Source organism: Leucopleurus acutus (assembly GCF_964270905.1).
Source record: "Leucopleurus acutus genome assembly, chromosome: 1".
NCBI lineage: Eukaryota > Metazoa > Chordata > Mammalia > Artiodactyla > Delphinidae > Leucopleurus > Leucopleurus acutus.
The window spans coordinates 54,268,336-54,412,514 of NC_139142.1; the positions used below are offsets into that span (position 1 = coordinate 54,268,336).

Sequence of the window (144,179 nt, forward strand, 5' to 3'; positions counted from 1 at the left end):
TCAGAACTCTGCCGGGAATCCCCTGGCGGTCCTGTGGTTAGGACTCTTGTGCTTTCACTGCCGATGGCCCAGTTCGATCCCTAGTCGAGGAACTAAGATCCCACAGGCCTGGCGGTGCAGCCATAAATCAATCAATCAATAAATTCAGAACTGCCTTCAGAGTCAGTTCTCTCACAGGGGTCTGAAAGCATTACATTCCTCTTTTTTCCACCACCTGCTTCTCCTCCAGTGTTCTCCATTTCAGTTAATGGCATCAGCATTCACCAGTCTCTAGTGTGAGAAACTTCTTTAACTTTGACTCCTTTATGTTCCAAATCTAAGTATGTCATCAATTTAGTCAGTCCTGCCATCAGAATACCTTTCAGATCTATTCTTTCAATTCTCACTCTTGTTATACTATTCTTTAGACCTTTACTATCTAGAATCTGGCTCTGAGCCCTGGATAGTAAGATCACTATACTCTTTCCTATTGAAACTTGCTAGAACCTCACAATCTTTTTCAACACATTGAACAGGCAGACCTTATCTATCCATTAGGCTGGGACATCCTATGAAATCCATTTGCCACAGGAGGCCTTTGGATCGGTGTTTCCATCCAACTATCCCTCTTCTACTAGTTAACTTTTAAAATACACCACCCCCACCCTTGAAAACATTGCTCCAGAATAAATTTCAAACGTATATAACATTTTACTCAAGTACTATTTATTCGGCACCCAGTATAAGGCCAAGGCACCCAGTAAATGCATAGAGGTGAACAACTCATTCAAGACTGGTCATACCACACCATTGTCTTCATCTTACATAACATTGTCTCACACATTCCGTATTTAATAAGAAAAAAAAAAGACTATTTGCTAAACCTACAATTCACTTTGAAATCTGTTTATCCCATTGTTGCCCAGAGAAGAGTTTAAGTATGAATTTAGGTATTCTTTTACAGAACACATTATGAGACTTGAATTCATTCTTGTTGATAATAGTACTTAAAAGATTTTGCCTTCGTTTGATGTATTTAACCTTCTAACCAGCAATGAAATAAGTAGGGTTAGCTTATCTTGGCTCTAAAGATCTCTGTAGTGTTTCTGCCCATCTCTCCTCAACTTCATTTGCTGCTGGGAATAAGTTACCTTCGTACAGAATTTGAGGTTTACAAATGCTTTCTTATACATAATCCCATGTTAATTTTGTACCTCACACCAACTGCAGGATATATGTAAGGTTTAACAAGTAATAGTAAACCTGGGTTCCAAATCCATGCTTTCTGAATCAAAGTCTTATGCTCTTTACCTTCACAATTTCTTGCTTCCCTTTCTTCTCATCTCTTCTAGTCGTATCACTGTCTACCTCCCTTAGCACTTTGATATTCACTACTCTTTTTTGCCATGTTTTCTTCTCTTCACATTACCCTTATTTTCAGATTCTCCTCAGATTACCATATTGTCATTTAAACTTTATTACACAGGCAATACATGTTGCTCATTTCTGAGAAAATAGAAATTGCAGAATAGTGTGCTGAAAATATTAAAATAACTTCTTTACCCACAGATTACCACCATTAACATGTCGGTGTATATAATTCCAGTTCTGTTTTCTCTGTGTGTATATATTTAACAAATAGAGACACTGTATTTTGTAGTCAGGCTTTTTCCCTTTAACACATTGTGCACATGGCCCTGTGATTAAAATGATTAACATTTTTAGTAAATATATGCCATCAATTCCATTGGGTAAATATGCCATTTAAATTTTTTGCTGTTTATTTTTTAGTTGCAGTGCTGGTGGGGTTACACTTTTATCACTATCACTGCTTGTAAAAAAAAAAACAAATTCCTTTATTTCAATTTATTCAAGCCTTCAGCTTTTCTTTAGTTCTTTCCATCAGTGATCAGTCTCCAATTCTTTTTGATTTCTGGGTTGGTAACAGTTCTTGGCAACAGAATCCTAGACTTCTGAGTGCTCAATATCAAGAAGTTACTAATACAGAGAAAAAACTTTTAGGCGTGGGACTCTGTTACATTATGGCTATTTTCTTTATAATAAAAACACACAGATTGTGTGAAGTAAAGTTTCCACATTATTAGTAGCGATATATTTACTGTACTTTTTTCAATGCAAAATTCAAACTATATCTACTGAAAATAAGGGATGATTAAGCTTTAAATAACGTAGTGCTCTTCTTTGGCCTTTGAAATTTATATATTTCAATATATCCAACAATCAATCAATGCAAATTTACTAGGCACATTTGCAATGAAACAAGGGCAGTGGTAAAAATAAAATTTAGAATCTGTAACTATTGTTTCAATAATGAATATCACAAAGGTTGAAGCAAAATTTAATAATGATTTCAGAGTTACAACTGAAGTCAAAAGAATCTAAGCCAGGTGTTGGCAAACTATGCCAGAGGCCTGAGCCAAGAATTTATTTACATTTTTAAAGGGCTGTAAAAAAACAAAAACAAAGAATATGCCAGAATCTGTGGCTTACAAAGCCAAAAATATTGATTTTCTGGTCCTTTACAGAAAATGTTTGCCAATTTTGGACCTAAATTATAGGAACATAATAAAATACATTTAGAAGAAAAGGAATTTTAAAAGTATGTATTTAATTATAAAACAGTGTATATAAACAGAAAAAGTAGCCACCTCTTTACTCTCCTTTCAGATTAGCTTCAAACTTTTTTTTTTTGCTTTTTTCCTCAGAAATTGCAGATAATACAAAGAATCACAATTTAAAAAGTAGCCAAATATCAATACATTAGAAAACTAGTCAGTGACACAGAAGTGAAAAAGAATGAAGGTAGTTCACAATGGTAATAAAGTGATCTTAGAGTAAACTACAACATAGAATCACAGAATTTTAGAGCAAAATGGAACCTTAAAAATCATCTAGTCCAGTCCTCACATTTTAGAGATGAGAAAATTGAGGCCTAAATCTGGCAAGTGACTTGCCCAAGGTCACAGAGTGAATTTTCTGTAAAGCTAGAACTATAACCCAGGTCTATTGTTAGGTCAATAGAGATAGGTCAATATTGTATCAAGTATAACAAGTGAAAATGATAGGTCAATATCAGAATACATATTTTCCCCATTTTAACAAATACGGAGTTGGAAAAATAGGACACCTCTCACACATCTACAGAAATAAATCCTTTTATTTTATAACATTCCTTTTCGCTTTTAAGATGCATACAGTACTTGTTGCCCAAGAATTCTGAGAAAAGCTATAGAACACCTGGCACTATATTTGAGAATTACACAACTGGGCAGCAAAATAACACCTTTATAAATGTCAGGACATATAGAAATAAAATTTAGTGTTTGCACACAAAAATAGGGAAATTACATTCAACACGTTTTCTTAAACGTGCATTTAAAATATTTAAATGTTTTCTAAAACTTTGGTCGTCATGCTTTATTATAACTTGTTAAATTTCACAATTATATAGATGATTAAACCCAAATGGTAAGCAAATATATCACATTAACACAGCAGCAAAAGCAAGCTAATACTGCACAATCATATTAGCAGACTGATTTCAGAAATACATGTTTTTCACAAATAGCACACAAAACTTTGTGATAACATAGTTCAGTGACTTTTCTTCCACTTCATAAAATAAGGCTGAGTAATGAGACATAGCAAAACATGATTACATAATAAACAGTATATTTTTAATTAAAAGTCTAATTGTACATATAGGGCAACAAATTTCAGTTTCTACAAAATAGTGCAAATGAGCAGGACTTTTCTCAAAAATATTAAAATTGGATTCATTCCACATGCCTCAGATTTCATGAATATTAGATTAGATTATTTTAGATTTTTGTGTGATGGGTGCAAATGATAGGGTTGATATAGGACAGATGTGTACTCATAGGCTGCAAATAAAAATAGCTATTGACTTAATTTACGGGATGAGAAGTACAGGCACTGAAAATCTAACTTTAAAAAACTTCCATTTGTCATCATGTAAACAGTTTTGTTCATATTTCATCAAAAATTCGTAATTCATTTCAAATTGTCATATCAAGCAATTCTTCTAAACTCTTTTTTATATGTGATGGTTGAGATGCAGCCTGATTTAACAGATTCTGACCCATCTGTGTAAAAAGTGCTTTTGATAATTTAGCTGTGGCTGTGCGTATATTTCCTCCAGCTCCAGGCAGCGAGCCACTATTTGTCATGTTCCCTAAGAGGTGCCATAAAACAACCAACACTTTCTGTTCTGTGGCATGGGGCTTCCTTTGATAAAGTTCCGTAACAATATCTGAAACACAAAAATATGGTAAACAGTGAGGTTAAAAAAAAGAACAAACAAATTCGAGTTCTGAGAATTAAAAAGCATATAAAATAAACGAAGCTTCTTCCCTATGCCATTTGCCCTGAAATGTTTGGTATCTTAAAAAAAAGTAAAGTCAGAAACTTTGCTCCCAAAGATTGGGATCTTCAAGTATTAGAAATCTATAGATGACAGGCAAAAGTAGTAAAGACAGAAACCAAACCAAAAATTCATCACAATGTTTTCCAAATGTAGTTAAATCAAGACATATACAGTTTTAACTCATGGACCTTTTATTAAATACATAATTTGAAATAGTAGTTTTCCATATGTACCAATATTTGATTTTAATGTCTTTTTATTTATCCTGTTTATTTCTACTAACAAGAAGACTAAACACTTACTGGGGAAAAGAGGAATAAAATTCTTTTGAAGAAAATTTTTGGGTAAAAGTCTTAAAAGGTCCTCTTTCGGATCATTAAACAATTTATTTCTACTTCTTGGATAATGATATTGAGTTTAGTAGCTATCCTAAAATTGAATTGAAATGTCCATCAGTTTATCCTTAGTCAATAAATTATTTCTTTAGAAATAACAATTTAAAAATATTTACCAGCAAGCTTTTCGGTCATATCCTGTTTTGCCTTTCCATTTAAAAACTGGGCTTTTGTGCAAAATGGCTGTAGAAGTAAGTAATTATCTAAACAAAAAGAATAACACAGAGGCACATGTTTAAAGAGTTACAAGATCTTATTTATTTTCCATTACATAGCATTGAAAGGAAAAAAATCCATGCAAGTGAATGCAAATGTGTTAGAAAGATTTAATCTACATAGTTAAACACTTTTTTAAATTCTCTATAAACCTTAACAGAGTAATATTCTTACAGCAAATGAGAAATAAAAATAGCTCACAGAATATTAAAGGAGCTGTCATACAGTATAAAAAAGAAAAAGAACTGCCCATCTCCTAGGCATCTTATTCCAAATGATAGTACATAGGTTTATCAAAAAAAAAAAAAAAAAGAATTGAAATTTTGGGGATAGTTTTTACCTCTACTGATTTTTTTCAAATCTCTAATTTCATAGTTTCACAGGAAGTTGCAAAGACAGTACAGAGAGGTCTTGTGTACTTTCACCCAAATGTTACATCTTACATGATTATAGTACACATCAAAACAAGGAATCTGACATTGGTACAATATGTGTATATAATTCTAAGTCATTTTATCACATGTATAGATTTGTGAAACTATCAGTACAATTAAGATACAGAACTATTCTATCACCCCAAAGATCTACAGTCACATCTAGCCACTCCTCCTAAACTGCCCTTAAACCCTGATAACCACTAATTTGTTATCCATCTCTGCAAATTTGTCATTTTGAGAAAGTTATACACATGGAATCCTACAGCATGTGACCTTTTGGCACTGGCTTTTTTTCACTCAGCATAATGACCTTGAGATCCATCCAAACTGTTTCATGTATCAATAATTCATTCCTTTTTATTGCTAACTAATTTTTATCGTATGGATGTATCAGTTTTTTTCACCATTAACACACTGAATTATATCTAGTTTTTTGCTACTACAAACAAAGCTGCTATGAACAATCATGTGCAGGTTTTTCCATGGACATAGGATTTCATTTCTCTGGGATAAAGGCCTAAAACACAACTGATGGGTAAGTGCATCCTTAGTTTTTTTTTTTTTTTTTTTTTTTTTGGCGGAATGCGGGCCTCTCACTGTTGTGGCCTCTCCCGTTGCGGAGCACAGGCTCCGGACACACAGGCTCAGCGTCCATGGCTCACGGGCCCAGCCGCTCCGCGGCATGTAGGATCCTCCCGGACCGGGGCACAAACCCACGTCCCCTGCATCGGCAGGCGGACTCTCAACCACTGCGCCACCAGGGAAGCCCCATCCTTAGTTTTTTAAGAAACAGCCAAACAATTTTCTAGAGTGGCTATGCCATTTTATTTACATTCTCACCACCAACGTAAGAGATCCAGTTTCTTTGCAACCTTGTTAGCATTTGGTGTTGTCACTATTTTTAATTTTAGCTGTTCTAACACTTGCTGTGGACTGAATGTTTGCATCCCCGCCCAAATTTATATGTTGAAACCCAATCCCCAGTGTGATGGTGTTTGGAGGTGGGGCTTTTGGGAGGTGATAAGGTCATGAAGGTGGCACCCTCACGAATGGGATTAGTGCCTTTATAAAAGAGACCCCAAAGAGCTCCCTTGCCCCTTCCACCACGTGAGGACACAGCCAGAAGATGGCTATTTATAAACCAGGAAGAGGGCCCTCACTCAACACCAAATCTGCTGGTGCCTTGATCCTGGACTTCCCAGGCTCCAGAACTGTGAGAAATAAGTGTTTGTTGTTTTTAAGCCACCCAGGCTGTGGTAGTTTGTTTTAACTACCCGAACAGACTAATGTAATGATTACTTGTGTAATGATTACGGTCTTAATTTGTATTTGCATTTCCCTAATGACTGGGGATGTTAAACATCTTTTCATGTGTTTATTTGCCATCCATATAAGTGTTTCTTCACATCTTTTGCCCATCTTCTAATTAGATTTTTTTTAATGTTGAGTTTTAAGACTTCTTTATTTATTATTTATTTATTTATTTATTTATCAGCCAGGCCATACCGTACGGCTTGCAGGATCTTAGTTCCCCAACCAGGGATTGAACCCAGGCCCCCTTACAGTGGAAGCCCGGAGTCCTAACCACTGGATCGCCACGAAATTCCCAAGAGTTTTTTATATATTCTAGATATGCGTATTTATCAGATATGTGGTTTGCAAATATTTCCTCCAAATCTGCAGTTTGTCTGGGAGGATAATTGGGATGATGACATAGAGGAAGGATGACTTGTCCAATTAGTTACGAGCTACACTCTAGAAATATGGTTCTAAGATGGAGACCTCATAGCATCCAGAACAAGTATGAAGCAATCTAAACTTGAATTGTTTACTAACTTCTAAGACAGAGAGCCCAGGATGGGACACTTAAAAAATATGTTTATTTCATTATCTGCTTGGATATATTTTTGTTTTTGTAACACAAAAATAAATATTTTCATGTAAAAAAAATAAGGTCTTTTGCAAAGTAAATGTTTTACATTTTGATGAAATCCAATTTATAGACTTTTTTTGGATCATACTTTTTTCTTTTTTTTCACCAAGCACAGGTCCTAAGGATTTTCTCATGTGTTCTGAAAGTCTTACAGTTAAATTTTACATTTAAATCTGTGATCCATTTTGAGTTAATTTTGTATCAGATATGAAGTTGAGGTAGAAAATAAGAATTGAAAAAGTCAAAAAGAAGGGAAGAGAAAGTCAATTTAATGGGATGGTATTTAATCACTAAAAATAATTAAAACTTTTACTGAGAAAATAAAAAAAATTCTGTCACAACATGAATTGACAAAAATTTAACAGCTAGGTTTTCAGCATTAAAAAAATTTGTAGAATCAGAAAATACGAAAGTAAAGCCAAAATAATTTGAATGCCAAAGTAAGATTTCTTACCTACATGCTGACTCAGTGCCTGAACAACATTTGTGGCAGCAGCATAGATGCCTGGATTCTTGGAATTCAGATTGTTATCTACTATTGCTGGGATGAGCATGTTGATTATAGGAGATAAGTTGTCTCTAAGCAAAGGAATCATTTTGTGCATTGTTTCTAGAGCCACCAGGTTTACTTTACTATTGGAATCATGAAGTCGAGATTTAAAAGCATCAAAGATCTGGAAGTAAATTGGTAAATAATTTAAAGTGAAATAATTTTGGTATCTATTATATTTAAATTCCTTATGACATTTCATAGTATTCATCCTACTAAAGGAGAAATGTATTATTTAAAAACACACACACATCTTAGTTAACTTGAACTTAGATAATAGGAACTTTATAAAAATGTTGATGCTAAATCTAAGTGTCCAGTCTTCTTATAGCAAAAAGAGAAGGCTTCAAACATCACCTAAAAAGACATCCTACTAAATTAAGGTTGAGAAATTTGGTTCAGTACACAGATAACTGATTTACTATAAATGTGATAAAAATGCTGTTTTCTGAAATGTACAGGTTTAGCTAACTTTAAAAACTTAAGAAAAGTTTCTATTCTTATCTCTATTTGTAACAGAAGTAGACATGTCCGTTTTACTACAGAGATTTAATCTAGTTTCAGTTTAGGTTTCTCATGAGAATTTTAGATGCAATTTCAGAGTTAAGTTTTTATTATTACCTCTTAACCTGAGTACTTAAACAATGGTTCCTTGCTCTTTTAATTCTTAGCTTTCATAACTTCAAGATATAATAAAGTGAATGCTAAGCAATTCTTTACCTGTATCAGGTGAGGGAAGAGCTATTCTGTGAAACCAAGACTATTAACTAATAATTCCTGATATAGATAGATATAGATATATGAAAATTACTCAACAGATATCAGAAAATGTAACTTTCTGATTCCCATGACATGGTAACATGGTTCTTTTCTTCTGAAAATTAAGAGACACGACCACTAGAATAGAGTTGTTATAGTATGTTTGCCAAGTTTAATGAACATAATACAAATTTAAAACGGAATTTAATGAATAAATTACTAATGGGATTAACTGAACTAAACTCTGATGAAGCATAAGTAATCTATACTCTGGTACCACTAACATTTATTAATTTACTACTGTCTCCCTTTCTATTGCTTCTTGTTTTCCTATACAAATTATAAAATATAAATATATATTTATAAATATATATTAACACAATATATAAAAATTAGCATACGCAGATTTCTAACCTACATATGAAAACTTTTATTAACTATTTCTTAGTAATATCAACTCTCTTAAATGCCCTGGTTTTTAAAATATTTATTGATTCACTCAGCAATTTTTTTTTTTGGGGGGTCATACCTCATGGCTTGCGGGGATCTCAGTTCCCCGACCAGGGACTGAACTCAGGCCATGGCAGTGAAAGCCCGGAATAATGACCATTAGGCCGACAAGGAACTCCCTCATTCAACATATATTTACTGAATGCCAGGTTCTAAGAGCTCTGAGAATACAGAGCTTTCAAGGAGTTACCATCTAGTGGGACGAGTCAAACAAATAAACCTATTTTCTTACCTTTTTCCTCAATTACTTTCAATTGTTCTAGAATGCTTTTAACATTGCAAAACCTAAGCAGTGCATTCTTTTCACTAAGTTTAACACTTTACAGTAATATATATATAATATTAAGAAAAAGGGCAATTTTTTTATGCTAATGAACCTTATTAACCACAGATTGAAAATGAAAATTAATTTTGACCGTCCTTACCTTCACAATGTTTCCAACAACAAGCTCTTGATTGTTTTCAGTATCTGATAAAAGCTGCTTAATCCCATTAATACGATCACGAAAGTCTTTTGCATTTAATAAACCTGTTATGACTTTAATGTACTCAGCACTTTCTAAGGAATTGCGGGGAACTGATTTTCTGGTGATTTCACGAATTTCAGTTACCTCTCTAAAGTGAAAGAAAGGTAAAACACAAACACAATGAATAATTCTCATCATGTATTCATTTTTGAAAAATTCAAAAAATGACTTAACCCATAGCCATGATACCTGTGTTGGGGGTCCCTAATATCTCCCTTGGGTTTGGTGATTTTCTGGGAGAACTCAGGATTCAGCATGTAGCTTTACTCATGGTTAAGATTTATTACAGCAGAAGGATATAAAGCAAAATCAGCGAAGGGAAAAGGTGCATGGGGTAAAAGTCTGAAGGAAACTAGATGGAAACTTCCAAGAATCCTTTCCCTGTGAAGTCACACAGTATAAACTTAATTCTTCCAGCAACAAACTGTGACAACACATATGAAATGTTTTCTACCAAAGAAGCTTATTAGAGGCTCTGTGCCCAGGATTTTTATGGGTAGTTGGTCATGGGTGGTCCTCTGCCTTGGACATACCAAAATTCCAGACTCCCAGAAGGAAAGCAGGTCTTCAGCTTTAACCATACTGTTTGCCTAAATAATAGAGGCACAGTAAATTACTCTTATCAAGTTAAAGAATGGGGGGGAAATCCTCCTGAAATTCTAGTTTCCAGATGCTAGCCAAAGGCTAACCTCACAAGCTGGCCTTTCCAAGGATACCAGTCTCAGGCCCGATATGTCAATCCTTTTCTGAAAAATAGCCATGTGAATATGCCTGGGAAAATTAGAATCTCAAGACCAGTGGGATTTACTATTTCAATGACTTAGTATTAGTAACAATACATTAAAAGAATTATAGACAATGACCCAAATAGGATTCATCCCAGGGATGCAAGGATGGTTCCACATCCACCAGTCAATCAATATAATATATACATTAACAACATGAAGGATAAAAATCATATGATCATCTCAATAGATGCAGAAAAAGCATCTGGAAAATTCAACTTCCATTCACGATAAAAACTCTCTACAATTTGGGTATAGAGGGAACATACCTCAAGATAATAAAGGCCATATATGACAAGCCCACAACATCATACAACAGTGGAGGGTTGAAAGCTTTTCCTTTAATCTCAGGAACAAAACAGGGATGCCTACTTTTTCCATTCTTATTCAACATAGTATTGGAAGTCCAAGCCAGAGCAATTAATCAAGAAAAAGAAATAAAAGGCATCCAAATTGGAAAGAAAGAAGTAAAATTATCTCTATTTCCAGATGTTATAATATTTTATATTAAAAAACTCTAAAGATGTCACCAAAAAATGTTAGAACTAATGAAAAATTCAGTAAGGTTGCAGGATACAAAATTCACATACAAAAATCAGTTGCATTTCTATATACTAACAAGCAACAATCTGAAAAAGAAATTAAGAAAACCATCTCATTTATAAACGCATCAAAAAGAATAAAATACCTAGAAATAAATTTAACCAAGGAGGTGAAAAAGCTCCACACTCAAAATGAAAGAAATTGAAGAAGACACAAATAAATGGAAGACATTCCATGCTCATGGATTGGAAGAATTAAGATTATTAAAATGACCATACTACTCAAGGCAATTTACAGATTCAATGCAATCCCTATTGAAATAACAAAATTAGAACAAATAATTCTAAAGTTTGAATGGAACCACTAAAGCCCAATTAGCTAAAGCAATCTTGAGAAAGAACAAAACTGGAGGCGTCACATTTCCTGATTTCAAACTATATTGCAAAGCTGTAGTAATCAAAACAGTACGGTACTAGTTTAAGAGAGACCCATAGATCAATGGAACAAAGTAGAGCCTAGAAATAAACACACAATTAATTTATGATATATGCTCAATTAATTTATGATAAAGGAACCAAGAATATACAACGAGAAAGCATAGTCTTTTAAATGGTGCTGGGAAAACCAAACAGCCACATGCAAAACAGTGAAACTGGACCCCTATTTTACACCATACACAAAAATCAACCCAAATGGGTTAAAGACTTGAATGTAAGACCTGAAACCATAAAACTCCTAGTTGAAAACATAGAGGATAAGCTCCTTGACATCAGTCTTGACAATGATTTTTTGGATTTTACAACAAAAGGCAACAAAAGTAAAAACAAACAACTGGGACTACATCAAACTAAAAAGCTTCTGCGCAGCAAAAGAAACCATCAACAAAATTAAAAGGCAACTTACAGAATGGGAGAAAATATTTGCAAATTATATATCTGATAAGGGGCTAATATCCAAAGTATAAGAGGCAGTCATACAATTCAATGGCAAAAAAACAAACAACCTGATTAAAAAATAGGCAGAGGAACTGAGTAGACATTTTTCCAAAGAAGACACAAATGCCCAACAGGTACATGAAAAGGTGCTCAACATCATTAATCATCAGGGAAATGCAATCAAAACCACAGTGAGATATTATCTCACACCTGCTGGAATGGCTACTATCAAAAAGACAAGAAATAACAAGTATTGGTGAGGATCTGGAGAAAAGGGAACCTGTGCACTCTTGGTGGGAATGTAAATTGGTGCAGCCACTATGGAAAATAGTATGGAGGTTCCTCAAAAAAATTAAAAATAGAACTACCATGAAGAACTCCAAGTGCGGGAAAGGGAGTGAGGCAGCCATTCACTGTTTTGGAAGATAACAATTGGGTGAGGAGGCCTCTAACTATGCCTCACCAGGGTCTTTAAAAAAAAAAACAACAAAAAAACCTACCATATAATTCAGGAACTCTGTTTCTGATTAATATATCCTAAGGAAATGAAATCACTATCTCTAAAATATATCTGTATCCTCATGTTCACTGCAGCATTATTTACCATAGCCAAGACATGGAAACAACCTAAGTGTCCACTGACAGATGAATGAATAAAGAAAATGAGGTATATACATATACATTCTGCCCTAGAAAGCAAGGAAGTTTTGCTGCTTGTGACAACATGAATAGATCTTGAGGGCATTATGCTAAGCGAAATAAGTCAGAGATAGATAAATACTGTATGATCTCACTTAAACCTAAAAAACCAAACTCATAGATACAGAGAACATATTGGTGGTTGCCAGAGGCAGGGGTTAAAGGGTGGGCAAAATGGGTGAAGAGACTCAAAAGATAAAAATTTCCAGTTGTAAGATAAATGAGTTCTGGAGATGTAAAGTACAGTATGGTGACAATAGTGTAGATTTGAAAGTTGCTAAGAGAGTAGGTCTTAAAATTTCTCAGGGAAAGAAAAAGAAATTGTAACTATGTGAGGTGACGGATGTTAACTAAATTTATTATTGTGGTAATCATTTCACAATATATTTACATATTAAATCATGCTGTATACCTAAACTAATACAATGTTATTTTTCAATTGTATCTCAATAAAATTGGGGGAAAAAAGAGTGAATGAAAATAGCTCATGGCAACATTATTAATTATACAATGTATAGACTATTCAAAGCAAATATTACAATAATGTATTGTGGGGATTATAGTATGTAGAAGTTAAATGCATGACAAAAATAGCATAAAAGGGGCTTCCCTGGTGGCACAGTGGTTGAGAGTCGCCTGCCGATGCAGGGGACATGGGTTCATGCCCTGGTCCGGGAAGATCCCACATGCCGCGGAGCGGCTGGGCCCGTGAGCCATGGCCGCTGAGCCTGCGTGTCTGGAGCAACGGGAGATGCCACAACAGTGAGAGGCCCACGTACCGCAAAAAAAAAAAAAAGATGATAGGCTTAAACCCAACCATATGAACAATAACATCAAATATAAATGGTCAAACATCCCAATTAAAAGGTAGAGACTGTTAGACTGGATACAAAAGCAAGACCTAATCACATACAATCTACAAAAAACATACTTTGAAAAATTTATTCTGAAACTTGATAACTGGGGATTTATAGCCAAGATTGAGAGGGTCAGTGGATGGAAGATTACTAAGAGTAGACATCAAGAGTAGGGGGTTTCTTACTAAGCTGGTCTAACAAGATTTTTGCTGAAGACAAGCCAGATACTTATATATCAAAGAAGGAGGATGAGGAACCTGCTCAGATATCAAGGGTGATAAGTATGAAGGGGTAGGAAGGAAATGACTTAGCAGGATTCTTAACTAAGACTAGCTTAGGCAGGCCAAGGACATGGCCCAAGGATGAGGCCTGGTGTAAAAGAGGGCTCAGAGGAGGCTGTATAAAGTTTGTCAAAGAGAGAATCTTTGTCAAATAAGAAACCAGTTTACACCTACATGGAAAATAACAAGTATTGATGAGGGTGTGGTGAAATTGGAACCCTCTTACTATCGCTGGTGGGACTGTAAAATGGAGCCACTTTGGAAAACAGTCTGATAGTTCTTCAAAAGTTTAAACACAGTTATCTTACTACCCAGCAATTCCACTCCTTATACCCAAGAGAATTGCAAACATGTCCACAACAAAACCCAAATATCCATTAACTAATGAATGGATAAACAAAATGTAGTGTATCCATACAATGGAATATTATCTAGTTGTAAAAACGAATGAGGTACTGATATATGCTACAACTTGGATAAAGCTTAAAAACATAATGTCAAGTCTAAGGAATCAGTCACAAAAGACCACATATCATATGATTCCATCTGTATGAAATGCCCAGAATATGCAAATCCACAGAAACAGAAGGCATATTGCCTAGGGCTTGGAATGGGGGGGTTGCAGGGAAATGATAGTGACTATTAATGAGCATGGGATTTCTTTTAGAGGTGATGAAAATGTTCTAAAATTGACTGTCATGATGGCTGCACGACTCAGTGAATATACAAAAAACATTAAATTGTACGCTTTAAATAGGTGAATTATGTGTTATATGACTTACATCTCCACAACACTGTTATTAAAAAAAAACGACATATCATGTAAACACTATTACAATAAAATGGTTAATACTAGACAGAGTAGACTTCAGGAAAAAGTGAAAGACTTCATAAGGATAAAAAGGTCGTTTCATCAAAAAGTCACAACTATCCTAAATACCTGAACATAAGCACATTGCATCAAAATACATAAAGCAAAAAATGACAGAACTTAAAGTATAAATTAAAAAATCCACTACAGTTGGAGATATTAATACTCCTATCTTAGCAATTAATAGAACAAGTAGACAGAAAATCAGTTAGGGTATAGAAGACTTGAACAACAGCTACAGAAGGCCACACCCCATGCAGAGAAAACCCAGCACAAAGGAACTGAGGCCTTGGACATGGAGGTGAAGATGCCATGAGAGAAGAAGGGAGCTAAAGTGCAGTGAGAAAAGTGGCCAACTGAGGAAAAGCAGGACCCTAGGAGGCAAGAAATGGGGCAAAAAGGGCCCGCAGACTAATGAAGTCAATCAGACTGAGAAGGGTATTGAGGAGGAGAAAAGAGCTGAGGTGGGGCTTCCCTGGTGGCGCAGTGGTTGAGGGTCCGCCTGCCGATGCAGGGGACGCGGGTTCATGCCCCGGTCCGGGAGGATCCCACGTGCCGCGGAGCGGCTAGGCCCGTGAGCCATGGCCGCTGAGCCTGCGCGTCCGGAGCCTGTGCTCCGCAACGGGAGAGGCCACAACAGTGAGAGGCCCGCGTACCGCAAAAAAAAAAAAAAAGAGCTGAGGTGGCAGGTGAAATAAGTCCCTCATTGGTAAGGTCCTGGAAGTAGGCCCTATTTACTGCATGAAGAAGTCAGCGATTTCCTCTAGAGTCCTCATAAATTAAATAATAATTCATTCTAAAATAATTAAAAGAAACATAAATACACATCTTCTCTCACATTTTGTTTTGAGACTTTTGCCCCAAAGTGGTTTGGTCCTTCCAAGCTATAGAATAACGTGGCATACACAGTCTCTGCTCTGGAAGCAACCTAGTTCCTATAGTATATTATTTCCTCTAAAGAACTCTTTTAACATTTCTTGCAGAGCAAGTCTAATGGAAACAAATTCCCTCATTTTTCGTCTAAGCAAGACTTTGTTTCTCCCACACTTTTTTTGCTTCCAATTTTATTGAGATATAATTGATATACAGCACTGTGCAAGTTTAAGGTATACAGCATAATGATTTGATTTGCATATCTCATGAAGTGATTATCACAATAAGTTTAGTTGCACCTAAAGAAACAGAAAAAAAATGTTTTTAATAAATAACTTTTCTCCTTGTGATGAGAACTCTTAGGATTTACTTTCATATATAATGTACAGCAGCATTAATTATATTTATCATGTTGTACATTACACGTCCCTCTGTGAAGTACACTTTGAATAACAAAGTTCCAAAATTCCATGGATTTTTATTTTTTGTAAAATTTATTATCCAAAGACACACAAATACAGAAAATATGAAAGATACCTATGTATCTACTCATATAATTTTTAAAGTAATGTTTAAACTATATTTTAAAATATACCAGAGATCATAATAATTCTGAAACATTTTTAAAAGTTATATAATCAATCTATTAAATATTGCTAAATAGCTTAAACAGGTTATGCAATTACATATACAATTATATTTATAAAAATTTTAAGAGTAGTTTTTTTTCCTGGTTGGTGATATTATAGGTGATTGGTTAAATTCTTTTTTTTTTTATTTTAAATTTTTATTACATTATAGTTGATTTACAATGTTGCATTAATTTCTGCTGTACAGCAAAGTTTATCAGTTATATATATACATATATCCACTCTTTTCACTTACTTTTTTTTTCTCCTTTTTTTATTTTTATTTTTTTGAATTTTATTTTTCATACAGCAGGTTCTTTTTGGTTATCTATTTTATACATATTACTGTATATGTCAATCCCAATCTCCCAACTCATCCCACCACCACCGCCCCCGTTAAATTCTTTTAATGTTTGTATTTTCTCAAGTGTTTTTCCCCCTTAACCATAATTATGTATTACTTTTATAATCAAGGGGGGAAGCAAAGCCTATAAATTGAAAAAATTAATCAGAGTTGTCCAACACTGGTCAACTATTGACAAGTTCAATAACACTAAAGTTTTACTAATGTTTAGCTCATGTAAAAGCAAGTTGCTGTGAATATACAATTACCTTATTAAATCTAATTACCTCATACTTTCTAAGTCCTTACCAACTTTTAAAACTCCATTAAATTTTGACAAATACCCCTGGGATAGTTCATGAAAACATTCAAATAGACTATCATCACTATTAGGGAGTAATTTCTGTAATAATGTGGATAAGCAAACGCTTCTACCTTTCAGCTGAATTGAAAGCATCTCTAGAAACAGATGATGACCTTGTATTTCCAACACTGCCAGTATGAGATCGTCTTCCTTTTGCTGAAGGAGTATCTAGTGGTATCTCTCCCAAACCCTATAAGAAAGGCAGTGTAATAAAAGTCTTAAAACAAGTGAAAGAATGTGTACAATGGAATTTTCATAGCAGTCATTGTTGATCTCTTATGGTTGAAAGCATTTTAATAATCTGCTATACTTGTGCTTTAAAGGGTTTCAGATATGTAAACTATCTTGTAATTAGTAGTAAATTAACAAAATATGTACCCAACTACTAGGAAATGATATTGGCTTGGTAAAACTGTTTAAATACAAAACTTAACATCTATGTTTTGTAACTACTCTTCTTCAAGCTTAAAATCTATACAGAAAATATGAACACATTATATAAACAATGAATTCCTATGCAACACTAGTATGAAAATAAACATTTCGAAAGAACTATTTAAAACCTCTTTTTTTTCCTGATACCTGTACTTGAAATAACTCACAGATATAATATGCCTCATTTTAGTAAGACAATCTTTTTGCATGGTTATTTTGATAAATTCTATATGAATTAAGCTGAAATCTTTAATATCAATAGGAAGAAAAAAATGCTCTAAAATGTTTACCACAATACATATTTGAAGTAGTATCCCTTCATAAATGAATCCTTTGCCTAAGCTTACCAGAGAGGTATAACATAAATTAACACAGAAAAATTCTACATTATTAAATTAAGCACATTTTTGCAAAAAACAATGTGTAAACAGATTACTTTTTTATAAGACACTTTTCACATTTAATTTCACTTGATATTCCCTCAGTCACGCATTTTACAGACATTTTTGAATCCCCATTATCTGTCATGATATATAAGACATGGGGCTTCCCCTCAAGGATCTCCTTATCAACACTCCACAGTGTGGTAGGAGCTCTAACGGTAGAACGTACAAGGTAAAGTAGGAATCAATTGTAATAAACATCATTATCCTCATTTTATAAAAATAAAAATTCTCATTAAAGAAATGATGTGCCTAAGATTATATAGTTGCTAATTCTGAGTTGTGATTCAAACCTGTCTTGTAATTCCAATAAACCACACTACATTCTACCAAATATCAAGCTTCTGTTCAATAAACATCTACTGATACTATGAATGTCTACTCAGTACTGCAGTTGTTGAAATGCTACTGTAGATATATTCTAAATGGTTAACGGAAATAATCAAAGAAGTAATTATTTCTATCCTTTACCTTCCTCAGCAAATGAACTTTGTTTTTAAAGTTGTTTATAAAATAAACTTCTTCTACATACCTTTTGCCTTAAGCTTTTAACAGATTCCTTAATATATGGCAAATCTTTAGATGGGACATACTTTTCAAGCATTTTATCAAAGTTAGGATGACACATCATGAGGAAAAGCATCTTTCGGCCATAATACCTATGGATATTTAAGAGATACGTAAATAATTCTATAAATCTTAACAAGCTCAGTTTCTGTCCTTAGATACAATTTTTTTTCCAATAGAAAAAACCTATCAACATCAAGATTATCATCTCTATTTTAAATAAGTCATTGAAATGTAGTTACACTAACTGGATTAGAAAATACAGCATTCTCTTGCCACCCATCTTTAAAAAAACATGGCTTCAAATCTTTTAGCTATGTGTGAGATCAGAACCAAAAGCTCTGACTCTATTTTTCAGGCAGCCGAGGGTCCCTATCAAGGCTGGCATTTGGCAGAACTATGAATTAAGAGAACTGTGTCTTTGTCCTGGGCTCCTTGCCCGGTGACCTTTTGCTGCTCACTTGCTGGCCAGATGTTCTGGCCTGAGACAACCTTCCAAAGGTTCTGTATTGCCGACCCTCTCTCTTTTCCTTTTCCTGCCAAAACTTACCTGGGTTTCAATTCTTCAAAAACCTATTCTTTGCTACTTAAAATACAACCAAAGTTAGTTGGTAAATCGTGGCTGATATATTAACGAATGTCTAATGTTCTCCAAACTAGGTTTTTTATGCTATATGAATTTTAAAATAATTCTTTTAGGATAATACCTTAAGCCAAGATATCATTCTAATGGTAAATGATATGGTGGAAGTGCATACTGGAGATATTTTTGGATGGGGTGGTCGGTATAGTACCTCATAATAAAAATACATTATTATTCTTCAAGGAGGCTTGGCCCTAAAATAATTACAGTTATACTTTTACCTACAACTTGGAATTATGACACTGGAAAAACCAGGGAAGGCAAGGCTTTTGTGGGGGAGATGAATAGGATGATCTCAGCATCATTTATATCAACCAGACTCCTTCAAATGTAGTGAAATTACAGAAAGGGAGGTTAATAACAAAGAATAAAAATTACTTTTCTTGCCCCACAACCAGAATAAGGTCAACACCCGGATAAGTAGCTCCTAATCAGTTATAGTTTCAAAGGTGACTCTGAAGTTTATCCCAGAATGTTAACGACTGTAGGTCTATCATAGGCCTTAATGATATGGGAATGGCTAAAGCAAATAAGTAAACATGCAAAAGGGACACAAAGTGTAAGAAATACTAAAACTGGAAAGTTGTAATTATTTTGTAATTTTAAAATTTCAAATAAGAATCTAAGAAATGACAAAATGGATTAGAAAAGTTACTATGCCATTAAGGAAAGGTTAAGATGTACACAAAACAGCTATTGTAAATTTTATTTTGTTCCTAACTACTCTATTATGATCCAGCCCTCCTAAATTGTTTTGAACTTTACTGTAGTATGCAGAACTTCTAAAATGGTTCCCCCAAAGATGTCCTGCTCTAATTCCTACAATTTATGAATATGATGAGATATAACTTCCAGGATTATGTTATATGGCACAGTTGACTTTAAGATAGGGGGATTGGGCTTCCCTGGTGGCACAGTGGTTGAGAGTCCGCCTGCCATGCAGGGGACACGGGTTCGTGCCCCGGTCCGGGAGGATCCCACATGCCACGGAGCGGCTAGGCCCGTGAGCCATGGCCGCTGAGCCTGCGCGTCCGGAGCCTGTGCTCCGCAACGGGAGAGGCCACAACAGTGAGAGGCCCGTGTACCACACACACACAAAAAAGATAGGGGGATTATCTGGGTGAACCTAATCTAATCACATGAACCCTTAAATGCAGAGAACTTTCTGTGGCTGGTAGAAGAAAAAGAAGTCAAAGAGATTCCAAGCATGAGAGGGATTCAACTTGCTGTTGCTGGGTTGAAGACGGAGTGGGTTGTGTGAGAAGGAATTCAGGTGGCCTTAAGGGAGCTGAGAGAGGACCCTCGCTGACAGCCAGCAAGGAAACAGGGACCTCAGTCCTATAATCACAAGAAACTGAAATTGGTCAAAAACCTGAATGAGTTTGTAAGCAGATTCATCTATAGAGCCTCTAGATAAGAGCCCAGCACTGTTATTACCTTGATTTCAGCCTTTTGAAACCCTAAGCAGAGAACCCAGTTGAGCATGCCAGACTTCTAACCTAAGAACGGTAAGCTAAAAAAATCTGTGTTGCCTTAAATCACTATATTTGTGGTTATCTGTTATGCAGCGACAGAAAATGAATATATCTACTTTCTATGTTAGCTTTTGGCATAATGACTTCCACAAGATTAACTGTAGTTACCTAAAGTACTGAATATCTTTGTCTTAAAATGTTAAAAGTTTGATATCCTTCTTTACTTTTTAGTCTCCATGAAGTCAGGATCCTACCTTCTTCCTTTAATCTATGATCATATGTAACTGCCATAATTTTTAGATTTTGTATGGGACATTATAAATATCTGGTCCAACCTTACTAACTTGATAGACGAGGAAACAGAGGCTAACAGAGGTTAAGTAACTTGCTTAGGGCAGACAGTGACTGGAGCTAGAAGTTGAACCTAGGCTTCTGACTACTTCCAAAACTTCTGTCAGCATTACAGCTATAGTACCATCCACATCTTAATTATTTTGTTATCTTTCTCTGATTGTTCTTAACCTTCATAAAACTATTCTTCAAGTACAGACAGCAATCAGAAATCCATGGAATTTTCTAAGTGAACGTATCTCATGTTATCCATTTTGCTTCCTGTATTTTTCCTTGATTTTACCTGGCTACTTGGAAAATATATCATTTTTCCCTAAAGGCATTACCTTACATTTGCCCACAATGAAGTTCTTCAGCCACTTTTCTGCCCACTCATACAGTCTTGTGCCATTTTCATGCAGATCATCCCTGTGACACGGCATCTCACTACCCAGAAGTATGTAGTGTCATCTGTAAATTTGGAGAATTCACTGTGCACTCCCTCAAGACCATTTACAAACTGGTTAAATAAGATCATCCCCCAGCACTAATCCCTGGGGATCCCACTTTTCCATTTAGAAAAATGTTCATTCTTCTTTAGCCTTTGTTTAAGCCCTTAAAGTAAGACATTTAAGCCCTTAAAGTATGCCATTTAAGCCCTTAAAGTAAGAGATTCAGCAGATACTATTAGCAGCTACTCACCTGGTTTCTGGTGAGCTGTCCTGAGCAAATTTAGCAGCAGCTGGTAATATACGGTCAGCCATATCCTTTGTTCCAGATAGAATACGCTCTGGTTCCATAAATTTTACTACATCTGATAAGTGCTGGGCTGCACATCTTCTTACCGCAATGTGTAAATGGCTACAGGGAAACGTGGTCAATTAAAATAGAGTTGATGTATAAACAATTTTTCAAAGATATACCTTAAAAGTCAAATGATTACTCCTAAGCCTCAGCAATCATCCTTGCAGGCTAAAATGACAAATTATTTGCATTAGCTATCCCTCCCCAAGAAGTTAAAAACAAAACTCATAATCACTGACATTTATTTAGCTCCAGATGTAAGAATGTAAGTAACATTAGAATAACAATATTATTATCCTCTGTATGCTTAGTACCTAATATGATGTTTATCATGCAGGAAATATTTAATACATGTTTTTTGACTGAAATTAACATTGAAATTTGCTTGCTTTTTTCCTATACCCCAGATTACAAGCAACTGTATTTTTCGTTTAAGGACATGTCCAGATTATTTTGAACATTACCTTTGTCCTCCATTGATAAGAGAAACAACTGCACGTGCAGGAGTTACATTAGTGATCATAGCTCTCAATGCCTTGTCAACATCTTCTCTTATAAATGTATTTGATTCTCCTGATTTATGCAACAAAACTTTTACTGTATTATCTAGTTCTTGATCCATGCTCTTTTTCAGGTAAGTGAAAAGTTCACTTAAACAAACCACAGCAGCACGAGAAACTCCGGAGCGTAAATTTTTCACCTAAAAAAAATTAACATTGTGAAGAATTAACATTGTGAAAATGACTCTACTACCCAAAGCAATCTACAGATTCAATGCAATCCCTATCAAACTATCACTGGCATTTTTCACAGAACTAGAACAAAAAATTTCACAATTTGTATGGAAACACAAAAGACCCCAAATAGCCAAAGCAATCTTGAGAACGAAAAATGGAGCTGGAGGAATCAGGCTCCCTGACTTCAGACTATACTACAAAGCTACAGTAATCAAGACGGTATGGTACTGGCACAAAAACAGAAATATAGATCAATGGAACAGGATAGAAAGCCCAGAGATAAACCCACGCACATATAGTCACCTTATCTTTGATAAAGGAGGCAGAATGTACAGTGGAGAAAGGACAGCCTCTTCAATAAGTGGTGCTGGGAAAACTGGACAGGTACATGTAAAAGTATGAGATTACAACACTCCCTAACACCATACACAAAAGTAAGCTCAAAATGGATTAAAGACCTAAATGTAAGGCCAGAAACTATCAAACTCTTAGAGGAAAACATAGGCAGAACACTCTATGACATAAATCACAGCAAGATCCTTTTTGACCCACCTCCTAGAGAAATGGAAATAAAAACAAAAATTTAAAAATGGGACCTAATGAAAGTTAAAAGCTTTTGCATAGCAAAGGAAACCATAAACAAGACGAAAAGACAACCCTCAGAATGGGAGAAAATATTTGCAAATGAAGCAACTGACAAAGGATTAATCTCCAAAATTTACAAGCAGCTCATGCAGCTCAATAACAAAAAAAAACCAACCCAATCCAAAAATGGGCAGAACACCTAAATAGACATTTCTCCAAAGAAGATATACAGACTGCCAACAAACACATAAAAGAATGCTCAACATCATTAATCGTTAGAGAAATGCAAATCAAAACTACAATGACATATCATCTTACACCAGTCAGAATGGTCATCATCAAAAAATCTAGAAACAATAAATGTTGGAGAGGGTGTGGAGAAAAGGGAACACTCTTGCACTGTTGGTGGGAATGTGGATTGGTACAGCCACTATGGAGAACAGTATAGAGGTTCCTTAAAAAACTACAAATAGAACTACCATATGACCCAGCAATCCCACTACTGGGCATATACCCTGAGAAAACCATAATTCAAAAAGAGTCATGTACCAAAACGTTCATTGCAGCTCTATTTACAATAGCCAAGAGATGGAAGCAACCTAAGTGCCCATCATCGGATGAATGGATAAAGAATATGTGGCACATATATACAATGGAATATTACTCAGCCATAAAAATAAACTAAATTGAGTTATTTGTAGTGAGGTGGATGGACCTAGAGTCTATCATACAGAGTGAAGTAAGTCAGAAAGAGAAAGACAAATACCATATGCTAATACATATATATGGAATCTAAGAGAAAAAAACAAAAATGTCATGAAGAACCTAGGAGTAAGACAGGAATAAAGACATAGGCCTACTAGAGAATGGACTTGAGGATATGGGGAGGGGGAAGGGTAAGCTGTGACAAAGTGAGAGAGTGGCATGGACATATATACACTACCAAACGTAAAATAGTTAGTGGGAAGCAGCTGCATAGCACAGGGAGATCAGCTCAGTGCTTTGTGACCACCTAGAGGGGTGGGATAGGAAGGGTGGGAGAGAGGGAGACGCAAGAGGGAAGAGATATGGGAACATATGTATATGTATAACTGATTCACTTTGTTATAAAGCAGAAACTAGCACACCATTGTAAAGCAATTATACTCCAATAAAGATGTTAAAAAAAAAATTTCCAAAATGTACATTTTGCTGAAATTCTGAAAGAAAATCAGTAATAATGACTTTGAAACCAAATTTACTATCAAAGTAACGCGCTTTAAATATGTATTATATTATTTCCTAAAAATATCAGCATTTTATCAATTTTTTCAAATGTGGCAAAGTAAGGCATGAGTTACTTTACATATAAGCCTACTGACTTCATTTAGTACAGCTTTTCTTTTTTAAGGTCAAATAAATGTGGCATATTTATACTTTGTTATTCAAACAATCCTTAATTCAGCTGAAACATAGGATTACCTCTTGAAGTACTGCAAAATTTGTTTCATGCAACTTTGTGTTCAATATTTCAGAATGAAAAGCAGCTAAGCATCTAATGAAGTTCAGTCCCTCAATTTTCTTCTCCCTATGGGAAAAAGAAAGAAACAACAAAATCATGCATTAAATGGGGCTCAACTGGAACAGGATCTCAGATTTCTTCTTTTGTGTGTATGGAATACTGTCAACGAGGAGACCCTGGGTATTTTCCCTTATCATGTAGGAAGCTCAAATAAAAAGATATGGAAAGTTTTGTTCACTCCTATAGTTCTCTTTCATGATCCAGAACATCTTTTAAGAGCCAAAAGCACTATTGACAGTCAAACTAAGTTCATGCTTTATAAATTAAAAGGAACATTTCTCCACCAGTAAGCATGTCATATTCTTTTTAGAGAACAGAAGGGAAAGGGATGGCAAATAAAATGTGAGGGAATCAGTAAAACAAAAATGGAAGGAGATTAAGTAACTACGTATTACTTTGTTGGTGAGTATATAATCCAAGTGCAGAAAACCATCAAGAGATGTTTCTGTAACTTGTATTTCTTTTTCATTATCTTACCTAATGAGCCAGATGAAGGGTAGGTGAATACTAACAACAAGACGGTAGATTCAAGTGGGATTGGGATATAACATTTTAAACTTGATGGCTTCCATCTTATATGTTTGAAAAATGCAAGCTGAGTTTCCTTAGTTGGTAATATTGATGGTGGTTATTTTTCTAAGCATTTAAATCCCCTGAATAAGTTATGGAAAATAGGGAGAAAAGACCTAAGATTCCAAGGTGGCAAGAGTAAACCTATTTAATAGCTGTCTGGTTCAAGATTTTCATTTTTTGATTAAGCATAAAACTGTTACAGTTACTGTTCAGATGCACAAACAACCAGATTCTGTACACAAAGTAAATAACAGAAAGTGGAGTCAAGAGAGAGAAAAGCAGAAAAAGAAATTAAGAAATAGTGGCTGAAATTTTTTCATCAAATCTATAAATTCTCAGATCCAAGAACAAATCCTAAACAGGATAACCATAAAATAAACACAAAATGGAACATCATTATCAAATTACTAAAAAGAGTGTTGAAGGGAATATTCTTAAAAGCAGCCATAGAAAAAAGGGCAAATTACACGCAGGAGTAACAAAGATTAACAATGATAAAAGACTTTAGCTCAGAAATATGCAAGCCACTGAACAAAATTTAAGTGCTAAAAAGAAACTGACAAAAAATCAACTTAATTTAAGGAGGAATATACAAATCTTAAACTATAGTTGGAGATTGCAAAAGCCCAGTAACTGATGAAACAAATAAACAGGAAGTCAGTAAGGATACAGAAAACTTAACACTGTCAACCACTACCAACCAACCTGATCTTCTTAACCTTTATAGAACACTACAAACAACTTCAGAATGCAGATTCTTTTCAAGTTCATGTGAAACATGCATCTGCATGGTTTTGACATCAGGGTATACTGGTTTCAAAGAATGAGATGGGAAGTATACCAGCCTCTTCAATGTTCTAAAAGTTTGTATAGAATTTCTTTCCTAAATGTTTGGTATAATTCACTAGTGAAACCATCCAAGCATGGAGTTTTCTTTGTGGGAAAGAAACTCAAATTCAATTTCCTCAATAGATATTGGGTTATATAGATTATCTACTTTTTGAGTGAGTTTTGGTAGATTCTGTCTTTCAAGGAATCTGTGCATTTCACTAAGTTGTCGAATTTATGGGCATAAAGCTGTTTATCATATTCCTTTATTATTTAATAGCTGTATGATCAGTAGTGATGTTCCTTCTCTCATTCCTGATATATTCATCTGTTTCTTCTCTTTTTTCTTCATCAGTCTGACTAGAGGTTTATCAATTTTATTTATTTTCTCCAAGAGCTCGCTTTTGCTTTCATTTATATCCTCTATTGTTTGTTTTCTATTTCATTGATTTCCATCTTGTTGTTTATTATTTTCTTTTTTTTTTTGCTTATTTTGAGCTTCATTTGCTCTTCTGTTTCAGTTTAAGATGAAAGCTGAGGTCACTGATATAATGTTTCATTCTTAATTTTATTAAGTTCAAAATCTTTTCTAATTTCCCTTATGATTTCTTCTTACAGCCATGGGTGATTTATAAGTATGTTACTTAGTTTCCAAATACTTAGAGATTTTACAGGTATGTGTTCCTAACTTCTAATTTAATTCCACTGTGGTCAGAGAACAAAATTTGTATAATCTGAAACCTTTTAAATTACTTGTTTTATGTTCCAGAATATGGTCTTTCTTGGTAAATGTTCCTTGCAGACTTGAAAAGAATGTGAATTCTGTTGTTTTAGGTGGAGTGTTCTATAAATGTCAGTCAGGTCAAGTTGAAAGTCTTCTATATCCTTACTAATTTTCTTTCTACTAGTTTTATCAATTAATGAGAGGATTGTTTGAGTTCCAACTATAACTGTGGATTTGTTTATTTCTTTGCAGTTCTACCAGTTTTTGCTTAATGTATTTTGAAGCTCCATTATATGGTAATATAATTTATATAATATTATATTATATAATAGAATATGGTTCAGGATTGCCATGTCTTCTTGATGAATTAACTCCCTTATCAATATAAAATGGCCCTCTTTATTCGTGATGTGATAGAATTCTAAGATGGCACCTTGATTCCTGTCCCAGGTGTACATGCCCTGAATAATACTCTCCCCTTGAGGGTGAATATGATGGGATATCACTTCTCTCAATCATGTTACATTATATAACAAAAGGGATTTTGCAAGTTGTCCTACAGCTCACCGATCCTCTGTTCATGTCTTTCTTCTAGTTTCTTTAACACATGGATTAGAATTATAACTATAGTTATAATGTCTTTGTCTACTAATTCTATTATCTATATCATTTTTGGATTAGTTTCAATTGTTTTCTTTTTTTCCTTTTCATTATGGGTTGTATTTTCCTGCTTCTTTGCATGCCTGGTAATTTTTTATTGGATGCCAGGCATTGTGAATTTTTATCTTAGATATTTTTGTATTCCTATAAATATTTTTGGGCTTCATTATGAGATATAGTTAAGTTACTTGGAAAGTCTGATCCTTTCAGGCCTTGCTTTTATGCTCTGTTTGGAGAAACAAAACTAGTCTTTAGCCTAGGGCTTATTCATTCCATAGATGAAGCAAAACTCTTCTGAGTATTCTACCCAATGCCATGTGAATTATAAGCTTTTCCACTCTGCCGGTGGGGAGAGAAAGTATTCTTGGCCTTGTATACATCTCAGGGAACATTCCTTGTAACTTCTATGAGTGGTCCTTGTTCTGGTTTCACAAGCATGCCTTGACCAAACACTCAGCTAAACATTTGCGAATAATCTTCTGAAGGTTCTTAGAGTTCTTTAAGGAACTGTATCCTCCTCTGGCATTCTGCCCTGCAAGCTCTAGCTATCTTGGCCTCCCCAAACTCCCAGCTCTATCTCTATCTCTGCTGGTATCTACATGGTTTTCCCCTCCCTAAGCTGTGTAGGAAGTTAGCAAGGGCTCACCTTTGTTTCTCAGGGATCACTGTCTTTCACTGCCTGGTTAACAATACTCTGAAAACCATTGTTTCATATATTTTGTATTATTTCTTTAGTTCTTTCTGATGTGAAGGCAAATCTAATGCCTGTTAATCTATCTTGGCAGGAAGTGGAATTTCAAGAGTTCTGTTTTGGCCATGTTAAATTTAAGATGTCTATTGGCATCCAAGTGGAAGTCAAGGAGGCAGTTCAATTACAAGTCCAGAGCTCAAGAAGATACCAGGGATTCAGATAAGCATTTATGAGAAATCAGAGTACAGATAGAATTTAAAGCTATTGAATTGAATGAGATCATTTAAGAAAGGGGTTGGCAAACTATGGCTCACAGACCAAATCTAGCCCCATCAGAGTTTACTTCTATAAGTAAAATTTTTATAAGTAAAGTTCACTGAAAGACAACCGTGCCCATTTGTTTTCATACTGTCTAAGGCTGATTTTGCACGATAACAGCAAAGTTGAGTAGCTGCAACAGACAAGTGGCCTGAAAAGCCTAAAATATTTTACTATCTGGCTCTTTATAGGGAAAGATTGCCAGCCTGGATCTATGGGATGAATGTAGATAGAGAACGCCAGTGGATTAAATTCTGGAGCACTCCTCAATTTTGAAATCAAACATTAAGTACTGAAGCAGGAAAAGAACCAAGAGTCTCAAATTTTTCCAGGGTGAAAAGAAAAAAAGTATATGAAGAAGGGAGTGTCAACTGTGTCAAATGATGCTGAGAGGCTAAGTATGATGAGGACTAATAAGTGACCAGTGTTTAGCAAATGGCCACTTCTGCAGTTTTAGTGAAGTGGCAGTCACAGTGGGGAGGGCTGAAAGCCAATCAAAGAAGGTTGAGAAGAGAACATGAGGTGAAAAAGCAGACACAATGAATTAGCCTTTTTGAGGACTTTTGCTAAAAAGGGGGGAGAAAAGAAATGTGAAAATGTGAAGAAGATGTGCAGTTTCGGAAGGAGTTTTAAAAACAGGAAATATTATAGCACATTTTTATGTTGATGAATATGAATCTAGAAAAGAAGCAAAACTGATGATGAGGTATAGGAGGTGGATGCAGAGAGAGATTGAAGATTGACTAGGGGAGGAAATGGGACAAGGGGAGCCAAGAGATGTTCCAGCTGAAGCAAGTGGAATGCCACTGTCTTTTTTTTCCCCTTGAGTTATTGGCTGGGTTGGCTGGGTGGCTGTTGTAGCTGTGGTAGGAACAGATAAGGATTTTCAGGATTTTTATAGGATATATTTCACAGAGAAACACTTGGAGAAATGATGAGATTTATACTTAATACCAAAAGGTTTGCATAATCCATAATAAAGCTAACTATGTCCTTATGGTATGTAAGTTATAATATAACAGGTAATACAGTGCTATTAGGACCAGAGTTCAGCTACATTAATAAGTTGGAAAAAACTCAGACTGCCTAAGAAGTAAAATAATCATTCCTAAGACTATTTTAATAGGAAATGTTTCAAGGTTTCTAAAAATAAACTTTCAGAAAACTTTTGGAACTCAGCTTAGTTTTAAGTTAAGGATGGTGAACTCACCAATCCTCATCAGCTAAAAGCCTCAGAGCTTCTGTCAGTGCTACTTCTGGTTTGGAAAATGGCCGTAGTTCTGATGAATCCATTATTTCTGGACTATGAGTGACAGAAGGCATCCTTTCTTTATACTGTGGAATGGCTCCAGGAGATGCTTCATCTAAAACAAAGAAACATACTAAATAAAGCATCGAATAACTCTGATACAAAGGGGTACAAATAATATTCTGACCATAGACTCTATGAATATTTCTTATAGAAACTAGTAACTATTAGTTTAGTCTCTAACAAAATTGTAATACCTGGATACCAAAGCTATTTAAAACTATACTTTTTATATACAAAATTATTAAATTACATTTACTGTAAGTATATAAGTGGTTTTGCAGTCATGAGTCATATAACAAAGTCTAGCTTTAAGAGCTAAAAGTCAGTAAGAAGCATATGATCCCATTTTGTAAAAACATGTGGATATATACCTGTTTCACTGTACAACCGATAACAGAAATGAAGCTTTGTGACAACTGTATATAAATTACCAATTTTTGCTATTGTTATTGAATTAATGGTATACTAAAAATCCTAAGACCATGTGTAGTAACGTGGTCGATGTTTCTTCCATAATCAAACATTTACTTTCCATTTTCTAGATGTAAGGCATTGGCGTAGATATTGGGGAAGCAAATCATCTGAGTGCTCAGGGTAATACCTTGAGGGCACTGCATAATGTAAGACACATGCAGTGAAGGTGTTAGAACGGAATAGACCAAAAAGATAAAATAGAATGTGTAATGGTTTTTGTAAATGGATAAAGGTTAGTTATTTTTTCATGTTAAGAGATAACTTTAAAAAGGTAATATTAAGCACTAGAAAATGACTATAATAAAAAGTATTTATCAACCATGCTGTTCTTAAGAAAATGTTAGATGAAACACATGAGATACACAAATATAAGAAATTACACTTGATGCTGTATATTAATTACATATTCAGATGCAATTAAAATCCAAAGGCAAGATATTAATGATATTAGTTAACACTTATTAAATACTTTGTGTTAGATGTTGTGATAAAGACTTTACAAACTTTACTACATTTAATTCTCTCAACAAAGGTGATGGATATTCTCATTATCTCTAATTTGCAACCGAGAGAAAATAACTGAGTTTTACAGAGGCTAAGAAATGTATTCAAGGTCTCAATGCTAATGAGTGGCAAAGGCAGGATTTTCATCTAGGTCTACTATCACCCTAGATTTTATACAAAGAGGTCTAAGACAGAATCCCTGCTTTCCAAACTTTATCACATACCCGATGAGAAGAGACATGCAAAAAGATGAATATGGTATTCTGGATTACTGTAGTGATAAACTTGTACCAGTTTTTGTTAGAGTAAATCACATACGAAGAAAATTATATGACAATTAATGAATATGATAAATAGACATCATTAATTTTTTTTGATGATTCAGATGCACCCTCATTAGGTTTCATATGTAAGACTGACATGTATTAAAAAAAAAACAACCGAAAACTCAACTTTGGAATTTTACAATCCAGAAAGAATAGCAAATACAAAATAGCACTACTAACTGTCATTTATTGACATCTTGCCTGCATTGTGCTAAGTGCTTCACTTACATTATCCCATTTGATTCATTCAACAACCCTATGTGATGGTTACTATTATTCCCACATTACGGGTGAAGAAACTGTTGCTAAAGTTTTAAGGATTCCCTCTCTATATCGACTCCACCTCCATTCTCATGAGAGAATAATTCATTAGGAAGAGATGCAGATAAACACCAACTTATCAACCTTGGGGTTATACCACTATTTCTACTGTTTTTACCTGAAAAAAGTGAAAAAAAACAAAACAAATACTACTCTGGAAAAGGAGGTGTACAGAGTATCAATCTAAAGCAGTGCTGCCCAAACTAAGGGTTTTTTGTTTAAACATCCCCTCCTGAAGCATGCTACTTTTATAAAATACAATAAAAATGTTGTAGCAAGTCTCTAAAAGGTTACTCTCACTGTTTGTAGTTATCTTGTAAGCATATTCTTCTGTTCAAAATATAAGCATGATTTCAAGGAAGCACTCTCCTTATACTGCTTAGAAATAAAATCTGCAAAGCCTATATTATAGGCGAGAAAAATCACAAAATTAGTTGATATCTCTAGCAAGAATGAATATGAAACAATTTATCATTTGCTACTCTTTGTATGATTTGCTACTATTCGTACTTCTATTCCTACTGTTAACTACTGACTTAGGTAAGAAGTTTTGTGGGTTTTTCTCCCCCTAGATTCTATGACAGTAATAATTAGTGAAACTATTTAAGAATGCTGAAAATAGGCTTAAATGTCACAAATGCCTAGATTTAACTGGTACTCAGGGCCGTGTTAAACCAGTAATTTTACAGGCTAACACCTCTCATCAGGCATACTCTCAATAATTACTAACTTTGAGGATACAGAATTTTTAAAACATTTTCTACACTTCCTGCATTATTAAAAGAAATACAAGCTAGGAAGAATTGCAAACATTTATCTAGTTCAATTCTCTTTTATATTTATCTTTGGGAGAGGTTAAGTATGTTGTCTAAGATCACATTTATAAATTTACGTTTTCTATACTTCTTGGGTTTTTTGTTCACACCTAGACTTCAGACCCAACATCAATTTAAGAATGTTTGTTATAGTTTATACAGTTTATTCCTTAGAAAAAAAATAACAAAAATAATAAGCAGTAATTTTTAATGTTTATTATAGTTCACACAATTTTTCATTTCAATTTCTGATTTTCCTAGCTGTTGCTATACCTAAGACCTATTCAATATTTTTTAAAATAGCACAGGAAACATGGAGCTTAATCTTGACCAGGTATAGAACCTATTAAGTACTCAATGACTAGCTGAATAAATGATAAATGCAATGATTTTTTTTATCATGATCTAATAAACCAGCTTCACAATCTCAGTTACCTTAGCTATAAAATGGAATACTACCCTCAGTGAAACAAGAATATTTGCAGGGAACAAAGACGAGATCTTTGAGATAATCTGGGCCTTTCAGATAGTTTAGATATTTTACATGGCCAGAAAACAGAGGCCTGTTTTCAGGTCACAAAGCTAATTAAAAGGCAGAACTAATATTAAAGAAGCCAGGTCTGTCTACTGACTCCTACTGGTTTAGTGTTCTTTCCATCACAAAATGCATTGAACCACATGTGGTCTCTTCAACTTAAATAAGCATTTGTGACATTACTCCCTATATTTAAACATATCTTACCTGAATCTGAAAACACTAAAGATGGTGACCTTTTTAAACTGGCCTCTTTTTTTCAATGGAGGGTTGAAGGCAATGTTTTCTAAAGGAGAACTTTCATTTTTTTCATATTCCCACCTCATCCCCCAAAATATTTAAGTCTAGAAGGGAGAAAAACAATCAATTAGCTTCCTTTTTATAAGAAACAATACTTATTACAATAGTTAGAAGTAACTGGGTCTTTCAAATTTCAGTGTTGTAGTTCAACATATTCCACTATTAGCGATATATCAACCTCAGTTAAACTATAGTACATTAGTTTTAGAATATTACGAGTTAAATAAAACCACAGCAAATGTTAAATTCCACTTACTTTCAGATGCCATTTTCTCAGTTCCTGTATGTTTCATTCGTTCCCAAGGATTCTTCTCACAATCTTTAATGTCAAAAAGTTCTTTTTCCTCTTTTCTCTTTTGTCTCATCTTGTCATAAGTAGATTTTGAAATAGAAACTTTAATCTGCAGGAAAAAGTTGAAATATCCGAAATCATTCAGGGAGTCTGACATTTAAAATAACTATCTTCATCTTAGACAACTGTAAGTTATACAAAATAAACTATACATTTCTTAGTCCTTATTTCAGTAATTCTAAAACTGAATAGAATTACCTAGTGCTAATCTCCAAATAAATTTGTGCCTGAAGATACTAGTTTGTTACTCCCTGAGGATATCCTAGGAAATTGTTGAATATATACATACACATACATATATGTATATAAAGTACATGTAGAGCATAAAATACACTAGATACTTTATGCCAGAATGACAGCATATTTGGTGGGAAAGGAGAATAACCTATCATTTAAATGATTAAAGTTCAGGAATTTCAATTACACTGAGATTTAAAAAAATTTAATCAAAACACTTTCACTACCCCAAATCTGATATACACAAAACAATGATGCATCATTGAATTTATCCTAATAATTAGTAAATAAACTTACATCTTTTTCATTCTCAACATCAACACATGATGGAATACTCTGCTGGACTGCTCTTCCATAAATCCCTGATGGTGGTTCAGTACTTTTAAGTGAAAACGTATCCCCATTTTCCACAGAAGATATCACTGATTGGCTGCAGGTTGCTGGTGCTGGGACTGGACTTCCAAATACCCCTGAAAGCAACCAACCATCAAACTGTCATTAAGTATTTATGTGATGTTACGCTGGACAGCAAAGTTTTAAGACAAGGCTCTTGTCTTCAAGAAGTATACGATATAGTTAATAAGAAAAACATGTTAAATAATCACAAAATATAAAAACACTCTAACAGGATGATAATATGAGGTACCACAAGATATTTCATGATAATATCAAATGAGAACACCGTATTGTAAGTTCTGAGTTCACAAGAAAGAACGGTTGGGTGAGCTGGGGGTTTAAGATGGTTTCAAAGAGCAAGGATTTGAGCTGGGATTAGAAGATACAAAGAATTTGGATAGACAAGTGAGGAAGGAGGGGAGGACGTCCTATGAGATGGGATGCTCATAAGCAGAGCTGAACAAGTAGAAAGCATGTATGTGGAGTGAATAAGTTTGGCTGGGCACAAGGCAAATAGAGGAAAAACAGAAAATAAGTTTACAAGGGTAGGTTGGAGCCAGTCTGAGGAGGGACTTATTTTTTATTATATATTTCTTTTTAAATTTTATTTATTTATTTTTGTCTGCATTGGGTCTTTGTTGCTGCGTGTGGGCTTTCTCTAGTTGCAGCGAGCGGGGGCTACTCTTTTTTTTTTTTTTTAAAGAAGATGTTGGGGGTAGGAGTTTATTAATTTATTTTATTTATTTTTGCTGTGTTGCGTCTTCGTTTCTGTGCGAGGGCTTTCTCTAGTTGTGGCAAGCGGGGGCCACTCTTCATCGTGGTGTGCGGGCCTCTCACTATCACGGCCTCTCTTGTTGCGGAGCACAGGCTCCAGACACACAGGCTCAGTAGTTGTGGCTCATGGGCCTAGATGCTCCGTGGCATGTGGGATCCTCCCAGACCAGGGCTTGAACCCGTGTCCCCTGCATTAGCAGGCAGATTCTCAACCACTGCGCCACCAGGGAAGCCCAAGCGGGGCCTACTCTTCGTTGCAGTGTGTGGGCTTCTCATTGCAGTGGCTTCTTTTGCTGCAAAGCACAGGCTCTAGGCACACGGACTTCAGTAGTTGTGGCACATGGGCTCAGTAGTTGTGGCTCGTGGGCTCTAGAGCGCAAGCTCAGTAGTTGTGGCACATGGGCTTAGTTGCTCTGCAGCATGTGGGATCTTCCCGGACCAGGGCTTGAACCCATGTCCCCTGCGTTGGCAGGTGGATTCTTAACATGATTTTAACCACTGTGCCACCAGGGAAGCCCTGAGGAGGGTCTTAAATTAACTTAATAAGACTCTATCAAGCAAAGAAGTTAGGAAAGCTTTCTGAGCATTTCATTCTATTTACCAAAAATAAGATGTACACCCTCAATGTCTATCATCATATTCTAGTTTCTCAACTAGAATTGAAATTAAAATTACTAAAATTAAATTGAAATTAAATTTTAACTTAAATTAATTTTAATTTAATTAAAAAATAAAATTTAATTAAAAAATTAAAAAGGAATCTAGCTGGGTTGTGTTAATGAACTTGATGGGGAAATCCTTTCACAATGTATATGGATATCAAATCATCACACTGTACACTTTAAATATCTTACAATTTTATTTGTCAATTATACCTCAATAAAGTTGGGGGAAAAAAACACTAGTTTTAAGGGATATTTGCAAATATGTTGTTCAAAGGTTTCCTAACTCCCCTAAAATATATAAGAGATATTAATTAAGATTTGTCTAGTCTTTGCATGGGAGACAGTACAATTATATTAATTTATATTGATGACAAAGTCGATCAATAAGGACTACTATTTGAATTTAAACTGTGGTAAAATGGTCTAAGCTATCCTAAAAGTGTCTTAGAAGTACCTAAACTCCACCTGTCACATAATACATCTCTGAAAATTACTGACATGAATTTACTGTTGTTTCATTAGAGGATAGAAATGTCATGTTATGTATTCACTTTTAATTCTTTCAATTTAACGATTTTTTAAAAAGAAAGTTCTATTCAACACCTGAATCACACTCTTCTCTATTCTTTATTGATATGCTTTGCTTATACGTGAAGAACATATTCAATTAAAAGCTAAAAAACTTTGAAATACCTTTTCCAACAACTACTACTGAGTCTTCTGATAAGGTATTTGTAGACATGAAGTCGAAACTGGAAATTTGGTGGAAATTTGATGATGATCCTGTAAATCCTAAAGAAACCAAAAAACCCACATTAAAAAATACATATTTATATAGTATTTCAGGATATCATAACATGATCTTTTAAAACTGAAAACTAACTTCATACAAAGAATTTACAATTTATATATTTACGCATATTCATTAACTCAATAAATATTTATTTATTTATTTATTTATTGTTTTTGCGGTACGCAGGCCTCTCACTGTTGTGAACTCTCCCGTTGCGGAGCACAGGCTCCAGACACGCAGGCTCAGCGGCCATGGCTCACGGGCCCAGCCACTCCACGGCATGTGGGATCTTCCCAGACCGGGGCACGAACCTGTGTCCCCTGCATCGGCAGGCAGACTCTCAACCACTGCGCCACCAGGGAAGCCCAACTCAATAAATATTTATAATTAGAATATCTGGTTTGTCCATTGTATATTCTTGCCTCCTTTGTCATAGATTAATTGATTGTAGGTGCATGGGTTTATTTCTGAGCTCTCTATTCTGTTCCATTGAGCTATATGTCTGTTTTTGTGCAAATACCACGCTGTTTTGATTACTGTAGTGCTGCAGTATTGTTTGAAGTCTCAAAGGGATATGCCTCCATCTTCATTCTTTTTTCCTCAGGACTGCTTTGGCAATTCTGGGTGTTTTGTGATTCCATATAAATTTTAGTATTATTGTTCTAGTTCTGTGAAAAATGCCATGCGTATTTTGATAGGGATCACATTATATCTGTATAGTTTGCTTTGGGTAGTATTAACTTTTAAACATTAACTCTTCCAATCCAAGAGCACGGGATAGCTTTCCATTTCTTAAAATCATCATCAATTTCCTTTATCAATGTTTTGGAGTCTTCAGCATATAGGTTTTTCACTCATTTCATTTCATTTCTTCATTTTGCCACACCATGAGGCATGTGGGATCTTAGTTCCCCCCCCAGTGATCGAACTCATGCCCCCTGCATTGGGAGTGCGGAGTCTTAACCACTGAACCACCAGGGAAGTCCAGTATTTTTTTTTTTTGATGTGATTTTAAATAGGATTTTTTTTAACCTCTTTCTGATATTTCATTGTTACTGTAAAAAAATGTAACAGATTTCTGTATATTAATCTTGTATCCTGCTACCTTGCTGAATTCATCTATTAGTTCTAATAATTTTTGTGTGGAGTCTTTAGGGGTCCCTATATAGAGTATCATGTCATCTGCCAATAGGGACAGTTTTACCACCTCCCTTCTGATTTGGATACCTTTTGTTTCTTTTTCTTGTCTGAATGCTTCCAATACTATGCTCAATAGAAGTGGTGAGAGCAGGTATCCTTGTCTTGTTCCTGAATTTAGTGGGAAGGCTTTTAGCTTTTCACCATTGAGTATTATGTTGGCTGTGGGTTTGCTGTAAATGGCTTTTGAGATATGTTCCCTCTATACCCACTTGGGTGAGAGTTTTTACCATGGATGGATGCTGAATTTTATCAAATACTTTTTCTGCATCTATTGCGATGATCATATGGCTTCCTGTTGATGTAGTATTGATATATCACATTGATTGATTTATTATGATGAACCATCCTTGTGACCCTAAAATGAATCCAACTTGATCGTGATGTATGATCCTTTTTACATATTGTTGGATTCAGTTTGCTAATATTTTGTTAAAGTTTTCTTTTTTGATTGATTGATTGATTTGGCTGCATTGGGTCTTAGTTGTGGCACACAGGATCTTTGCTGCGGCACATGGGATCTTTCATTGCAGCACGTGGGCTCTAGAGTGTGCAGGCTCAGTAGCTGTGGCACAAAGGTTCTCTAGTTGTGGCGCATGGGCTCCAGAGTGCGCGGGCTCAGTAGTTGCAGCAAGCAGGCTCTCTAGTTGTGGCTCATGGGCTCTAGAGCGTGTGGGCTCAGTAGCTGTGGCGCACGGGCTTAGCTGCCCCATGGCATGTGGGATCTTAGTTCCCCGACCAGGGATCGAACCCACGTCCCCTGCATTAGAAGGTGGATTCTTAACCACTGGACCAAATCAAAAAATATTTGCTAATATTTTGTTGAGGATTTGTACATCTATGTTTATGAAACATATTGATCTGTAATTTTCTTAATGTCTTTGTCTGGTTTTGGTATCAAGGTGACAGTGGCTTCATAGAATGAATTAGGGAGTGTTCCCTCCTCTTCAATCTTTTGGAATAGTTTGAGAAGGATAGGTGTAAGGTCTTGTATGTTTGGTAGAATTTCCCAGTGAAGCTGTCTGGTCTGAGATTTTTGCTTGCAGAGAGCTTTTTAAATTACAGATTCTATTTCACTTCTAGTGATCAGTCTGTTCAAAATATGTTTCTTCCTGACTAAATTTTGGCTGTATATTTCTAAAAATTTGTCCAATTTGTTGGCATATAACTCTTCATAGTATTCTCATGAGTTTTTGTATTTCTGTGGTATCAGTTGTTATTTCTCTTTACCTTCTTATGTTTTTTCGGGGTCCTCTCTCTTTTCTTCTTGGTGAGCCTGGCTAGAGGTTTGTCAATTTTGTTTATCTTAAAAACAAACAAACAAAAAAAACAGCTCTTGGTTTTATTGATCTTTTTATTTTTTTTGATCTCTATTTATTTCCTCTCTGATATTTATTTATTTCCTTCCTTCTGCTGGCTTTGGGTTTTGTTTGTCCTTCTTCTTCTAGTTCTTTTAGGTGGTAGGTTAGGTTATTTGAGATTTTTCTTGTTTCTTGAGGAATGTCTGTATCGCTATAAACTTCCCTCTTAGAAATGCTTTTGCTACAACCCATAGATTTTGTAAAGTTGTATTTTCATTGTCACTTGTCTTGAGGTATTTTCTGATTTCCTCCGTGGTTTCATCGTTTACCCACTGGTTTTTTACTTCCATGTTGCTTAGTATCCATGTGATGGGTTTTTTTCTTATTTTTCTTTCTGTGGCTGATTTCTACAGTTTCATACCATTGTGGTTAGAAAAGATGCTTGAAATAATTTCTATCCTCCTAAATTTGTTGAGGCTTGTTTGGTGACCTAGTATGTCATCTATTGCAGAGAATGTTCCATTGGTACTTGAAAAGAATGTGTATTCTGGGTTTTATCAATGTAGTGTTCTATAGATATCAATTAAGTCCAACTGGTCTATTGCATCACTTAGGTTCTCTGTTCCCTTATTGACTTTCTGTCTGGAAATCTGTCCATTGATCTCAGTGGGGTGTTAAAGTCTCCTAGTATTATTGTATTCCTGTCAGTTTCTCTCTTCATGTCTGTTAGTATTTGTTTTATATAGTGTATTTAGGTGCTCCTATACTGAGTACATATATGTTAATGAGAGTAATATCCTCTTCTTGTATTGATCCTTTTATCATGATATAATGTCCTTCTTTGTCTTTCTTTATGAACTTTGTTTTAAAGTCTATTTTGTCTTTAGAAAATGGACTTGAGGACATGGGGTGGGAGGGCAAACCTGGGGTGAAGTGAGAATAGCATCGACATACATACACTACTGTATGTAAAATAGTTGGCTGGTGGGAAGCAGCAGCATAGCACAGGGAGATCAGCTCGGTGTTATGCGATGATCTAGAGGGGTGGGTTAGGGAGGATGGGAGGGAGGCTCATGAGGGAGGGGATATGGGGACATGTGTATGCATATGGCTGATTTGCTTTGTTGTGCAACAAAAACTAACACAGTATTGTGAAGCAATTATACTCCAACAAAGATTTATTAAAAAAGAAAAAAAAAGTCTATTGTGTCTGATATGAGTATTGCTACTCCCACTTTCTTGTTATTTCCATCTGCATAAAATATCATTTTCCATCCCCTCACTTTCAATCTGTATGTGTTCTTTGCCCTAACGTGAGTCTCTTGTAGGCAGCATATTGTAGGTTCTTGTGTTTTTATCCAATCTGCCATTCAGTGTCTTTTTTTTTTTTTTTTGCGGTACGCAGGCCTCTCACTGTTGTGGCCTCTCCTGTTGAGGAGCACAGGCTCCGGATGCGCAGGCTCAGCAGCCATGGCTCACAGGCCCAGCCGCTCCGCGGCATGCGGGATCTTCCCGGACTGGTGAACGAACCCGTGTCCCCTGCATCGGCAGGCGGACTCTCAACCACTGTGCCACCAGGGAAGCCCCCATTCAGTGTCTTTTGATTGGAGTATTTAGTCCATTGATATTTAAAGTGATTATTAATAGATATGTACTTATTGCCATTTTAAACCTTGTTTCCCAGTTGATTCTGTAGTTCTTCTTTGTTCATTTCTTCCTTTTGTTTTCCCTTTTGTGGTTTGATGATTGTGTATTATGTTGGAGTTCCTTTCTTTTTGGTTTTTGTGAATCTATGTATGTTTTTGATTTGTGTGATAAACTTGCTGGGTAGAGTATCCTAGGTTGTAGGTTTTTCCCTTTCAGGACTTTGAATATATCATGCCACTCCCTTGTGGACTGCAAAGTTTCTGCAGAGAAATTAGCTGATAGCCTTATGGAGGTTCCCTTGTAACTGACTCTTTGACTCTTTGTTTTTCTCTTGCTGTCTTTAGAATCCTCTCCTTAACTTTTTCCATGTTAATTATATGTCTTGGTGTGGGTGTTTGGGTTCATCTTGTTTGGGACCCTCTGTGTTTCCTGTACCTGGATATCTGTTTCCTTCTCTATGTTTGAGAATTTCTCAGCCTCTTCAGCAAGTGGTGTTGGAAAAGCTGGACAGCTACATGTAAATTAATGAAATTAGAACACTACCTCACACCATATTCAAAAATAAACCCATAAAGACCTAAATGTAAGACATGACACCATAAAACTTCTAGAACAGTACACAGGCAAAACATTCTCAAACATAAATTGTACTAATGTTTTCTTAGATCAGTCTCCCAAGGCAAAAGAAATAAAAGCAAAAATAAACAAATGGGACCTAATCAAACTTAAAAGCTTTTGCACAGCAAAGGAAACCATAAACAAGATGAAAAGACAACCTAGGGAATCAGAGGAAATATTTGCAATTGATGTGACCAACAAGGGTTAATATCCAAAATATACAAATAGCTCATAAAATTCAGTATCAGAAAAACAAACTCAAAAAATGGGCAGAAGACCTAAACAGACATGTCTCCAAAGTAGACGTACAAATGGCCAATGGGCACATGAAAAGATGCTCAATATTGCTAAGTATTAGAGAAATGCAAATCAAAATCACAACGAGGTACCGGTCAAAATGGCTACTATCAAAAAGTCTACAAGTAATAAATACTGGAGAGGAGGTGGAGAAAAGAGAACACTTGTACATTGTTGGTGGGACTGTAAATTGGTGCAACCATTATGGAAAACACTATTACATGATCCAGCAATTCCGCTCCTGGGTATATATCCAGAAAAAAATGAAAACACTACTTTGAAAAGATACATGCACCCTAATGTTCACAGCAGCACTATTTACAATAGTCAAGACATGGAAAAAACACAAGTGCCCATCAACAGATGACTGGTTTAAGAAGATGTGATGTATATGTATATATTATATATATATATATGTATACATACATACATATATACACATACACAATGGAATATTACTCAGCCATAAAAAAGAATGAAATATTGCCATTTGCAGCAACATGGATTGATCCAGAGAATATCATACTAAGTAAGTCAGAAAGAGAAAAACAAATATTATATGCTATCACTATATGTGGAATATAAAAAATAATATAAATGAATCCATATACAAATCAGAAACAGACTCACAGACATAGAAAACAAACTTCTGGTTACCAAACAGAAATGGGAGGGAAGGGAGGAATAAACTAGGAGTATGGGATTAACATACACACACTACTATACATAAAATAGATAAGCAACAAGGATTTACTTTATAGCACAGGGAACTATATTCAATATCTTGTAATAACCTATAATGGAAAATAATCTGAAAAATATATATATAATTGAATCACTTTGCTATATATGTAAAACTAATACAATATTGTAAATCAACTATATTTCAATTAAAAAAAGAAACCTAGTTCAGACTAGGCACTAGAGAGAAAAGAAACCTTGAAACACTTAAGGAGTTTATACATGCCAAGGTTAAGAGTGGGAAAGATGGCACTTCCCTGGTGGTGCAGTGGTTAAGAATCCTCCTGCCAATGCAGGGGCCATGGGTTTGAGCCCTGGTCCAGGAAGATCCCACATGCCACAGAGCAACTAAGCCCGTGTGCCACAACTACGGAGCCTGTGCTCTAGAGTCTGCGAGCCACAGCTACTGAGCCCACGTGCCACGATTACTGAAGCCTGCATGCCTAGAGCTCATGCTCTGCAACAAGAGAAGCCACTGCAATGAGAAGCCCATGCACTGCAACGAAGAGTAGTCCCCACTTGCCACAACTAGAGAAAGCCCAAGCGCAACAATGTAGACCTGACACAGCCAAAAAAAGAGAGTGGAAAAGATATACAAGAAAATAATCACCACATGATAATCAACCAACAAAAGGATAACTTTGAAGGAAAGCGTCTAACCCCCAGGAACAGATCAAGTCAATTTTACAGCAATCTGTACTTTCCTAGGTTAACTTCTAGCTCAGTTTGTGATTATTTAATTATCCTCTCTCCTACTAGACTGTAAGCTCTATGGGAATAGCATCTATGTCTAGTTTTGATTATCATTCTTTTCCAGAGACCGTTAGTACAGTGCTTGGCACATAGTAGGTGCTCAATAAATGTTAGATGAATGTTATAAGGCAGAAAAAATGGAAAGCAAAATATAATTAATTTAGGGTCAACTGACAGAAACATCAGGTAGCCCCAAAAAGTGTTTGGTGACAAAGAGAAACAAATCTCAGTAAATGGAACAATTTGCTCCACAATAGTTCACAAACATAAAATCTATACATAAACTATTAAGAGATGATTGATAATTAGACAAATCTCATGAGGAAACACATAAAAAACATATTTAAGTAGCTTAATTTCATTTATAAGAGAGGCTGACATAACACCATTTTTTGGTTGTTTTTATTTTTACCTTAACAAAACAAAGTTTTTTCAATCATATAATATTCGTTCTTGAAACAGGGGAGAGGTTCTGCTCCATATAATCCTTACTCAAGGACCAGGGTTCATCACCTAAAACGTCAGAATCATAGTGGCAGGAGGAAGATGGAAAAAGAGAATCATGAACCTGTTCTAAAGCCCTTCTACCCACATGTCACTTCTGATTATGTTTCATTGGTTAAAGAAACTCATGTGATCATCTAACTGCAAAGGGTCAGAGAAGTGTATTCCTGCTGATTAGCCAAAAGGAGAACTGGAAATAATTAATGAGCAGCGATCATAACATCATTTTTAATGTTACTTTTACTTTTTACCCTACAGTTTCTTCTAAGCAAAGAATTACTGAAAGAAATATTGCTCAAATCTCAATTCTAACATATAAAGAAAAAAATATGCTTAAAAGATTTTTTGCATATGAACTATCCTTATATAATCTTTTTTTGTTGTTATTTCTGTCCCATTCATTCAAACAGAGAAAGAGAAAATATTAACTCATGGAATCTAGTTTGCTAACACTCCAAGCATCCATCTTAATCACTTTCTCAAATCATTAATTGGGGCTCCAGGTTAATATGCTAGAAAATGGGCAGGTTCAAAGGGACAACCAGCAGAGAAAAGGAAGAAGAGGTGGTTCTGAGAGCTAATCCTAAAATAGTCTGAAGTTTCTTGTAAAAGGAATCCATTCACATTTGCCACTCATTGCCAATATTTCTTTTGGAAGTTTTTTTTATTCCTTTTAGCACTGCACTCAATATTTACTTTAACCTGATTATTTGAGGATGCAAGTTTTGTCTGATTGTGCCCAAGGCCACACTATTAGTTTTGGTTGGCTCATCACCACTCCATTCATTTAACATGTGGCATGAACACCATTATATACAAAGCATAATAGGGATATAAAGATGACAGTATCTTAACTTTATCTTATACTACTCCAGACCAGAAACATGGGGAAAGCTTCCTAAAGAAATGGCTTTTAGCCATATTCAAAAAACAGACATGATCTGGACACATTAAGATTAGGAAAGGGCATCAATGAAGACTGTACATACAAACCAAGAAAACTTCTAGTATTAAGAATTCTAGAGCATTGGGCATGAAAAGAAGTATAGTGAGAGGTAATTCAAGAAAGGTAAGCTGAGGCAAGATTATTAAGGGTCTTAAAAATTATGCTACAGAGTAGGAAATTTATTCTGTGAAAACCACTCAAGGCTTTGAGTATGGAAGAGATGATGACTGTACCTTAGAAAGATAATTCTGGAAGAGTATGTAGCCTTAATTAAAAAGAACTGAAAATAAGTGATAAAATGTCTTATCACAAGGCTACTGTAATTATCCAGGGAAGAAGTAATGAAAGCCCAAATTAAACTGAAAAGAATTGGTAAGATTGGTCACTGCCTGAACTTGGAGGATAAGGAGAAGTAGAAAAGATGACTGTAAAGTTTTAAGTCTCCGTAACTGGGAAAATGGTAATGCTGCTAATAAAAATAGATAAAAAAGGAGGAGGAGCAGGTCCAGAAAGGAAGCTAAGTTTGGTCTTGAACATGTTTATTCTTGTTGGCCAGATAGACCTAGTATATGTTTGGTTTAGAGTTGGAAGTGTGAGTGTGAAGTAATTTTCTGGAATAGAATTAACTATTGATCAAAGATACAAATATTTTTATGAGTCTGTTGTCCAAAACAAAAAAAGCCACTGGCAGTAAATGAACATATTCAGCAATTATTTAAAAACAATTAAATTACATTACCTTTAGGAAGAAAAGTATTTTTACATTTGATTTTTTTATATAAGAAATAAAATATGTAAGTAAATATGAAAAAACCCTGTCATTCTCTTTTGTAAAAACAATGGACAAATGATCTCTCCTAAAAAGAATAGATACTATGAATTATATTAAGGATTAAATTTTAAGAAATTTACCAAAAAAACAAAAACAACAACAACAAAACACAAAAGGTTTCTAATCAAGTTCCCTCTTACTGAATTTGTGTTAGCTCCACAAAAAATATACATGTCTAAAATGCCTGATTACCTGCACATGTATGACTTAAGGTGACCAGAAACAAGAGAAGTTGACCTTACGATAACCAAGATTGCTACACACAAAAAAATGACAGCTCCTTACCTTTACTGATAGGTCACAATGCTTAAATACAGGTGACTTCTATTTACTCTACTGAAATATTTATACCCTTCAAAATCACTCCCTCTTTGTTTTTTGACCCACCTCCTAGAATAACAAAACTAAAAACAAAAATAAACAAATGGAACCTAATGAAACTTAAAAGCTTTTGCACAGCAAAGAAAACCATAAACGAGACGAAAAGACAACCCTCAGAAGGGGAGAAAATATTTGGAAATGAAGCAACTGACAATGGATTAATCTCAAAAAATATACAAAGAGCTCATGCAGCTCAATATCAAAAAAACAATAAATGCTGGAGAAGGTGTGGAGAAAAGGGAACCCCTTGCACTGTTGGTGGGAATGTAAATTGATACAGCCACAATGGAGAACAGTATGGAGGTTCCTTAAAAAGCTAAAAATAGAGCTACCATATGATCCAGCAATCTCACTCCTGGACATATATCTGGAGAAAACTATAACTCGAAAAGACACATGCACCCCAATGTTCACTGCAGCATTATTTACAATAGCCAGGACATGGAAGCAACCTAAATGTCCATTGACAGATGAATGGATAAAGAAGATGCGGTATATATATACAATGGAATATACTCAGCCATAAAAAAGGAACGAAATTGAGTTATCTGCAGTGAGGTGGATGGACCTAGAGTCTGTCATACAGAGTGAAGTAAGTCAGAAAGAGAAAAACAAATACCATATATTAATGCATATACGTGGAATCTAGAAAAATGGTACATATTAACCTATTTGCAAGGCAGGAATAGACACACAGATGTACAGAATGGACGTGTGGACATGGGGGAGGGAGGAAGGAGTGGTGGGATGAATTGGGAGATTGGGATTGACATATATACACTACCATGTGTAAAACAGATAGCTAGTGGGAACCTGCTGTATAACACAGGGAGCTCAGCTTGGTGCTCTGTGGCGACCTAGATGGGTGGGAGGGAGGTCCAAGAGGAAGGGGATATATGTATACATACAGCTGATTCACTTCATTGTACAGCAGAAACTAACACAACATTGTAAAGCAACTATACCCCAATAGTAAACAACAACAACAACAACAAAACAAAATCACTTCCTCTTTACCCTGAGGAAAAAAATTTAAATGCAGCTGAAATAGGATCTCTGAAAAAAACAGAGCAGTCACAGAAGTGCTGCTTGCTACTAAGTTTAAAAAAAAAAAAAAAGGAATGTAAATTATTAACAATGGTTAGTGATAACAAGGAAGCTTCCCAGGTTCTACCACAGGGAAATTATATTCCTGTTTCCACAGTTTTACTCCATAGTTACAACCTAAGTAGGCACCTAGGAGTCTTTTGTTCACATGATTTCTCCGTTGCATTTTAATGGTAAAATGTCTGTATGTGTGTGTATGCGTGTGTGTATCCTGGGGTTAAAGGTCAGCAGGGAAACCCTAGTTTTAACCTCTTGGGTAACAGCTTCCCTGCATTGGCTCCTCAGACAAAACCATAAATTAATATGTGAACCTATGTGTTCTCCTATTTGGCAAAATTATTCAAACAACAACACAGCAGCAGAAGGGTAAGAAGAAAAATCTCAAAACTGAGACCTCAGTTAGTTTTTCTTTATTGGCATGCTTACAGAGAGACACTGAATCTTAAAAATGAACTTATGAAATTTACTAACCTTTTGTATGCTTATAATGTCTTGGGTGTTCCTTATTTTGTATTTTTAAAACACTAGGTGAAATGTCATGTGGCCTATCATCTTCAAAATCACCACATCCAAACCCATAGTTCACACGTTGACCAATTATGCTTACATTGGATGTTGTAATCCCTATAAAATAAATAAAATACATAAAAATATTTATTTGAATGATGTAATACCATAGGTACATATCTCTCCTCTAAATCTATCTTGGCTTCTAAACCTTTAAAAAGGTTCAATAACATAATATTAAAAATTATAACATTACAGTAATTTTTTAAAGTTTTATCTTATTTAAAATTTTTATAATACTTTTTACCTTACTAGCAGATCAGAACATTTATTATAAGCCATACTATCACATTTTATAAAAGAGGCTTTAAAATTACAATGAAATACAAAATTCAATGTTTGAAAGAGATAATCAAATATATATATTTTAAAAACATGACAGGCATTTAATGTTTAAATGACACTTTACAGCAAAACAGAATTTTTTTAAATCTAGAATTTTTAAACTGCTTCCTGAGAGAGGCCTATATTCTCCATTTCTCTCTTTTCTCCCACTCTCATGGTCTGGATTGTGAGGCAATAAACTATATAGGAAAGGAGCTCAGAATCTGGAATTATGCTTCCTGGCTTTAAATCATAGCACTGCCACTTAAATTGCTGACAGAAGCTGGTCAAGACACTTAAGCTTATTTGTAAAATGGGGATAATAGTAGTAGCTCTTCCAGAACCTCTGTGAGGATTGAATGAAGAAAATGTAAAGGGATTATTAGTACAGGGACTAGTGTACCATAAATATACAAATGTTATATTCCTAGTTAAAAACAAATCAAACCCTAATGTAGGCCTCCTTTTAATAAATATCTAAAATTTTAATCTACAATTGAATGTTTAAACTGAACACCCTATACTAATACTTTGCAGCTGTTAAAACCACAAAACTACTAAATGGAAAATCCTAGGCAATATATATTTAAGTCACCATCCATTTTTATGTATAGCTGCCATGTAAACCATTAAGTAATAACAATAAAATATAATTTGTTTTTAATACTGTTGAGGGTATTTTAATAAAAACAGGACAGCAGGGAGAGGAGGTGGCTGGTGGCCGCTGGGCTAGAGAGTACTGCAGAGTATAGGGCACTAAGTCAGATTCATTGAAAAAGATTTAAAAAATATCTGCTATTAAATGATAGAGACCTTCTGGGTGTAACATGGATATCTTTCTAAATTCTTCTTAATTTTGATAGTTAATTCATAAAGTAAGCCTCATAAAGATATTGGCTTTGGATGGAAATGCTTTCTACTAATAGTTGATACTAACGTAAAGCTCCAGGAAAAAACAACATTCAGGAAATTCAGCACAATGTGCTATAGTAGGTAGTAGTGGAATCTATGTGGAAATCTGGAAATGCTGATGTGAAGACAGAATGAATTTATAATTTTTACGTAATTATCTTTAGGTAGTCCTTATTCTGAGCATTACCATTTTTATGTTTCACCAATTAAACAATAAACTTGTAGAAATCACTTGCTTACTGAAAATAAAACAAACCCTATCCCAAAGAAACAAAAAATGTAAACCCAAATTTATAAAATCCTAAACCATTAGCAACTTAACATTTTGGAAGCATATTAAATTTAACCAAGAATATCTTACAGTAAATACAATAATAGTGTTTCTAAAACTTGATCCTAGAAATACCTAACTTATTTGTTAAAAATGCAGATTTCTAACTCTGAAGATTGATTCAGTAGGTATAAGGTGAGGCCCCAAAACCTGTATGTTATATGCATTCCTAGTGATTCCTAGGATTAGGCAAGTTTGAGAAACACTGACTATTAAACAAGTTTGGGAAACATTGAACATCGCATACAGAAGCGTGTATTACTGTAAGACCTATCACTCCACTAAAATTTAAATGACTCACAAGGTCATACAACTAGGGTCAGAGGGAAACTCAAATCTCGGTTTTCTAAATCTACCCTTCTCTAATTCCAAGAATATTCTTCCAAAAGAGGGTTCTATTTTTATAAACTAGATATAACCTGGCAACAAAGTGTCTCTTCAAACTTATATAATTATTTGTAAAGTAATAAATATTAGGATAATCAGCCTTAAAAAAGAATTAAAGAATAAGTTTATGTATTATATTTCTTTGGGTCTTCCCTTTTAGGAGAACAAATACTTACCAAGTGCCCACTATGTACTAGGTGCTTTATATATGTTATATACTTAGATCTTCACTACCCTTCTCAAGGTTTACATCATCAGATGAGGGAACTAGTTTCAAAGCAATTAACTTTCACAGAGCAAGAATATGATTATTAAAATATCAAACTGGGATTCCAGCTAGAGTCTTTCAGACTCCAAAGCACATATACATTGCCTTCCTGTGCCTAGTAGAATAACTATGTCTTAGTCTAACACACAAGCTTTGTGGAAGCCAGTATACCAGACACACATAGCTGAGTTGGGCTTTTATAATTATGACAGGCACTTGTTGGCAATCAGGGGTAAATAATCTCTGGGGATCAAGAACCTGAGAGTCCAAAAAAGTAAAACACTTTTTACTTATATAGTGCAATACCACTATAAAAATGTCAGTGCAAAATGTAATGATATTACAAAAGAGGTAATATCAATTTTATTTGTGAATTGGGAAGGCCTCCCAGAGAAAGCAACTGAGTTGTTTTCACAGCTGAATGGGGTGTGGTGTGGATTTGAGTTCATCCAGAAGAAACAGTACGTGCAACTGCAAAGAGATAGAAATGGTACTGAAGGTGGTTTGATTTAAATGGATCACAACATACAAAGCAGGAAATGAAAATGAAGCTGGAGATGTCTGCACGGCTCTGATCAAAGAAGAATGCTCTGAATAAATTTAGGCTAGGCAATATAGTCAGTTTTGCATTATGGGAAAGGGATTGTAAGTGGACGAGACTGAAGCTGGAGAGAAATGTTAGGCGGCTAAGTAAAAAATGAGTAAGAGTGATAGTGGGAATTACAAAGAGATGAAATTAAGATATATTTAGGAGGAAGAAATTTAAAATCTTAGCAAACAGTTAGATACACACACAGCTTTCTAAGAAAGTAATTATAAGGTAAACTTTAAGGTTGTTAGGACTTTCACATTGAGATCATGCGAAAATAAATATCATATCCCAACTTGCTACAATTAATTCATAATTCAATAGTTTTACAAATCATAAAGAAGAACATACAGTTCCCATCCTAAATTGATCAGAATTCAAATATTTTTCTAATTTATTACTAATACTTGAATCTATTTTCTAAGAACTGCTGTTATAAATTAGTGATTTCCAGGTTAGTTTACAAAATGCTTAACACAAGATATTTACACTAGCTAAATATTATTTTTAAAAGAAATTGTCTTTTGTGGCCCCCGGTGGTTTCTAAACTATTCTGCACTTTAGAATCACCTAGAGAGCCACCTAGAGAGTTCTCAAAAACTTTGATGGCCAGGTCACATTCTGTACCAATTAAATCAAAATGTCCTGGTGTAGGAGCCAGACCGGGTAACTTATGGGTTTAAAGGGGTATCAATTATTCAGGTAAGTATTTTTTCTTCCAAGAATAGTAAGTATTCTTGCCAAAATGGCCTTTTAATGAGTTAAGAAGATGGTTAGTCTTAATTAGTAATTACAAAAATTCTAAAACTAAAATACATTTGCCATCATTTTTTAATCATTTAAAAATCATACTTTCTATAAAACATATTTATAAAACAGTCATAGAATACCTGCACTGGGGCTTTGTTCAGCTACCTGAGAGTTCTTATTCTTTGCAGAAGAAAGTTTTGTTAGACAAGGTTTTGATCCAAATGTTGGAAATATGTCTGACCTACAATGAAACAAAGTAATTTCAATAAACATTGAAGATCTAGAGCTATTCAGCATTCTTATATCAAACATTCTCTATACTTTTATTAACTCACTAAACTTTGATAGTGAGGCAGCAACAAGTATGATAAACTATGGCTAAGAATATTTCTTATTGGTATTCCTATTTCACCTTTTGAACTTCCAACCTTTTCAACATATGGTCAATCCTTAATTATTCATGAGAGGATTACCAAAGGAAATGAAGACACTACAATTTGTGCTGTTTAATCTTCCTTTGGGTGAGGGGAAAAAAAAAAAATCTGACCCAAAGACAGTCCATTCCAGAACTAAGCCAAATGATTCTAATCATCTAGTATATTATCTACCTTCATATATAATATAAAAATAGGGACTTAATAATATTATAAGAGATCAGCAACAAGTGAGTTTTAGCAAATGCCGCTTTCTTCATGGACTATTTTTTGCTATACTTTCTTGACTTTATAAAGGCCTACAGGCCTTATTTCACAAAGAAAGTAAACTGAAGAATATTAAGTCTGTACATAAAGGGAACTGTTTAAAATCAGTAAGAGCTAAAATGCCAATAAGTCAGTGATGGATATTATCAAGAAGAGATTTTACAAAGGAGTACAATTCTTAGTAGTTGGGTAGGCATATTTGTAATTGACCTAGTGAGAAATCAATGTTAAATATTTTAAAAGAGTAATTTCTCTAGACTAGATGACTGTCAATTTACATTGAGTGTATTTGACTTAGATGAAAGAAAATACTTCAGTCTCTAGAAAAGTGGTTCTCAATAATTTTTCCTTCCCAACCCACATAAGGATGAAAGCCCTGCAGAAGTAGTAGTGACTTTCTTTGGACATGATTCTTAAGGCAGGATGTAAGCTGGTTGAGAATAATTGCTCTTAAACTAATAAAATAAAATGTGGAAATAGTAAATTCATTAAAGATAATTCAGTCCATAAATGAGGGTATACTGAACTCCTTTCTCACGGAGTTTAATATCTGAAGAGAATAACTCTATGAAACAATATTGCGAATAGTGAATTCTAAATGTTATATCAACAATATAAAATGAACTTTTCTTCCCAATTGCGTTCCAGATTACTTACAGAACCTTGAAACTGTAAGAGTATGTAACATAGAATTTCACATTCATGTAAGATAAAGGAAAAACTTTAGGTCTAAGAGATAAATGTATATATTTTAAATGTCTGGTAACTTAATGTAAACATAATTACTTCATCAGCCCACATAGCCATTCCAAATTCATTTTGTAAATATATTGCATTATTCTACACAGGTAATTACAACAAAGGAATTTCCAGTAATAAAATATTTCCAACTGCAAAATAAGCTGCTGTTTCAGCTAAAAAATGTGGGGAAGGAAATCATGGAATGAGACAAACCTCTCACAATGGGACACAAAAATTTAGTTTAATTCTATGAACTGCTGAAATAAAACGCCCTTCTACATTAATGTTCAACAGAACATCATCTCTCCTTGGATTATGTAATCTCTACCTATTAGAGGTTCTAGTTCACTTAAGTAAAAATAATTTAAATTTGATTTTAAATATTTACCTCTATATGTAAACATGGTATGGATAAAATCAAAGGAAAATGAAATTAAACAGACTGACAACACCAAAGGTTAATAAGGATGTAAAACAACTGGAACTCTCATACATTGCTGACAGGAGTATAAAATTGCACAAGCATCTTAGAAAACAGCTTAGCACTTATTTAAAAAGTTAAATGTCCATCTACCCAAGACCTAGTAATTCTACGCCTAGGTTTCTGTCTAAAATAAAGAGGAATACACCTGAAACACAACACTGCAAATCAACTATAGTCTAATATAAAATAAAAAATAAAATTTAAAAATAAAATAAAATACAATAAAGAGGGAAAGGATTCCCCAAAATTCTAGAATAGGGTCACAGAGATTTTCAGAAATCAAGGTAGGATCACTGTTTAAGATTTAAAGGTTATTGAGGGGGCTTCCCTGGTGGCGCAGTGGTTGAGAGTCCACCTGCCGATGAGGGGGACGGGTTCGTGCCCCAGTCCAGGAAGATCCCACATGCCGCGGAGCAGCTAGGCCCGTGAGCCATGGCCGCTGAGCCTGCGCGTCCAGAGCTGTGCTCCGCAGCGGGAGAGGCCACAACAGTGAGAGGCCCGCGTACCGCAAAAAAAAAAGGGTTATTGAGGTAATCTGGAAAAGTTCGTCCAATTGCTATGCTGTCAGTATGGGGTGACCAGGACTCTAATTCTAGCACTGCTGCGGTAAGGAAACTCCTGAGAGGGCTGCAAAAGCTACTGCATGGAGTCCTAAACTCACACAAGATAATGGAATAACAAAATATAAGAAATAGTTGGGTAATGGCTGGGTGGAATTTATCCATCGATTAGAGGAAACTGGTGCTGAGTTTCAAACGAAAATCATTAAACGAAAACAGTAATATCAGCTATTGGTCAATCGTCAGAGTCAATGATACAGAAAAGAGCTAAAGGACAGGAATATTAGAATAAATCTTAGGCATAAGAATAAGTGGGGCTTTGGGACTAGGATTTATATTAATTTAGTTGGGGTTGTGCTCTGTCTCTCCACAACCACCCCAAACCAAAGCCAACGAAGGTAATATCTGTAAATTTTCTGTTGTCTTTTAAATGTATTTCAACGTTTCAAAAACTAGAAAATGGTCTTAAAGTTTTTTTTTAAAATATGATATTAGAGCTTCAGACTACAAATTACAGATCAGAATTCATCTAACATATCAAAAAATAAAGTACATTATTCTCTTCCCCTGGGGAGTTGTCGACAGAGAAGAAGTCAAAGATTCTTGGCTGTAAACTCCACTTTCACTGTAAGAGCTGATGTTTGGAGAGGAAGATCGAGATGCAGAGTCCACAGTCAAGTCGAGCTTAATTGCAGAATCAGGGCTTTCAAGATCAGAAGTACTGCCACTCAGTTTTGCTCTTTTCTTAGCTGCACTATTACGAAGGGACCTAAGAGAGCTCTGCATCTAAAAAAAATTAAAACAATTAACTTTACAAAATAATTATATAAGTAAAAGTTATCCTTAAATTTCAAACTCCAATAACTATACCTAGCTAGCCACTCTTCAATCCAATATTAACAAGATGGATGTTAACATATCTGTACATAGTATAAATACAGATTTCATCACTCAGGTATTTATTTATAAACAACTTCCTAGATTATAAGTTCCTTAAGAGGAAGGATCTCAAGATATTATTCACCATGGTACTTCCAGCACTGGGTACAATGACTAATATATTGTAAAAATTCATTCATAGGTGAATCATTGAATCAGATAGTAGCACAGTTAAAGTCACAGAGGTCCATTTAACCTTAGGTCAATAGTGTGCTGATGTGGCTATTTAGAAGTTCTATGAGAAGGTCAGCAAAAAGTAATCAGCTTTCTAAATTTGAAGTTTACATCAAGCTTGCCAGTGTTAGAGTTCAGAGAATAACAGATCATTGTATGTAACTTCTGAAGACAAGTATTTATAAAAATGCAGAGGAGAAATCTTTATCACATATATATTAAGTTTGGGAATAGAGCCTTGAACAAATTAAGGAACTCAGAAATATACATAAGCTGTGTTTTGCTTATATTTTGATTATAACAATTAATAGTTGATTTGATAGTACAGCCACTTCCCTAGTAAATCCTTGGAAGGTTGAATATCTAAAAACATTAGTATCCACCTATATTTACTAATAATTATAAAAAAGAAATTACCCTTTCAATTACCCACTAAAAGGACTATTTTTAAGTTATCATAAAAGACAATATGTAGGATCAGATGAAATTTATGAGTTACACAGGAAAATGCCTCTTCTGTAAGTTTGTTTCCTGTAAATAAATTCCCTTCATAGTACCACTGGACTATAACTGGAAAAACAAAAGCAAAAAGAAAAAAACAAGAAAAGATTTTACAAGCAATTAGAAGTTGGAATGACTAATTAATTCATTAAGAACCAATTTTGATTCTTTATAAGTTAGTTTTACACATGCTTAATGTTAAAGAAATGCTTTTTAAATGAATATGCATTAATTTTTTTTGAACAAACTATCAGTACATGATGCCTTACATCTTAAAAACAGGCTAAAATAAGACCACAAAATATCATCACTGGGTGTTTCAGTTTACATATTTAATGTAAAACACTTTTCAACCTGACATCAGGCAAACTGAAATGATAAAAAGGAAGCATCTGTGGAAATACTGCTCTGAATCCAAAGTAACATAACAGCCACATCCCTTCTCTGGCATAATTAATATGTAGAGTTATCATATTGGCAATACATTTTTATAGTATAAATGGAGTGATCTAGGATTCAAAGATAAAAATACAATATGATGTCCATTTCATAAACTTGCACATATGCACAAGGGACATGCTCAAGAATGTTTACTGCAGCATAGTTTGCAATAGCAAAAGACTAGAAATAAGCCAAAATCAATTATATGAGTACATTATAAATATATCAAAATACTACTATAGCAATATAAAAAGTACATAAAACACAAACTAATGGTAACAGTGGTGCCTCAGTGAAGAGGAAAGAGAAACTGGATTGGGGAGGGAACTATGTTATGTTTCATTTATTAAAAAAGTAGGAAACAAAAATGACAAATTGTTCATTTGGTAGGGGTTAGTGCATGGGTATATTGCTATATTATCTGTACTTTTAATTTGAAAAGGAATAATATATGCACAGAATACTGGAAGGAAAGACATTAGAGTGACAGTGATAAATTATTCTGGGTAGTGGAATTTGGTGTGATGAATTTTCTTCTTAATACTTCACTATAGTTTCCATGTCTTCTATTGTGAACATAAAATATTTTTACAAATAAGACAGCATGTTATGGGATAAAAAGTACTTGATTTTTCCTTAAATAACAACTATTATTTATAGACAATTACAAGCATTTAAAAAATTACTGAAAATATTTGGTTCTAACCTCTTCTTGATCCAAATCTTTATCCCTGATATTTAATTCTGAAAGATCAATTGTAAGACTATCTTTTTCACTCTTCCAAATGTCATCTGGCTCTTTCTTTTTGGGTCCCACTGTACTTAAATCAGCTTTATCAGGCAAAAGGCTGATGCCCCGTGGTATGGGAGGTACAGGCTTGGTCCCATTTAAGCCTCGTCGGGAAGATGGTGATCTCACCAAAGCAGGTGTAAGTTGAACTGGAGAAGGTTTCTCTTGAGAATTTTCTTCTGCATGAAAAAGACATATTTTATTCTTTTTTTTTTCAACTTCAAGTTGAAAAACAGTTATCGATAGCGTTAAAATCACAAGTGTTTAGAATTAGGTGTTTTTAAATTAAAAAGCACATTATATTTTACTAGAAATAAAGATTGCTACTTGAGATAAAAATATCAGTGTCCCCTAAAAAGTATAACAAAAATGGACCACCCAAAATCCTTTCATATCAAATAAAAATATTATATACCAAGTGAATCTTTTTTTTTTTTTCGGCTGTGCCGCATGGCTTGTGACATCTTAATTCCCTGACCAAGGATTGCACCCGCGCCCTTGGCAGTGAAAGCATGGAGTCCTAACCACTGGACCTCCACGGAATTCCGTGAAATTTCTTCATACACATCATCATGATTAATACTTGTAAAGTCCGTAATAAGCTAAAAGGGTTAATTATCTGGCTTGATATAACTATGTAAGCAACACTTGAATGACTACTATGTGCAAAGCAGTAATACTGGGCACTAGGGAGAACAAGTTGAATAATGTCTCAGCTTTCAATACAATATCTGATTTTGGAGGAAAGACAAATACAGAAATAAATTAAAGAAGAGAATGAACACTCAGTGCTAAGAGAAAGTAATAAAATCAGCTGACTATGCAATAAATTGACCTTATGGTTATAAACTGGAACATCTGTGTTGTAGGGTAGTTTAAAGGTGAAATATCTGATCTCAGGGGCTAGGGATAGGAAAGCATTTGGGACATGGGGCTTGCCTTTAAAAGACTTCTTATTTTGAGACTGAATCTGTCTTAAGTAAGCTAACATGCTAATTTTATAATTTTGGACTGGGCTATTGTTAAGAAAAGAATATTTTAGTTAATAACAAGTAGTAGAAAAACCATCAAAATAATTTTAACAGAGAGTAAATAGTCAATAAATGTCGAATAAATACTAGACATTATAGTAAATATATGAATGATATTTTATATTTGTAAAGCTAAAACTTGTTAGTAGGATCTCAGGCTGTTCATGTTCATATACCTTATAAAGCATTATTATTTGTTTAGTTCCGAAAAAGGATTCTGAAGTGCCAATATAAGAAAAAAAAAGAAATGAGAATTTCAATTGAATTTTATATTACACATTTGATCTATTTAACTTTCTGTTAAATATTTTCTTAAATATTTACTAATTCAGAGAAATAAAACACAATTTACCAGCTTTTAAAGATCTAACAACCCGAACTTCAAAGTAATTATTCGAACATACAAATAAATTTGAACAAAGTATTAATTTTTACCATCATGTATACCTGTAGGATCAGATGACTTTTGGCTGACAAGCTTTTTCTGTGGACTTGGCTTTGAAACTCCTTCAAAGCTTTTAAGAGGCCAGGAATTTGAGAAATTAACAGAATTATCTTGGGACTTCTTTGGAGATACAGTAAGAGATGTGTGCTTTGGACTAGTTCGAGGTGATGAGAGAGGATAGGATGGAAGAATGAAGCCTCCTGAACTTGGATTTGGACCAGAGTATGATGAAGTCCGTTCTGTCTGACTACCAAATGTTTGCTGTGTCTTACTGCCAAAATTTAGGCTAGCATAAACTGTAATAAAACAAAAGAGAATGTAATTTATTTATACACATCTTCTAAGAGTTTTAAGTTTTTTTGCTTTTCACATTCAGGTTTTTAATCCCATCTGGCATTTATATTTTTGTATGATGTGAGGTAAAGACCTAATTTAACTTTCTGCTATAGAGATAGTCCAGTTTCCCCAGTGCCACTTTTTGAGCCACACATTCTCTTTCATCTATAAATCTCCCATACGTATATTTAGGTCTATTCTTAGGTGCTTCTTATTGGTTGCCTTAGTCTTTTTGTCTGTTCTTGCACTAGCACCACAATGTTTTATTTATCATCACACTAATAGGATGAGTCTCCTTCCATTTTTTTCCCAGTTTTATTGAGAGATGGTTGACATACATTACTGTGTAACTTTCAGGCACACACCATGATGGTTTGATATATATATATATATATATATATATATACACATTGTAAAATGATTATCAAAATAGGTTCAGCGAACATCTACCTTCTGACATGGATACAATAAAAAGAAAAGAAAAAAGGAAAAAAAAATTTTCTCTTTATGATGAGAACACTTAGGATTTATTCTCGTAACAACTTTTCTGTATGCCACACAGCAGTGTTAACTATAGTAATCATGTTGTCTCCTTCCATTTTGATCTTCTTTAGAATTATCTAGGCCATTCTTGGTCCTCCATTCTTTCATATGAATTTCAGGATTAGCCTGTCAGGTTCCATAAAAGATCCTGTTGAGATTTTGACAGAAATGACACTGAATCTCCCTGTTTAAAAATATAGGATCTCTTTTAATTTATTCAGGCCTTCTTTCACGTCTCTCAAAAAAGTAATTTAGTTTTCATAATAAATGGTATGCAAATCTTCTGTTAGATTTCCAGATACTTACACATTTTGTTGATACTATAATTTTTCTTAAAAACTACATTTTCTGAATGTTGCTGGTGTCTGGGAGCTTTATTGACCTTTCCTTTCAGGTTTTATATTTGGCAACCTTGCTAAATTATTTATTATTTTAATAGTTTTCTGTATATCCTTTTGGATTTTCTACATAATTAATCCAATAATGGTAATAATGATAATGATGAAGACTATGATGACAATAATGAAAGCTAATATTTATTGAGCTAATGTTTATGTGCCAGATGGTGTTCCAAGTACTTTATATGTATTAACTAATTTAATCCTCACAACAATTTTGTGGGGTTGGTACTATACTTATTTTATAGATAAAAAAATGACACAGTAAATTGCTAAAAATCGCACACTAGGAAATTATAAAGCTGGGATATGAACTCAGGCACTCTGGCTCCCAAGCCTGTGCTTTTAACCACTACATTGTATCATGTTTTATCTGCTTAGAAAGGTATAATCTCCCAAGACTGAACCAGGAAGAAATAGAAAATATGAACAGACCAATTACCAGTACTGAAATTGAATCAGTAATTTTAAAACTCCCGACAAACAAAACTCTGGTACCAGATAGCTTCACAGGTGAGTTCTATCAATTCACCTATCCTCGAACTATTCTACAAAATTACAGAGGAAGGAACACTGCCAAACTCATTCTATGAGGGCAGCATCACACTGATACCAAAACCAGACAAAGATGCCACAAAACAAGAAAATTGCAGGCCAATATCACTGATGAACATAGATATAAAAATCCTCAACAAAACACTAGCAAACGAAGTCCAGCAATACATTAAAAGGATCCTACATCATGATCAAGTGGGATTTATGCCAGGGATGCAAGGATTTTTCAATATCTCCAAATCAATCAATGTGATATGCCACATTAACAAATTGAAGAATAAAAACCTTATGATCATAGCAATAGATGCAGAAACAGCTCTTGATAAAATTCAACATCCACTTATGATAAAAACCTCTCCAGAAAGTGGGCATAGAGGAAACATACCTCAACCTAATGAAGGCCACATATGACAAACCCACAGCTAACATACTCAGTGGTGAAAAGCTGAAAGCATTTCCTAAGATCAGGAACAAGACATGGATGCCCACTCTTGCCACGTTTATTCAACATAGTTTTCAAAGTCCTAGCCACAGAAGTCAGAGAATAAAAAGAAATAAAAAGAATCCAAATTGGAAAGGAAGAAGTAAAACTGTCACTGTTTGCACATGACATGATACTATACACAGAAAATCCTAGAGACACTACCAGAAAACTACTAGTGCTCATCAATGAATTCAGTAAAGTTGCAAGATACAAAATAAACAGAAATCTGTTACATTTCTATACAATAACAACAAACTATCAGGGAATTCCCTGGTGCTCCAGTGGTTAGGACTCTACGCTTTCACCGCCAAGGGCCTGGGTTCAATCCCTGGTCGGGGAAGTAAGATCCCAGGAGCCGTGTGGCACAGCCAAAAAACAAACATGAAAAAACTATCAGAAAGAGAAATTAAGGGGCTTCCCTGGTGGTGCAGTGGGTAGGAGTCCGCCTAGCAAGGTGCAGTGGGTAGGAGTCCGCCTAGCAATGCAGGGGACACAGGTTTGAGCCCTGGTCCAGGAAGATCCCACATGCCGTGGAGCAGCTAAGCCCGTGTGCCACAACTACTGAGCCTGTGCTCTAGAGCCCGCGAGCCACAACTACTGAGCCCGTGTGCCACAAGTACTGAAGCCCACGTGCCTGGGGTCCATGCTCCACAACAAGAGAGGCCACCACAACGAGAAGCCCACACACTGCAATGAAGAGTAGCCCCCACTAGCTGTAACTAGAAAAGGCCCACGTGCAGCAATGGAGACCCAATGCAGCCAAAAATAAATAAATGAATAAATAAATTTTTAAAAAAAAGAAAGAGAAATTAAGGAAACAATCCCATTTACCATTGCATCAAAAATAATAAAATACCTAGGAATAAACCTACCTAAGGAGGTAAAAGACCGATACTTGGAAAACGATAAGACACTGATGAAAGAAACTGAAGATGGCACAAACAGATGGAAAGATATACTGTGTTCTTGGATTGAAAGAATCAACATTGTTCAAATGATCATACTACCCAAGGCAATCTACAGATTCAGGGAAATGCCTATCAACATATCAATGGTATTTTTCATAGAACTAGAACAAAAAATTTTTTTAATTTGTATGGAAGCACAAAAGATCCCGAATAGCCAAAACAATTTTGAGAGAGAACAGAGCTGGAGGAATCATACTCCCTGATTTCAGACTATATTACAAAGCTATAGTCATCAAAACAGTATGGTACTGGCACAAAAACAGACACACAGATCAATGGAACAAGATAAAGAGCCCAGAAATAAATTCATGCATTTATGGTCAATTAATCCATGATAAAGGAGGCAAGAATAAACAATGGAGAAAAGACAATCTCTTCAAATAAGCAGTACTAGGAAAACTGGACAGTTACATGCAAAAGAATGAAATTAGAACATTTCTCTAACATCATGTACAAAACAGACTCAAAATGGATGAAAGACCTAAATGTAAGACTGGATACTATAAAACTCCTAGAGGAAAATATAGGCAGAACACTCTTTGACACAAATCGCAGTAGCATTTTTTGGATCCAACTCCTAAAGTAAAGGAAATAAAAGCAAAAATAAACAAATGAGACCCAATTAAACTTAAAAGCTTTTATACAGCAAAGGAAACCATCAACAAAACGAAAAGACAACCTACTAAATGGGAACAAATATTTGCAAATGGTATGACTGATAAAGGATTAATATCCAAGCGTATAAACAGCTCATACAACTCAACACCAAAAAAACAAACAATCCGATTAAAAAATAGGCAGAAAACCTGAATAGACATTCTTCCAAAAGGGAAATGCAGATGGCCAACAGGCACATGAAAAGATGTTCAACATTGCTAATCATCAGGGAAAGGAAATGCAAATCAAAACCACAAGACAATAGATATCACCTCACACCTGTCAGAATGGCTATCATCGAAAAGAACACAAATAACAAATGTTGGCAAGGATGTGGAGACAGGGGAACCCTCAGACAGTGTTGGTAGGAATGTAAATTGGTGCAGCCACCATGGAAAACAGTAGAGAGGTTTCTCAAAAAATTACAAATAGAACTACAATATGACCCAACAATTCCACTCCTGGGTATATATCCGAAAAAAACCCAAAAACTCTAATTTGAAAAGAAACATGCACCCCAATGTTCACAGCAACATTATTTACAATAGCCAAGATATGGAAGCAACTGAAGTGTCCATCAACAGATGAATGGATAAAGATGTGGTATATATCTACAATGGAATACTACTCAACCACAAAACAGAATAAAATTCTGCCATTTGTAGCAACATGGATGGACTTGGAGGCTATTATGCTAAGTGAAATAAGTCAGACAGAGAAAGATAAATACTGTGTGATATCACTTACATTTGAATCTAAAAAATACAACAAACTAATGAAGGTAACAATAAAGAAGCAGACTCACAGATATAGAGAATAAACTAATGGTCACCAGTGGGGAGAGGGACGGGAGAGGAGGGGCAATATAAGCATAGGGGGTTAAGAGATACAAACTATTATGTATAAAATAAGCTACAAGGATATATTGTACAATGCAAGGAATATAGCTAATATTTTATAGCTATAAATGGAATATATAACCTTTAAAAATTGTGAACCAGTATATTGTACACCTGTTTCTTACTTAATATTGTATTGGGTTGGCCAAAAAGTTTGTTTGGTTAATGAACATGCTGTTCAATAAAGTTCTTGGTGAAAACGAAAAATGTGTCTTTTATTTTTACTTAAAACCGAATGAACTTTTTTGGCCAACCTAATAAATCAACTATACTTCAATTTAAAAAGTCTATTTGTAATCTTTTAGGGGTTCCCTCAAATTTTCCTTAAATTTTTTTGAAGACTTTCTAAGACAACAGACCTAGCTTATGTATATAAGAAATAAAACATTTTTCTGAAGACTTAAATGACTATGTATATCATGTATCATTTACTTTTAATTCATATCTGACATGCTTAGGACCTCTACTTCTACCTAAATCTTATTGGAGACTTAAGTGGTCACAAATTGACATACACAACCTACTAGTAAGTTAAACCTTGACCTTAGAAAAACATGATATTCCTTTAGTAGCTGCTCTAACAGGTATTCTGAGAGGTTATAAAAACCAGAGCTACTATGAAGATCTGATTAAACACTGAGAGTGGAGGTAGTCTACAAAAGTAATGTAATCATTCAGGGATATCCAAAACAGGAAGAGGCTAAGCAACACAGAGAAGCCTCTCTGTTTCTACTAATCACCAGTCACAAAGGTATCTCGTCAAGATTTGGGAAAAAAACCTATATCATTAAGAAAGATAAACTATTTTATTGGGAATAACTCCATAAAGAAAAACTTTATGGAGTCATGTGGCCCTTTGGAGTGGGTGGAGGAAAGGATGGCTAAAGCGTAAGTGCTATACTATTAACTAAACCTTCACTAATTTCTAATGAGCATTATTTTTTCATCAACAAATAAAGACAGAAGTACAACCCTATCACTCAAAAAATTTTAGTAAAGAATATACAACAAAATCAAAATATCTCTAGAAATATTTGATTTGATTCTACTACTAAATAATAATTGATTCTACTACTAAAAAATAATTGATACTAAAAAAAATAAATAATTGATTCTACTACTAAATAATAATATGCTATTAATTAGCATATAAATTGAAGAAACATCTTCATAACCAAAATTCATATGACTGACAGCCAGCCTCAAACCCTCCCTTTTGTTCTATATCTTATAAATATGTAAGATACCTGAAATGATAGCTAGTCAGGAAGTTATGGTTCCTAACAGGAGATATAATAGATTATTTAAAACTGTTATGGAAAATAACTGTCTTCTGCTAACACAGTAATCCTTAATGGATATTTAGGATATTATCCTAAATGGATAATTTTATTTTCAATTACTTGGTATTAAAATACTCATCTCTACCATGAGTTTCTAAGCTCTCTAATTTTAATTAGTCATATATAAATATATATATATCAAGATTACTAAATCTAACATCTTAAGATAACAGTTATAAAAAATTTGATTAAAAATTTTTAAAAAAATACAACATCCTTTTCTTTGCTGTAATGAGTATAATTACCCAAAATAACACATAAGGTAGATTTGGAAACCCCACATAATAATTATAAATCATCTGTAGCCAAATAAAGTTGGAATTTAAACCTTTATCTTGATGACTGTTAGTTGTCCCCAGGTACTGTAAGTCAGAATCCACACTGTCAGTTTTACCACATATCTGTGAAAATCCAAGTTGTCCACGTTTCCCAGAAAGATTTGTCTGATGAGTTCCAGTGGTGCCTTTGGAAGGAAGGAAGAGAAAAACATAAAATCAAAAGTTAACTTTATTTCATGAACACATCTAATTTCACAAATGTTGGTATCATTTGTGTGGGAATAAATACAGGAGTATATATACACTGAGCCAGGCAGGCAAGAAAGGGATAAAGCTTTTGCTATTGGCAGATCTGATTAGTGACAGGGGTTAAATGACAGAAGACAGACTGGTAAAGTACAGAGAAAAGAAAAATATATTGAAAAATATGTACAAAGGCAGTTTCTTCCTACATGCTCCCTTCTCTCACCATGGAAGGTTTCTCCAGACCTGGCTTTCCTTCTTCCCAGTATTTGTAAGTACATTTACACTCTACCCAAAAAGGTCTACTGCAGGACTCTTCTTTCTTTCCTAACATGTAACACAGCATTTGCACAGCTTCGAAGCTTATCCAGGCATATTTCCCAGATCCCTTTCCCCTTCCTGTGGCTGGTTAAGGTTATTCCTGGGCAGGGGAATAAGTCTGAAGAAAAGAAGGTGATATTGACCTCTTTGGTATTTAGTTTATTCATCTATAAAATCCTTTGTATGTATTTCTAAAATTCTGATTTTTATAACTCTTCCTCTACGATTTCAAGCCCCTTTACCCTTCATGTACTGGACATCTTCTAAGTTAATTCTTACCTCCACGCTTCGGTTATACTTTCTCCTGAAATCTTGCCTCACTGCCAATCACAAACACTTCCCTTCTTTAAAATTCAGCTCAAGTCCAACCTCTTTCCTGGAGTTGTTGTAAACCACTTCCATACCTATGATCTTTTCCTTTCTTGAATCCCTATAGTACTTATAATTCATATCATTCAATCTATCATTAAATTACATGTTGTCTCAGTTATTTAAAATCTGTAAAATTAGGTAAGAACTTCCAGATGGTACAAAAAAACATGAGCCTTATAAAAATCCCAAGTAATGGTACAAGCATAACGATATATTCTTGCATTTCTTTTTGTCTATTAAATAAACATTCAACTATACAATCATTATAACACTTCATTCTTGTATGAAAATATTATGGAATTTTACTGCATAAAGGTCTATAAATTCTCCTAGGGTAACAATGTTTTCTAAATATTGTGTCTGAACTCATAGCAAACAAATTTCAATAACTGATACCATTTGGATCTTAAATAAAAAACAAACTCAATCTTTATCTTATACTCCATTTTCCCTTCCTAACTGGTTTCGTTCTGTCAACACATTACCATTTTTCTAATTACCTGGGTACTAAGTTTTGAAATTTTTATTCCTCTTCTTTTTTATTTTATTTTGTTTTGCGGTACGCGGGCCTCTCACTGCTGTGGCCCCTCTCTTTGCGGAGCACAGGCTCCGGACGCGCAGGCTCAGCGGCCATGGCTCACGGGCCCAGCCACTCCGCGGCATGTGGGATCTTCCCGGATCGGGGCACGAACACGTGTCCGCTGCATCGGCAGGCAGACTCTCAACCACTGCGCCACCAGGGAAGCCCTTCCCTTCTTTATTTTATTTTTTTATTTTTTTTGCGGTACGTGGGCCTCTCACTGTTGTGGCCTCTCTCGTGGCGGAGCACAGGCTCCGGACGCGCAGGCTCAGCGGCCATGGCTCACGGGCCCAGCCGCTCCGCAGCATGTGGGACCAGGGCACGAACCCGTGTCCCCTGCATCGGCAGGTGGACTCTCAACCACTGCGCCACCAGGGAAGCCCCGGCCCTTCTTTATTTTTTATATCCAGTCATATTTTCCTGATTATTCATTTCTATTCAATTTGTAAACAACCTTGTAACCCTAGCTTCTATTTTCCTTAACAGAAAAAATCTTTATTAGCTCCCTATAGCTTATAAGCACAAGCTCAAATTTTTGAATCTAGCACACAAGGGTTCCCCACATCCCAATTTATCTTTGACTATCTAAAATGAATCTTGCCTTTACACAGTTGCCAGAACATCTCAAGCCCATTCCTAATGTGAGCCTTTGCTCTCTTCATACCTCCCCTCTAACATCTTAAATCATATATATCCCAAAAAGATGCAGTTCAAGTACTATCTCCTCTTTAATGCCTTTTCTATCTGATAAGGCCCATGATAGTGACCATGTTCTCTGAACTACATAATATTTACTTTCTGTAACACTTACTTAGGCAATTAAACACCTTTCCAGTTGCTCTGGCCAAAAAACCTTAGAGCACTCTTGACTTCCCTCTCACACTCCTACACACCCCATCAGCAAATCATTATCAACTGTACCCTTGACATATATTCAGGATCCAATCACTTTTCACTACATTTACTGCTACACTGGTCGAAGCCTCCATCAACTCTAGCCTGGATTACAACAGACTCCCTGTTTTCTCCCTTGCCTCCTTTAATCTATTTCAAATGTAACATCCAAAACAAGCCTGGAAAACAAGGCAACTGATGTTACTTCTTTCATCAAAAATATTCCTCACTCAGAGTAAAAGCCAAAGTTCATTCGAAAGCCCATTAGGCCTTAAAATAAGAACCCCTATTATCTCTTCAAGTTAATTTTCTACTTCTCTTCCCCTTAACGCTTTTCATTCCAGACTTACTAGCTTCTTTGATCTTTTTCAAAAGTGTCCCATACTCTGCACTGTTCCCTCTTCCAGGAATTATTTGCTGTTCTCTCTTGATATCTATGTGGTTGCTTCAAATATTCCCTCCTGAATATGGCCTTCTTTCATCACTTTATTTAAAGTAGCCCCTCCTCTATATTCCTCTTTTTGAAAGCTTTTTTTTTTTTCCATAGCATTTATCACCATCTAACCTACTCTGTTTTGCATTTATTTAATGTTTGCTTTGTCCCAACTAGAATGAAAGACCCATTAGGCAGAAAATTTTCCCTCTTTTGTTGACTGCTATATCCCTATTACCTAGAAAAGTACCTGCACATATGGGCTTCCCTGGTGGCGCAGTGGTTGAGAGTCCGCCTGCCGATGCAGCGGATATGGGTTCGTGCCCCAGTCCGGGAAGATCCCACATGCCGCGGAGCGGCTGGGCCCATGAGCCATGGCCGCTGAGCCTGCGCATCTGGAGCCTGTGCTCCGCAACGGGAGAGGCCACAACAGTGAGAGGCTCGCATACAGGGAAAAAAAACAAAAGTACCTGCACATAGGATATACTCAGTAAATACGGGTTGTTGATTAAGCAAATATTGCCTTACATTACTACTTAAAGGATTTCAGTGAGAAACACTCCCAGGGTCTTATGAGACAATTATGTCAAACTGTCCATTCTTATCAGATCTTTAACAAATATTTATTGAATCTGAACTGTCTACTAGATTATAAGTTCTATGAGCTCTTAAAAGAACCATGAAGTTTAGAGGAATCTTTAACTTGGTTCAAAATTTCCATTACCTGCAACTTTCACTTACCAGTAGCACATGTAGGAAGAGAATCTGAGTTAAATTCCCAACTCTTCTGAAATAAGTTTCTTGACACTCTTTTTCTGCTAAAACATAAACCATCATTGACTGGCATTCCTTGAGAGGGCTTTAATTTTGGAGATGGAATGAAATCATTGGCTGAAAACTATAAGAACAGAATAATAAATTAGCAAATGTGGGTTAAGTCTACTTGGCAATAAATATGACACAATTTAGACCTAATAATGAAATTCAGATTAAAAGAAAAAAATTAAATTTATCAAATATACAATGATACAAATAAATGTCCATATACAGTATGGTACACTAGCAGTATTTTTTCATGCCATGATAGAAATGCTAATTTTTTTCCTCTTTCTTATACCTCACCCCAAACCTTTTCTGTACCTTACCTTCCTAGAGTACACACATGGCAGCTAGGAAGGAAAGAAAGCAAATGACAAAAACAGTGAAATGACAACTTGAATAGAGAAAAGGACATTTCTGATTCAGCAGCATGGCCAGTCACACTATGCCATCTTTGAGCATTGGACAATAAATGCTAATTGAAGACCACTGAACCTGTAAGCATCCCATTTTACTATTCTTAGTGAGACAAATTTACTATCCATAATTAGCAGCCCAAATGTAAATGTAACCTATGTCACGGTTCCCTTAGGAGATTTCTGTATGATAGGTCTTTCAGTCAAAACCAAGTACATAATACTTTATATACGTCTAGTACTGTATAGTTCCCAATTCCTTTTCCACATACCCACTTTGATCCTTAGGCTACAAAAGTGCCAGGATAGAATTTTGAATTTCTACCTAATCATAGTTAAAGAACTAAGTGAAAGCATGATTCAAGTGTTCAGAATTCTTCACCAACGACAGCCTCAATTGCTCTGGATCATTTCACATTGACCATAGCTATAGAACATTTTAAAAATTGAGTGAACACACAAGAAATTATACTTACTGTCCATATATTTATTTGGCGCTTACAGACACAATCAAATCTACACAGGCAGTGAACTATAAGTCTTCTCAGGTATCCTCTACAAACTTTGTCAAGTGTCAAATGGCAATGAAATACAATAAAATTAAAGATACATCTATTTGAAAACCTCTTAGCCACTTGACCATTACAAGATTAAGACTATAAACTACTAAATATACCTCAAGTAACTTCTTATTCCTCATCAAATTTTGTGAAAAACCTGTTAACTCCTTCAAAAATTAATCCCAAAACACCAGTGAGAAATAATGAATGCCTCAGCTGAAAAAGGCCTGACTTTACTTTCTCAAAATCCAATGTTATAATTTCTGTGACTGATTATATAGAAGGCAGTATGAAAAGGACACAATGGAATAAAAATGAAACCAATTACAGTCAACTTTTGATTAGATACATTAAAAGAAGGTATACTAACCCAGTTAAAATCATGAGTAATCCAGAAATAATTCTCCAGTATGGAATACACTTACATTAGAATTACTCCATAATTAATTTCTGCTTAGAGAATAGAACATGAATATGTATGACAGCGAATACAACAGCTAGTGGTAGTGGTGGTGGGGTGGAGATAATGGGGGCAGTGGTAGCAGTGGAGAATGTGTCTGTGAATCTGGCATTTTCAAGAATCTAGAAGTCAGGAATTACATTTTGCTGTAGAAAAATCTGCAAATATTTGAAAGCAGACTGTAGACACACCAATTATTATTAACATGAGAGGTCTCTTTTGGTCTCTCTTAAAAGCAGTCAAATGATTTTCATCAGGATAAGCTTTGATGGGACTAAACAAAAAAATAAAGGGAAAGGGAAATGAGTTAGCATAAAAGAGAAAAGTACACATATTTTGAAAATGTTGTGAGCTAAATTTACAAAATACGAAGCAGTCTGTTTAGAGCACTTTATGACTCAGGAAAATGGAACTGAGTTTTAAGTCTTTGAAGTTAATATCTTAAAATTTAATTCACTTAATTCCTTACAGTAAATGAAACTGTTATAAAAGGCAAGTTTCACATTTAATATTAACAATGATTTGAAATTCACAGCCCTATCTACTATTTTAATCTTGCTGTTTATTATCTCTTAACCTTTACACTTGATTGCTTATATATTTTTCATAAAAACATTTCTTTGACCTAACACATCTTAGTTCAGCTTTTGGCAAGGTATGTTAAGGACATCACAAAAATAGTTGTTGTTTTTTTCTTTCTTTTTTGGCTGTATGTGGGCTTTTAGTTCCCTGACCAGGGAAAGAACCCATGCCCCCTGCATTGGGAACACAGAGTCTTAACCACTAGACTGCCAGGGAAGTTCCATTACAAAAATAGTTTTAATTCCACTTTGGTATAGTTAGTAGCAAATTATCAGGAAAAGACTTTTTAATAGCTAATTCTCTCAGAAACCACCTACACTCCTGCCTTTATTGAGCTTGTACTAAATTTATCCTAACCTCCGGCCTCCAGGTTTGGACCTATTCATATTCTACCAGTTCTTTCTGGTTTTCCCTGGACTCCAACCTTGTCCCTTAATGGTGGCCATTAAAAAAGTTTATTCCAATTACCTTCCAATTACCTCCAAAGTCACCTTCTGAAACATCTTTGTGTGTTTTTTCAAATCATTTTCTATGCAACCTTTAAGAAAACAGAGTTGTGATACCATATATAACAAGTTTTATACCCCAGTTTTGCACTTAACATTATAATGAAATATTATTATAAACATTATATTTCCCATGTTATTAAAACCTCTCATAAGTGCTACAAACTTTCATTACAAAAAGTAGTAACTACTTATAGTAAAAAAAAAAAAGATAAAAAGTCAAATTCTTCTTTGGCACCCTTTTCACTAGAATCATGTGGATAAACTCTGTTAACAGTTCTTTCTCAATATATGTACATTTTTCAACAAGCAATTTTAAAAAGAAACAAAAGTAGATCATATACTACTCTGGCACATAGTTATTACTCAGCATATTGTAGACATCCTTCCATGTTAATCCGTACAAATCTTCTTACTCTTTTTAACTGTTGCCCAGTATTCCACATTATGGTTGGACTCATAGTTCCCAACTGATGGACATTTTCCTTGTCACAACTTTTTACTATTACAATCTTGTAGTGAACATGATTATGCACATATCCTTGTGCATTATATGCTCTACAGAAATATAATATATATAAAGAGAAATATATAGTTCTACAGAAATACTAAAAATGGAATTGCTAGGTCTAAGGACATAAGCTATGCTTAAAGGCTGCATAATATTCCATTGACTAGATATGCCATTCTCCTATTATTGAACATTTGGGTTGCTTCCAAATTTTTTTTGTATATTGATAAGGAATTTCAATGAGGGAAATGGTACATACCTAGCATACGGTACCAGTGCTGATGGAAGGAGACTAGCAGACCTTAGAAAGATTGTTGCATAGTAAGTATTTTTTAAAAACAACTAAAATGGTTTCTTTGAAATCCTTAGTCTTCCTACATAAGAAAAGAATACCCAGACTGAACTCTTTGTAGGTATCAGCTAACCAGTTTACCCACAAAATGTGCAAACAAGACTTAACTATGTCTAGTCTGTAATAATTTTTTTCTCTTTTCTCACTCCTGGTTTTTCCTTGATTTAGCCTATTAGCTGACTCTCTCTCATGTAAGAAAACAAATTGCAAAATAACAAACCAAATGCTTCTGACTGCTCTTTGATGTCTATTTCTGGAGGTGTCAGTAATATACTGCCCTTCTGGGTCCTAACTTGAGAATCAAACACATGGCCTCAAAGCGTACCTTTTCTGAGACTTGGACCGTTGAGTCCTCAGTGAATCTTTCCTCACGTAACTCACTGAGCAATAGGGCTCTTGCAGTGGATCTGATTCTTGATAAAGTCTGTTTCTGGTTCTGATTTTGACTGGGCACATGGACAACAGTTTCCACACAGATGGCATCAATGGTGGAAATGGGTTTTGATTTAATGGTCTATCAGGTGATTTCTGCTGGATAGCAGTCTGCTTGTCAGGTGGCAGCTGACAGGGAATCTGGAATCTCGTTTCCTTATTGGTATGTTGTTTTTGCTTGCTTTGTAAATGTATGGATTTGAGCTCCTGTACTCCAATAACCAGAGTCCTCTTCCTCCATCCAAAATTAAGGTTTTCTTCATGTTTACTTATTATGGGCCCAATACCTGACAATATCTGTAAAAATCAAATTCTTATACCAAAAATAAAGAAAACAAAATCCTTAACATTCAATGGTCAGCTTTCTTCGATTTTGCTAAATAAATAACTGCAAGTTAACATTATTTTAGAATTCTAAAGCTAAAGAAAGGACAGTAAAGAAACGTAATTATAAATTAGAAAAACTTAGGAAAATGGTGGCTTCCAAAAGCCAAACAGCACAATATTTAATAGTTTTCCAAACCTTAAGCAAGTTTAGCCTTTTAAAAACTAAGAAAATTTAATGCCATTATTGTAAAGGATATGGACATTGGGGAAAATAAAAAGTCTCACCAAATTCCTGGGAACCACAATTCTCAATCTAATAGTTATCTATTGCTGTGTAATGAGTTATCCCAAAATACAGTAGCTTAAAACAACAAACATAATTGTCTCTCTTTCTATGGATCAGACATTTGGAAGCAACTTATTAACTGGATGGTTTAGATATCTCTGAGGCTGCAATCAAGATGTTGGCTAGGCTGCTGTCAACTGAAGGCCTGACTGAGACTGAAGGATCACTGAAGTTCATTCAGGTGGCTACTGGTAGGAGGCCTCAGTTCCTTGCCATCTGGGCCTCTCCAAAGGGCTGCTCACAACATAGCAGCTGAGTTCCTCCAGAGCAAGTGATCAGAGAAAGAGAGCATCCAAGATGGAAGCTAAAATGCCTTTTTATGACCTAGTTTATGAAGTCACACACCACCATTTCGACTTTATTTGTTAGAAGTGAGTCAGTTAGTCCAGACACATTCAGGGAGAGGGGAACTGGACTCCAGTTCTTCAGGTGAAGAATTTCAAAGTATTTGTGGAAATATATTTAAAACCAACACACTCAACAATGATGCTTCCTTGATGAACCTACTGAATCTGATTATATTTTTGTTTCTTCAGCTGCTCAATATTCTTAATAGATTGGCACCTGCTTCTACCTTAAATTCTATTGATTTATCATAATTAGATCCTCTAAGTTATGTAGAAAGTAAAAAAAATTTTCCATTTTATGAATATGAAATTTTTTGAGCAAATTGGTATATCTCGTTTCGCTCTACACAATATTAATCGATCAGGATAATATCAACTGGAACAAACTCTTGTTCCAATTGGCTTATAAAAATCATTATTATTAGGTTAAGTGCTTATATCACATTAAACTAAGTAAAACCCAAAAAGAGAATTTAAGATTTTTTAAGATTTAAATGTACTGGTTCTTTAAGGAAAAAAATGGTCTTGCCAAAAGTTATACATTCAAGGGAAAACACAGACTAGCTGTGGGTTTAATTAATGACCGTGGTTACTAGGTTAAAGAACAAGGAAAAAAAAAGTTCTTAATCTTAAAAGTTTTAATACACTGCATATACTTGTATAGAAAAAATTCACATAAAAATTCTATTTAATATGGCTCTTTGGACAAATCAGACTCATTTGAAAACAGCTTTTTGTCTTTGCCCAGATTTTATCACCATGTAAAAATAATATTAGGGGGCTTCCCTGGTGGTCCAGTGATTAAGAATCCGTCTTGCAATGCAGGGGATGCCAGCTTGATCCCTGGTCAGGAAACTAAGATCCCACATGCCACAGGGCAACTACTGAGCCCATGCCACTAGAGAGAAGTCCATGCGCCAGAATGAAAGATCCCGTGCACCCCAATGAAAGATCCCACGTCCCGCAACTAAGACCTCATGCAGCCAAAAAAAATAAAATAAAATAAATAAATAATATCAGTATGATATAATTGTTTGTGCAAACTTGAACTCATCCTCTCAGGAAACGCCTAATTAACTTAAATTTCTTAAATTTCCTCTACTGGTTTCACTGGTTGGATACATTAACATCACTCATTTTCAAAATATAAAATCATGTGTTCAATTAAATTTTATAATAGATAATATCTTTATTAAAAGGCATCAATTCTTATAATGCCATAAATCTTATAATGCTTAATACATTAGCTTACATTATAATTTCTAGACTCCGTTAAGATTTTAGAATAATACAAAACTGGGGAAAAAAACAAAAAACTGGGTCTTCCCTGGTGGCGCAGTGGTTGAGAGTCCACCTGCCGATGCAGGGGACACGGGTTCATGCCCCGGTCTGGGAAGATCCCGCATGCCGCGGAGCGGCTGGGCCCGTGAACCATGGCTGCTGAGCCTGCGCGTCCGGAGCCTGTGCTCCGCAATGGGAGAGGCCACAACAGTGAGAGGCCCGCGTATCGCAAAAAAAAACCCCAAAAAACTGAATTAATGAAAAATCTTTAAAACCTAATTTCTAATTAAGATAAAAATGCAAATCACTGATCATAATACTTTTAAAAAAATTTTATTGAAGTATAGTTGTTTACAATGTTATGTTAATTTCTGCTGTATAGCAAAGTGACTCAGTTACACATATATATATTCTTTTCCATTATCATTTACCACAGGATATTAAATATAGTTCCCCATGTTAAATTTACCCTTGTCTGTTATACATTACAGGATAACCATCAAATAAACAGGTTAAAGTATATATAAATGCCTTTGGATGATGACAAATGCATGTTTATTTTTGCCACTTAAATCATTATGAAAAGGATATATATACTCATGGAGAGAATAAAAAGACAGTTCTTGGTTACATGACTTTTAGTTTTTTGTCTGTGAGGAAACAAAAGTTGGTGTCTTTGGGTAAGGTTATATTTAATATATATAGCTGATGCTGCCTTAGGTTAAAAAGTTACAGGACAATAAAAATATGTATACAAGGGGGCTTCCCTGGTGGCGCAGTGGTTGAGAGTCCGCCTGCCGATTCAGGGGACACGGGTTCGTGCCCCGGTCCGGGAGGATCCCACGTGCCGCGGAGCGGCTGGGCCCGTGAGCCATGGCTGATGAGCCTGTGCGTCCGGAGCCTGTGCTCCACAACGGAGAGGCCACAACAGTGAGAGGCCCGCGTACAGCAAAAAAAAAAAAAAAAAAAAAAAAAAAAAAATATGTATACAAGGAAATGGGTATGTTTCGTCCATTTATCAAGGGAATTGTTATAGCGTTTTTTTAGATCGTAAAATCAATATAATACATACGTTGTCTTATTTAATATGTTTTTTAAGGTTTATTTTTATTTTTATTTACTATATTATTTATTTATTTATTTTTGTGGTACACGGACCTCTCACTGTTGTGGCCTCTCCCGTTGCGGAGCACAGGCTCCGCATGCGCAGGCTCAGCGGCCATGGCTCACGGGCCCAGCCGCTCCGCGGCATGTGGGATCTTCCCGGACCGGGGCACGAACCCATGTCCCCTGCATCAGCAGGCGGACTCTCAACCACTGCGCCACCAGGGAAGCCCTAAGGTTTATTTTTAAAAACTTATTTTTAAATTATTTTTAAGTTTTTAAATAGATTGTTTACTCTGAGAATAGATATGCTTTGGGGTTACTCATGATTTTGACAAGCATTAAAAATAAAAGTTTTTTTTGGAATTCCCTGGTGGTCCAGTGGTTAGGACTTGGCACTTGCACTGCCCTGGCTGGAGGTTCAATTCCTGGTAGGGAAACTAAGATCCTGCAAACCACGCAGCTTGGCTAAAAACAAATAAATAATTTTTAAAAATTAAAAGTTTTTCAAATACTTCAGATATCTCAATAAAATTTTAAAAAGAAAATTAATGACTATTTATTGGAAACAATCCAACATCTACATTGATATTAAATACGCTTTCAGGATTGTTTATGATTTTGACATGTTTTAAAACTAAGGGTTTTTCTCTTTCAGATATTCCAATTATATATATATATATATTTTTTGGCTGCATTGGGTCTTCCATTGCCGTGCACGGGCTTTCTCTAGTTGCGGCGAGCAGGGGCTACTCTTCGTTGCAGTGCATGGGCTTCTCATTGTGGTGGCTTCTCTTGCTGCGGAGCACAGGCTCTAGGCACACGGGCTTCAGTAGTTGTGGCACATGGGCTCAGTAGTTGTGGTTCATGGGCTCTAGAGCACAGGTTCAGTAGTTGTGGCTCACGGGCTTAGCTGCTCCACAGCATGTGGGATCTTCCCGGACCAGGGCTTGAACCTGTGTCCCCTGCATTGGCAGGCAGATTCTTAACCACTGTGCCACCAGGGAAGCCCTCCAATCATATTTTTAAAAGAAAATTAAAGACTACTTACTGGAAATGATGTACTATCCAAGGAAAATTTCAATTTTTAGGATTAAGTTCACACCAAATACATTAGTGCAACTTAATAATTTGCGATTTTCTATTATGTTTAAATTTGTCACATTAAGCATTCTAAATCTTTCCCACATTCTTCAAATCCCTGATCCTCTATTTTCCATTCTCAGCTTGCCTCTTAGTGTACCAGAATATGGAAGCCTAATATTAGAGCCCTGCCCTCAAAATGTGAATCACAAATCAGCAGCAGCAGCAACACCTAGAAGCTTACTAGACACGTAGTCTCAGAACCCCTCCCAAACTGAACCAGAATCTGTATTTTAACAAGATACTGAGGTAATTCATATGCACATTAAAATTCGATAAGCACTATTCCAGAGCTCATGTCTTCCTCTCGACTTCAAAAAAAATTTTGCTGTCTCAAAATTTTTCTGAATCCTAAGTCATCTTCCTTTTATTTTTCCTCCAGTTCTAGAAGAAAAGACTTCTGCCTCTATTCCAAAGCTAACCTCTCTATATACCTGTGTTCTTGACTCACTCAGTATTTAGGGACATTAATTCCTTGCCTTTCTCTCTCAAATTTGATTCTCAAATATGATTACAGGGATCAAATCATATGTTCCTTGCAAATCTAAAATCTACCACAGTACAAGACAGAGTAGGCAAGTTGAAGTCACTGGTGGCTTCTTTCTCTGCTTCTTTCAAATCGGGTGATTCCTATTTAAAAATAAAACAGTAATAACTCATCCCACTACATCCTGCCATACCTTGCTTGGTCTTTTCTTTCACCCTCAAACACTTAGATTCTATTTTCTCACTTAACAGATATTTGTTGATACTGATTGTAGGCACAGCACTATGTTAGTACTGCTATATAAACAAACAAACAAAAACAGTCCCTATCAGCACAGTGCTTTACCATCATGGAGAAGAAAGAAGACATGGCTCACGTGCTAAATACCAACAGAGGAAAAAAATGCTAGGCAGTGCTTTAAAGAGTAATCTATAAGCTCGAACTTGGCTTCACACATAGTGGATGATCAATAAGATGTTTAGTAAATGCTTACTGCCTGTATTTCCTTATCAATTCATCTCATAAACTTATAAATTTGGTCTGTCTAAAACCACTTTCGTCCATGTCCCAATTACCTTCCAATAACCAAATCTTCTACCTTGAAAAAGCTACAGACCTAGTAACTGCATACACATAAAGCACGTATGCTCCTTACTTTTCAGTCTAGGTTACTGTAACTCTTAATATGTTGTAGAGAAATCTGTTAGGAAAAATATAGCTAACACGGCAGCCGGCTAGTGATGCCTGATTACTGGACCCCACTAAACCATTAAAAGTCATAAAAGCACAGAAAGAGATGCAAAGTTTCTGATAACCAGAATACCACAGGAATCTGGTTATCAGTCTATATGTCAGGGCACAAAAATAATCAACTAAATGGTGGAAATAAAAACAGAATTAAAAAGCCTAAATATTCAAAAGTAAGAGAACAGCTAAACAGACTTATATTATATGATCTAATATTAAACAGCCAATAAAGATCCTACTACAAATTATTTATTTTCAAGAAAAAAACGTTCATGGTAAAGTTAGTGAAAGGGGGAGACGTTTGTGTATGGAAAAAATAATCTACATTTGTATAAATAAATTGAAATGATACTTGAAGAACAGGCAATAAAATATTCACAGGAGGCCTCAGTAGTGAGATTGCTGAAAATTTTAAATTTCTTCTTTGTGCCTTTTTATATTTTCCAAATTTTCTATAATAAGCACTATAATTTCTTACAATCAGAAGGATTATTAAGAGGAAATTAAGAAAGATAAAATTATGAGAAAAGTACCTTCAAAAATTATTTTATAAGTAGCAGGCTGAATCTATAAGAACAAATCATGCTTTTTCAGATTTAATTCTCCTCAATCTCTCCTGCATTTAACAGTACTGATGTACTTCATGAAACACTTTCTTTACTTCACTTCTAAAACCTTTGTTCTTTCTTGGTTCTCTTCCAACTCTTAGGCACTCTTTCTCTTTGCCTTGTATGGTTCTATCTCCTACTGCTATTCCTGAAATGGGCCTGTAGGCTAAAATTGAGTCTTAAGCACTCTGCTCTTACTCTAAATGCCCTTCATTGGAGAGCCCCTCCAATCTCACAGTTTCAACAATTACTTCTCAATATGGGACTTCCAAGTTCTACATCTCTAGTTCTTTCCTTGTCTCTTGAATAGTGGTCTTCAACAAACTAAGCTGAATGTTCTATCTTCCTCTACCTAAAGCTCATTTTCCCCCAAATTAACTTCCACTTTTTTGGGTCTTGCTATTCATGGATTTATTATGCATTTTGTTACCTCATTCAAATTTGAGTTTTCTCTCTTTACCTTCCTCTCCTCCTCTATATTTTAGAGCAGTTTTAGGTTCACAGCAAAATTGAAAGTACAGAGGGTTCCCATATATCCCCTACTCACACCCACACATATAGCAGATACCCACCCTCCACTAACACCATCCCTACCAGGGTGGTACATTGGTTACAAATGATGAACCTACACTGACACATCATTATCATCTAAAACCCATAGATTTATATTAGGGTTTACTTTTGGTGTTGTACATTCTATGGGTTTGGAGAAATATATCCATGACCAGTATCCATCATTGTAGTATCATACAAAATAATTTCACTGTCCTAAAAATTCTCTGTGCTCTATTCATCTGCTTGAAAATATAGTATTTATTAATTTTTAAAAAATATATGTACTTTAAAAAACTGCACACATAAAAATATTTAATCCATGTCCTCCATTAAGATAATTTCCAATGTAGTTCTTCTACAGACCATTTCTGATCCAGAAAGTACAGTCAGCCCTCCAAATTGGTGGGTTCTACATCCACAGATTCAACCAACAGTGGATGGGAAATGTTTTTTTTAAAAAAAAAAATTCCAGAAAGTTCCAAAAAGCAAAATTTGAATTTTCCATTCCTTGGCAATACATAGCATTTACAACTATTTATATAGCACTTACATTGTATTAGATACTATAAGTAATCTTGAAATAATTTAAAGCATACAGGAGGAGGTTATATACAACTAAAATATACCATTTTATATAAGGGACTTGAGCATCTGCGGATTTTGGTATGCTTGGGTGTCCTGACACCAATCTCCCTCAGATACTGAAGGACAACTGTATAACTTAATTTCTGGGATAATTTTTAATTTCACCATAACTTCTTTCAAAAGCAATATATACTGGGCTTCCCTGGTGGCGCAGTGGTTAGGAGTCCGCCTGCCGATGCAGGGGACACAGGTTCGTGCCCCAGTCCAGGAAGATCCCACATGCCACGGAGCGGCTGGGCCCGTGAGCCATGGCCGCTGGGCCTGCGCGTCCGGAGCCTGTGCCTGTGCTCCGCAATGGGAGAGGCCACAACAGTGAGAGGCCCGCGTACCGCAAAAAAAAAAAAAAAAAAAAAAAAAGCAATATATATCTACACTAGAATTTCAGAAATGTGTTAATTTTTAGATTCTTGGTGCTTTAGCCAGCATTAGAATCTTAATACATTAACTTTTTCTTTTTTTAGGCCACACCACGCAGCTTCTGGGATCTTTTTTTTTTAATTTATTTTTGGCTGTGTTGGGTCTTCGCTGCTGTGAATGGGCTTTCTCTAGTTGCAGCGAGCAGGGGCTACTCTTTGTTGCGGTGTGTGGGCTACTCACTGTGGTGGCTTCTCTTTTCATGGACCACAGGCTCTAGGCATGTGGGCTTCAGTAGTTGTGGCATGCAGGCTCAGTAGTTGTGGCTTGTGGGCTCTAGAGTGCAGGCTCAGTAGTTGTGGCGCACAGGCTTAGTTGCTCCGTGGCATGTGGGATCTTCCCCAACCAGGGGAAGTCCTGGTTGAACCTGTGTCCCCTGCATTGGCAGACGGACTTTCAACCACTACACCACCAGGGAAGTCCCAGCTTGTGGGATCTTAGTTCCCCAACCAGGGATTGAACCCGAGCCACGGCAATGAAAGCACCAAGTCCTAACTACTGGACTGCCAGAGAACTCCCTACACTAACATTTTAGATTTGACACATAACAAGCAGTGTTAAAATAAATGCTTACAGAAAATCATTCATTGCCCGGCAGTTATATGAGAAATACATGAGAAAAACCATATGACTAAATTATGTAAATACGGAAAAATTATTTAAAATAAAAATGAAAAATTTTAGAATTAAAAGGAACAAGAGAGAACACAGTTCTCCTCCATCCATTCTGAGAAAGGCACGAACTACTTATTTACAAAAATCATCTCCATACTTGGTCCTTGCCTACATTTCTAGTTTCATCTTCTGTTGCTTCCCACCAAACTCATTGTTTCAGCTGTTTAGAAATTCACCACTTTTTATTAACTCACTAAGTCCTTTTATAATTCAGTGTCTCTGAACATATATATTTTCAGTCTGAAATTCACCAGGATGCATCCACACTTAGCAAATTCCTATTCATCTTTTATCATACCATTTCGATTATAATCACCTATAAACCAATTAATTTAAGAAAAGTTTGACCATATGACTGTTGGATAATTCTAAGCATAAAAACAACTGCAAAGAAATCTTGAACTTTATTTAATAGGTAGTTAGTTGTATTACTGGTGTAATAATTAAATTTTGTGTACTGTAGGATACAGCATATGAATAAATATAACTGATATTGGGGACCAGGGTTATACTGTGGGAGAAGGGAGATACCAATATGGACTAAAGGAAGATGAGTAAGAACCTTGTAGTGCTGGATTTGAATTGGAGGTATCAGTATGAATTTGTTTTAAAAAAATTAAAAAGGTATTGGGACCTCCCTGGTGGTACAGTGGTTAAGAATCCGCCTGCCAATGCAGGGCAGACAGTTTTGATCCCTGGTCCGGAGAGACCCCACATGCCTTGGAACAACTAAGCCTGTGTGCCACAAATACCGGGCCTGCGCTCTAGAGCCCATGAGCCACAACTACTGAGCCCATGCGCCACAACTACTGAAGCCCGCACACCCTAGAGCCCATGCTCCACAACAAGAGAAGCCACCACAATGAGAAGCCTGTGCACCGCAATGAAGAGTAGCCCCCTCTCGTCGCAACTAGAGAAAGCCCACGCGCAGCAACGAAGACCCAATGCAGCCAAAAAGTAAATAAAATTAAAATAAATAAATAAATAAATAAAGGTATTCCCTGGTTCTATCCACTGAAAGGACCAATGCATAATGATAAGCAATAGCAGTGAGCACATCTATACCCAGATTTTGGTTTTAAAATTCCACTCTCCACGAAAAAAAGCAGTTCTTGGGCTCTTGGAAAAAAGGTTGATTCCAGGTCTGGAGCAAGAAAAATACAAGGTAAGGCTGGGCATCATATTATGTTTAAGTTAAGGAAGTGTTCAAAGACTAAAGAGTCATGAGAAAGGACACAGGAGCCAGCCACTGGTCAAATCAATTTTAGCCTCAAAAGGAATACTAATGTATTTAATTATTACACATAAAATAAAAAAGAATGCCAGGTAACAAATACAGAAGGACCATTATAATTTTCAGAAGTGTCACCCTTTTTTGTAGTTCCCAATGTAATAAATATACAGGTAAGGATCATTAGTGGATGCTAACAACAGGGGTGGAAGGTCGTTGACATATCCATAATGTCTCAAAGTATCATCCTGCAGATCATGTGCTAATTATAAAGAGGAAAGTAAACCTTTGCAATGGAGTGATATGGTTATCACCACCTTAACCAAGTGATAAAACTTAGCATCACCAATAGTGGGACACCTGATATTACATGCCTCATGAGGTGATGTCATGTAAAGTTCATCTCATTATAGATGGTAATGTGGTAAATACAGATGAAGCATATGAATATTCGCTGTACTATTCTTTTAAACTACAGATTTGAAATTTTCAAAATAAAAGCTTGAGGAAAAAAATCTCAGTTCAGATGTCATATCTTATTGGAAGGTTTTTTTTTTTACTTTTCCAGTGGAATTATTTTTTCTATTTTCAGTATTCCCACAGGACCCTTTATATTTCTATTTTAGCACTTAACAAATTTGTAACTGCCTGTTTATAGGTCTGACCTTTTCCCTAAACTCTGCAGAACTGGTCTCATCTTCCTTCCCAGAACTTGGCTCTTTATCTGGCACCTACCAGGTATTCAGTGTTTGTTGTATGAATGAGATAACTGATATGCCAAAGTGACAGGCCAAAACTGAAATCCAAGCATTGTCTATATCAAATTGTGCCTCAAATTTAATCCAATCAATCAAGCAGGAAATCTACCTAACCTACCAAACCTCTCTCATTATAATAGATACATCAGCAAATTGACTTAAAAACAAAGCATACAGCCCTCAAGGAGCCTCACCTTTAAGTCATTACAAGCATACTTTCATTTTAAATTTTTTCATTGCTTCAACTCAAGGAAATTAGGGAAGATGCATACCTGTTCTATATCCTTTGAATTGGAGGTCTGGTTTTCTCCCGTGACTCCAGGCTGCTCATTTTCCCATGGTAATTTATTTTTTCCTTTTCCTGCACTTAGTACCCTTCGAGTACAGATAGTTGGACTATAAGATCCATAAATTTGCATGCTATCACTTGTGTGGTCACCACAGTGACAGTGTGCACTCTGAGTTCTGTTACCCGCCAAAAGCCAGTCTGTATCTGCTCCATGTGCCAAATGGCTTGATCTACCCTGGGCAGATGATGGCATGAGTACTGCATACTCCACAAATCCCTGTTCTGTTAACTTTGGGAGGGTTTTCCTAGCCAATCTGGCCTGCACAGCATTCATCACTCCATCTCCGTTATCTTGCAGCTCAACAGTATCCACAGCTTTGAAAAGGATGCTGGTTTTACCTGAGCCCATTGATGATGCCAACACAGCAAAGGCTTCAAGAGCTGCTTGGCGTACCCTGCGTTTGCTATCTACAAGAGCTGGAGCAAGATCAAAAGACAGTTTGGATAAGTCAAAATCCTCACTGGGATAGGTCAGGAGGGAGGAGATGCAAATGTTCACCACTTCCTCTCTCACTCTGGAATGCTTATGTTTGAGATGTTCCAGGAGTAAGCAAAGCACCTGTTGAGGACCTACTTCCTTCATTAGCTTGAGGAAGATTTTCATGTATTCTTGTTTGATCACCAACTTGTTGTCTGTCAGCACTTTGACAGAAGCTGCTATAACTGGTCCCAAGAACTGTTGTACCTGCTCTCCAAGACGAACAACCAGTAAATGCAGGACTTGAAGTGTGCCATAGACCACTTTGAAGTTAGAATCGTCTAACAAATTATACATCAAACTAATGAAACCGACTAGGCTAGAATGAGAGGTGGAACTAGGGTTAAAGCGTCCCATCACCTGTTTTAGCTCCTCAATAGCCTGAGTCCGGTTCTTATAGTCTTCCTGATCTAACAACCTTGAATGCAGCTCCTGAGGAATAATCCCAAATTTAAGATTGCTGTTGGAAAGAGGCACTGCACTGGGAAGGGGATCTTCAGGAAATCCAGAGGCTTCAAGTTCCAAATAATAAGGAACCTGACTTCCAAACTGGGACTCCAGGCGGCGATTGTAGTGTCTCCTCAGGGCAGAAGGCAGGCGAGAGATATATGACTGAAACCTCTCTTGGCCAAGACGCTCCCCAATTTGTTGAAGTGCAGAGAAGGCTGTCTCAGATTCTTCTTCTATCTCCTGACCGCCAAGCTTTCGGGCTAAGGATATTATCACCTCGGTAAGATCTAGGCGGAGCAACAAATCCTCAGGAGTAAGCAAGATAGGGAACAGTAGTGCCGTGGAAGCTCTAAGCCGGGCATCGGTACTTTCCAGTCCTTGTTGTATAAGCATTCTCAGCACCTGTCCAGAACTACGTTTCAAACACACGTGTAAGATCTGCAGCGCATCTTTCCGCAGAGCTGGATTCTCTTCTCGTAAGGAGACAACTAGCTGAGGCAGAAGTGCTAGGCTAAAGGCCTCTTCCAACTGGTCTGCCTCCCCCTGACCCCGGAGAACGTCCGAGAGGAGTTGCAAGCAGAGTCGCTTCTCATCACTACCTCCTTCCACAAGCACTCGGCCCACGGCCCGATACAATGCTTCCTTTCGTCGGGGGAAGCCAAGTCTACCGCCCCGGCGCGGCAAAGCAGCCTGTAAAGCCTGAAAGGCCTCGGAAGGATCCGGCGCGGTCCGGAGTTGTTGAAGGAGCCGAGTCTCCTCTTCATCTCCCCCTGACAAACCACCTCCAGACCCAGACCAATTACTTGAGATTGCCTCCGCGGGCATCAAGAGGGTCGAGGCCAGAGGCGAAGGCGTCGGGGGGCAGGAACCGTGGTCTCCGGCAGCTCCACGGCAGCAGTAGTTTTTCTCGCCTCTCATGGCGCCCCCACCTCGTCTATCATCAGTCTCTGGGGCGGGAGGACGACTGCGGCTCTGGAGGTGATAGGCACAGAGGGCTGGAAGGGGCGGCAGCGGGAGCAGCGCGAAGGGCGCAGCCGCCATGAAGGGTCATCAAGTGGCGGAGCCTGTAGGAAACCATCATCTCCGAAGGGCTCGATGGAGCCCAGCGTTCCTGTTCTTCTCCAAGCCTCAAGCTGCAGAGGAGGAAAAAGAACAGCTTAAGCCCCCAACTCCAGGAGACTGCCTTCGGCAAAATGGCCCCCGTCTGAGCCCCAGACCCCACAGCTGCCTCCGGGCGTAACCAGGGGCACCACGTGACCAAACCGATCGCTTCCATGGTGATGTACCCAGAGCGGGCCTCTTGACCCGGAAATCAATCTGCCGTGATGAATGCTGGGTCATGTAGTCCACATCGGAAGATCGGACTAGGCAGAAGGCCCCTGGAAAAGGAAGTGAAAACGTTGCGAACGTAATGAGCGAATCTGGAGCGGAGAAGGGCGAGGAAGAGAGAAAGCATTAAGGGGAAGTGACGCTCTCCTCGCTCAGGGCGGAAGTTCCCCGCCCCACCCGTAAGAACTGGGATTTGACTAAAGGCAAAAGAGGATCTTGCCCGGGTTCCCGTTGTCCACGGCTCCTCCTCCTGTTACTGCGGGCGTGATTCCTGGGACTCAGGTATTTTCCTTTTGCTGTCCTGCGGCGCAGGCTTTGGCAGAGTTCTGCTGGAGTGCCGCTGGTGCTGGAGTAAGATGTAAAGAAATGAACGGGAGCAAGCAGGGAGAGAGGCGACATCTTCTTGTGCAGGGCTCAACCGTTGTAAACGCGTTGCTATCTACAGCCCTAAGTGCGATCCTTTCCGCCTGCCGTCCGCTTACCGGGACGGGAGATCCGACTCAAGGCCAAGCTCAGAGCTCGCGTACTTTTTTTCAAATCCTGGTGTTTTAGGCCTTTACTCTCCTCGCCCTCCCCCCCAACCCCCTTTTCCTATTTCGCTTACCCTCCGGTTTTGGAGGGTTAATGGTTTTCTGTCATTTTTCCTTATCCTCATCACTTTAAGTTCTCTTTGAAAACGAACTTGATCTGGAGATAAATCTGTTTTTCCTTGTAGCTAACCTTCTTTCCCTCATAGGTTCTCAAAGTCTAATGCAGTTCCTCTGTGGGGCTCACCCCTTCCCCTCTCCCGCTCCCTCCGCAGCCCCAGCCTCCCTGCAGGATCCTCCCGCGTCTCTGCAGCCTTTCAGTATCCTGGAAACCGAGACTGCAAAGAATTTCAGCTGCTGTTGAAGTTCTTGGCATCACGGTCCTAAGAGAATTCTGCCCTGTAGATTTAGAGTTGATAATAGACGTTTCTTTGTTTTAGGCGAACTGTGAATTTGGTGAGCATTTTTTCCTTCTTGTAATTAAACTTAAACGGAAACAATTGAAGAGCTGGAATGCCTGGTGTGAGGCTGAGTTCTTTGGAGTGTGGAAGAAAATATTTTTGGGAAGGAATAATACAGTTGCTTTTGAATGACCCAGTGAGAAAAGTCTGTTATCATTTGAAGTCCACAATTTATGCACTTAAAATGCAAGTGTTCCTACCCTGTTCTGTACCACATGTCTCTTAAATACTTTTTTAAGTCTTAGCATACCAAACCACTTTATAAATAATTTTTGCTGGACAATGGAAGTTCAAAAATAACTTCTGGGTGTTGTCTTAAAGCACAATTTGATTATTATAGGTTTTTCTTTTTTCTTTTTCCCCTTTCTTTTGGGAGTAGAGAAAATGTAAATGGGGCTTGTGTAAACATGCATCCTTCTGTTTTGGTTTAAGTTCTAGGTTGTTACTTTGATTTTAATTAGTCATTTTGGTGTTTAAATGAATTTGCCTAAATTTGGTTTAACTAAAAAGAAAAAAATTTTTTTTTTAATTTTAGAGGCAGGGTAAGGGCAGGGGAGTGAAAACCAAGAGATGATTTTAGAAGTTGTCAATGAGAAGGAATGTCTAGTTCTCATATTTCCAGCGTAAGAAGTTCAAATTTATACTTTTACTCATGTATGCTCAGACTTCAGGAACTCAATTCAGACTTAACTAAAAGAATGATGTACCCATCAGAATGTACACATTAGAATGCCAGTTTATGTTGGAATAGAAGATAACCCTTTCCAGTAATCAGAATTTTCAGGTTGAAAATCCAGTGCACTCTTTCCTGTATGCAAGAACTTGGGAAGTTGTGTGGTAATCGTGGAACAAAGAAAGTGAACTTGGAAAGTCCTGAATTATATATCATCGTCAAAATTATGGTAGAAGCTTAAGAATTACCCCTTCTCTCTATAAAGAATACTTTTTCAAGGGGCTTGGATACTTAAATCAACTAGTTATATCCTTTTCCTTGGAACAAAGCACGGTGAGTTTTCATTTTGACCACTTTTCTCAGGGCCCTGTAGATCACTATGTTATAGATTGCAGTCTGTTTTATATCTGTTATCTTTAATTTCCTTGATGAAGACTTGGAAGATGCATTAGTCTTCATGGTGGATGGGACCAGGAAATGGGACCTTATCAGCACCCCATATATTACTATCTTTTATTTTGTGGAAAATAAATCTCATCCAATTAATGTATATTCTGTTTATTTCTATTATGAAGTAGATTTTTTAAAAATCTTATTCTTGAATTCTAGGAATTGTGTACTGACTAGAAAAGTCTTTTATATTTAACCATATAGAGAGGTAGGATAAAAATTTTTAAATCAAATTCCAGAACAGTGGAATACACTATTAGGTGTATTAATAGTACACCTCTGAAAGTTGAAAGGGAGTAATTAAGAATACATTGAAAATAGCAAATTCAGATAAAAGAAGTTAAAATAATAATTTCAAAATAATTTCAGTAAGTTCAAGAAAGTTTACTTAAATTAATGGATTAGTTAGTTAAATTAAGGAATGTTTCTGATACATACCTTAATTTTTTGAGCTGAAGTTAAGGCAAACGCAATTGCCCTAAAAGCATCCTTTATTTCCACAGTCAGAATAAAATATTAATTGGTTGGATGAACCACTATAGTTTTTTCCTTGTTCTTACTCAGATTTTACAGACATCCAGGAATATTGGAAACCAGTTTGAATTCTGTAAACTGTTAAGAATTTTGTATAGTTTAAGAAATTATTGTGAAGAATTGCTATGGAAATGAAAGGTGCTATTAACATTAACAAGTAATTATAATTACACTATTATTTGAGTGTTTGCTGTGTGCCATACACTTTGCTGGGTACTTAATGAATATTAACTCATTGAATCCTCACAACAATTTTTTGAGTTTACATCATCTACATTTGTACTGTGGCACATTTTGTGGGTGTTTGCATCAGAAAGTAATTACTCAAATGAGTCAATTTAGCTGTTTGCTTAGAGCTTTGGAAAACTTTTGGTGGGGGAGAGTGTTGAAACTATAGGATAAAATTAGATTTTTCCATCATTAATCACTCATATCTATTATTATGTATTATTTGATTATATGTATTTTAATCTTCGTCTTTGGGTTTATGTTCTGAACCCTTTTGGTTTCTTGTTTGAGTCACAACTTTAATAAGGTTAAGAAATTATGAGCTTATTTTTATACATGTAGGATTAAACAGTTTTTCTTGATGTGTATCAGTGTTATATTTCATTTACTTAGGTTTATGCTCCAAATCCATTGTGCATTTCTGAGTCAAAATGCTACTTTTAAACAAAAAAAATTTTTGGTTGCATTTTAAGCACTAATCTGTTTGTTAACAGGATTTCACATTTTTTGTAACCAGTTTTTCAGTAGATGGTTTAATTATGTAACTTAGAGCTTTTAGTGGATGTAGTAGTGGCTTTGGGGACTTGCTTTCTTCTGTGTTATTTTGGAGCCTATGATATAATGACTGGTATTATAACAGGCTTCTAATTTTACTTTTGTTTCTCTAGATATAATGAAAGTCAATCTCAGAGAAAAGGAAAATATGCCAACTTGTTCCATAGGCTCACTGTCAAAATTATTATGCCATCATTAGTTGAATTCTTCTGTGAGGAAAATTGAACTGTGGGAAAGAAATTTAAACAATTCTTATTTCTCTTGACCATTTATTTGCTCTCTTTGTAGCAGATGATTGCCTCCCAGCTGATTTCAGCACCACTGTTTTGTAGCTTAGGTGTCAATTAAGTATACTAACTCACAACTTGACCTTTAATAGCTTGATTTCAGAATCTAAAATTGTGAAGCTGCTGTAGACTATGGAATGTTTGATTTTATTTTAAACTTATCTAATTATATCTTTATATTGTGGATATTTATGTAATAAGAATGTGATTAGAAGTGAAGTACAATGCATTACCTTTTTAAAACTTTTCAAATGGATACCATTTATTCAATTTTGACTAATCAATCCAGTTACCTGGATTTAGAGTACTCCTAAGTATTTGTTTTATGGTACCAAAATTAAAAACAAAAAAGTATGGCAGGGATTTGGGGAAAGAAGAATCAATCCTACTATTATATAAATAACAGAAGGGAATGATTGTTCCATGGACCTCTCTTTATTTCATTTTAAAGCTCTGATGTATTCTTGTATCTGATCGACATAGTGTGTGTGTGTGTGTGTGTGTGTGTGTGTGTGTGTATATTTTATATATATGTATATGATCTGTCCTTTATGGGTTTCTGTTCTGTACCTTTCTAGTTTCTTGTTTGAGTTAAAACTTGAATAAGATTAAGAAATTATGAGTTTGGGGGCTTCACTGTTGGCGCAGTGGTTGAGAGTCCGCCTGTCGATGCAGGGGACACGGATTCGTGCCCCGGTCCGGGAAGATCCCACATGCCGCGGAGCGGCTGGGCCCGTGAGCCATGGCCGCTGAGCCTGCGCGTTCGAAGCCTGTGCTCCGCAACGGGAGAGGCCACAACAGTGAGAGGCCTGCGTACCGCAAAAAAATAAAAAATAAAAGAAATTATGAGTTTATAAGTGAGGCAGTATAACATAGTATTTAAGAACTCTGGAGACAGAGTGCAAAGGTTTAAATCTTGCCTTAGGCTTAATTTCTCTGTGCCTCAGATTTCTTCATCTGTTATATGGGGATAATAATAATAACGGTGCCTATCTCATGGTGTTACTCTGAGGATGAACGGAGTTAATACATGTAAAAAGCTTAGAACAGTAGCTGGTACATTATGGCAATCAAAGATATTCTAGATGCTCTTTATGGAATAATTTAGTCTTATCAGGAATAGCAACAATTATAAATTGGTTCAGTAAATATTTTAAGCAGGTCAACACTGATCAGCATTGTAATTTTTTTAATGTAATATGTAAAGAACATTGTTCTAAGGTTAAGAAAATATTATAGTCCCAGTAACGTCTTAACTAATTGTGTGATCTTGTTAATTCATCTAAACTCTCTGAACTTCAGGTTCTTCATCTGTAAGTCTTATGTGAAGTTTAGTGCCATATATTTTTTTTATGTCTTTTTTCCTGTACAAAATCTCATAAACATGCAATTGTAGAATAATGTAATGAACCCTTATGTACCTGTCACCCAGCTTCAGCAGGTATCAACTCATGGCATCATATCCATTTCTATCCAATCCCTCATCCTATATTAATTTGAAGCCAGTCCCTGACATCATTTTATCTACCGATATTTCAGTATGTATTTGTAAAAGATAAAAACTCTTAAAAACAAAACTATGGTATTACTGTTCAACAACAAAGAATAAAATAACAGTGATTAGTTAATATAATCAATAATACAGTCAGGGTACAAAATTCCCAGTTGTCTCCTAAATGTTGTGTGTATGTGTGTGTATGTATATGATATGTGTGTGCATGCACCTATATGAATCACAGGTTGTATTTGGTTGATAATGTCTTTTAAGTTTATAGTAATCTGTAGGTTCATTTTCATCCTATTTCTTTCCATTTATTTGTTGAAGCCGTCTACGTTATTTATGCCATAAAATTTCTCACAGGATGTTTTTGCTGATTGCATCCTTCTGTTATAGTTTAACATGCTTTTTCTGTTTTCTTTATATCTTATAAATTAATAGTTGGATCTAGTCTGTTGACTACATGTTTGATTTTGGGGGGTGTGTGTGTGTGGTGAGTGGGAGTATGCAAAAGTATTTATAGGTGGTATTATGATCTTCCATCAGAAGACCCTGATGTCTGGTTGTCTCTGTTTTTGTGACATTAGCAGCCCTTCATAATCAATGCCTACCTCTATTAATTCATTAAGATTGTAAAATGGTGATACTCTACCATTCCTTCTTTAATAACTGGAGTACTTTTATAAAGAAAAACTTATCCTCATCTATTTGGTAACCCAGTGGTACATTTGTTATAGGAAAGGCATGATAAATGCTTGATTCTTTCCCTTTATTTGCTAGGTTTCAAATAATGAGTTGATTCATTAGCATCCTCCAATGGTGATCACTTTTTTTAAATTATTGTAATTTTATTATCATTATGAACTCATGGATTTAAGCATGTTTGCTGTGTTTTAATCAATTGCAGTTACTATAATTGATGATCAGTTTGTCCCATCTCTTTGACTAATGAGAAGCCTATTCAGTTTGGCTCCTAAGTTGTTTATGACCTTAGACATCATTGATAGCTTTATTGCTACCTAGTATGTAAAGATTCCAAATTTATGGTGACATTTTCTGCCCCAGGTCTGGAATCAGCCATTTTTCCAAGGAGTTCTGTTCCCTTGGAAGGAAACAATATTTAGGGACCACATCTGGTGCTAGGAGGAGTGTTCTTTGCTACTGGGTTGGTTGTAATTTCTAGCCCTTTTCAGTAGAGCTAGGAAATACAATTTTTTTCTTAATGTACATTTGTATACCTCATATATTTCATATGTATATACATATGTATTAGTGTATATAATGTTGTTTCTCTGTATATTCTGATATTTTTAATTCAAAATCAGACTACAAGGTTTATATTTAATGTCTCAGTCTTACATCTTTCTCTTCTCCCATATTGAGAATCCCAGATCACAAATGACTCTAGGGACGATAGAATTAGAAATGTCATGTAATTATGCATTGTGGCAATGCACAGTAACAGTTTCAGAATACAAATAACACTCTCACCAACAATGTGATTACTGAAAGTGGTGTAAAAATTTTTAGGGCATACCCCACTAGGGATGGACTATCAAATTACTGTTTTAAGGTTATTTGGAATGGTATGGTTAGGCTACTAACTAGATGAACATTGGGTTCCTTTGCTTCCTTTTATTTTCAAGTTTCTTATGGATTGTGTTTTTAAGGTTTAATTTTGCTTTATAATTGTGTAAAATAATTCCCTAATTCCACAGTCAAATCAATAAATGGGATATATTCAAAGATGTGTAGCTTCTATCTCTATCCTCTCCACTCTTTTCTCTCCCTTCTCTGTTAGGTAACCTTTTAAAAAATATACCATGTAATATTTCCTTTTTTTAAAAAAAAATAAGTAGGTATGTATATTTGTAACCTCCCCTTTCTTAGATAAATAGTGACATACTATACACACATTTCTCTTCCTTGCTTGGATCAGGGAGATCCTGCAGAGTTGTATATGCAGAGATTCCTCATTTCTATTCACAGCTGCATAGTACTCCATTGTGTGGATGTGCCATAGTTTTTTTCAGCCACTCTTTGGTTGGTGGGCATTAGAGTTGTAAAATTCTTGGTCAGTTGCCTCTTGGTCTCTCAAATATGAAAGTACAAAAGCATAAGGTATTATTCTTTAGCTTGTACAAATAGACCTACAATTATTACCTTATGCATTTGTCTTTATATATTTTTTGCCAGGGTATTTTTTGGATAAATTCTTAGAAGTAGGATTGTTGGATCAAAGGGTAAATGCAAATGTAATTTTGCTAAACTTACCAAATTTATCTCCAGAGGTCTGTATCATTCAGCATTCCCACAAGGATGTATGAGTGTGCCTCTTTCTTACAGCCTCACCAAGAGTATATTGTCAGGAGAGAATTGTTAACTCCATATAGTTTTAATTCATTTGATTATAACTGAAGTTGAGTGATTTTTCATATACTTAAGAACCATTTGTATTTTTTAACCATCTGTTCATTTCTTCAGCCTAATTTTTCTATAGGGCTAGAGTATTTTAGGAATGTTTTATTTATTGCTGATACATCTTTTATATATATTGTAATTTTTTTCTCAATCTCATTTATACTTTGTTCTTTGCTTATGATTTTTTTAGCTATTCAAAGTTTTTTAATGTAATTGATTTGATCTACTTTTTAACTTATTGCCCCTGGGTTTTGTACCATAGCTAGGAAACTGTTCTCTAATCTCAAGTTATAGAGGAATTCACTCCATTTTATTCTAATACTTGTATGATTCCATTTTTTACATTTATACCTTTGATCCATAAGGAATTTATCCTGGCATAGATATGTGGAAGGGATCTGATTTTATCTATTTTCCTGAGGCTCAGTTATCCCAACATGTTTATTTAAAAGTCCCTCTTTTCCTCACTGATTTTGAGATGCTGCCTCTATCATAAACTAAATTTGCATATATTAAATTATCTATTTCTGTATTTTTTATTTTTCACCATTGATTTGTTTCTCCAAACCAAACATTCTGTTTAATCCACAACAAATTATACAGATGAGAAAGTTCAGGTTTAGAATAAGTAATTTGCCCAAAGTCTACAGCTATTAAGTAGTCAAATGTTGACTTGAACCCACTAATCTCTCTGGCCCTGAAATTCACACTTTTCCTCACTGTTCTTTCCTGTTTTCTATGGTACTTGTTCTTCATTCTGCACAAGGTTGTTATTGAGATAAATGAAACTGCCAGTGTAAAACTGACAAAGGTTAGGTTTTGAAGATTAGGAATTATTGCTTCTGTGAGTTATCTTTAGCCATTTACGGGTAAATAGCTAAGAACCAAGTATAGTCACAGTTGTAATTCATAATTTTGAAGGAGTAACAGTTATAATTTGCTATAATTTTTAAGCAGTTACACTTGTGCTGGAAATATTTTAACCAATTCTCAAACATTAGCATGCATAAAAATACTAATGCATTCTTAAAACACAGATTGCTGCCCCTTCCTTAGTTTCTGATTCCTTAGATGTGTGGTTGAGCTCTAGAATTTGCATTTCTAGCAGGTCCTAGGTGATGCTGATGCTGTTGGTGCAAGGATCGTATTTGGAGAACCATTGTTTTAAAGCTCTCTTTTTTAAAGTTCTGTTAATTTCTCTTAAGTCAGATTTCTTGAGAGAGAAAAGGAGTCAAATTTAAAATGTTAAGAATGATGTTATGGCAAACCTCCAATGTAATTCATTTTAAGTTCCCTATCTTTACCTTGACCTTTTAAAGTTCTTAGTTCAAATTGTTTTGGTTACATGTTAAGAGTATAATCTCTTAAACTTCATTCTCAATACTTAAAGGGATTAAACATCATGTCATTTGAATCCAGTACAATGGTAGAAATATGTATGGGTTTTCTTTTATGAAGTCATCTTTACCAGTATCCTTCTTGAGTGGTTTTTAAACCTTTGATCATTTTTATTATTTTGGGGGTAATAGGAAAGTGAGATAAAGGAAAAATACTACAGAGGGTATAAGTGTAGGGGAATAGCTTCATCGTGGCATTCTGGTGACATTGCATGTGTCCACATAGGCAAAAGCTTGGACTGTGGGACTGAAGCTTATCTGAGTCTTGGAACACCTTGCGATTCTCCTGGAACATGAGAGGATGGATGGTCTTTAAGGAGCTGCTGCAAGGTCATCTCTGACCTACCTCTCTGTCACCCCTGGGAGTCTGCCGTGAGACAATTTCTCTTTACCTCCCTGGTGTGATGAGGTATGGGACTTTCGTGTCCCGCTGCCCCGCAGAATAGAGCTCCAGAATATAAAACTGCTGCTGCTGTAGTTTGGGTCCTTCACAACTTGTATTGCTGCCGTCCAGCCCCTTTTGTTTCTATGTTGTCCTTTTTAGTATGTGGGACAAGGATCCAGGGAGCTTAGTCTTCTTTCACTGTCTGTAAGTAATAAACTGTTTAAATTTAAAAGTGGCTCGCTGTATCTTTTCTGGTCAAATTAGTCAGGTTTTGGCCTTGCCCTGTTTGTATTTATTCATTTGACAGTAAGTAAGCTTTGTTCCGTTTTTGGTGAGTGTGGAAGGGAGTCACATGGGTTTAGCTGGCAAAAACCGAGTCTTCTTAAGGAAGATAATGATAATAATAAATAGTACCTAATGATTATTGAGTGCTATGTGTACTATTTTGTCTGTGCTTTACAGATGAGAAAACTGAGACTTTAAGACCACTTTCCCAAGGTCACATAGCTATTAAATAGTACAAACAATATTGTAACCCTAGGAACCTGATTCCAGAGCCCAGTCTCTTAAAATTATACCATCCTGCATATCTGGATATGTGTCATATATACACAAACATATGTTCTTTTATGTGTTGCATGTGTACATATATATGTGTGTGTATGTATATTTACAAATCAATATTGTAGTATGCTTTTATATCATGTTGATGGTAATTTACCAGTCTTGGATATACAAAAATTAGTGTAAAGATCTATTACTGTATGATTTCTATTTATACTAAAAATGAATCTAACCAATAACTCATTAACTTGATTTGAGAATCAACAATTCTTCAATACTTTGTGTGGTCCAAGATGTCCACTGACATCTTGTACAAAGATGGTACCTTGTACAAAGTAGATTTCTTACCCAGTAGTAAGAGATGGTACAACATAGAAAGCAAAATACCTCTTAAGCAAACAATGTAAAAAAAACCACTAGTAATAAGATAACTTATTAATAAATAAGATATTTATCATGAGCTTACTAAGTGATAGGCACTATTCTAAGCACTTTATATGCATAAATGCATTTAATCCTCAAAACAGTCCTATATTATTGTATTATTACTGAGTAACTTTCACCCTTTGGTTTTTCACATAACTCTCAGATTTCCTTTTTTTTTTTTTTTTTGACTCAACACCCATAAGATGTCTTGAATTTCTTCTCTTCATCAGGGCTTTTACTTTGTTTAGATCCCTTTTAAAGGATGGTACTCCAAATCTGTATTCCAGATGTGGTCTGACATTTGCAGAGCCAAGTGGAATGTCTCCTCTCTAGTTCTGTATATTATAGTTCTATTAACGCACCTTAAACCTCCATAAGATTAGTGTGCTAAAGTATTACTAAAATTAAAATCCCTAAACCCTTTAAACACATCCTACAGATGAGTCTTTTCTCTCTTTTTCTGTACTTGTATAGTTGTTTTGGAATCCACTATAGAATCTTAACATTTATCCCTCTTAAATTTCTTCTTATTAGATGTCAGGTCTTTTGGGATCCATGTTTTGTTAGCTGATGTATTTGTTGTCCTCTGCAGCTTCATATCATCTGCAAAGCTGAAGAGCCTGCCTGCAGTATCTTCATCTAGGCCTTATGATATACCATCAGAAACCTCCCTCCAGGTGGACCTCATTTCATTAAGTAGTATATACTCTGGTGTGGTTGTCCAACCACTTGCTAATTTAGTTAACTGAACTAGCTTATATTTTTTGGTTTTGTTCTCAAAATCATAAAAGCATTATAAAATTCTTTACAAGTATCTAGTTAAACATTGTATATTTTTCTGATCTGCAAGTCTTCTAAATACATCAGAAAAAAAAAAGATTAATCTGTGACACGTCGTCTTGTTAACTCATGCATCCTAGTCTTAGAGATCACTACATCCTCTTCTAAGTATTCACATATCAAACCTTTGATCCTTTGTTTTAAAGTGTTATCTGAAATTAACATTAACCTTATCAGAATGTTAGTAGAAATTACACTCTTAGTTTTGAAAATAGTCTCCTGTCTTGTGGCACTGGCAATGATTCAGGGATCTCATTCACAGGTTCTTTTAAATATCTTGGAACATAATTATTTGGTCTGGGAGAGATGTGAACTTATAAGGTAGCTAGGTCTCCTTTTTTTTAATTTACTTTTTTAAAAGACTATTTTTTTTGAGCAGTTTTAGGTTCATAGCAAAATTAAGAGGAAGGTACAGAGGTTTCCCATTTACACCTTTTCCCAACACATGTGTACCTTCCCCCATTATCAACGTCCACCACCACGGTGGTGCATTTGTTACAATTGATGAACTTATATTGACATGTCATTATCACCCAAAGTCCATAATTTACCATAAGGTTCACTTTTGGTGTTCTGTATTCTGTGGGTTAGGACAAATATATAATGATACATATCTACCATTATAATATCATATAGAGTAATTTCACTGTCCTAAAGATCCTGGGTGCTTTGCCTATTCATCCTCCGTCCCCCTTAACTCCTAGCAACCATTGATATTTTTACAGTCTCCATAGTTTTGCCTTTTCCAGAATGTCATATAATTGGAATCTTGCAGTATATAGCCTTTTCTGATTGGCTTCTTTTACTTGATAAGACATTTTTTCCATGTCTTTTCATAGCTTGACAGCTCATTTCTTTTAGCACTGAATAATATTTCATGGTCTTGTTGTACCATAGTTTATCCATTCATCTACTGAAGGACATCTTGGTTGCTTCCAAGTGTTGGCACTTCAGAGTAAAGCTGAAATAAACATCCATGTGCAGGTTTTTGTGTGGACATAAGTTTTCAATTCATTTGGGTAAATACCAAGGAAGGCGATTGCAGGATTGTATGGTAAGAGTATGTTTAGTTTTATAAGAAGCTAACAAAGTGTCTTCCAAAGTGGCTGTACAATTTTGCATTCCCACGGCCATGAATGAAAGTTCCTTTTGCCCTACATTCTGTCCAACATTTGGTGTTCTCAGTATTCTGGGTTTTGACCATTCTAATAGGTGTGTGGTAGTATGTCATTGTTTTAATATGCAGTTCCCTCATGACACATGATCTTGAACATCTTTTCATCTGCTTACTTACCATCTGTATCTTCTCTGATGAGATATCTGTTAAGGTCTTTATTCCATTTTTTAATCAGATTGTTACTTTTCTTGTTTAATTTTAAAATTTCTTTGTTTATTTTGAATAACAGTTCTTTATCAGTTGTGGTTTTTTGCAGATATTTTCTCCCAGTGTGTGGCTTGTCTTCTCATTCTCTTGACATTTGTTTTTCCCAAAGTAGAAGCTTTTTTGTGGTTTTTTGTTTTGTTTTGTTTTGTTTTATAGAGACATCCAACTTATCATTCTTTCTTGTGTGGATTGTACCTTTGGTGTCTTATCTAAAAAAAAAATCATTGCCATACCCAAGGTCATCTAGAATTTACTCCTGCATTATCTTCTAAGTGTTTTATGGTTTTGCATTTTACATTTAGGTTTGTGATCCATTTTGAGTTAATTTTTGTGAAGGATATAAGTAAGGTCTGTGTCTAGATTCATTTATTACTTTACATTCCAGCACCATTTATTGAAAAGACTATCTTTTCTCCATCGTATTACCTTTCCTGCTTTGTTAAAGATCAGTTGACTATATTTATGCGGGTCTGTTCCTAGACTCTCTGTTCAGTTCCATTGGTCTATTTGTCTGTGCTTTCACCAGTGCCGCACCATCTTGGTTACTACAGCTTTATAATAATGCTTGAATTTGGGTAGTGTCAGTTGTTCAACTTTATTCTTCTTCTTCAATATTGAGTTGGCTATTCTGGGTCTTTTGCCTCCCCATAAAAACTTTAGAATCAGTTTGCAACATCCACAAAATAACTTGCTGGAATTTTGATTGGGATTGCATTGAATCTGAAGTGCAAGTCAGGAAGAACTGACATCTTGATAATGTTGAGTCATATTATCCATGAACATGGAATATCTCTCCATTTATTTAGCTAGTTCTTTGATTTCTTTTATTAGAGTTTTATAATTTTCCTCATATAGATCTCGTACCTAATTTTGTTAGATTTATATCTAAGTATTTCAATTTTTAGGTGTTAATGTAAATGGTTATATGTTTTAAATTTCAAATGCCACTTGTTCGTTGCTGGTTTATAGAAAATCGATTGACTTTTGTATATTAACCTTGTATCTTGCAAACTTTCTATAATTGCCTATTAGTTCCACTGTCTTGGGTTTTTTTTTTTTAATTGTTCTGGATTTTCTACCTAGACAGTCATGTCATCTGCCAACAAAGACAGTTTTGTTTCTTCCTTTCCAATCAGTGTGCCTTGTATTTCCCTTTCTCATCTCATTGTTTTAGCTAGGTGTCATTTTTCATTTCCTTCTCTTATTTTCTGTATCATTCACCTTTCCTGTTTGTTCACTTTTCATCCTGAATAACATCTTCTTGTTGAATCAGACAAATGAGAGTTGAGAGGGGTATGTTTCACAAAACAGCACTTATAATTAAATTAATTGCATGTAAAGGAATTGAGTACTTAAATGTTTATAGACTTTCAGATGAAGTTAATTTTGAACCAGCCTTTTGAAAATTTGAATTGGATGAAAAGAACACGGGAGAGGAGAAAGTTTATAGGCAAAATCTGGCAAATGTAAGAAAATATTTATATAGAGCTGTAGTAATTACATGAGCTTTATTGGAATGAAAGGTCATTATGGAAAGAATGGGAAATAGTGAAAGTGGGGATCATGAGAAAAGAATGAGACTTAAGTGCTGTATTCATAGTACTTCAAGTTGTGTGGAACTTTAAACTTTACAGAACAATTTTCATGTAACCTTCTGAGATAGGTGGGAGGTATTCTTATTTTATGGATGAAAAAATTAATACTTAGATTAAGAAATGTACCAATTCCATATAATAGTATATGACCCAGTTAGAACTAAAACTCATTATATTTCCAAGGTCCCTGTTCTTCGCTGATACTGTTACATTTCTGTTGCCTCACCATAGTACCGTGTACTCATAACTCTTAGTTTGTTATATGTTCCTGTGCATTATCTAATTTGATCCTCAAAAACCTTGTGAGATATCTATAGTTCAGGTATTATTATGATCTCACTTTACAGATAAGGAAAATGAAGATAAGGTAAAGTTAATGATGTAAAGTAGCTAGGACTACTTTCTTAATCCTGTCACTTATTTGCTATATCTACTTGCTTTCCTGTTGTTCATTTTTCTCTTTTCAGTCTAGATGTTAACTTTTTCCATTAAACTGAGGCTAAAAGAAGTTAAACAAGTTTAAGTGGTCAACACTATAGTAAGTAAAAAGAACAGACCCAGATCTAAACATGTATCTTCTGGTTGCTGTTTTCTTACCAATATTCTGTTCTGGAATAAAGTACCTACTGGAAGACCAACAAGTTTCTTGAGACTTGTCGATACCCTGATTGAGAATTATTCTGTTAGATGTGTGCAAGATTAGTTGGAGAGATCAGAAGTGGAGGCTGGTGATATCAGCTATAATGTGGTCATGTTAACAAAATTTGTTAATGGACATAAAATTCAAATGAAACAAGTGTGAAATGATGATGTTCTTAATGAAGATAAAAGTTTTAATATTTGTATATTTGCACTTAAAAATGCATAGGAATGAAGTGCTATACTCTCCCAGTCCTACCAAGATTTATATTATTTAATAATGTTCAGAATTTTTAAGTCTATTTGATAATACTTTTAAAATAGGAACCAAATTTTCTGCTTTTTTAAATTATCCCCATTACTTGTATTTGAGGTATGAATGAGACAGGAAAGAGTTCATATTGTGTAGATGTCTTATATTCCTTTCATCTATTCTAAGCAACTGCTATGAGCCATGCTGAAGTATCCACGTGTTGATTTCTTATGGCTGCTATAACAAATTACCACAAGCTCAGTTGCTTAAAATAACAGAACTTTATTCTGTCACAGTTATGGAGGCCAAAAGTCTGAAATTATTATCACTGGGCTGAAATTAAGGTGTTGGCAGGGCTCTGTGCCCTCTGGAGGTTCTAGGGAAGACTGTGTTCCTTGCCTCTTCCAGCTTCTAGTGGCTGCCAATGTTAATTGGTTTGTGGCTGCATCAGTCCAATCTCTTTCTCTGTGGTCAGATTACCTTCTCTTCTTCTGTCTGTGTCAAATCTCCTTCTGCCTTCTTATAAGGTACATGTGATTGCACTTAGGGCCCAACTAGATAACCCAGGATAATCTCCCCATTTCAAAATCCTTAATCATATCTGCACAGTCTTTTTTTTTTTTTTTTTTTTTTTTTTTTTTTGCCATAAAAGTACCATTCAAAGTTTCCAGGGATTAGGATGCAGATGTCTTTTGGGGGAACAATTATTCAACCTACCCCAGTCCTTATTGCCTCTCACTTTTTCTTCTTCTTTTCTTTTTAGTCTCTTTTCTTCTTTTCTATTTTTAATCTTGTTCATCTTCCAGAAGCACGGAGTGTGCTTAATATCTATAATAAAGGAGTTGAATGATGGTTAACTTCCCTTCTAACTCTAAAAGCCTCTGTCTAGTATTTAGTATTTAAAAAACAACAAACATGCAGATAAACAACAAATCTCAGTTATTTTGTGCTACCTGTAAAAGTAATCATTTGCAAGATTATTTTGAAATAACTATTCATGCTTTTTGTTTTTCTGTAGATGGACCACACATCCCCGACCTACATGCTTGCTAACTTAACCCACTTACATTCTGAACAACTTCTACAGGGCTTGAATCTTCTTCGTCAACATCACGAACTCTGTGACATCATTCTTCGAGTAGGTGATGTTAAAATCCATGCTCACAGAGTGGTACTTGCCAGCATCAGCCCATATTTCAAAGCTATGTTTACTGGAAACCTTTCTGAAAAAGAGAACAGTGAGGTTGAGTTTCAGTGCATTGATGAAACTGCTCTCCAGGCCATTGTGGAATATGCCTATACAGGGACTGTTTTTATTTCACAGGACACAGTTGAATCTCTCCTTCCAGCAGCAAACCTACTCCAGATAAAACTTGTCCTGAAAGAATGTTGTGCATTTCTTGAAAGCCAACTTGATCCTGGTAATTGTATTGGAATTTCTCGCTTTGCAGAGACATATGGTTGTCATGACCTTTATTTGGCAGCCACTAAATACATATGCCAGAATTTTGAAGCAGTTTGCCAGACTGAAGAGTTTTTTGAGCTTACGCATGCTGATTTGGATGAAATTGTTTCCAATGACTGTTTGAATGTAGCTACTGAAGAGACTGTTTTTTATGCACTTGAGTCTTGGATCAAGTATGACGTCCAAGAACGCCAGAAATACTTAGCACAGCTACTTAACAGTGTACGATTACCATTGCTGAGTGTTAAGTTTCTCACTAGATTATATGAAGCAAATCATCTTATTCGTGATGATCGCACTTGTAAACATCTTTTGAATGAAGCTCTGAAGTACCACTTTATGCCTGAACACAGACTGTCTCATCAGACAGTCTTGATGACACGACCTCGCTGTGCTCCCAAAGTACTTTGTGCAGTAGGAGGAAAATCTGGACTGTTTGCCTGTTTGGATAGGTAAATAGAAGGCTTTTAAGGATTGATGCTAATAGATTTTATACTCTTAAAATTTGCTAATTTATTATATTTTTAAAAGAGTTTGATTTTCCTGTTTATTTGCTTCTTTTTGTTGTTTTCTTTTTAAATCACTTACCTGATTATTTTAATCACATTGTCGTCCATTCTCTACAACACTCTCAATTTTAAACACCTCTCCTCCCTCCCAGTGCACAAATTTTATCCATCCTGGTTATTCATGAACTTTTCTTCCATTTTATGCCCTTTTTTCCTTTGTGAAATCATTTACATCTTTCTTTATATGAGTCAGACCAGGTCAGAGGGGATTTATTATTGCTAGCTATATCAAAAAATGCTAAAGAGGAGAGCTAGGAATTTGTGATGAGAGCAGACTGGGACAAGAATATGTTTGAATGAATACAGTTAATCAGAGTAACCACCAAAAAAATAAAAAAACAGGATATTGATATAAATCATGGACTTTACATGCAATTTATTTTCTTCAGCGTAAATATTTTTTTAACAACAGTAGTAAAAAGTGCTTTCTTTTTTGATAACTTAAAGTAGTTGTTGTCAGACTTTTTCTATAAAGAGCCAAATAATAAATATTTTAAATTTTGTCGCCGTCATATGGTCTCTGTTGTAACTACCCAAGTCTGCCATTGTAGTGCAAGAGCAGCCATAGGTAATACATAAACAAATGAGCATGGCTGTGTTCCAATAAAACTGTACTTACAAAAGTAGCTGGTGGGCTGAATTTGGCCCATGGCCATCATTGATTGAGAGTATTCTACAGTAACTTTTTTTGTTTGTTTGTTTATTTGTTTAATTTTTATTTTATATTGGAGTATAGTTGATTAACAATGTTGTGTTATACAAATAACTTTTATACATTGAAAATATAGCTGGATGTTACCTTCCTTTTCCCTTAAATGGGATTGCTTTATGAAAACTTTTATGTTTAATTTATTTCTTTAATATTTAATATTCTAAATATTAGAATAAATATTAGAATATTTAACATTCTAAAATATTTTGAAACATTGGGTAGATTGCATTTCTTTCCTCCAATAGGAGGAAACTGTTGATGTTTTATCAATGTCAATTGATAGGTCCTTTATCTTTTAAAAAGTCTCAGTGTACATTTTAATTGTGGTCTAAAACTAGTATTGTTGAGATTGGGCTAACAATAGCTTTAAAGTTCCCTTGTGCCCCTCCTTGATGCCATCTCCTTCTCTCCCCCAGAAGTAACCAGTATTCTGAGTTTTTAATGTATTATTCTCTTGCTTTTTGTTATAATTCTACCACATATTATATGTGCCCCAGTATATAGTTAGGTTTTACACATTTTTATGTAAATGCAGTGGTACCATGTATATTCTTCAGAGATGTGTTTTATCATTGAGCAGTAAGCTTATGAAATTGAGATTGCATGAGGAAATAATTCATTTAGTTTCGTTGGCGTATGGTATTATAGTAGATGGACATAATACAACATTTTCTTTCTACTATGAATATGATGACTGAAAATTAATTGAAATGTTTCACATATACAGAAAAGTCCACAAATTCCAAGTGTACAGCTCAATGAATTATCACAAAGCAAACATTACAAACCATTTCAAGAAAAGAACATGAACAACACCCAGAAACCACCCTTAAGGTCCCTCCCTGTCCTCCCCAAAGGTAACCACCACCCTCATTTCTAATCTAGAGATTAGAAGTGTTTTTGAACTTGATAGAAATGAAACTATACTGAATATATTCTTTTGAATTTGGCTTGTTTCCCTCAACATTATATGTGTAAGATTCATCGCTGTTACATGTAGTTGTAGTTTGTTCATTTTCATTGCTGTATTTTCTTATATGATATGCACAATTTACTTATCCATTTTATGGTTGATGAAAAATTTGGATTGTTTCCGGTTTTCAACTATTACAAATAATGCTACTGCGAACATTGTTGTACATATACATATGTGTGCATTTCTGTTGGGTGCATATCTAAGAATGGAATTGCTTTGTCATGGGGTGGGTATACCACATCTTATTTATCCATTCTCCTTTTGATAGATGACTGTGTTGAGCTGCTGTAAACCTTTCTCTATTTGTGTTCTTTTGCAAAACTGGCTGTAATAGGCATTCAGTAGAGTAGATACACAGGAATGAAATTGCTGTATCAGAGCATACGTGTATCTTCAGTTTTGCCAGATATTGTTTATGGGCCATTTTGATGTTTTAAATTTAATTTTTTCTGCTTATTCTTTAGTGTGGAGATGTACTTTCCTCAGAATGACTCTTGGATTGGTTTGGCACCCCTAAACATTCCTCGCTATGAGTTTGGAATATGCGTTTTAGACCAAAAAGTGTATGTTATAGGTGGTATTGAAACTAACGTGCGTCCTGGCATCACTATCAGAAAACATGAAAATTCAGTCGAATGCTGGAATCCTGATACAAATACCTGGACTTCTCTTGAGAGAATGAATGAGAGCCGAAGTACCCTTGGAGTAGTGGTACTTGCAGGAGAACTTTATGCTTTAGGTGGTTATGATGGACAGTCTTATTTACAATCAGTAGAGAAGTATATTCCCAAAGTAAGAAAGTGGCAACCTGTGGCACCAATGACTACAACAAGAAGTTGTTTTGCCGCAGCTGTGTTGGATGGAATGATATATGCCATTGGTGGGTATGGTCCTGCCCACATGAACAGGTATTTAACTTAATCAAGTTGTATATGCTTGTAGATTTTTTAAAGTATCATTAACAATGATTTCTGGATTTTAAACAATTTGTGTATATGAATGAACTTCCCTTTTTAATTTTTAAAGTAATATTGATAGACATTTGGGAAACTTAACCGCTCCACAAGTATAATTGTAATTGGTTTACATGGAGATTTAATACAAACCGAAAACTCAAATCCCTTTTATTAAATTTTACATTCATTCATTCAATATAAATGGACTAGATTTTAGAATTCAGAAATCTGAAAATAAGATGAAGTTAGATAACTTTAGATTTGGGGTGGTGTGTGTATGTATAAATGTGTGTGTCTGTATGTGTGTGTATGGATGGATGATCTGTTACTATGTTGTTTAGTAGAATAAAAAAGTGGAAAATGTAATTTCTATATGCTTACACAATATTATAACACATCATAAACTTTAAGCCTTATTTAAATATTCTGTTCTGGATTCTTATTCTGTAATCATACATGTATCATTATGTATCTGAGCTGTGCTGAAATTTAAATGTGAGATTTCTGTATTTTATAGTATTCTCTGAATAAAGGAGAAATATATATATAAGAAAAACAAAAGCATAAAGTGCTTATATGGAAAATTAATCATAATTCTGAACCTTTGTTGAAAGTCGATCTTCCAAAGATTTTATCTCTAATAGTATTCTATCTCTAATAGTGGTATGTGTTTTATTTATCGTGAGCATTTTAATAAAAGAGAGTATGTGGTGGTTTGTTAACAGGCTGAGAAAGTAATGACACAACAGCATTTCATCTATAAATTTTTATTTCTGTGTAGGCTAAATTTTTCTCCCTTTTTATTGTTCCTTTAGTTGAAGGAAAAGTATTTGGGACCCAGACATGCATTTCTATTTTTTGAAAAGCTGCTAACAGAAATTTCTAAGATAAAAGGTTAAGTACTTTAATTTTGAGATAATGCTTTTGAAGTTTGAGTTCTTGTTACAGTTTTTCACAGGATTTTTCTTGTCTAGTGATTTTGCTCTAACGGTTTTTATCCTGGTGTCCTTTCAGAAATAGTTGTAGTTTAGTCTTCTAGTCTAGTCTAGTCCCTATTCTGAACTTACTCTCAAATGCTTTAGGCTTTCTTGAGAAGTTAGGTTAGGATCAGAACAAGCTCAACCAACTTGCCTTTGCACCCCTTCAGGGAAAGTGTAGGCTTAAAGACCTTCTGGGATTTTCCAGGAAAGCTTATTTGGAAATTCTGATTTGATTTGAATTTCCATAATGCAACTTGGAAATGCCAAGAATTCTCTGGCATACAGACTTTATTTAAATCTGTGAATTCTCATAAATTACTCTGATTATTATAATCATTACAATAATCATTATGATTAGCCAGTTTGTGTTACGAAGTATGTAGTGTTTGCTTTACAGTTAGTCACCATGAATTCACCTATAAGAAAAAAATTCCTTTTCTTTCCTTCTCTTCATCTTCCCTTTTCCTTAGCTGTGTGGAAAATCCTTAGTATCTCTAGGAACCATCTATATTCAGTTTGTGATTTTCAGAGTCCTTTCACATGCATACTCATTGGACTTTATTCTTACATGAATCCTTGAGGTTTTATTATTCCCATGTTTACAGGAAATGACTTATCCAGGAGAAACAAATCCAAAGTGATAGGTCTAGGTATGTAATATTAGTACTTGAACCCAAACTTTCTGACTTCAGATGCTCCATGCTTTTAATACACCTTGCTGCTTGTACAATATAATAGAGTAGGGTATGGCTATTATTGCACCAGTCTACAAGGTAAGCTTTTATCCCTGTGATTTTATCAGCAAAATCTGAACATTTGGGACAAACTACTCTTGTTTTATATCTGTCCGTTTGCACTTTTAAAACTCTGGTGGGTTTTAGTTGCTTTAGTAGGAAGAGTGACACAAAGGATATGTGAATTAATTCTTTCTTTTGTGAATATTTGCAGTGTGGAGCGTTATGATCCAAGTAAGGACTCCTGGGAGATGGTTGCATCTATGGCAGATAAAAGGATTCACTTTGGTGTGGGTGTCATGCTAGGCTTTATTTTTGTGGTGGGTGGACATAATGGTGTTTCACATTTGTCAAGCATTGAAAGATATGACCCTCATCAAAATCAGTGGACTGTGTGTAGACCAATGAAAGAACCCAGAACAGGTAATAATAACATACCAATTTCTAAACATATAGGACAATATTTTTTATAGTGATGTTCTTGAAATAGTAGTTTCTTGGGATATAACAGTAAGAGTATTATTACTTGTCCAGAAAAAACTTTTCTTGTGATAAACTTGACTGACAACTTGATTAGACAAAACTATATAGATTTTTTTACTGTGATTTTAATATGCCAATGTGCATATTGTTATTTTTTAAACTTCTACAACACATCTTGAGAAATGCTCATAATAGAAAGTATCTTATAGAAGCTCTTTGTGTCCATGTAACAGATGTAATTGTTTTATATGTTACACACACACGTGCACACACACCCGGGATCCTAGGGTTGTTTTATTTTGTTTTTTATTGTACATCAGCAGTCTGTATGTTACTTTCAAATGTTCTCTCCTCCTAAAGGGGTATAGTTATAGTTGATCTAGAAAGAGTTGGGTTTCAGGTTTCATAAAGAAAAACAAATACACCTTTGAGGAAATTATCCTTAAACCCAAACTCAAATCACATTATTTTAAAAGGAACGTTTTAAGTTACTGGTGGAAATGCTTTAGGAGTATTCCTTGCATTTATGATTAAAGAAACTCCTGAAAAATAAACATACGAAGGAAATTGAAAGGCTTGTTTACTAGAATTAGTTTCTGTGGTACCATTGAGAAGGAAAACCATAAAACAATGAAAATGTAAAATATTTGGATAGCCTTGTTCTTTTTAGAACTATATATATATAAAGTAAAATTTTTAAGCGTAAATTATATAGTTTATATATATTTAAAATTTTAACACATTTGAAAACAAAAATTAATGATTTTTGAAAAATATAAATTGAGAAGAAAGCATATGGGAAGATATATACTACATTCTTAATATTTAACTGTGGTGGAGAGAGGGAGAGTAGGATTGAGGAGAGATGAAGGAAGACTTCAGCTCTTTTACATATACTAAGGGATTTTTTTCCAGTAAGCACATATTGCTATATTGCTTGTATAATTAATAATAGGTTATTGAAATGTATTTTAAGAAAACATTTAAATGCAAATTTAATTTAGTGCGAAGTCTGCTTCATGGTTAACATATTTTTTTCCCCTATTTTTACCCACCTTTCCTAGGAGTTGGTGCTGCAGTAATTGATAACTACCTTTATGTAGTGGGTGGTCACTCAGGGTCTTCCTATCTGAATACCGTGCAGAAATATGACCCTATCTCAGATACATGGCTGGATTCAGCTGGCATGATATACTGTCGCTGCAATTTTGGATTAACTGCACTTTGACAAGTGTGGACTTGTGGAAATAGCGTAGTGATGAACCTTGTGCTGCATGAAAGGATGCCCAGTTTTCTGAAGCCCAAAAGCTACATTGCTTCCTTTTTAACTTGAAATGGCATGAAGACTCAAAGTTTTGTTGGATACTTTGAACTGACAAGTAGCTTTGGTTGCTCTTGATTATACAGTGAATCAATAATCCAAGAAAAAAAAAAAAAAGGAAAGATCTTGCCAATTGAATTGTGCACTTTTTTTCCCTAATACTGGGATAGAATAGTTTTATGTTCATAAGTGTACATGTGGAGAAAACCTTGCTGCTTTTTAAAAAAAATTAGCTTTCTTCCCCCTCCTTGTTCTGCACCGTTTTTTACCGGGATGAGAGATACTTAGATGCTGGAGTATACTGAGTGACTAGACAGAGTGCTGATACTATCTGTTGGATATAAATTCATATGCTTCACATTTTAAACAAACAAAGGGCTGCTTTTTTTTTTCTGGTACTTTTAAGGGTTGTAAATTACATGCCATACTGAGTCACCTGGATATTCTTACTGCTAAATGGCTTTAGGGCTGGGGATGTAATAAGTTTGCAAGATAAATGCATTTACTGTCATGATTTCGGGTCCTATTTTAAGCAATCAGATACTTACTGTGTATGCCTTTTTTATATGGGCAGGTTAATGCTGGATGAATTTAGTTACCCATCTATGGTATGCTAAGCATGGATAGAAAGAGTTAAGCATATCAGTTTCAATTTTTTTTTAGTAGTCCAGCAGGCTTCCCAGTGTTGATGTAAATATTTGACAAATGTTTAGTACCACTCTTAGTGCACATTGAGTTTTTTCATATATGCTTACAATAATTTTAGTTTTTTTAAGACTTTTGTTTGCTTTTTCAAAGTATTCAGATATAAAAATGGTGCTAACTGTAGGATCTGTAACAAGGCTATACCAATGTTCTTTTGGATGTTAAATATGAGATATGCATGACATGTTTTGATAGTATTTTTCATTTTTACCAGCTTGGTTCATTTGTGCTTATTAAAAATGTTAGTGTTTATACTAATATTTACATCCAAAAAAACATTCATATGGCCTGTTATGCTTTTCATGGTTCCTGAATAGTGATTTAAAGAAAGATACATTTTATCTTCTTTCTTCTTGTGCTAGATGTTATATGCCCTTCTTAAAAACAGAAATATATGCATTAAATATAAAGCACTAGGCAGTTAAGCATTATTTTGTACATTTCTTAGGTAACTGAATATTTTAAAGTTATTGAGGAAAACTGGAACTTGATGTTTACTTGAGTAATGGTTCTAAATTCAGTTCCACTTTGACTAAAGAAACGATCTTTTAAAGCAAAATTGTTTGCTTTACCCAGGTGACAGCTTATTTAAAAGAACTGGTTAATTCATTTTGTTTTGCATGTTTTAGTAAATGTCTCTTAATCTTGAATACATTACTTTGCATTTTATTAGGATGTTGGTACTTGTATTTTTGGTACTGTAGTCATTTTGTTTTCCTTCCCTTGATTTTTTCTTTCTCTTTTCTTTTTTTTTAACTTCCCACTATCTCTTTATAGTCTCTACAAAACTATATTTGTTTCCTAAGAAAAAGTTCATATTGCATTCTTAAGTGCCATAATGTTCAGAACTATTGTTAAGAAGCCATTTGTAATTATAAAACATAGGTTCATTTCTTATCATATATGTTATTTCTTGAAAACTATTTATAGCCAGGCAATTTTCAGTTTTCCTTGTTCTTCCATAAACTGCCAGTTGTAGACTTAAGTATATACTGCAAAACTGTGTGAACTCATCTTTAATCATATAAGTAGTTTCATGCTTTATGAATATTTGCACAGATTATAAAACCTTGCAAGTGATTTTTAGTCTCTTTCTAATTAAGAACTCAACAGGAGCTACTAATAATATTGACAGGCTGAATATTTTCTATGTTGCTTGTTTGAATAACTTAATGATATATAGCAATAACTTTATAATTGATTTGAATAAATCTGTTGAATAGAAACAAGGTGCACTATTGTGATTGGCCTAGACTTTATTTAAAGAAAGCAATTTAAAATAGATTCCATCACATACTTAATTTTAAATCCCCATCTCAGTTTTCTTTCTGTTTATATCAATCAGAAAGAATTGTTATTCTTGATAACATTAACAATGTTAATTATTAAATACATCCTATTACACTGTTTTTAAGCCCCTCTCCCCAGAAGATAAGGGAATTTGAAAGACTATAGAAATTTACTTTAATTGTAAACAGATCTATACTATACATTTTATTTTCACGTTTTCCTCACATATCATCCCCACTATCAAATTAGTATAAAATATATAATCGTTTGGTAAATTAGACCAAAGACATAGTTGATCATTGTTTTGGAATCTAAATTTCATCTCAGTGAAGACTAAATATGAAACATTTGGGGCAGTAGTAAGAGCAATATACTAGAGAACAAATTATGAAACCCTGTGAAAGGAAGAGAAAAAAAACCCCCAAATTTAGAAATATTTATTTTAGGTTTGCTAAACCTACTTAATTGTGCATAAGAACCAGAGGTATTATGACCTGACAGCTGGTAACTTTACAATAGAGCCTTCTCGTTCAGCTTGTGAGAAGTTTCATCATGAATACTTTGCTGACAAATTGTGAATTTAACGCCACATTTCTAGTGTTAACAAGGTTCGAAATGTTTGATTATAAATTCCCAGGGTTAAAGATTTTAGAAATAATTTTATATACTCAGGCAAGGAGGAGAAAGCAATTTAAGATTGCCCAGAACTATTTTGGAAAAAAGTAACAGTGGGAAATAGAAATTAATTTAATCATTTAGAAGATAATTGCCTTCTATAATTATGTTATGAAGACTTAATCTGTTAGAAATGTTTGGCTATTTAATATTTGTTAAATATAGTAATAGAACTCAAGTGATTTTTAATGTAACCCAAAGGATAGTTATATAAATTCCATATATTATTGCTAATACTGTTTTAAACATGAATGAATATTACATTTTAGGACGTGGTATCAAAGTAATAGGAGAATGGCATTAGGTTTTTGTTTTTGTTTTTTGCGGTACGCGGGCCTCTCACTGCTGTGGACTCTCCCGTTGCGGAGCACAGGCTCCGGACGCGCAGGCCCAGCGGCCACGGCCCACGGGGGGAGCGGCACACGGGATCCTTCTGAACCGGGGCACGAACCCGCGCCCCCCGCATCGGCAGGCGGACTCCCAACCACTGCGCCACCAGGGAAGCCCTGGCATTAGGTTTTGAAAAATTATTTTGATAACTTGACAAATATGGAGGGTCTACTATATGGGATACTGTGCTAGATGCTATGGGGGCTAGAAATATAAATAAGATATAGTCTTTTCACCCAAAGAATAAAATATAGTAAGGGAGACCTGTACCCAAATAACTATTATGGTAAAGTGTGAATCTAATTCCTTATTTCCGACATCATGAAAAGTGATTGGAGATCCAATTTATGTATAAACATTTGTGTCCTCTAGTGTCCAATTAGGTTTTATTGACATGAAAGAGAATTATTTAAAAGCTAATATTTATAGAACTCCAACTTTCCTAAAATTGGATAATATATTTTCTAGTAGAAAAACAGAATTATAGAAACTTAAAATAATATTATGTTATCAAGGCTCTGGCTAACATTGAAGGAAATATATGTAAATATAATGCTGTTTGTTTTCAGTTTTGGTGTTTGATTTCTGGTATTGTCACCGAAGTGCTCATTTTCAGGAAAATCAGATTCTACAATAAATACACTGCTTAAAGTTCAATAAACTTGTGATAACCTCTATAACCTCTGTAGTTTGAAAGTTAATAACTTATAAAGATGTCACACGTCAAGTTAACATCCAGTTCTACTTCTTAACCTTTTTTTTTCCTTTGTAAGACAGCACTTTAGTTAGACATGATTTAATTAGATACAATTATTCTGTGGCTGGATGTTTATTAGATTTTCACTTACAGTATATTGACTCAGTATTGATTCACATTTGAAGAGTGAGGAATACAATAAGTTTTAAATATTACAGGTTTACAGGTTTTCTTCCTGGTGTGAATATGGAGTCAAAAATCCAGTTTACATCTCTGCAGAGAGAAAAATTGTTATCCATATCTTTTTATTTTATACATATTTAACTAGAGATAATTTATTGTTAATTTTGTCAAGTTATCATGTGTTAAGTCCCATTTATTTTAAAATCCTAAGCAAAAAGTTCCAAGTTTGCCTTAAAAACGAGTGAAATTAAAGAACTGGATGATAATGCCTATATTTTTGCCTTATGAATTGTGCTGTATCATAAACCAGAGATGGTTTTGATTTTAACAGGATTTTGAAATTTTGTAGATGTAGAGTACTAATATCTGTACTCTCTTGAAAAGAATGTGATCTAGTTGTGGATTATGTTAATGTTTAAATGTTTTTGTATATGTATTTTACCTCTGAATATGTATCTTTTTAGCATCAGGGTTTTATTTTTGTTTACATAGTAAAGTGGCATTTAACTTGTTGAAGGTTGTATTCTTTTGTCTTTTATTTTTAAAGTTCTTTGTGTGTACTATTGTGGTAATGCTCTGTACTGAGTATGGTTAAATTTCATTTAATGTGAAATATTAAAAATAAATTTGAGAAACAAGGCTTTGTGTGTGTCCATTGTTGTGAATTGACCCAAGCTAACTTTGTCATGCTTAACTCTTAGGTTCTTTTAGGTAGATAGTGGCCACAGAAGTTGAATTGGATTTGGGATAGCCACTCCTTTACATCCTGATTACCAGGTTATAATGAAAACATGTCTTAGGCTAAATACTGCTGCACATTTAGACACTTATTAAAGAAACATTCATTAACAAAGCAGGCACAAAAGAGTTCAGTTGATAAGTTCATTGCAGTCCCAGCTTTTTATCTTTTTAGATTCTTGAACCAGCCTTCTAAGAGGGTTTACTTGAGGCAGACATGGCAACATTCTAGAGGTTTCTGTTATTTTTATGGCCAGCATCAGATAACCAATAGACCTCCTAAAGGAAGAGCTGTAAACCTAGGTACTATCTTTAAGGAAGTTGTGAACTACAGGCCTGAAAGGTTTCTGATAACCTGTCCATACAAGGGTTGGAAATGTATTTGTAGACAGTCTACATATCTTGAAACTTTAATTTCACCAGTAAGAGCAACTTTTTGGTACCATGTTAGGCTACAAGCCACTATTTCCCAATAAATATCCCTGACATTTAGTATACTAATTAGCAAAACATTGGATACGGATCAAATTATGGATAAGAGATGTATTTGTAGCTGCCTTGAGAATGGGTTTCCTGGTTAGCATGCCAGCTAACCATCCCTCAGATGCATTCTTAATAAGGGCAACTCCTAGAGTTGAAGTAGAAACTTAACATATATGCTGAAGTATTTAAAGTATTATAGATGACATATGTTAATACATGTTTTGAGAGTGCATATTAAAATATTGGACTTAGATTTCTTGACTGGATGCCTTTGAAGTTCTGCTTTTTAATTCTAAGACATGCACAGATAGTTCTTACATTACCCAGAAAATCTGTCAGCAGACAGTTATTAAGAGCTTAATATGTTTAAGACATGATGGAAGGTATAGAGGAGTAACAAGCCTTATCTTACAATCTGCTTGAAAAAGACACCTCGGTTGCTTTTTGGGGGTATTTTTGTTTTGTTTTTTTCAGGGAGGGAGAATTGAAGAGATAATGCTACTCTAGCAGAGCTCTACTGGTGCCTCTCATGTTCTTTCTAAAATTACTAGATGCTTCTCTTGTTTGGGGCCAGTACAGTAATGGAAGTAGAAGTTTGGAAGACTGTGATGAGAGGATTGTAGGAATCAGCAATAGACTCATAATGGGATAAAAAACCCGTTCCAGGTGTCCAAACTCAAGGCTAGGAGTAAAATTGAGTTCTGTGTCAAGGTAGTATTAAAACAGTACACATGGGTTTTGATATGTCTTCCAGGCTTTTTTTTGAGGGGCGGGGTGTTGGGTCTTGGTTTCTGTGCGAGGGCTTTCTCTAGTTGCGGCGAGCGGGGGGCTACTCTTCATCGCGGTGCGCGGGCCTCTCACTGTCACGGCATCTCTTGTTGCGGAGCACAGGCTCCAGGCGCACAGGCTCAGTAGTTGTGGCTCACGGGCCCAGCCGCTCCGTGGCATGTGGGATCTTCCCAGACCAGGGCTCTAACCCCTGTCCCCTGTATTGGCAGGCAGATTCTCAACCACTGCGCCACCAGGGAAGCCCCCTTTTTTCCCCCTCTTTTTAATAGAAATGGAATCTGCATGTACCCATCACCCAGCTTCAACAATTAAGCACATTTTGTTAATTCTACTTTTCCTTATCTATTCACCCTCTTATTTTTTTTTGGCTGAAATATTTTAGAGAGAATCCCAAACATGCAATATAATATGACTGGTAAATAATTGAGGCTGCATCTATAAGTGATAAGGACACTTAAAATTTTCATTCTGTAAGCTACACCAATATAATCACACTTAAAAATTGAATACTTTTATTTAGTATAGTCTGTATTCAAATTTCCCTTGTTGTCTCAAAATTTTTTTTCTGTTAGTTGGTTGAGTCAGGATCTAAATAAGGTTTATACATTGCATTTGACTGTTACATCCCTAAGTCAATTTTAATCTCTACCAGTCACTGCCCTCCTCCCCCTTTTCATGCCATTTACTTGTTAGTAAATGTGATTGTCTAGTAGTTTGTCCCACATTCTAGATCTGGCAGATTGCTTTTTGTGTGTTTTGTTTGACTTACTGTCCTATTCTGCAAATATTCTATAAACTAACTGATGGCTGCAGAGTCTTCATTAGATTCAGGGGTTTTTTTTGTTTTTTGGTTTTTTTTGCAAGCATAGTTGATGCTGCATATACCTCCTATTGTATTGCATCTGAGGCATATTATGTCTGGTTATCCCACTTTCAGTGATGCTAACATTAATCATAGTTTGGGTTCAGTTGTCAACCTGATGCCTTCGTTATCAAGTTCCCCATCAAACTCTCACCAGATGGTTTTAGCAGCTATGAGTGACAACTGCTGGATCCATTATCATATTGAGTTGTAAAATAGTAGTTTTCTAACTCTACCATTCCTTCTGCATTTATTAGCTGGAATTATATAAAGGAAAGCATTTCCTCATCACTTATCTGGGTACCGTGAGACAAGGTCTATTAAGGAAAGGCTGGGGAAATTGTGCGATTCATTCCTTTCTCAATCTTTAATGAATTAGTGCCCTAAAAAACTCCAAAGGTGATCAAGTGTCATGAACTCATGATTTTTTTTAATATATTTGTTTGAATATATGTGTTTCAATCAACACATCTTAAGCCTGTGTATAAGATTAAGTTCCATTGAAAGCCTCCTTGCTTTTAAAAAATTATTTTCACATAATTTAAAATAAAGACAAACTTAACAGAGAAATTGTAAGAGTAATACAAAAAATTACTATATACCTTTCTCAAGGTACACCAGTTTTTGACATTTTGCCACACTTGTTTTATCATCCTTTCATCTTTTTCAAGCCATCTGAAAGTAGGTTGCATACATTGTCTTTTTATCCCTTAATACTTAAGCACATATGTCCTAAGAATAAGGATATTCATTCTCTTATTAACCACAGTTCAGGTATCAAATTCAAGCATTGTTGTGTTTTGGCTTTTCCTTTTCCTTTTCTTCCTCAGATCTAGAATCTCTAAATGGTATTTAGAGGTCCCAAGGTTTTGCTTGTGTTTTCTGCTACTGAGTTGTCCTTGCTTGTAGGCTATTCAATAGGCAGAGTCAGGAAATGCCTCCTTTAAAATTTTGCTTTATTTTACTTAAATTCTTGGATTTTAATGGTTTTTTTCTTAGCTTGAAAATCTTGGTTTCTATCAACATTAACATAATTTAATTACCTATTTGATTTGTTTTACAACATACTTATAATGTTTTCAAAATAACAATACTGATATAAATAATAAGACCAATGAATGTAGTTGAGTCCTTTGTGACATTTTTTGTCCTTAATATATTTCACAAGGATCAAAAATAAAGACACTGGTTTTAGAGTCAAATGAAGTAATATTTTTATTTGGTTAAAACATAATTGATTCATGTACAGTGAGGCTATTTTAACTGAGGTTTTAATTTTTAGAAATATACTTTCTAATCTAATTTTATTTCTAAATTATGTGGAATATTTACTTGACTACAAAGTTGAAACTATACGAGAAGATGCATTCACGGAAGTTTTGTCTGCATTTCCATCTCTTTCACTCTGTTCATTTTTATTACTGTATAGGTAATCATTTTTATTAGATGCTTGTTTCATTATTTCATTTTGAAAAAATCCCTCCCCATTTCCTTACCAAAAAAATAGCATACTATAAAAACACTTTTTTCCACTTAAAATATTCTAGAGATTATGTCATGTTAATATGTTGAGATAATTCTTAATCTTTTTTACAATTACATAGTACCTCGCTGTGTAGATATACCATAGGACTTTTATCTAGTCTTGTGCTGATGGACATTTGGGTTGTTTTTAGACTTTTGCATTTACAAATAATGCCACAATGAATCGCCTTGTGCGTTTGTGTTTTGAGCACAGATTTTTAGAAGTGGAATTTCTGGGCTGTAGATGATATGCAATTTTCCTAGATCATGCCTCTTTTAGTTAAGGCTGCCATAGGCTAAATACCACAGACTGAGCAGGAATTTATTTCTCATAGTTCTAGAGGATGGAAGTCCAAGACCAGGGTGCCAGCATGGTCAGGTTCTGGTGAGAGCTTCTTCAGGGTTGTAACCTGACAACTTCTCATATCCTCACATGAAAGAGAGTAGAGAGGGGGAGTAAGCTCTCTCATGACTTTTATAAGGACACTAATCCCATTAATGAGGGCTCCATCTTCATGACCTCATCTAATCATGATTACCTCCCAAAGAGCTCACCTAATACCAACACGGCAGCGGTGTGTGTGTGGGGGGGGCGGGAGTAGGGTTTCAGTATTTAAATGTCGAAGAAACACAAACCTCCCGTCCATAACATTGCCCAGTTCTCCCAAGACGTACCATTTTCCATTCCCATCAACAATAGAAAAGAGTACCTTATAGGCTGTTTTATTAGTTCACCTACGCAGGGTCCTATTAACAGGTAACACTTGGGGGCTTCCCCGGTGGTGCAGTGGTTAAGAATCTGCCTGCCAATGCAGGGGACACGGGTTAGAGCCCTGGTCTGGGAAGATCCCACATGCCGCAGACCAGCTAAGCCCATGCACAACTACTGAGCCTGCGCTCTAGAGCCCGCGAGCCACAACTACTGAAGCCCATGTGCCTAGAGCCCGTGCTCCTCAACAAGAGAAGCCACTGCAATGAGAAGCCCGCGCACCGCATCGAAGAGTATCCCCCGCTGGCCGCAACTAGAGAAAGCCCACGCGCAGCAATGAAGACCCAACACAGCCAAAAATAAATAAATAAAATTTATACATAAAACAAAGGTAATACTTGGTCTCATGTTCTTTTTGGTTCAAATTATGTCTAATATTAAAATATAATTAAAGACATGAAAAGCTTCTTATTTTTAGAGTACATGAAAAGTGCCTTAAACCTTATTAAGGCAGGATCTAAATAAGGATGAACCAATCACTTTTGTTGTCCTGATTAGAAAGTATTGGAAAGGATATTCTTGTGTGTGCCCTGAGGACAGTTAGAGTTTAAGTAAGCAGGGGTCCTAGAATCTAATAAAGTAGGTGTTTTCAATGAATAGAGGACTATGTCTCAAAAAGTTTTAGAGCCAGATGGCAGATAAACTATTTTGGACTGTATCTGGTGGATAAACGATTTTGAGCAGGAACAAGATATGATATTTCATTACTATTTAGTATCTAGGAAAATTTAAGCTATTCACTTTCCTCCAACATTTTTACTTTTGCTTTATTTGTTTTTGCTTTTCAAACTAATTCATGAATTTAACTTTTTTTCTTTTACTTTTCTGATATTATAGTTTGTTCTGTGAGCTTATTTGCCACAGAAAGAGCAACAATGGTTTTCAGTGTGAACTGAAAACTTCATTGTGAACTTGAAATCTTCACACAGAATTTATTCATCTCCTGCAGCAGCACTACTTATCTACTAATTTAATTTCTTAATGGAATATTGAGGACCTCCCTGGTGGTCCAGTGGCTTAGACGCCACACTCCCAATGCAGGGGGCCCGGGTCTGATCCCTGGTCAGGGAACTAGATCCCACATGCATGCCGCAACTAAGAGTTCACATGCCTCAACTAAAAGATCCCTTATGCTGCAACTAAGAACCGGCGCAGCTAAACAAATATTTTTTAAAAATAGAATATTGAAAGAGGAGTCAACAGTAACTGTAGCGGGACTTCCCTGGTGGCACAGTGGTTAAGAATCCGCCTGCCAATTCGGGGGACATGGGTTCCAGCCGTGGTCTGGAAAGATCCCACATGCCATGGAGCAACTAAGCCCATGCGCTCTAGAGCTTATGCTCTAGAGCCCGCGAGCCACAACTACTGAAGCCCATGTGCCTAGAGACCATGCTCCGCAACAAGAGAAGCCACTGCAATGAGAAGCCCACGCACTGCAAGGAAGAGTAGCCCCCGCTCCCAGCAACTAGAGAAAGCCCGTGCGCAGCAACGAAGACCCAACACAGCCAAAACAAAAAACAAAAATAACTGTAGCAAACACTTTTATGGTGCTTACTGTGTGCTGGGCACTAAGTGCTATAATAATAATTCATCAAATCTTCACCGCAACCTTATGAGATATATTCTATTATTATCTCCATTTTACAGTTAGCAAACTGGGAACAGAAGAGTTAAGTAATAGGACCAAAGCCACACAACTAATGACAGAGTCCAAATTTGGACCCAGGCAATTTGGTTTCAGAGTCTAGGCATTTAACTGCCATACTCTTGCCCCTAATTGACATCAAGAAAATCAGTAGTCGAGAACTGATGGTAATAAAGAGAATCCAGTGGTAATGTGATCACGTAACACGATTCACCTCAAAAGTCTGAAATTCCATTATTTTTTCCCTAGGTGAAAAATGTCAATCCTGAATTAAGTCTTCTGGCATTTCCATAAACTCTCTAGGGACGGGAATTCCTAACCCTTTTCAAAGAAGAGCTGAAGAAAGCAGAGAGGAGGCCAGAAACATGAGGGTTGTGGAAGTGATGAAGAAATCCCAGAAGTCAATTTACAGGTATAATTTGAGCTGGGTTGTTGTTGGCAGAGAGCATAGTCAGCCTCACCAAAGACAACACCATTGTATGTTATCCCCAAGCTATGAGTGCTTATAGTGTCGTAGAACTGAGGGAAAATTGTACTTGCCTTGCCCAAATTTTAAAGGCCAGAAAGTTCAGGAATGGGTCTCGCTCCATCCTGTACATTCTATATTGGGGAGCTTCTGCCACCTAGTGTTCATGTAGAAAATGGCAAGAGTTTGGATTCACCAATCCTGTCCCTCCACAAGTCCAGGAGTATTTAAAGAAGACTGGTCCCAATGGCTGTCTCATTTTTTTCTCAAGTTATCTTCCCTCCAATGAGAATTAGAAAATATTTGATATTATTAATTCTTTGTGGAAGAAAGAATTAATAGAAAGAAAGAACTTCAGCTACAATAAATTTCTTTTAAAATTTGATGGGGTTTGAAATTTGTTTTATCTTTAATTTTAGGAGTTATAGCTTTCTAATGGAAGTTTAAAATGGTTAGGCTTTGTAGTTAGACGTAGAGGCAATAATGAAGCAGACGGAAAGGGGACAGGGCACAACCTTTAAAAGAATGACATAGCCATTGAGGACACAACAAAAACTGGTTGGAACCAACTAGGTCCAAGATGGCAGAAGATTCAGCTTCCAGTAGAACTTGAGCCTCATTATACATTCACTGTAATGTATTAGCATGCTAAATGACACACCCACAGGCACCATGACTGTTCTGAGACCAACCATAAAAGGCCAAAAAGTGGGCGGTGGCCCAATTCCTGGAAATCTCCACCCTTTCTCCAAAATAGTTGGAATAATCCTCCCACTCATTAGCCTGTGAAATTATCCAGCTGATAAAAACTAACCACCCCATATTTTGGGGCCTCTTGCCTTCTGAGATGGCCCACACTCTGTCTGTGGAATGTGTTTCTCCCAAGGCTGTTCTTGCCTTTTGAGATGGACCACATTCTATGGAATGTGTATCTCTCTAAATAAATCCACTTCTTACCTATCACTTTGTCTCTCACTGAATTCTTTTTGTGACAAAACATAAAAAACTTGAGCTTCATTAAGTCCTGAGACCTGGTGTGGGATCTCAATTAAAATGCAGTGGTTCAAGTCCCAATCTGAGTTGTGCAGTTTCAATTGCCTTTGAAATCACAAGTTGAACAATCTGTAGTCTCTTTCCTCCAAAACCTCCTCCAGGGATGCTAGGTAGCAACTGGGAAAGGACTGTTTCAAAGACCTCACAGCAGTTGTCTGTAGAACCGTCCCTCCTCTGTACTCAGAGCCTGAGGTGCTCACCCTGCCATAGTACTTCCCCCTGTACAGTCATCATTGATTGACTCACCGTTCCCCCTTTTTAGACATGTGCATACCTCCAGGGCAGAAATCATTTCTAATTCTATTAGCAAGTAGTGGATATTAAGTATGTATTAAATGGATGCTGTAGAGAAAGTACGTCTGCTATTAACTTGTTCCAGCTTGTAGCCCTCAAATCAAGCTTAGCTTGCTTGGGCAAAGATTTCCCTAACCAGCTAAGTATTTCATTTAAGCTTTAACCTGGTGTCTTCTTTGTTTTTTTTTTGCGGTACGCGGGCCTCTCACTGTTGTGGCGTCTCCCGTGGCGGAGCACAGGCTCCAGACGCGCAGGCTCAGCGGCCATGGCTCACGGGCCCAGCCGCTCCGCGGCATGTGGTATCCTCCCTGACTGGGGCACGAACCCGTGTCCCCTGCATCGGCAGGCGGACTCTCAACCACTGCGCCACCAGGGAAGCCCTAACCTGGTGTCTTCTTGACCTGAGCACAAATCAACTCTCCTGTGTTTCTTGCCTTCACTCCTCTCCTCCTTTCCTTCCTTCCCGTATGTTGGTTATGCAGAACTATTTATCGTGCTGGTTCCCCCACTCTTCACAAACTCTCTCAGCCAACTTTTTCCTACTCTACTCTTAAAGCAAGCTAATTATGCTCAGTGTACTTTGATTTTTCTTTGTTACACTCTCTGTTGGATTAACAGGGAAATATAGAAAATCTATTTGGTTGTATCTGTTTGGGGACAGTCTATACCATCAGGGTCTTCTTGCTTCCCGACTCTGGCACCTGGGATACTAGTTTTGAAATGTAGGTAGAGGAACATAAAGGAATGACATCTTTCATAAAATAGAATAAGGAGTTCTTGAAAATTTGAGAAAATAAAAGCATCTGAAGGCAAGTGTCCAGGTAGAAAGAAATGTCTGAACAGGTGGCCACTGCAGTTTCCTTCAGAGTCTCACTTTCCTGTACACATTTTGTCAAGCTGATTACTTCTATCACTGCTATGCTGGCCCCCAGGAGTATACACGTCTTTCTTCAAAGCCGGAACTCCCTGGTTCTTGGTTTTCTTCAGTACTGTGGAGCCATGGTGGGCTTTTCAAAAAGTCTTTACCAGTATGAACCAATGATTATCATTGGGTGGAGAAATCATGGATGATCATTTTCTTCTTTACAGCTTTTTTGGTTTTATTGATTTCTTACTGATTTATGTATTATTTTTATAATCATCTGAAAAATTAGACTTTACAAAATTCAAAGGGAAAACAAGCAAGTAATAAAAATATAGCTAAGCATACAAACAGCAGGTTTCTAATTTTACCACACTGTTGTCTGCACAGCTCATCGGCTCCCCAAGCTCTTGTTCCATACCACATCAATTTTGAGGGCCTTACCAGAGTAGCTCACTTTTTCATTTTCAGTGGTACTCCTTTTGATACCTTATAGACCTCATTGAGAAAACAATGGATGGACTGTGGAACTGATTGCTCTTTGAGGGTAAATAATTTTATATCCTCAGGTAGATATCAGCATATAAAGAAAGCTTCTAGCTACAGAGGCCTCCCCACCAACTTCCTCAACTTCCCAGAAATAAAGTAAAAGCGTGTATTTCCTGAGATCAAATTAAATTTGAAGTTAAAGGCCATCCAGTTGACCAGACAGTGAACCCTGGGCCAGTTGGGTGGGTAGGAACCCTGTTTGTTAGTAAGGGATCAAGTGGTTAAAATGAACTTCAAAAGCTATGTGATCTTAACTTTTGATTTTAACAAAGGAAGGTGAGAAGAATATAAATGTTTGCTTAGGCTGGAGTTTAGTAGTAGTAATTGCAGTCATTTTTACATGAACTGTTTACCTTTCCTGCTTAGGTATAGTGCATTACAATTATTGTCAAATAATTAAATGTTATTAACTCATTTAATTATAAAACTAAACTGTTGATATATGCTCAATACGTACAGCTTTTTATGTGTCACAGTAGTCATCTGCTTATATAGCTTAGTTGTTTGCTCATACTCTTAAGAATGAAATAGAACCTAGGATTCACCCTAGTAAGCATGCCTGTGGTAGTGATCTTTGTTCCTCTTTCTCTTTGATTGGATCCGATCCAGTGACAATGCCTCAGATGTTAAGTCAACCCTAATAATGAAAAGCTACTTTGAAAGATAAATCTAAGATTATTTGTTAAGTTTTGGGTGGCGGGTGGGTAAAGCTTCTTTGGCTGAAGAGAGGTTGGAGACTTCTTAAATGTTGGACATTTCCCCTTAAATTTGCTTTGTTTGTTCTTTTTCTCCCTTTGATTGAGGTGAGGGTTTTAAAATCATTTCTGCTCTCCCCATAGGTATAGTTGTGATTTGTGGCACTTTGATTAAAAACATATTCTGATTATTCCCTCGTATCTTTTGCCCATCCCCACCCCCAGGATTCCGATTTCTCTGTTTAAGGTTATAAAAATACCCTCACCTTCCGTACCCTCACCTTCACATTTTGTGATAATCTTGTTTACTTCATATTTTTTCATCCCTTTTCTACTCACTATTTGGTCAGCAGGGAATAATTTCTTCAATTACCACCATAACAGCAAAATACCTATTATCCTTAAATCCTAACCATCTGGGGTCCAGAAGCCATACTTAAATTTCATTACACATTAATTCCGTTACTGATATGATATGTAGAAAGAAATGTCTGAACAGGTGGCCACTGATATGGCCATTACTGATATGTAGCTAATGACCTCTGAAAAGGTCATTAGTAATAGAGAATCAAGGAGACTTGCCTGTACATGAAAGAGGTAGAAAAAATATTTTTTATTAGCATGTTCAAGGTAGTCAAGATATTAACAAACATTTTAATCCTCACAACAACCCTGTGAGGTAGGTAAGTCATTGTTTCGTGACAAACTAGTATTATTCCAAATAAAGTGCAATTTATAAAAGAATAAATCTGCATCAGGAATAATTTCGTTAATGATACCATTTATGTATATGCTAATATTTGTGTTTTTGTGTACTTTGATTCATGCAGTTGATTCATGCAGTAAGGTGTCCCCAGAAAAGTTTACTATAAATCAAATCCTATTTAAATACATGTGGGAACAATTTAAATAAACTCTGGGGTGAATTTTTTTAATAAAATAGATCACTTTTTGAGCAAATACTATGAATATTCCTTTCTTACACAAAATAAAAAGGCATCCTCATCAATGTTGCACTCACATTTATTCATTCTTCAGTAAGTTATCTCAACATGGCACCAATGCAATGCAAGACTTAATTTATTGAATTAAACCTTAGCAATTTGGTATATGGCAGTGAACTGTGTTGCTGTATAGAAATCTCCAAATATATTGCGCTCAATCTCAACCCAAAACCTAGGATGGACTAATTATTGAAAACACTAAAATAAATGATGACAGATTTCAAAAAGTATTGTCCCTTGAGAACATTACTTATTTTTTTCCTTTAAATTGCAAAAGGAAAAGAGATCTTAGGGTCTTTGAAAAGAAACATAATATTCTGATAACTATAAACTTCTGGTGATTTATATTACAAATCAAAGAAAGCCTCATGCTATCAATTTACTTATAAGGGAGCACACAGATGTTATCCCCAAAATTTACGTATTTTTTCCTCTGTGCCAATATGACTTACTAGGAAGAGAAATGCAGTTGACCTTTGAACAACATGGGTTTGAACTGTGTGGGTCCACTTATACGTGTATTTCTTTCAATAAATACGTACTACAGTACTACATGATCCGAGGTTGTTTGAATCCGAGGATGTGGAACCACAGATAAGGAGGGATGACTGTAAAGTTACATGGGGATTTTTGACCGTGTGGGGGGTCAGGGCCCCAGCCCCCGAGTTGTTCAAGGGTCAACTGTATTCCCAGGCACCCATTTTCTCTTAAATCCATATTTAAAGTACATTTCCATTATTCATCCAACATTAGTAAACATACAGTTTGCCTAACTTTTTTTATAATTGTCTTATCTGCAAAATAAACTTTTACTAGAGAACTCCTATTACATTTAATTTAAACATTTAGATTAGTTATATAATTTATCTGTAACAATAACTTTAAGTTTGGGAGCTTAGTTAAGTTAAAATCCACTGGTAGGTTTTTAATACTTTAACAAGTGGTTAAAGTAATTTACCATTACAAAAAATAACTGAAGTCCAGAAAAACATTCTCACCAAAGTATTTTAAAAAACTGTTGCAGGAACATTAGGCAAATCAACAGGCAAAATAGACTAAGCCATCTATAAGTTGTACATTCAAATCCATACTAGATCCAGTAGTGCACTTTGGATTATAGTGAGGTAGGGCAAATAAACACAGTCAGATACATTTTGAACTGTTAAATTTATATAAACTGAAAATTGACTTATACCCAGGTTTTATTTGGATATCCAAAAAGAAAAACTGAGAATTCAAATGATGAAGTATTTTCTTGGATTCAAAGACAGAACTGTAAAAAACCTTTGAGGTACATATACAAAGGCTACAAGATATATTTTATTTCAACATAAAATATGCTTGTATAAAAATAACCTGGGATATAGAAAAAAGAAATACAAACATTTTTGCATAGATTCTCTATATACCTGGGGCTAAACACTAGATAATACACCTCTGAAACTAATATAGCTGAACTATTTCCTTGGATACCAAGTATATACAAAATAAAAGCCCTTCATCTGGGGGGAGCATGGGCAGGAGGGAAAACAATTTAATTTAGCATCAGTCTATATTTATTTCTCTGTTGCTCGAATATAAACTAATGATGACAAGAGGAGAAACTCTGGGGGTTTATTTAACAAAATTAAGTTCACATTTCTGAGGCCATCATAGTGCATCCAATGTCCATCAATTTGAAAAGCTGCAGAATAATGATGTTCCTCTTTGTTAAACAGTGTGGCACCTTCCAACAAATACCTGCAAATTAAATGACAAAGTGTAGCAGAAAATCACAATACTTTGTTCTTGAGAAAAACATTCCCTAAATTTTTAACTAATAAAAAACTGAGATTATTTGCATTCTATTCTCTGTAAAAGATATCCATCTGTAAAAATTATGTATTATAATTGGTAATTTGGAGAAAGATGTTTAAGAATTTAAAAAATTGATATAATTTAAGAATTTTTAAAAGCATATTTTAACAGATTAACCCATAATCTGCATGGTTCTGTTATATAAAATACATACAAGAAAATTTTTAAGGCAAAAAGTTAAAAGAACACTGTATGTCCTAATTTGTATGCAGATATCTTAATCTAATGATGACAGTAACATTTTATGTTTAAATGATGACCTCATACTATACACTACTTTGACTTGAAATACAAGTAATAGCCAACCAGAATTTACTGACTATTTACTATCTCTCAGGTACTAAACACTTCACATGTGCTATCTTATTAAATCCTCACAATAATGGCACCAGATAGATACTGTTATCTCTGTTCAATAGATAAGAAAACTGACGTGTAAACTGGCTGTTACTGGCTCAAGGTCACATAGCTTGTAAGGTAGGGCTATTCCATAGTGTATTCCATAGTCTAAGCACCTAACCACTATGCACACTGCCAGCAATGACTCCCTGCAGTAGATTCTGACCTTATCCAGGCTACATAAATTTAGAGATAGCTATGACTTTTCCAACAATATGTATTTCCCTTAAGGGCTACTCAAAATCATGATAGAATAGCAGAAAAATATAGAAATAAATTTATTTTTTACTAGTTTTATAAAACAAACAAAAAACCACATACTTGTGATCAGATAAATCCAAGTAATAGGGTACATATGCCAGATCTTCAGATTTCCAATGCTGCATATTTAAGACAACAAAAGGGGGTGCCCCGTGGCAGAACACTCGCTGGGAAAATTCCCTTAAGCCACCACACCTAAAATTGAAAATAGGCATGAACTTTACTAGACTTGGGACAAAGCTGCCTTTTATCACTCTGGGTTGCCTTTATTACATAATTTCATAATAAGCATAATTATCTATTTTAGGTATGGGTATATATCAACAGTATGGCTATATTAATACCTTATATGCCTAATTCCCAGAGTTAATAAACTTTGAGATTCTCTATATAGGAAATGATACTTTTAAAACTCCCGGAAAGGCTAGCTATGTTTATCTAAGCTTATAAAAACATGTATCTTTTAGACTGATAGAAAAGTTTTTATTTGTAAATACATTTTTCTTTCTCTAGGCTGGTTTCAAACTGGAATAATGGCAGAGAGGGAATAAGATGACTCTTACAGTCTTCTTTAAACTGGATGAAATTCTGTTTTCTTAGTAGTAACAGGTATTAAGCATATGGATCAGAATAAAACAAACACAATTATACAGTAAAATCTTGATTAACCGGAATGCTCAGGGCACAGTATTTTGGTTAAAAAACACTGACTAAACTAAGTTACCAGAAAACCATTTTGTTTCAGTATTTGTTGCAAAAATACACTAGTTCACTTTTTGGACTTAAGTACAATTAACTGAAGGTATTTTATTCTTCCCTTCTTTTGTGATTAATTAGGCCATAGGATCACCCTTCTAAATATTAATTCTCATTGCACAATACTGTAGATATAAAAATTGTTGAGACTGGGATGAATATGTTCTGTCCCTTTGTATTTCCTTTTTCTTTTCTTTTTTTTTTAACCACGTTGAACTTTTTGGTTGTCATTTACCTCTTTCTCCTAAATGAGGACTGCAGAAAAAAATCCAGTTAATTGAGGGTCCCGATTAGCTGGGTTCCGGTTAACCAAGGTTTTATTGTACCTACTCAGCAGTAGGGAAAAAAAGAAAAGGTATTTGCTTTGTATTCATCAAGTAACGGTAGTATTATATTCTATATAGTGATATTAATAATGACAACACAGCATAAAATGGCATAGTAAACTAGAAGGTGTTAAGATTCCAAAACTATTAGGCTTTCTAAATACTTATGAGTTGCTATTTCATAAAATATTAACATCAAATATTAACATCAAAGAGTTGCTATTTCATAAAATATTAACATCAAAGCAACTTATGAGTTGCTATTTCATAAAATATTAACATCAAAGTTGCTATTTCATAAAATATTAACATACCAGTACAGGTTTCTTTATAAAAAACGTACAAATACTTTCATCTTAAATGTCTATCATACACTCACCCACATTCTTCACACAGTTCAATCCTGGAACAGAATAACTCATCCACAGCCAGTCGTATCAAGTTTCCATGTGGAATTTCTTGGGGAGGACTACAACAATTGCAAAATGCATGTAAGAACTGTTTCAATATTTTACATGTAAATACATTATTAGGATAACAAATTTTACAGGTCATTCATTATTAGCAAACCACATATCAAAGTATAACCTGTTATTCATCTTTGTATTTCTTATAGACAGTATAGAAACCAGTTGAACTTAATAAACATCAATGCATGAACCTTTCAAGAAACATTAAATCTTTCTATAAACTGATCCTGAAACATGCAGTCGTTACTTTAAAAATTTCCAAGAGGATTCAATAGAGTGGATTCTGGTCTTGACGAAGAAAGCAGGACCCAGAATTAGGCGAGTAGCTGCTTAGTTACCTGACTCAATGAAAGTTACAGCCATTGTTGGCCTCAGTTTCCTGATTTGTTAAAAAAAATTTTTTTCCTACATACTTCAGAGGTTGTTTTAAACATAGGATTAAAAAACAGGCAAAAGACTTAAAAAGTTATATAGAGTATAATGAAAAATATTTTATTGAGAATCATAAAATACTAGTATTAATATAGGATTGTAAATATTTCATTATAGTTTCAAAAGATATACATATAAAAAGATACTAGTTTTTTAAAAACAAGGCAAATTTCTGAAACACTTTTTTTAGTCCATTACGATTTAGAGTAACAATTTTTTCTCCTGATGGAGATTTCAAAACCAACATCATCATATCAGCAATACAGGAAAATGGACAAAGTGTATTTCAGAACAAGAGAGACATTAATTGGTAGACCCTAAAAAAAATAACGTATCTTCGGCTTTCCCTAAGTAGCATGATGTTATAATACAGTATTAAACTAAATATGCTATACAGAAAATGTGAATTTAATAAGTTCAGGTATGTAACATACATTCCCCAAAGGGAGCAAATCTATTAGGCTGTTTTTCTGGACCACAGGGCCAAGTAGGCTTTCTGACAACAATGTGTTTGGTTCTATTTTTCTGGACCACAGGGCCAAGTAGACTTTCTGACAACAATGTGTTTGGGTATGTTTTCCTGTACCACAGGGCCAAGTAGGCTTTCTGACAGCAATGTGTTTGGGTCTATTTTTCTGTCCTGTTTTTTTTTTTTTTTTCCCACTGGCAATTATCCCTTTTCTTGTTCATGTCCCCTGGGGGCATTAATGTTTCCCAATACTCCACTAGGGCTTGCCAGTTTGGCCTTCCTCCCTGTCATTTACCAGCTTGGAGGTCTATCTTCTCTCCGAAAGCCCAAAATACTCAGCACGCTATCAGAACCTTTCCTAGCCAATGAAAAATTCCTCACATCCAGGTCCTCTTCAGGTATTAACATTTCAAGTTTGGGGTTCCTGTCTCTAATCATGCCCTGGCCATGACATGGAGTACTTTCAATCTTCCTGTTCATGTAGAACTAGCCTACCTGACAGAGATCCATTCAGAGTGAAACATCCCAATATAGTATTAAGTGTTGTTCAAGAGGTTAAATTTGTGATACAAGGAATTATTATCTTCACAGTCATATTAGTAAATTCTGAGCAAGAGGAAAACATTTTGCATACTGAATAGTTCATTACTTTGCAAGTGAAATAGTTATCAATTGGTTTTGTAAAGTAAATTCTGAGATGTTTGGATGTAATAGAAGAGTTACATTTTTGTCATGGGACCTAATAAAGAGTCTTGCATTTGCGAGGTTGCTTTATGTGTAAGTTGTTACACGGGTCTGTACTTTAAGAAGTACTTTGACTGTATCTATCTACCTCCCTCCCTATCTCTATATATATCATTCATTATAAAAAAGTATACTATTTTTGCTAAAAGTGACAAAACAGACTTTAGAGCAACTTACTTTATATTAATTGTGCGCTGCTGATCTTCCTGCACTCGAGTTGGGCATCGCCAGTTGGAACAGTAACTCTCTTGTATGGTCGACATGAGATTTTCAAGATTTTTTGTAAAATTATCATGCTCATTCCCAAACAAATCAATTATTAATGAAGCTTTATGAACTTCAGATTTGTATTGCTGTTTTTCCATTTTGTCCCAAATCCAAAGTAGCTTCACAGTTGTAAAGCTGTAGGTGTCCATTAAATAAAGAAAACAGTCTATAAACTCTCTACCTAAATGAAGAGAGAGTTCCCTGGGGAAATTTTCATTTTCATTGAGAATAACATACAATAACATCAAGAATCCATCTATGGTGCAGGTATTTTTCAGTCTTATTTCAACATAGAGTGGTGTACAGGATACTGCTTTGCGGCCAGCTTTGATAGTAAAAACACCTCCCCAAGGAAGAACAGGTCTCCAAAATGAGCGATCTTGGTTATAGTTATTTTTAATTGATGCTTTGATCTCTTCAAACAGTGTCTTCATCCTGCATTTTAAAAGTTTAAGATAGTACTCGTAAATTTGACTTGATATTTTAAATGCATGATATGTTTAAATGAAAATAAAGGTATCTAAAGATTCAAATTAAATTTGGTTAGCTTGACCCCCAATGTAACAAAAAAATTTAAAACAAGCTATGAGCTATTTTTTGGCAACCTGCATGGTCTCTGGAAAGACCATTTAAGAAGCTGCAACCTTTTCTTGAAGTACGGAATGGTCATTTGATAGGACTTTATATTAATTATATTGCAGATTTTATCAGTCATAGAGGAAAACCCTGTAATAAAAAAATCCTAAATAAAAATAAAACTATTTAAAGATACAGTCTAAATTTGGTTGGGTGTATTCCTAATGTAAACCTCTTCCTCCCCTCAAAATATAAGCTGTACTTCATTTTCTTGATAATATGTGTGGTTACACTTATGAAATTGATAATGGAATTCTTTGTTGGGCTACAGAATAATGACCAACTGGCTTTGAAAGACAACATATGAAGAATAATTGTGAGAACTTAATTGAATAGTAGCACAGCTAAAACAAAAATCATTTCTATGCACTTTGGGATTTTTACCTGAAATTTAGGACCATGCTAGATATCCTATAATTTTAACTACAGAGGCCATGCTGGGAAGAGCTGATTCAGAACTTGATAATTATCTTGATTCCTCTCTGCATGTTTTGGGAATGAACTGAGGTGTCCTCCCTATTTAAACTGGTACCTATCTTTCCCCCAACCTTGAGGATAGTTATGCACTTGGTTTTAACGTCATTGACAGTATTCTAATAAACATGTTGGTGTCATATGTATGTTATCTAAAGCAAAATTGAAAAAAAGTAAAGAATGAGGTCCTAATGAAACTGAATTGAAAAATTGCTTTACTTTATTTGGGACAAACACATATCTAAACTAAAAACATCACAGGGTTTTCCAATATGTTTCATCCTTCCGTTTTCATGAAAACTGGAAGCATCTGAGGAATAGGAACAGAGAAATTAGTGACTGAGGTCAGTGTCTTACTTTGATTGTCTTTTCAAGTGCCACATCCTCCCAAGCACAATAGGAATCCAACACTCAGTGTTGCAGACCTATGTGTTTTGTGTGAAAAATTAAGTTCAGACCGATTTTGTAACACTAGCAGACTAAAAATTCAATTTTACCACACACACAGAGTATTTTTGACTTAGGCAAGATACTGTGGACTCTAAAATATTCAACACTATATTTAGCCTGAAGTGTAGATGTTTATATATAGTTGCTAACATGTGGGCTCTAGTTAACCACTTAGGAATAAGAGGGAGTGGAAAATTTAGAGCCTAGGAAACACAAACTCAGTTTCTTCTAAATGAAGAAGAAATGCTTCAGAGCATATTTTTAAAAAATCACAAGGCATTTAAATACTTTAAAAATGAAAATAACTTTTTTCATGGTTTGACTGATTTCTGTTACATTTTAAAGAACTCTGTAGCAAGGTCATAATTAAGAGCCCGAGTTCAAATTCCTAAATGTTGCACTGGAAAGGAACTGTAAATTTCTGTAGTATTTTTTGCCAGTTTATCTTTTATACATGACCAAATGAGTAACTATAGCTCTGTAAAGCAAGTTACACTCTAAGAGAATTAAACTACAATTATATATATATATTAAAAAAATATACACATACATAAAATGAAACTAATTTCTTTAGCCTTTTTCTGGGGGAATAAAAAGGAGGTAAGAGAGGATGCAAAGAATTAGAAGACAGTGTAGCTTCTGTTGTACCGTGGTGATTTGTTACAAAGTAAATTACCAAAAAAAAAAAAAAAAGCGGCTAAAAGAGATGGAAAAATGGCTGCAAAGAGCTTTACTTAAAATTGTCTTAAGTTCTGGTCACACCGTCAAAAACATCGTTTAGAAGCCCTGGAGAAGGTATTCTGCTGGCTTTTTTCCCCTGCCTCAACAGGCCCCCCAGTTTGAATAAATCTGGAAAACTCCCTGGACTTCTATTTCCTTGGCAAAATAACACATTTCTTCTGCAGTCGTTTCCAAGGGTGACAATCTGTACTCCACGCAGGTCGTGAGGACCAGACCATTTGCCCAAGGCATTGAATGCCAGACGCCCTAACAGCTCGGGGGTCCCAAGGGTACCCTCCCGAGTCAGCGCCGCAAAATAATCTGGAAAACGGCGCTGAGCTCCCGCTCGAAGCAGCTCCGGGCTGGGCGCAAGGACTGGCTGGGCGCGCGGTGGGCGCTCACCTCCGCCCCCCGCACTCCGGCCACGCCCACCCCGCCCAGGGCCCGCAGCACCGGGGAAGGCCTGGCACTTAGGTCTGGCCGCGCACGGCGGGCGGGTTCCCGAATCTGGAGCCGGTGAAAGGGCTGGGCGTCCCCGGCCCGCCTCCAGGCAGTGGCCCGATGAGCGCCTGGGACTGCGGGTAATGGGCGGGAGGGCCGGGCCACGGAAAGCGTTCTCACACCGGCCAGTCTCCGTCCACCAGGAAGCCGACTTTTCGTACCTCCCCGGGGACCGAAAACCGCCGGTGCTCCCGCACCCGTCGCCGCCGCCGCTTGCTCATGGAGAGTCCGTGCCGCCGCCGCCTCATCTACTAGAACCTCCGGCAGTCTCGGCCTCCCCCGGCGTGAGCGCTGGGACCCGGCACAGCCTCCATCGCACTCGCCGCGGCGGCAGCCACAGCAGCTCCAGCGCCCAGGCCCGATCCGACCGGACCCACGGAGCCAGGACCGCGGGACGCGTAGCTTCTTATTACGGAGGAAGATTCGGCCTGACCTCCGCCCCCCTCCCCCCAGCCCCCAGTCCCCAATCCCCAGTCCCCAGTGCCCAGTCCCCAGCAGCCTGAAGGTGCTGCTGCGCAGGCGCGAAGACGCCCCTGCCAAAAGTGCGTGTGCTGGGTGTATATATAGCTTTTGTATTTGCCCAATGGACACCAGGATCAGGTGCATGGGGCGGGACCTCGCAGAGAGGGGCGGTGTTCCAGTGTTAGAAAGTGGGTGGGGCAGCCGGAAGTGGGTTGAGTTTGCACGGAGGCGGAACTTTGTTGGCAAACCTGCTTGGCTTCTTGAGGCTTGTATCGTCTCAGGACTCGACTTGATTTTGGTTTGCTTCTACGTCTCGTCTTTTCAAATTCTTAACTCAGAAGAGGAAAGCTTTGTTTTCTCCGTAAGTTATAATTATTCAAGCATTTAAGTATATATTTAATAAAAAGTTGAGTTAGTGTGTTAAATGCTATTTTTAGTGTTCAAGTTAATAATTGGCCAGTCTGCTGTAATTTATAATGGAAGTTAATAACAATTAAAGAAATTAGATGGCTTTGGCCCCATTATAGAGATGAAAAAAAATTGAGTTTTGGAGATGATAAAGTCCCACACATTTTGACAGCTGGAAATTGAAGCTAGAGCCTCTTAATGCTACAGTCTGTGGACACAACCACTTTTCCTGTTCTGTGGGTCCTAGTTCTTGTATCCGCCCTTAAAGAGTCAAAGGCCGGAGAACACAGGCCATCCTGGAAAACTATCTCCACTTGCAATTAGGAATGGGGATGCTGTTGAGATACTCCCCATCCTGCCGTGCAACAAAAAATGATTGTCTGGAAAGTGAAGCTCAACCTCCAGAATACACAATGCACAGAGCTCAAGGCCAGCCCAAGACATCAGTGTGGTACCCAGTCACAGCAGAGTCTTGGACACCTTCTTGACTAATTTAATGGCCAGCCAGGGCAATGGCAGGGACCTTCTCTTGGATCTCTCTTGAGGAGTCTAGTGATAGAGGGATGAATCTTCTGGGAGAGAAGCTTGACTCACTCAAGATAATTACTGCCGGTGGAGTTGGGAAGAAATGGACACCTCTCAGAGCAGAGAGGGAACGAAGAGGCTCTGCCCAAAAAGGAAGAATTAATAAATCTGGCAAAATCTGCTCTTTTTAGCTTCCTGGCTTTTCTTATTTCTTATGGCATTTCACAGGTGAGAAAACTGAGGTGCTGATGCATTAAATAACGAGTGTGTCTGTATTGGAATTCACATACAAAACGTTCACTCTCAATATTAAAATTATCTTGCAAGGAGAAAGCCCTTTACAAATGTTCGTAAGTGTGGATTTTATGTTTAATTGACAGTCTCTCACAAGACACAGAATTCATTTTATACTGATTGGGTCATTTTCTAACAGAAAACAGACCCAATAATGACTGTTGTCACCATTTCTGGAGAATATCAGGGAGATGGCTCCTTAAACTGTGCTGAAGCTCAGCTAGGCAGAGGAAGCATGAATTCCTGGCATACTTGGATAATTCACAAAATTCACTGAGACTTTTAACCAAGATTTCCATTCTGCATCCTTTCTGCTCCTTTCAAAATCTGATGGCTGAGCTGAAGGTATTTTTAGCTTAATTGAGATATAATTGACATAATATATGGAGCATATTTAAAGAGTATAAATTGATAAGTTTTTCTATATGTATACCCCCTTGAAAACATCACTATATTCAAGTGAATAAATCCATCATCCTCAAGTTTCCTCACACGCCTTTGTAATTTCTTTCTCTTATCCCTCCATGCCTCCCACACCTAAGCAGCCACTATTTTACTTTTTGTCATTATAGATTCATTTGTCTTTTCTAAAGTTTTACATAACTAGAATCAGACAGTATGTATTACATTTTTTCTGGTCTGGTTTCTTTTACTTAGTGTCATTATCTTGACGTTCATCCATGTTGTTTTGTGTACCAGTAGTTCATTCCTTTTTATTGATGAGTATATTCCATTATATGGATGCACTGCAGTTTGTCATCTGTTGATGGACATTTGGGTTGTGTCTAGTTTGGGGCTATTACCATTAATGTTGCCATGAACATTTGTGTACAATTCTTTGTATGGACATATATTTCCTTTTTCTCTTGGATAAAAATCTAGAAGTGGAATGGTTGAATCATAGGTAGATGTATGTTTAACTTTTTAAGAAACTGCTAAATTTTTTCCCAGAGTGGTTGTACCATTTTACAATACATTCCCATCAGGAGTATATTTGAGTTCCATTTCCTCCATAAAATAAAATGTTTATAAAATGTCCTCATGGACACTTGGTGTAGTCAGCCGTTTGTAATTTGAGCCATTCTAATAGATGTATAATGTTATCTTGTGGTTTCAATTTATATTTTCCTAATGACTAATGATGTTGAGCATCTTTTTATGTGCTTATTTGCCATCTGCATATCTTTTTTGGTGAAGTGGCTGCTCAGATCTTCGTTACATTTTTTAAAAATTGGGTTGTTTGTTTTTGTAAATTTTCAGAGTTCTTTATATATTCTGGATACAAGTTCTTTGTCAGATACATGCTTCGCAAAGGTCTTCTCCCAGTATGTGGCTTGTCTTTTCATTTTCTTAATAGTGTATTTTTAAGAGCAGAAGTTTTAAATTTTAGTAAAGTCCAATTTATTCTTTTATGAATTATGCTTTTAGTGTCATTTCTAAGAAATCTTTGCCTAACCTAACTCAAAAAGGCCATTTCCTATGTTTTCTTCTAGAAGTTTTACAGTTTAGGCTGTATGTTTAGGTCTATGATGCATTTTGAGTTAACTTTTATTTATGGTATGAGGCATTTTGGTTCGTATTTGTTACATATGGATAACCAATAGTTCCAGCAATATTTGTTGAAAAGGCTATTCTTTTTCCACTGTGTTGCCTTTGTGCTTCGACAAAAATCAGTTGTCCAATATCATTTTATAAACATTTTGTGTTTTATTTGTTCATCATCAACTATGTATAGATCACAGTGTGCTAGCACTGGAGTTATGTATCAGTACATACTGTCCAGAGAATAGAGACTAAATATTGCTAACTTAAATAAAATGAGAAATTTATTGGAAGAATGTGAGGTATAATAGGATTTTTTAAAAAGCTAAGCAATTATCAGGTCTCAGCTACCTTGATTCACCCAAAGGGAGGTAGTTCCCCAAAGGACAATGAGACTCTATATTATAGAAGAAGAGGTCCTAGACAGATGTCTCCTGTAGCAGTGCTTCCCAACTTTTTTTACATCTACACATGATAAATGATCAGAATTCGGCAGTGTGCAAGGATAAACTGATGGAGATTAGGAGGTGTCTATATGGGATGCAGTGAAAAAAATCCATTATTTTTCTTTATATTATGTAATTGTAAGTAAAAGGCAAAGTGTTAGGGAGATATGAAATATTGAATTTATATAAAACATCTCAATAAAATCTAAAAATTTGATGAGAAACTTGAGCTTGTTTCCATGATATGATTTTTATTTCAAACCTAAGTATAATATATGTACGGAAAAGTGTATACAGTTGTCCCTTGGTATCCATGGGGGATTGGTTCCAGGCCCTCCTCCATCCCTGGGGACACCAAGATCATTGCATGCTCAAGTTTCTTAAATAAAATGGAGTAGTCTTTGCATATAACCTATGCACATCCTCCTACATACTTTAAATCGTATCTAGGTTACGTATAATACCTAATACAATTTAAATCTATGTAAATAGTTGCCAATGTGCAACAAATTCATGTTTTCTTCTTGGAACTTTCTGGAACTTAAAAAAAATATTTTTCATCTGCAGTTGACTGAATCTGCAAATGTGGAACCCATGCATATGGAGGACCGACTACATCGTAATTATGCAGCTTAATGAATTTTCACAAAGTAAGCATACTGGTTATATGTTCTAGTTACATATACTTGCAGAGCTAATCACCCCTAAATTTAGTGGCCTAAAATAACATTTATTTTGCTTATGAATTTGCAGTTCGGTCAGGGCTTGGCTGGGATAATTGGAAGGCTGGGGGCTGGAATCATCAGAAGTTTCCTTCACTTACATGTTTGTCTGTTGATGCTACCTGTTGACTGCAAACTTAGCTATGTTTGTGACTAGAATACCTCCACAAGGCCTTTACATGTGACTCCTTGACTTTCGCAAAGCATGGTGACTGGGTACCAAGGGTGAATGACCCAAGAAAGAGAGCCAGGTGGAAATTCTAGTGCCTCTTCTAACCTAGCATTGGAAGTCATATGTTGTCAGTTCCAATGCATTCTGTTTGCTAGAGGTGAGTCACTAAGACCAGCCATATAAAAAGAGAGGGAATTGGTCTTCATTTTCTGCTGGGAGGAGTGTCAAAGGATCTATGGAGATGTTTTTAAACCACCATACATATCTAAACAGCTCCCTGATCAAGAAACAGAACATTACCAGTGACCCAAACTCGCATTCCTGTCATTACCTGCTGTCCCATGAGTTACCACTCTTTTGATTTTTAAGAGCATAGATTGGTTGTTGCCTGTTTTTGTACATTATATAAATGGAATACTACAATATGTACTTTTCAGGTTTAGCTTTTTTCTCTCGACATTGTGAGATTCATTCATGTTGTTCCATGTAGATTATTATTACTGTTAAGTATTCTATTTTGTAAATAGCACATAATTTTTTGTCCAATTTAAAAATGTCCTTTTAATTTACCCACATATTTACCATTTCTGGTGCCTTTCATTCTTTTGTATATATCTAAGTTTCCGTCTGGTATCATTTCACTTCAGCCTGAAGAACTTCCTTTAACGTTTTCTGTAGTACAGATTTGTTATGTTGGTTTTTAAAAATGACTGTACATTCTTGGACACTTTTTCCACTGAGACATTGGGTCTCCGTCTCCTCCTCTTGAATCTGGGTAGACTAGGGGTTTATTTGACCTATACAGCGCAGCAGAAATGAAACTCTATGACTTCGGAGGCTAGGTCATGAAAGACCATGAGGTTTCTGTCTTATTTACTTGGATACTTGCTCTCAGAGACTTGAACCACCATATGAGAAGCCCACCATGCTGGAGAGACCATGTTCTGGTTAACAAAGCCAGCTAAGCCTAGCAGTCTAGTTATCCCTGCCATGGTGCCAGATATGTGAGTGAAGCTGTCTTGATCCCTCCAAGCCTCACATTGGCCAGGTGAATACCACTGAGTAACTTCCTTTGGTAATAGGGGTGGGGTGGGCCTGAAACCATTAGCGCTTGACCATAAGCACAAGACCCTGAGAGCGGCAGTTAGAGGTCCTGCTCTGCCAACAATCAGCTCTCAGTGGTCTGCGCAGCAGAGAGTGCGGTGAGAGGGAGATGGCGGCCTTCTCCCCGGGGCCCTCCAGGCCGGCGAGTGAGCTGGGGACCCAGGGACAGGCTGAAGCCTGTGTCCCGCAGAGCTCCAGAGCCCTCACCACAGTCACCCACTGGTCGGGCCCAGGCCTTGAAGCAGCGGTGAACCTCTCCCCTATCCCTGCTTCTGTGACCTAATGGCGGCAGTGGTCTCCATGGGTGTATATGGACCCTGCTATTTAAGGTAACAGCTTTACCCAGCTTCAGTCTCTCCATGCAAATTTCAAAAATTGGTCCAGCTTAGATCAGTTATCTACCCCTAGATGGTGGCCAAATGTCAGGGTTAAGTTGCAAGGACATTGCACATCATTGCTTCAGGTCCACCTCTGTGGTTGGGGCTATTCTCCAAGAAGGGCAATTGTTGTGAGCTGGGAATTCACCTGATTGGTATTTGTATTTGTATTCCTATTGATCCTAAATAAATACTTCTCTCCAGTTTAAATGAAAAGCCTGAGGGTGGCTGAGTCCTGGGCACCTGGCTCCCTCAGTGATGACGGCTGGGTAGGGTCTGGGGACCTGGCCCTGAGGGCACCACCAGCTGAGATCTGCCTCTTCAGCCTGGCCTGGGCACTGGCAGGAGGACCCTGACTGGGTGCTGGACAAATGCTCCTGGGCAAGGTAACCAGCCTGCACAGGGTCCCTCTCTTAGCCAGGGCCTGGACCTTGGAGGGAGAAAGTTGAGCCTTGGGATCTTGCCCTTTCTTGTCAGAACAGAGAATAACATTTCTTTTGTTAGAGGTTTACAGGAACATTGTGACCTGACCCTAACCTCACCTCAAAAACGAAGGATCTGACACCAAGAAGTTTGCAACAACTAACCACACCCCTCCCTTCCCTTTCCTATAAAAGAGCTTTGCTGAAAGCTTTCGGGGAGTTTGGGGTTTTTAAGACATGAGCCAGCTGTCTCATTGCATGACCCTGCAATAAACCTTTCTCTGCTCCAAACTCTGAAGTTTTGGTATTGTTCGGCCTCACTGTGCGTCACTGGGCACACAGACTTGCGTTCAATAACACGTTGATGGCACAAAGAATAGAATGAGTACCTAGCTAAAACCTGTGTAAATTCCTGATTTTCTTGATTGTGAGCTGTAATAAAATCATTGTTTTTTCATGTATTTTTGGAATAGTTATACAGCATTACATAAGTGGAACAAGATTGGGGGTAACAAAAACCTAAAACGTGGCATTGACTTTGGGACAGTATGTCAGGCAGAAGTTGAAAGGGCTTCAAGAAGACTGTTAGTGGAATCCTGATAGGCATCGAGGAGGGTGTCAATAAGGACTTAAAGGAAAATAAGAAAAATGTCATTGGAAGCTCGAGGAAAGGAGGCTCTTGTTATGTCATGGCAGATGGTTTAGCAAATGTGATAACGTGGAGAATTAGAAAATATATTTAATGAACTGATGGATCTGGCTTAAGAGGTATCCAGGCAGAATGTTCAAGGTGTCAACTGTTTTTTGTTTATCTGTGTTTAAACTATGCATCATAATGTATGGGTAGACAAAGCTGTTAACTTACATATCAGTTTGATTCTTTGGAAGCTTTTTTTTTTTAAGTTCAATTTTGAGATAATTCTACATTTATATGCACTTGTAAGAAATAGCACAGAGAGCTCTCATGTACCCTTCAGCTACTTTACCCTAATGGTAACATCTTGCACAACTATAGTACAATATTACAACCTGGAAGTTTATATCGATAACAACCCAGTGACCTTATTCAGATTTCATCAGTTTTACATGCACTTATATGTGTGTGTGCGTGTACATTTAGTTCCATGCAATTTTATCACATGTGTAGATTTGTGTGACTACCAACACAATCAAGATACACAACAGTTCCATCACAAGAATCTCTTGTGATATTCTTTAACCACCACAGTGAGTTTTTCACTCAGCATATTTCTCTTGAGATTTATCCAAGTTGTTGTGTGTATCAATAGTTCATTCCTTTTTATTACTAAATAGTATTCCATGTTATGGTTATACTACAGGTGAACCATACATGTGTTGAAGGACATTTGAGTTTTTTTACATGTTTTGGTAATTATGAATAAAGCTGCTATGAACATTTGTGTATGGTTTTTTTTTATATGATCCAATTTTTAAAAATTTAATTAATTAATTAATTAATTAATTTTGGGCTGTGTTGGGTCTTCGTTTCTGTGCGTGGGCTTTCTCTAGTTGCGGTGAGTGGGGGCCACTCTTCATCGTGGTGTGCGGGTCTCTCACTGTCGTGGCCTCTCTTGTTGCGGAGCTCAAGCTCCAGATGCGCAGGCTCAGTAGTTGTGGCTCACGGGTGTAGTTGCTCTGCAGCATGTGGGATCTTCCCAGACCAGGGCTCTAACCCGTGTCCCCTGAATTGGCAGGCAGATTCTCTACCACTGCGCCACCAGGGAAGCCCCTGTGTATGGATTTTTGTGTGTACATAGTTTTCATTTCTCTGAGCTAATTACCTAAGAGTGCAACTGCTGGGTCATTGGTAACTTCATATATAGTTTTGTAAGAAACTGTCATACTTTTTCTTCTAGAGTGGTTGTATCATTTTACAATCCCACAAGCAATGTATGAGCGATCCAGTTTCTCCAAATTCTCACCAGCATTTGGTGTTATAACTATACATTTTATTTTAGCCATTCTCGTAAATGTATAGTACCATCTCAATGTGGTTTTCATTTATGTTTCCCTAATGGCCAGTGATATTGAACATCTTTTCATGTACTTATTTGCCATCTGTATATCCTCTTCAGTAAAACGTCTGTTCATGTCCGTTCTGCATTTTCTAATTGGATTGTTTGTTGTTTTTTTTTTTTTTTTTTACTGTTTTTGAGAGCTCTTTATATATTCTAGATTCAAACCTTTGTAGGATTTGTGGTTGAAAAATATTTTCTGCCACTGTTTATCTTGTCATTTCATCCTTTTAACAGGGTTTTTCACAGGGCAAAAGTTTTAAATTTTGATGTGGCCCAATTTATCAATTTTTTATGTTACAAATTATGCTTTTGTTATCAAGTCTAAGAACTCTTTGCCTAGCCTTACCTCCCAAAGATTTTTCCTATGTTTTTCCCAAACTTTTAAATAATTCTGTATTTTATATTTAAGTCCAAAATCCATTTTAAATTAATTTTTGTATTACATGTGAGTTTTAAGTCAAGGTTCATCTTTTTGTGTCTACATGTCCAATTGTTCTGGCACCATTTATTGAAAAAAGGCTATTCTTTCTCCACTAAAATGCCTTTGTAACTGTCAAAAATCAGTTGGGGATAACTGTGTGGGTCCATTTCTGGGTTCTCTATTCTGTTCTGTTGATTTATATGTCTATCCCTCTGCCAATACCACACTGTCTTGATTAGTATAGCTATGTAGTGATACAGCTGTATGGCATGCAAAAAAAGTTAATAGACCTGTCACTGCTGTCCTTAGAAAGATCTGCTTCCAAGGTTGGCCCTTGGCTAGCATCTGGAAATTAGGATTTCAGGAGGACTTTCCTAACTGATAATGACCACCCTAACTGATAAGAGTAGCTCATTGTGCCTAAACTGTGTAAACAATGATGGTTTATGCTGAACACCTGCTTTCCTTCTGCGACTCTGGAATTTTGGATTTTGCTAGGCAGAGTGTGCTATGTGACTAGTCCCCACTAAAAACCTTGGCACTGAGTCTCTAATGAGATTCTCTGGTAGACAATATTTCACATGTGTTATCATAACTTGTTACTGGAAAAATTAAGCAAGTCCTGTGACTCTAGTGGGAGAGGACTCTTGAAAACTTGTGCCTGGTTTCCTCCAAACTTTACCCCATGCACCTTTTTCCTTTGCTAATTTTGCTTTATATCTTTATGCTGTAATAAATCATAGCCATGAGTATGATTATGCTGAATCCTGTGAGTCCTCCTGGCAAATCATCGAACCTGGAGGTGGTCTTGGGGAGTCAACACAGTAAGCCTTAAAACTGGATAGAGTGATTCCTCCCACTTTATTCTTCTTTTTCCAAAAAATTTTTTTAGCTATTTTAAGTACTGTGCTTTTCTGTATAAATTTTAGAATAAGCTTGTGTATGTCTACCAAAAAAATTCATGGATTTTGATAGGAATTGCATTAAACCTATCAATCAGTTGGGGAGAATTGACATCTTTACCATATTTAATCTTACAGTCCATGAACACAGTATGGTTCCTATGTATTTAGGTCTCCTTTAGTTTCTTTTTTTTTTTTTTGCGGTACGCGGGCCTCTCACTGCTGTGGACTCTCCCGCCACGGAGCACAGGCTCCGGACGCGCAGGCCCAGCGGCCACGGCCCACAGGCCCAGCCGCTCTGCGGCACGTGGGATCTTTCCGGACCGGGGCATGAACCCGTGTGCCTTGCATCGGCAGGCAGACCCTCAACCACTGCGCCACCAGGGAAGACCCTCCTTTAGTTTCTTTTATCAGCATTTTGTAATTTTCAGGATACTGATTCAGTACACATTTTGTTAGATTTACACTTAAGTAATTGGTTTTCTTTGAAGCAATTGTAAATGGTAGTATTTAAATTTCAGTAAAAACAAGTATGAAGCTTGTTTTTAAGTATTATTAAGGTGGTATAAAGTGGCCTTTTAGGACTAGATTAGCCCTACTCTAAAAGTGTATTTTTATGAGGTCTCGAATGAATGCTGCAGGATTTTTAGTAAGGTCTCTCCACTCTGGAGGTCAGACTCGAATGGCTCCCAGACTTACGTGAACTCTAGTAGTTGTTCAGTTCACAGCAGCCTGGTTGTTATACTTTTTCCAGTAGTGGTTCTTTGTGCAGCTTTGTAGATTCTCTCTGTGTGTGTGAGTATACCTTAATACTTGGCAAAAATCTCAAGGGGACCCAGTGTAGATTTCTGGATCTCTTTCTCTGGCCAGCTCCCTTCTTTCTGGTACTTTGCCTTACAACTTCCAGCAACGTTGTCAATTATACCTAGTAAAACTGGAAAAAAGATAACATTAATAGTCAGATATCATATCCATTAATTTCTTATTTATTTATTTATTTATTTTTGGCTGCGTTGGGTCTTTGTTGTTTCGCGCGGACTTTAGATGCGGCGAGCCGGGGCTACTCTTCATTGTGGTGCGCGGGCTTCTCATTGCAGTGGCTTCTCTTGTTGAGGAGCACGGGTTCTAGGTACACGGGCTTCAGTAGTTGTGGCTCGCGGGCTCTAGAGCGCAGGCTCAATAGTTGCGGTGCACGGGCTTAGTTGCTCTGCGGGATGTGGGATCTTCCCAGACCAGGGCTGGAACCCGTGTCCCCTGCTTCGGCAGGTGGATTCTTAACCACTGCGACACCAGGGAAGTCCTCCATTGATTTTTTTTATACCCTCCTCCCTACCCTCCCTACCCTGATGAGATCCCTGTACTTAATTTGTTTTATTGAGGTATAATTGACATAATGTCATATTATTTTCAGGTATACAACATAATGACTCGGTATTTATATATATTGCAATATGATCACCACGATAGTCTAGTTAACATCCATCACTATACACAGTTAAAGATTTTTTCCCCCTCTACTTAATTTTTCAAGAATGTAAGCAGAACTGGAAATACCTTCTTGTCAGTCTTCAATCCTAGAAGAGATTGACTGAAGGAGTATAATCATGGTCAAGCTATAGAAATTACCTGATTACTGCTTGGTCCCTCTGTGGTGATCTGTCTCCTGATTTTATACCCAAGTGATGTTACATCCCAGTGATGTTATATGATCACTAGTTTTCCTTTTTATTTGAAGTCCTTAGAGGGGTCTTCCTTTAGGACATGATAATATGAAACAGCAAAAATGCAAAGATTCTCACAACTGCTCAGGATATAAAGACTGTAGAACATCTGTCCCTTAACATAACATATAAATTATCCTGTGGAAATGATTGGCCTAAACTTTGCTGAACCATGCTGTCATAGTGCCAGTTTTAAATGAGTATATTCAGATGTAAAAGAATCATTACGACATTGCAAATGGCCAAAAAGTGCCCTGCCTGTCCCACCACACTGCCTCACAGGATTGTCCAAGGGGCTCCTGGCCAGAGATTTCTTATATCACCAAC

At 35.9% G+C, this 144,179-nt stretch overlaps 3 protein-coding genes across 5 annotated transcripts; 1 reads left to right on the plus strand and 2 right to left on the minus strand.

Annotated features, from left to right (window-relative positions):
• Positions 1–3,243: 3,243 nt before the first annotated feature.
• TOGARAM1 (TOG array regulator of axonemal microtubules 1) lies at positions 3,244–84,411 on the minus strand. 2 transcript variants are annotated; one of them, XM_082841203.1, is made up of 21 exons: positions 82,214–84,411; positions 67,377–67,533; positions 63,843–63,977; positions 57,334–57,627; positions 55,772–56,034; positions 53,564–53,796; positions 50,665–50,765; positions 46,868–47,020; positions 35,973–36,071; positions 33,742–33,914; positions 33,112–33,256; positions 29,479–29,632; positions 24,375–24,480; positions 22,056–22,291; positions 21,490–21,648; positions 18,305–18,431; positions 16,966–17,084; positions 9,613–9,802; positions 7,823–8,042; positions 4,899–4,985; positions 3,244–4,273 (listed from the first exon to the last, which is right to left on the minus strand). In XM_082841203.1, exons 1-21 carry the CDS (start codon positions 84,257–84,259, stop codon positions 4,020–4,022), a joined length of 5,451 nt encoding a protein of 1,816 aa, XP_082697329.1. In that variant the 5' UTR covers positions 84,260–84,411; the 3' UTR covers positions 3,244–4,019. The 2 variants fall into 2 exon arrangements, with proteins under 2 accessions (XP_082697329.1, XP_082697330.1); XM_082841204.1 differs by lacking the exon at positions 57,334–57,627.
• Positions 84,412–84,717: 306 nt separating this feature from the next.
• KLHL28 (kelch like family member 28) lies at positions 84,718–110,901 on the plus strand. 2 transcript variants are annotated; one of them, XM_082841674.1, is made up of 5 exons: positions 84,718–84,829; positions 100,683–101,581; positions 103,851–104,294; positions 106,271–106,479; positions 107,604–110,901. In XM_082841674.1, the coding sequence occupies exons 2-5, from the start codon at positions 100,683–100,685 to the stop codon at positions 107,765–107,767; spliced, it is 1,716 nt and encodes a 571-aa protein (XP_082697800.1). In that variant the 5' UTR covers positions 84,718–84,829; the 3' UTR covers positions 107,768–110,901. The 2 variants fall into 2 exon arrangements, with proteins under 2 accessions (XP_082697800.1, XP_082697801.1); XM_082841675.1 differs by lacking the exon at positions 84,718–84,829 and adding an exon at positions 85,482–86,541.
• A 14,075-nt stretch (positions 110,902–124,976) lies between these two features.
• On the minus strand, positions 124,977–129,963 carry DORIP1 (dopamine receptor interacting protein 1). Its single transcript, XM_082845940.1, has 4 exons — positions 129,425–129,963; positions 127,512–127,601; positions 126,111–126,245; positions 124,977–125,273 (listed from the first exon to the last, which is right to left on the minus strand). The coding sequence occupies exons 1-4, from the start codon at positions 129,946–129,948 to the stop codon at positions 125,090–125,092; spliced, it is 933 nt and encodes a 310-aa protein (XP_082702066.1). The 5' UTR covers positions 129,949–129,963; the 3' UTR covers positions 124,977–125,089.
• Between the last annotated feature and the right edge of the window lie 14,216 nt (positions 129,964–144,179).

Coding starts and splice junctions, on each gene's coding strand:
- KLHL28 (XM_082841674.1), top strand. CDS start 100,683: ATGGACCACACATCCCCGACCTACATGCTTGCTAACTTAACCCACTTA. Junction 104,295..106,270: donor GGTCCTGCCCACATGAACAG/GTATTTAACTTA, acceptor GAATATTTGCAG/TGTGGAGCGTTATGATCCAA. Junction 106,480..107,603: donor AATGAAAGAACCCAGAACAG/GTAATAATAACA, acceptor CACCTTTCCTAG/GAGTTGGTGCTGCAGTAATT.
- TOGARAM1 (XM_082841203.1), bottom strand. CDS start 84,259: ATGGCGGCTGCGCCCTTCGCGCTGCTCCCGCTGCCGCCCCTTCCAGCC. Junction 53,797..55,771: donor AAGATTTGGATCAAGAAGAG/GTTAGAACCAAA, acceptor AATTTTTTTTAG/ATGCAGAGCTCTCTTAGGTC. Junction 21,649..22,055: donor CTTATCAATGGAGGACAAAG/GTAATGTTCAAA, acceptor GTTTCCCTGTAG/CCATTTACACATTGCGGTAA.
- DORIP1 (XM_082845940.1), bottom strand. CDS start 129,948: ATGAAGACACTGTTTGAAGAGATCAAAGCATCAATTAAAAATAACTAT. Junction 127,602..129,424: donor CAGCGCACAATTAATATAAA/GTAAGTTGCTCT, acceptor CAATTGTTGTAG/TCCTCCCCAAGAAATTCCAC. Junction 126,246..127,511: donor GAACTGTGTGAAGAATGTGG/GTGAGTGTATGA, acceptor TTTCAATTTTAG/GTGTGGTGGCTTAAGGGAAT.